This window comes from Haliotis cracherodii, unplaced genomic scaffold (genome assembly GCF_022045235.1).
Source record: "Haliotis cracherodii isolate W230 unplaced genomic scaffold, xgHalCrac1.p SCAF_18, whole genome shotgun sequence".
NCBI classification, from domain to species: Eukaryota; Metazoa; Mollusca; class Gastropoda; order Lepetellida; family Haliotidae; genus Haliotis; species Haliotis cracherodii.
The window spans coordinates 20,928,468-21,062,764 of NW_027266273.1; the positions used below are offsets into that span (position 1 = coordinate 20,928,468).

General features: G+C 41.2%; 7 protein-coding genes and 1 pseudogene across 7 annotated transcripts; 3 read left to right on the forward strand and 5 right to left on the reverse strand.

The window, feature by feature from the left end:
- Positions 1-910: 910 nt before the first annotated feature.
- On the reverse strand, positions 911-17,440 carry LOC139465878 (ubiquitin carboxyl-terminal hydrolase 1-like). Its single transcript, XM_071247849.1, has 9 exons — positions 17,371-17,440; positions 14,200-14,379; positions 12,119-12,246; positions 10,964-11,154; positions 10,448-10,551; positions 4,690-6,242; positions 3,941-4,124; positions 2,818-2,922; positions 911-1,538 (listed from the first exon to the last, which is right to left on the reverse strand). The coding sequence occupies exons 2-9, from the start codon at positions 14,349-14,351 to the stop codon at positions 1,217-1,219; spliced, it is 2,739 nt and encodes a 912-aa protein (XP_071103950.1). The 5' UTR covers positions 14,352-14,379; positions 17,371-17,440; the 3' UTR covers positions 911-1,216.
- Positions 17,441-17,846: 406 nt separating this feature from the next.
- Positions 17,847-39,259, forward strand: LOC139465879 (protein lifeguard 1-like). The gene is made up of 11 exons (XM_071247850.1): positions 17,847-17,912; positions 21,891-21,982; positions 24,789-24,867; positions 28,237-28,290; positions 29,413-29,503; positions 31,296-31,333; positions 32,089-32,134; positions 32,399-32,440; positions 33,027-33,116; positions 33,825-33,872; positions 35,995-39,259. The coding sequence occupies exons 2-11, from the start codon at positions 21,898-21,900 to the stop codon at positions 36,145-36,147; spliced, it is 726 nt and encodes a 241-aa protein (XP_071103951.1). The 5' UTR covers positions 17,847-17,912; positions 21,891-21,897; the 3' UTR covers positions 36,148-39,259.
- Positions 39,260-44,596: 5,337 nt separating this feature from the next.
- Positions 44,597-51,896, reverse strand: LOC139465392 (metallophosphoesterase domain-containing protein 1-like). The gene is made up of 6 exons (XM_071247098.1): positions 51,793-51,896; positions 50,420-50,695; positions 49,714-49,954; positions 49,084-49,199; positions 46,878-46,988; positions 44,597-45,668 (listed from the first exon to the last, which is right to left on the reverse strand). The coding sequence occupies exons 1-6, from the start codon at positions 51,800-51,802 to the stop codon at positions 45,502-45,504; spliced, it is 921 nt and encodes a 306-aa protein (XP_071103199.1). The 5' UTR covers positions 51,803-51,896; the 3' UTR covers positions 44,597-45,501.
- A 2,995-nt stretch (positions 51,897-54,891) lies between these two features.
- On the reverse strand, positions 54,892-61,411 carry LOC139465393 (metallophosphoesterase domain-containing protein 1-like). The gene is made up of 6 exons (XM_071247099.1): positions 61,281-61,411; positions 58,404-58,679; positions 57,645-57,885; positions 57,063-57,178; positions 56,203-56,313; positions 54,892-55,438 (listed from the first exon to the last, which is right to left on the reverse strand). Exons 1-6 carry the CDS (start codon positions 61,288-61,290, stop codon positions 55,272-55,274), a joined length of 921 nt encoding a protein of 306 aa, XP_071103200.1. The 5' UTR covers positions 61,291-61,411; the 3' UTR covers positions 54,892-55,271.
- A 7,449-nt stretch (positions 61,412-68,860) lies between these two features.
- LOC139465543 (uncharacterized) lies at positions 68,861-74,073 on the reverse strand. Its single transcript, XM_071247261.1, has 3 exons — positions 73,991-74,073; positions 72,313-72,373; positions 68,861-70,156 (listed from the first exon to the last, which is right to left on the reverse strand). Exons 1-3 carry the CDS (start codon positions 74,071-74,073, stop codon positions 68,861-68,863), a joined length of 1,440 nt encoding a protein of 479 aa, XP_071103362.1.
- Positions 74,074-103,394: 29,321 nt separating this feature from the next.
- On the forward strand, positions 103,395-106,099 carry LOC139465544 (putative nuclease HARBI1). The gene is made up of 5 exons (XM_071247263.1): positions 103,395-103,582; positions 103,991-104,144; positions 104,671-105,001; positions 105,302-105,625; positions 105,789-106,099. Exons 1-5 carry the CDS (start codon positions 103,395-103,397, stop codon positions 105,944-105,946), a joined length of 1,155 nt encoding a protein of 384 aa, XP_071103364.1. The 3' UTR covers positions 105,947-106,099.
- Positions 106,100-106,409: 310 nt separating this feature from the next.
- LOC139465545 (nuclear apoptosis-inducing factor 1-like) lies at positions 106,410-108,020 on the reverse strand. Its single transcript, XM_071247264.1, has 4 exons — positions 107,609-108,020; positions 106,817-106,903; positions 106,680-106,785; positions 106,410-106,473 (listed from the first exon to the last, which is right to left on the reverse strand). The coding sequence occupies exons 1-4, from the start codon at positions 108,018-108,020 to the stop codon at positions 106,410-106,412; spliced, it is 669 nt and encodes a 222-aa protein (XP_071103365.1).
- Positions 108,021-126,803: 18,783 nt separating this feature from the next.
- On the forward strand, positions 126,804-128,899 carry LOC139465546 (uncharacterized; annotated as a pseudogene).
- Positions 128,900-134,297: the final 5,398 nt, after the last annotated feature.

Sequence of the window (134,297 nt, forward strand, 5' to 3'; positions counted from 1 at the left end):
CCACTTTCTGTCAATCAAGTAAGTCAGTCCAGCTTGAATGAATTTGAAAATGGTTACCTATATTCTGTTTATGACACCACTGTTATCAAAATAAGTCAGCAAGATAATAGGGGCAAGATTTCATCACGTATCATCCTGTATCAAGACATATCCTGTTTGACATAGGATTGGTATTATCCAATAATACCTGTACGCCATAAGGCAAGTTTTCTCAAGTCAGACTCTGTGAAGCTAACTGTGGATTGATGAGGCAGCATTAAGCAATAGTCACTCATTAAAGTCATGAGATTGTTGATCTGACGTGACCCGTAATGGGATGTCCTCAGATCTTTGTTTAGTGGCAGCAAGAACTTAGATCTGATTTAATGAGATTGCTGGTTGTACAAAGCAATCTTAGCGCTAAGGTGATCGTAACTCCAATACCTTAACATAGACTTACAACAGTCATAGTGCTAAGGCTGTTTTGTACAATGGCACCCTGGGCCCACTTGCACAAAGTGATCATGGTACAGACTAGTGCAAGTCTTTGTTTAAGAATAAGAGATTCAAGGTCACTTTGTGAAAATGGCCCTGGTAAATACTGTGCTCCGACTTCTCTTGGTGATGTGCATCTATCGCCTCCATTAGATACAAAAAACAATAAAACATATCATCTAACCTGCAGCTGAATTATGTACATTCTGATAATAAATTATTCAAATCATATTAAAACAGAAAACTTCTTGTAAACACACAGATTGGGATAATTTTGATATTTAAAATAGTGAGTGAGTTTGCTTTAACGCTGCTTTGAACAGTATTCCAGTCATAACAGCTATGTCAGCTTGATGTGGCAGGAAAGACCGAAGTGTTGCAGGTCTCTGACTTTTACCACTTCAGTGAAACCCATGAGCTTGGTACAGTGTGACAAACCTAGAAAAATAATTGGGTTGAACCGGGATTCAAACCCACAATCATAGGTTCATGGGGTGGTCAAGAGACGCAACTCAGCACAGCGAAATGCAGCGCCTCAGAAGACTGGACTGGACCACCAGTGCGCCTGATGTTTGAAATAAAACCACATTACAAAAATATAACTGCAAGAGTTTGTCAAATGACATTTTTCAGAGCTTGCTAATAAATATGGACAATACTTAATTGGAGATGATGGTTTCCTCGTGTGTTTATCAGAAGATCATGAATTCATATATATAACTCTTATAATAATTACACCAATTTAGTTGACACGCTGGTAGAACAAGACATATGGTGTCCCAAGTAGTGAACTGTTCTCGGATGTCAGGCAGTCCCGGAAATTCTTGTCTGAGTGAATGCGTATAGATTCATCATCACACTCAAACCATTGCACAGTTGAGGGCTCACTATCATCGTCTGTGTTGTCTTGCTTATCTCCCTTTACCGGAGACCATTCCGTCTTGATGAAGTTGGCAAGAGGTAGATGAGAGGAAACAGGGCCCGAGTCGACACGGACGTAGGACAGGTAGTGGCCGGATGATATTGTCACCCCAGCATGTGTCACGATACCATAGAGGTTGTACCTGGAATACAGACACAAGTTTTTGTGGTGAACATGTAATTTTGAATTTGACAGGAAAAACAAAATTAAGTGCTTATTATATCTCCCCCACAACCACAGAAACATCCATCAGAAATAAATGGATGAATCCTGATTGTTTATGTTAACTCATATTATTTAACTTTTTCAAGATACATAGTACACAAAAGAAGTTAAAGAATACTTGATTCTTTCATATTACAGGGATGTGAAATTTCCATGGAAATGTGGAAAATCTTGTTTCTTAAAACAGTTATCTTTGGAAAAAATCATCTTCCGCGAAAAAATATAATTAAAGATTTAAAAGAAAATATTCCGAAAAATATTATCGTTATTCCTGACAACCGTCGAGGATTGTCCTGTTTTCGATCAGAGATTTCAGTATCATATATGCCTTTATTATAATTCATGACACAATACTATTATCGTCGGATCATAGGTTTTCGGATATCATACATTTTCTATCACGAATACTTGCACTAGAATGTTGGGTGTGGCATCACACAGAAATTGTAAATGCTCAGATGATAGCTTGTTTTTAAGATAAAGTTGTCTTTTAGCCCATAAGTGAATGAGATGTTTTACAGTTGTTCATGTGGTTAGCGAGAAAACTATATTGTTTCTTCAGGGTCTGAAAAACCCATAACACGAGAATATATGTTGTATTAATGTCTTATGTTTGCAATGTTGTTTTATTTTTTTTCAACGAAAGGTAAGTAAGTAAAAGGTAAGTTTTTCAATAAACTTCAACATGGGGAAAGGGTCAGACGTTGCAGGCTTGTGACAGTTACCCTCGTGTCTGGGGGATGGGGGGTGAGGTTTATGGCAGTATTGCTCCCAGACCCGGCGGGTAGCCGGGTGAGCGGAAGCTATGCCCAATTTGTACTGATTTAATTTAGAAATTTTACTGCATCCTCCATCTTCGTTTATTTGTCACTGACTTTTGCCATTGACTTATTACATTTCTTGCTTAAAATGCAATCAACTGTTCAAAAGATTTATGGGGGGGGGCATGGGGCATTGGAGTTTTCCTCTCTTTTGGGGAAAACCTGCTCACATCCCTGATATTACTATAGTTAATCTTTCATAGCAAGTTAAAGAACACCTAAATCTTTCATATTGCTATAGTTAATCTGTCGTGGCAGTTAAAAAACACCCAAATCTTTCATATTACTATAGTAAATCTGTCATGGCATGTTAGGTGTTCTTTTGAGTAGTATACATCGCATATTACATACTGACTACAGAGAGAGCGTTATTACCTATGATCCGGTCGGCAGCAAGGCTTGGGGCACTTGTACCTAAGGCATGGCAGGGACAAGGGTATCGTTACATGGTCATTGATCTTGGAGACACATCCAAACATTCTGAAACAAAACACAACAAAATTAACTTCAGAAGGGTTTTGACAAGCGTTTATCACAAACAGTTCTTTTATTTAAATTGCAGTTGGGTTGGTTGGTTGGTTTGTTGTTTAACGCCGCACTCAGCAATATTCCAGCTATATGACGGCAGTCTGTAAATAATCAAGTCTGGACCAGACAATCCAGTGATTGATATCATGAGCATCAATCCACGCATTTGGTATCGATAACATGCATCAACCAAGTCAGCGAGCCTGAACACCCAATCCTGTTACTCGCCTTTTACGACAAGCATAGTCACCTTTTACGGCAAGCACCTTTCCTATCCCGGAATCTTCAAGGGTCTGCCATTGGGGCGTTTCTGACTTCTGTCACTGATGTTTCAGCAACGTTTACACAGAAATTGACAGGTAAACAAATATGGCTAACTCTGTGAAATTGACATGTGACTTGATACAGATATACCACAGGCCCTGAAGCAGGATGGTGATATAACTGAAACACTGGACCCATAGATTCAGGGGCCTGTGAAAAATACCTGTGGTGATTGATGTTGATCGAAGTCATCCCTGCAAGTTGTGTATACCCTAATCAACAACAAAACCACATGTCAGTCTGGTTGCAGCTCTTTATTTTGTATCCTTTGTTATTACATCGGGTCTCAGGTTGTAATGTCCTGCAAATAGTATTTCGAAAACAACCAGTCGTCAAATTTTAAAATGTCCAGTTTCCACTTTTTCAAATCGAACATTTTGCAGTCACATTCGGACAAGTTCGGTGCACGGAAAACACTTGGGCGCCATTAAACGATTAGCAAGTAATTTATTTTAGCAAGTGTATCATCTTGTATCAATACAAAAACAAACGTATTGTGTATTGTATTGTGTATTGTATTGTCTCTTGAAAACTCATGATGCACTGGTAAACTGATGTATCATTTCAACCTGAGGATAAAGACAGCACATGACGTTCAAGCGCCAAACTAAGCAATAACATTAAACAAAACAATCAACATGTTTACCCTGATGATGCTGAGAATCGTTTGAGATGCAGGGTCAGGATCTCGGGAAGCTGGTCATAGTGGAGGGACCTCTCCGCTTCAACGTAGCATCTGCACATGTCGCAGTAGTACTTGTTGTCGTCACGGAGACGTTCAACCTCAGTAAACGCAGACATCAGCTTAGACAGGCAGGAGTCATCATCATCTGGGAAATGAAGGACAGTTTGTGATGTTTGTTGAATCATGGACGTTTATCTGCCTACCTAATCTTTCCATGAAGAAAAAATGTACATACTTGAAGTGTGATTTTTTTATGTGAACATCAACCAAACCAGAATTTATGCATGTTTAGTTTGCACATAAACAAGTATGCATATTGTATGCGTTCTTTCATCTGAATTTGTTAGGTACCTGTATAAAAAACTTTTCCCCTCATATTTTTTAGAAGTTTGTTAGATGTTGCTATGGTTACAATGCATGCGTAATAGACATATCATATGCAGGAAACTGGTCATGAATAGTTTCGCTTCTTAGATCACAGGAATCAGTTGCTAATTTCTGTAATCATAATTTTGATACTTGTCACAGTAAACTTTGAAAACAAGATGAAAAAAGTCATTATTTTGAAAAAATCAAGATAACAGTATTGTGACTCCTATTCATATGTATTTCATATCATGGCATACCAGAATACCAGTAATACTGTGCACCTCTAATACGGTTAAGTATTTTCAATGAAGGTGTGTCACTATTCACAGTACAGTTATTACCTGAGTCTTCATCCTGCTCCTCCTCATCGTCTGACTTCTGCTCCCGCCTCAAGGGAACGCTGACATCCTGAAACTCCTCCTTCCTCTCGCGGAAAAACTCACACTCCAGGCATCTGGTTCTTAACATCATCGTTCCCTGAAACAGCTTTTCTACAAAGTCCATTTTGGGTAACTTGTGGCCAGAAAGGTACTTCATGGCCAGGTGAGCACTGACAGACTTCTGGGGGCTGTCACAGACCCGGTCACACTTTTCCACTTTCACAGACAAGGGTTTCACTGGAACTGACTTAAGATGTCCTAAATATTCATCATCACTATCATCTAGGTTATTAGAGTCCTCCTCCTCTAAATCAAAGTTGACTTGACGTTTTGCTGGACTGAGAATGTTCATGGCTACTGTGGCCTTCACACTTTTCAAAGGACTGTTACATACATGATCACACTTCTGTAACTTTAACATAGGCTGCTTCACATCTACACATCCATTCTTGTCATCAGACTTTGATGGTGACTTACAAGTCATTTGGGAAAAGTCCTGACTTAGTTTGGAGGGTGACTTTACACATGATTCAGACTTCCGAGGAGAAGCATTCAGCTTCGGAAAGGAAACTTCATCTTCGTCCTTCATCTCATCAGATTCATACTCCATAGTTAGAGATTCCTGTTTGACACTGACAGTTTCTGTGTCCTCTGCTTCAGGTTCTTTCTTAACAAGTCTTCCTCGCATTCCAAGCCTACGCCCTGATTTAGTAAACATGGACAATATACTGGGCTGAGATTTATCACCTTCACAATGAGCAGTATCAGATTGGGTCTTCATAGGTCCATCCTCCGTGGATGTAGTCGGATCAACCTTCTTTCTTCGTCTAGATTTCTTGTGAACAACGGTATCTGCAGCACTTTTATCTTTGCTTTCACTCTCGCGATCATGTTTGGTCGTTGATTCTTCCTTTCCGTTGGAACGTCTCTTTCTTCCTTTCTTAACAGGTTCAGATGTTTTCATTTCTGTAGGAGTCTTGGTACTTGATTTAGCAGAATGTTCTTTGGCATAATTGTCAAACCTTGAAACACTTTTGGCTGATTCTTCTGCTCTAGGTGAAGGTAGAGATTTTGAGCGAGAACGTCGTCGTTTGCGATTCTTGTCGCATGATACGGCTTCATTTCCCTCTGCTGACAGTTCCCACACTTTTGAGCCACATATTTCATGTTCTCCATTGGTCATTACCGTGCCATCCACTTCATCAGCCAGTTCACCATTGAACAGCTGGGTCTTGATGGATTCCTTTGAGGGACCATCACCACTTCCATTAACAGGAGGCTTACTGACCGTTGCTGATGGCTTTTCATGCTTCTTCCCAGCTGCCAGGAAGCGTTGCATGATGGGATTGACTGGAGCAAGTTGAGCTGGCATTAGACTAATGGGTATTGAAGCTATGAGGTCCGTCTGAATCTGATGGAGTTCTTTCTCAGCGTCCTCGAGGTAACACAGCAGACATCTCAGCAGCTCCTGGGCATCGTGCTGCAGGTTGCCCTCGAACATTGGGTTGAATTCTCTGCAAAACCAAATATTTTGATGGTTGAAAAAATAGCAAAATATTGAAAATGTTATACAAAATTGTATTTTTTTATACTTGTCCCATCTCACAGTACACATTTCTTCTTTGATCCTATGTGGGAACATGCTTGAACAGTGTTTCCAGCTTCTAAAAAAAATCCCAGCATCATCATGGTCACTAATCCTGTGCATAGCATCATAGATGACCTGATCATGTGATTACCCCTGCCCCTTCGTTCTGAACAGGCTAGATGAGCTTTGATGATTGGGAGGGCACATAACGTGTGAGATAACGGATAAGTATATAAATATACAATTTATCATAAAAGTTTCAAAATCTTAAACTTATCCCATCTCACACTATGCATTTATCCCATGGTTGGATGGTAGATACCCTAGCCTGTATAGACTACAACCGCGAGAGGTATACGAGGTGCTAATAATTGAAATAAGTCGTGAGCAGAAAACACCAAAACCAGTGATACGATTGTGATATGTTTGGCGGACATTGCAACATGAAATAGGCAATAACATGTAAAATGTGTTTTCACACATGACATTGTTACATGAACGACCGCGTAGTTGTAAAGAACGAGCAATAGAGCGTATGACTCATAACCGATCCGGAAGGGGTCTCCAGTCAATCGATTCTACAAGATGTAGACGCAATACCAATCCCATGGACAACAGAGTGCGACTGCTCGGCATCTCTTAACATTTTGTCAAAGCTATCAATCACGTCCGAGGGAGTGAAGCATGCCAAGAGGAGATGAGGAATGACTGATAATATATCCCCAAGAGGATCTTCTAGCCAGTACCAGCACAAGTGTAGACCCGTGGTAGGGAGCCAAAGGAGATTGTGGTACGGGAGACTTTGGTGAAGGCTGCTATTGAAAGTGGGATGAAGAGTCTATTCCCAGAGCAGCGAAGTGGTCTCGCAGCTTCCAAGTAGATTTGGAGCGCTTGAGACGTACATAAGGAAAGATCTTCATGGTTACCAGGGCTCAGGATGCCAGCAGGGGGATTGTAAGTTACCGATCTGGTTGTCTTGGAAGCAGATTCTTCGCATTAAAATCCAAGTGAAGGCCTCCTTTCTACTCTCTAACCGTTCAAACCGGACTGTTTACATCCAGAGCATATATCTTGCTAACGTGTGTAGCACTCGCAAGGGCTACCAGAAAAATGGTCTTGAAAGTGATCAAACTCAAACTAATTGTCTGCAAGTGGTTCATAGTCTGACAAAGTCAAACGAGGGAGGATGACATAACATTGCAGGTTGGAGGCCGGAAACAGGATGACTGGTACGCCTACTTGTAGGCCAAGAAAGGGACTGAAGTTCAGCAACTGTAGAAATCTTCAGTCCCGTGGTAGCAGCAATGACGGAGTTGATCACAGCAAGATAAAAGGCCAAAGTAGATCCCTTAAGCTTATGCGTAGATCTTAGATGATGGATGTATTCTACAACCTGTTGTGGTGAAGCAGTGGTAGGAGCGGAGATGTCATGAACATACAAAACGCCTCAGACGCCTTCCACTTGTGGTCGTAGAGGATCCTAGTAGAGGAACAGTCAGCCTCCATAATGTTCTTCGCTACCAGCTTGGAATATCCTTTGGACCTCTGTACATTCGCCAAAGGCAAAGATGGAAGATGGTGGAACCTTCTTTCGGCATGCTGAACCAATGTGGTGAACCAATTCTGAGTTGTCCAAAAGGGCACAGCCAAAAGCAGTGTCAGGAGACTGGTGGCAGTCACTTTCTAAAGGACCCAAGGTAGAATGTGGTCGGGGGCTGGGGAGGCATAAATCTTAAGGCCTTCCCATGAAATCGCCAGGGCATTGTGGTTCCAAGCTTGAGGATCCGGGATGGGAGTGGCGAACGGTGAGAGATGAGCATTGAACCTTGTTGTGAACAGCTCGACCTCCGGGAAGGGTAGAGGTGGCAGATTAACTGGAAGATCAACGAGTGGAGTCTGTTTCCTTGATGACGGTCAGTCGGGTCGGGATAGGGCATCGGTTGTCACGTTGGTGATCCCTGGAATGTGCCTCGCTCGAACCAGAAGGTTGAGGGGGTTGATCAACTGGAAAAGTTGATCGAGAGCTACAGGAGCAACATCAACTTGGTGGAACCCAGCTTGTTGATGTACCAGACGACCGAGAGATTGTCCGACTGGACTTGAACTCAAGGTTGTTGATGTGATGTCACTTCTCTTCAACGGACCACTACCCTGCTACCTGTTGTTCGTGGAAGTGTGCTCCCCTCCCCATGGCTACTGCATCCACGAAGATAAACTGGAACCGTTGAGAGGGAGTCGTCTCCAACTTGCCTATGTTGATGAGCCAACTGAGTTAATGGAGAAGACGTTGCGTGAACGCGAGATGTTGCAGAAGGATGTTTGGATCTGCGTTGGTCTGAATGCAATCATCTATGTAGGACTCAAACACTATCCCCGAGATGTGTAGGAACTTCGTGATGGGTGTGGTTAGGCGGGTAAAAAGCCACGGGGCTGAAGAAATTGCAAAAGAGAGTGCCTTCCACTGGTAGTGGCAGTCTTGGAAAATGAACCGAAGGAAATTGACAGTCATATGGAAATACAGAAGGTCCTCCAGGTATAACAGACATCGAAGGGTAAGAGTCCTAGTGTGGGGGGTAGGTCTCCCATCCATGTTGGTGGTCTGCATAGGCGGAATCCCAAGCTATAAAGTCTTTTCGCTGATGCTGATAATCATAGGAGCTGGAATGATCTTGACGCTCAACCAAATCCGAATAGTTGTCACAGCAGGAGTGAAAAGTGAAGATTTGGTAGAGTCCATGTGCCATCTTCAATGCTTAGCCAGTTGATCCCCTGAGCTCCAGTCCTAAGAAAGTTGATCCTGGGAACATCAACCTTGAGAGCGCTGATCCTGAGAACTACCAGCGGAATCCGAATGCTGATCCTGAGAAAATCAATCCTTAGATTACCAACCTGAGAAGCTGAGAACGTTGTTCCCTAGATGGGCGGTCCTTTGAGCTTCGTTCGTACGATGGGTTAGCCAGGGTTCCAGTGAACCCTGACAATCGGTGGCAGCGGAATCTTATTAGTCACCATCGTGATTGTCATTAGGTAAAGAGGAGCCATTGTTAATATCCGAAGAGCACATGAAGGAGCAGGAGACACAAGGCGGCTGGTAGCAGACATACAAGGAGCAGTGGAAGGGTCGACCACAGCTGTTGATGTAGCTTTGGAAGGAGGGAACCATGCGAACGTCCATAAAAGAGGGCAGTGCCGATGTAAACGTTGACCCAGGTTCTTCAGCAACCAACTGGTGAGGAGGTAGAGTAGCAACGTCTTCAGACAGGAAGCTGTCTATAACACAATCATCAGCTACAGAGAGGGCAGGCAGGGAAAATTACACTGCCACTGTTACGGTGGAGGGAACAGTCAGCTTGCTGGACTTCTTCGACTTGGCAGACGACAGCTTGTGCTTGACAGCGTACTCAAATTCTTGTCAGAGTTCTTGGACTTTGAACAGTGATCCACCTCACATTAATGACACTTGTGAAGATATATGCTGAAAGATTTGTCCGGAAGATGATTACATGCAAAAAATATTCTCTAACACTGACAGTACATGTCTCTGCAGAGTGGTGATGATAAAGAGATGATGTGGATGGGTTAATCACATGATCAGATCGTGTAGGTCGCTATGCACGGGATTACAGTGCATGACCCATTTGTTTAAGTGGTGATAATAGTGATGCTGGGATGTGTTTGGGTGAATTGTTTTTCAGAGGCTGGAAACTGTTCAAGCACATTTCCACATAGGATCGAAGAAGAAAGAAGAAATGCAGTGTGAGATAGAAAAAGTCTAACAATTTAGTGAGTTAGTGGGCTGACATACATACTGTTTTTCAGCTTTAAGCAATAGACCTTATAGGCTTTACATGGGAGGGAAGTGAACGAGATCGCAAAAGTTCACTACTTTTTCTTTTTAACATTTTATTGTATATGTGGACATACTACAGTTAAATACATTAAAATGGTGATGTTGACATATAGAAACTGCAGTGATTGGAGCAAGCTAAAATTAAATTAAATTAAATTAAATTAGAATTTAAAAAACCAAACACAAACATACAAAGTTCACTATTTTAGTGAACACCATAAGCAGGACTATGACACAGATAAACAAAGGTTGTAACTTTCAATGAACTCTTTACTACTGACCGTATAATATCTAGCACTTTGTCAGGCTTGACAGCCATACTGGTAACATCTGCACTGGCTATCTCACAGTATCTCTCCTCTCTCTTCTCCATGTTTTTGTACAGCTGAAAACAAAAACAGTCAGTACGTCAAGGTCAGGTTAGAGCACTTGCAGACATGTTCCTGGTGAGCATGAGCTGGATAAAATCCCAGGTGACATTATCGGTAGATATCGGATACGATCACATGCATCAACCAAGTCAGCGAGCCTGACCACCTGATCCCGTGAGTCACCTCTTATGACATGCATTGTCGCCTGCTACGGCAATCATGGGTTGCTGAAGACTTATTCTCTACCCGGATCTTCACGCGTCATGACCATTCTGTGACAATCATGAGAAGATTGAGAAGACTCTGGCATATTTATTGATTAATGAAGGCAGTACTACAACAAACAAGCCCATCAACCAATACTCATTCTGAATACATTTGTCCACAAAAAGGTATCTAATTTGTGTTTTTTTAAATACCACCAACCTTGAACAGTTGCTTGACCAGCTCGAGTGAGAGAGGTGGTTCTCTCTCCTCCTCTGCTTCAGTGACGTCCTTGTGATGTTTCATCGTCTTCTCCACAACGATGATTTCCCGGTACAGCTCCCCAAGGCCATCCAGGAATCCCGGGGTGTAGCGCAGGATCTGGAGGACGCTGTTCAGGAAGCAGGTGTTTCCTACAACATGGGATCCCTGAATCAGTGCTTCATCATAGCCATAGTGAGGTCAGGTGAAATCGGGTTTAACACCACATTTAAGATTATTGCACAAATATAGCAACATCCAAACATGTCTACCTGTGTGTGGCTCCTTGTATGAGTTCTGACTAATGCTGGTTTTATAGTGCTAGCCGATTGAGATACCGCAGCTTACATGGATTCTCTACTGAGACACATAATACTGACTCCGAGCCGACCAGTCCTGGTCTTATCCCATTAATTCTGAGCGCCAGGAAGGGTAATAACAATGTCATCTTTTGATCAACATCTGGTATATCATCTGGGTCCCTCCCACATTGAATGCCAGGTTGTGATACGTGGGTCACCAAAAGGTGGCTTCACACGACAAACTGTTTACAAGAAATAGAATCAGTATCTCTTTGGATGATAATGCGAATGCAAGATTTCAAACACGTAACACAGGTCGAGTACAAATGTAGAGAATGGAAAAATATACTGCGTCCCAAAGGACGCACAATAATAGTCATTATACCTTTAGCTCATCAAGAGCAGTGATAGTTGTCTGTTATTTCATCCATCAAAAATGACCAATGTCCACATGATCATTCATTCAGTCCAGGCTCGAGAGTAATTGTCAATATGTTCAGTAAACTACACCATATCATTACTTTACAGGACCCTCATACTGCCTGCAATGACCCTTAAAAGTAGTTATTGGGTTTTCACCCTGACCCCCAGTTTTGTAAGTCAAGGTCAAACCCTGCTAACATGTAGTATGTTGGGTTGTTTACTGCAAAGGGAGTTGATACTGCAGCAACAGAAATGCACACTTGTCAGTTGAATGGGAATAGTCTGGAGTATAGTGTTGTATAAGTGGGCAATTAATATAACGTAGCTTATTCAGTTACTTATCAGCTAGGCACTATTGTCAAGGGATACTGTCTTCTTTTCTTCTACCTACCCAAGTTCTCCAGGGACGCTACAGGGGGTACAGTGGACCCTTCATCAGGGGCGAAGCTTTCGGACTGGTTCACTGGGTCCTCAGTGGTGTTGCCGTCAAGTGTCTGAACAGGCTCAGCTTCCTCCGATCTGAAACAGACGGAAGACTTTCATGTGGCACATATTACAGCACAGTTTCAAAACCCTCTGAACATAAGAGATTACATCAGCCATATGATCCACTCCTTTTTCAAATTTTTCGTAATTCTTGGTAAACAAGTTTCAACACATGTGGTGCAGTAAGAAAAACAAAACAAATTTCCTCTGGAGAGGTACCCTAAACTTGAAACTACATAATGTTATCATTTAGTCAAAGTTTTAGTTCTCTGAGTAGATGATTAGCATCTATAAACCAATCTTTCTACAGAAAAAGTCCACTTAATTATAACTGATTATGCTGAGTAAACATAATGCTGAGGTTGATAAAGATGCTGAGTGGTTTTTGAGTGGTGCTCTGGCAATGAAATCCACCCGCTCATGAGACTAAGTACAACTTGTTTCCATTGAAATCGAGAAAAAAAAAAAATGACCAAAATCTGTAAATAGCAAAAGGCACCACTTCAGGTTCTGCTTTTTATCTCTGCCAATTATTGTTGAAAAATATTGACCCTTTCAAACGGTTCACGGGCTGTGCTCTGGAAACGAAAGGATTGTGGACAGACAGATGAAGTATTGACTACATCCCCCCCTCTCCCCGCATCATATGTCCCCAGGGGGATAAAAATGCTTTTTAAGAACTAAAATAAGGTCATGTTTAACAAGAGGACAAAGTCACTGATATCCCCAGCAATGGTAAATACTTGTCTTGAATAAATATATGGAACTTGTTTTTGTGGAAACTCAAACAATATTGGTTTAAAAAAATCACAATCAAAAAGCACCAGTTCACCACACCTATCTATGACACTAGATTGGTGAAGAAATGTTGTATCTATTTCAAAATCTGCCCCCATTTTCAGTCTAAGTCAAAGTTGATGCAACAGTAACTTTAAAAATATTTGGGTTTTTTAAAATCCCAAACTATCAAAAGGCATAAGTTCACGACTACACTGATCCATGTGCCAAATTTGGTGAAGATATATTGTATGTTTTTCAAGATCTGCTCAGGAAACGAGCACAAACGCCATTTCCAGCCCATGTCAAAGTCATGTTTCCATGTGGAAACTTGTAAAATATATTTTTAGCACTAGGGGGCTCTTATTAGAATTTTATTTTGATGAAAAACAAGAGTTGAAAGATCGTAAATTTCGTGGTTTGTGCTGACAGCCTGAAATGTTTATATACGACAGATATATTTTTCCAGAATTTAATTTCCTGTGATAGAGGATGCATATATCACATGTAATATACACAAATAAATAAGTCTTGTGTACATCGATCAATCTGAAGGAGTGCTAATTGGGATTGTTCACTAGCCAATATATTAGCAAATATCGCCGTGGGTGCTTATTAGAGCAGGGCGCTTATTACGTCGAATACGGTAACCTTAATTGAAATCTTTTTGATTAACAAGTCCAAAATTAATTCTCTCCCTTGAAGTATGGTATGACTTTATGAACGTACTGATATGTATTATGTTAGTTGATACATCAAAACATTCACATCAATTACCATCACAGAGTAAATATAAACTTAATCGAAAATTATATATACTGTATTCAACGTAATAAGCGCCCAGGGCGCTCTAAAAATTAGAAATAGGGGGCTCTTATTAGAAACAGAGTTGAAAGATAAATTTCGTGGTTTATGCTGACAGCCTGAAATGTTTATGAACGACAGATATATTTTTTGAAAAATTTAATTGCCCGTAATTAAGGGTGCATATAACACACAAGTACGTATTATTCGCGAAAAAATAGGTCTTGTGTACATTGATCAATCGGAAGGGTGCCAATTGGGATTGTTCACTAGCCAATATATTAGCAAATATTGTCGTGAACACTTATTAGAGTGGGGCACTTATTATGTTGAATACGGTAATAAAGCTTCTTGGGGGGACTGTGCTGTATATTCGATTTGGTTCTACTATTCTACTGGAGCTACCTTTCACATATATCTTGTGGCGTGGTTCCCTGAAATCCATGCGAGTCGTCAACAGCAGCTGCAGCAGAACTGGCACTCTTCCCCTTCCCTTTGAGTGACAGACGAGGTCGCTTTCTGACCTGCCCATGACTGTCATCGTCAGCAACAACCATACCTATGTCACAACCTGGCGACTGGGATCTGGCAAAGAGAGCAAAGAGATGCTCCTGTATAAACATATTTCAAAAATAGTAATAATCTGAAATATATTTACTTTGGGATACAAAATAACAATTCAGTGATTGACATCTTGAGCATCAATCTTCGCAGTTGGGATATGATGACATCAACCAAGTCAGCGAGCCTGTCCAATCGATCCTGTTAGACACCCCTTACGACAAGCATGGGTTGTTGAAGACCAATTCTAACCTGCTTCTTCACTGGTGCAGTGTATTAGAAATAAATGAAATATTGCTACTAAAACCAAAGGGAGGTAACTCTAATTGGAAGCTGACGTAATCCTTGCTAATCAGGTTTAAATACAAATGAGTTTTCCAGTGCAAAATATATGCGAAATATACCATAATATAATCTAATTGATTACTTTTGATTATACTGATTTACACTATCGACAATACCATTATCAGTTTTACATTCCTACTATTGTAGGGGGCGGAAGAAGCCTTATGGAATATTTACTTTGTCATTGATTAGATTTAAGGAGGCCTGTTTCATAAAGAAAGACCATGAATTCTTCTGTTTAGCTCAGTGTTCTGTATTCACATGTCACTTCAGATCCATGTCATTACCAAGTAATGACAGCTGATGACAATGATTGCTTGTCTTTCATATTAGTGTTGGGAAATGGTTGGGATCATATCATTTTTCAAGGATCATAATCCAATTGTTTGCTACTGTAAAACAGGAATTTAATGCGACATGAAAATAATGCGAGCTCTTGATTTTAGACATAAATGCGCATTTTAAAAATGCGAGTGCCCACACCCTTTCCTAAAAATGTATCTCTGTGAACGGTGATCTCAAACAGCTGATGAAGGAACAATTCACTGAGTGGTATGCTGACAACATTTCATCTAATCTTCGATCAGGTGACAATCCTCACACTCCTGTTGACCTGCGGATTAGCGTCATGAAACCCATTCATGCGCGTTGGCTCGTGTCTGCTCTTGAAAAGCTTGTAAAGGACACTGATGGGATAATTCGTGGCTGGCGCCAATCTGGGCTGCTTGACAGGATGTGAACTGACCACTACTCAACTTCACTTTGTGTAGGTGACTTTGTTATTTTGTCTAGTAATTTATTTATCTATTACCTTTGTGACTGATTGTTGTCAGTGGCTGCTATCAACTTGTAATGATCTGATATCATTGTTTTTGATGTAATACTAGTAAATAATACTGAAGTGATTTATTTTGTTTGTTGATTGTTTCCTTATTTTGATGGTACAAAATTAATGCACATAAAATTAATACGACCTTCCGTCTAATGCATTTTTTACATTAATATTCTGCTCGCATTAATTTCCTGTTTTACAGTATTTGCCACTCTGAACAGTATTTCAGTTACATCACTGCATGTCAACTGGATGTGAGAGAAAAGCTCGAAGTGATGCAGGTCTCAGACGTTTACTACTTTTGTGAAACTCACGATCATGGGTATGGTGCTGACAAACCTAGAAACATAAACGGGGTGAACTGGGATTCCAACACACGATCGTAGGTTTTCTGGCATGCCCAAGGGATGCAGCTCTTCACTATGAATTGCTACGTGTTAAGACGACAGGGCCCCCCGTGCCCCCCGTGCCCCCCATTATCAATTAGCATGATCAATCAGTTACATATATAACTTACAAATATTTACTGTATTTTTTCCAGTTATATCACGACATGTCAGCTTAATGTGAGAGGAAAGCCCGAACTGATGCAGTTCAATGACCTCGACTACTTTCGTGAAACCTACGAGCACGGATATGGTGCTTACAAACCAGGATTCAAACCCAAGATCATAGGTTTCTGGTTTGACCAAAGGACGCAACTCTCCATCCTGAATTGCGGTGCCTTAGCAGACTGGGCCACCCAATGGTCTTTGTAATATAAATAAACAATTCCCTTGATACATTTGGCTATCAACATTGTAGTATTCGCTGTTTGCCTTATTGTTTTTTTGCAATCTGACTCTATTCTATCGCGGTATTGGTAAATACCATAATCTATACACACTGTCAACTGTTTACTTATATAAACTAAGCACGATATTTCATCACTTGATTGAATACAGGACTCATTGCGGTATGTCACGGCTATTCCAAAGTATACGTTTACTTTTTAATGACAGTTTCTGGAATGAAGTGGAATTACCCCTACCTCCATTTGAAATTAATTCGAAAAGAACCCAATCTAGGTCGTCTGCCTACTGATTATGCATAATCCAAAACTGGATGTGATGTAAGTCACATGTACCACGCCACAAATAGTGATAATATAGAGTTGTCCGCCCCTGAGTCACTAATGACAGGTACTTTGTTTACCGAACTCGGTAAAGAAAATCAGCATCAATTGATCCTCACTGTTGTGTCATAAAAGATGAACAAAGAACAAGAAACATTTTGCGTTATTTGACACTTGATAGGATACTGCGCCATTACAAGCCATCATAAATTAACTACCGCAATAATATAGTGTACCATGCAAAATGAATGCATGTATATGGGCTATTTGTACAAATATCAAACATTGTTATATGTGATGGGATCAGACAACAAATAACACAATACAGTATAATAGTTTTCCGCTTCTTCCTCATACGGTATTGAATACTACTATTGAATAAAAACAATGTCATCGATGTGTAAGTACAGTATTGGCTGTTTGCCATCTTTGTGAACCAAGAGGCTAGACTAGGCTTTATATCATTTGGCTCTATGATCTATCATTCTGCCTTTTCGATAAAAAATAAAAGGTAAATGATGCATCTACGAATCTGGCAGTCGTTTTTTTAAGCTCAATTCACAGGTGACGGAAATTGTTCTTCTTGTGTTTTCCAATAAAAGATCCACATAATTTGTAGCCATCGCTTTCTTCCTATGATAAGGATAATCATATTTCAGTTGTGTAGTACCTTCTATACTGCATCGCATTATCATATACCGTTGTTGAAACAGTTCTTACTTACCACCGGTTTCAATAAGTCATAAAAGTTGTCAACATTTTGTGCAAAAAGAACCTGCCGCGCTAAATGTAATTATTTGACTAGACAAAGTTTCGTATATGTATTTAAGTCCATTTTAAAAAACTTTAAATACAGCAATCAATTGAAAATATATAACACAAAATGTTGGTGTTCATTTATATGGATAGTGCAAAGTTGTTAATTGCGATTCTATTATTTTCGTAGTCTTATTAATTTGTAGTATTTGTAAAACAACTATTGTTATATTCTTTAATGCTGTGAGTAATATTATGCAATAAAACACACAGTTACTGGCTTTTATATAATTATTATTGTTCTGTTCTTTATACAAATATTATATATATCAGTTAGTACAAATATTGTCATTTTGGAACCTTACTTTTTAACTTAGTGGCCAACATGTGTTATGAGTTGCACTGCTCAAACCGATGATGATGAAAACATAACTTCCGGTTGTGGATACGGGAAAATTCCACTTTGCTTGTTGTCTGCTAGCAAGCTGTCAAGTACACCATAAACTAACTGTAGGTTGAATTTTCACTTTTTCCGTAAGACAGAATTATTTTCCTTCGATAGCATGTTTTTGTATTGATAGTTGTCATATTTTCAAGCAGACGTTGCAGAGCCTTAAAGCGCAAAAGAGGAAGAAAAACATCCCCCACAAGACCATAATATAATCATGTAACTGGAGAAATTATATAACATCTGTTATTTGACATGAAATTTTCATCACGATTTACTAATGATTGTCATAGTTCCTTTTGACAATATGACAGAAACACTCGTATCGAACTTACAATTCATTTGCTATTTTCGTTTTCAGCGTAATAAGTGTATCACTTATTCAAAGACACGTGTGACCTAGTCATTTCGCATTTTAATAACGTAGGGTAACAAGAATCCATATGAGTTAGTATCAGTGTGTGTCATGTATTAAAAAGTACAACTGCAAATGTGATTGTTTTGAATACCTGTCAAACCTCATTAATTTGGATCGTTTGACGTTATTTTATGATATTATATAGCTTTATTCATCATTGTTCATGTTGAGTGTAATGACTAACAAATCGGTCCCATTGATAAACATTACATTGACAACTGATTGCTAATATTCACCATATGTTACACTGATTTGGGATAGATGTTTGGTGGATAATGCATTTCTAAGGATGTTAGGACGATGGGCTGTTATCCTTTACAGCTGTAGTATGCATCATATATCCCCTCGTAACATGTTTTCAAGCCCCTAAACAATACGTTACCATGGGCTTAGTAATGTAATCAAAGTAGACGCATCTAAGATCACTGAAGACATTAAAATGTTCACCACTTGTCGCTGAAGTTATTTTACAAATTAAGCAACGCGAGGTAAGATATTCAAAAAGTAATGAAAACATGCCTCAAACATTATTTTTTCAGTAATGCACATTTTAATTAAACTTGATCTGATGACAGTTTTGCATCAGAAGAATCATATCCACTGGTGATGTATTGGCTGCTGTATGTAAGCTTCCTGTCTGTAATGTCATGTGACTGATCATGTTGTGCATTTATTTTTAACTTGACTGTCATGGAGGGGCTCGAAATCAGGTAACAATAACAAGATGGCGACTGCTTGACTTGTCACGCTTGGCGAGGCATTCTCACGATTAAATTCACAAGATGTGGTCATTTACTATCCAAATTGTAAACAAAAATAAATGTGCTCAAAGGTAAGACTTACTTTTCGTGCTTTGCGATTGTTATTAGACACATAATGAGAAATACTTCTTAGGGGCTCGAAAACACATTATGCGAGGATATGTGATGTCTGCACCTTAGGTTAAACATACCATAATTCTTCTAATGTGCACTGTCCTGTAATAAGAGGGAGCACCTTTAGAATTCAGTTCCCCAACTTTCTGTGAGGCGGACGATTCTATGGCTGTAGAAGTGGAATGAATAACCAGTGTTACTCTCTCTGTCATGTCTTGAAACCATAAGCTGGTATTATAAGGCTGCCTTGCCACTGATTGACCTAAGTCCTCACTCATTAATTTTCCTAGTCATACCGAAAATATTTTGGAAATTCATCAGCTTTGTCGATGTGTGTGTTACTATTGTAAATTATGTTAAGCACATAAACACATCCTGCTTTCTTGACATTTTCATGTGAACATGGTGAAGATTAGAAGGACTAAAACTGAAATTAAAAACTGATGAAATTTAAAAAATACATTGACAAGTGTATTTATTTTACTTTTTTCAACCCTTGGCTCCCTTTACTATGAACCCACGAGAAAGGGGCACAACCCCCATTGACCCCTACAGTTTGTCCTACATGGCTCTAATTCTACCTTTCCATCTTGCAATTAATTGATAACTTGCGAAAGGAAAAAGGATTATCACAATGTTTGGGAGAGTAGATAAAAATCGTGTTTGGACCAACCAAGTATAATCAATAAGCAGAGAACTTAAATAATCAACATACCCAAAAGGATTAACACAATGTTCAGGAGAGTAGATAAAAATTGTGTTTGGACCAACCAAGTATAATCAATAAGCAGAGAACTTAAGTAATCAACATACCCAGAAGTGAGACAGTGAGTAAAGTTTTAAAACAAAAAGGCATTTTTGCACATCCTCACAAGTCAAGTTTATTATTTCTTATGAAATTGAGCTTTTGTACCTGGGGAACATATTGGCATTATTTTGGTTCAAAACTAGCCTGAACAGTTATGATTCAGAAAATGATAGGGGGCATGGGTGGCCAAATCATCTCAGGCCCTGCGATTCGCTGTGCAGAGTTGCGTCCCTTGGGCACACCAGAAACCTATGATTGTTTGTTTGAATCCCAGTTCGCCCCTATTATGTTTCTAGGTTTGTCAGCACCATACCCGTGCTCGTGTGTTTCACCAAAGTGGTAAACGTCTGAGACCTGCATCACTTTGGGCTTTCCTCCCACATTGAGCTGACACACCATGATATAACTGGAATACTGTTAAAAGCGGCGTTAAACCCAACTCACTCAGAAAATGATAAGGGAGAGCAGATATCCTTTCAGATAATACAATTATATCTATACTGTATCACCACCATTCCCTGTGCAGAGTTGTGTCCCTTGGGCTTGTCAGACACCTATGTTCTGTGTTCAAATCCGGGTTCGGCCTGATAATGTTTCAACAGTCTGTGCCAAAAACCTTTCAGATTACTAGCCCAAACATGGCTCTTGTCATCAATGACAGTAGCATTTGGTGTTTTTATATATGCTATCATTACCTGAGTTTACAACACCAAACAGAATTTTACTATACTCAGGTTTCGGACTGGTGGTTAAGGTTATATACTTGTTTCTAGGTTTGTCAGCACCATACCAGTGTTCGTAGGTTTCACCGAACTGCATCATTTCGAGGCTTTCCTCCCACTTTAAGTTGACATGCTGTGATATGACTGGAATAGTGTTCAACATGTCCAAAACAGCGTTAAACTCAGCTCACTCACTCACTCACCCACTCACTCATGTCTATGTACCTCACAGAACATGCTGATGTAAATAAAAACAAGCCTTATATCTTTTGGCATGGTGCAATGTACCCCAAAATGGGACATTTTTTTTCTAGGAAACTTCTATTGATACAAGGATGACATCTTGCTTGTATTATCACCAAGGGATAGCATGATCAAGGGATAAATATGTTAATCAAGTTTAAAAATTGCAGTTGGAAATATAACTTTTACAGGGTTATGCCCCTTGTTTGGTCCTTCACAGGACTCGATGAGGTCAAGTATATCTTGGCATATACATCTTGAATGCATCATCTGTGATGATTATTCAGAACTAAATACAGAGTAGTGGGGAATATCCTTCTGATATACATTTTTTCTCCTTCCATTGTTCAGGTGTTTTGAGGATATAAATCTGTTGGACAAGTTATTAATTTGGTCTGTCTTAAGAAGGATAAAAAAGATTCCATATCAACCTCAAGTTTGAAGCACAACTTCACTGTGTTTAAAGTTAAACGCACAACATATTTTAATTTAAACCTCTGGGAGAATGAAATTAGTAGCATCAGTTAGTCTTTCAAACTTATTATCATGATCATAGACACTTTGTCACTTTATTTGCATCAACATGCTTTTAAGGGAAATTCCTCATGCATTTTGGGTAGCCAAGGTTTACCCCACAGTGCATCCGGAGTAGTGGTACATCGAGGAGCGTTATGTCGAGGAATCACTGTAGATGCCATTGCTATTGTTACGAGGTGATTTCCAAATTGAAATTCAATCAATTTTTTCAGAGCTAAATAGTGAAATCAGTAAATAACCAAACAAGAGCATTTAACAAATTTTATTAAAACACCTTTTGGGTTTACAATCACAAAAGGCATTACAATAGGTCAAATAAACTCAAAGAAACTATATGCCGTGAAGGACTATTTACTTTTCTTCGAGCTACATCATTGTACACAGCGATGGCTGTGTAGTTATTTCCTCAGTCAACAAGGACAGTGTTGGTGTTTCAGAATCACGATGTATGATCCTGAAGCTGACCCTGTTGTGGACGACAATGGTTTCCAGGAATACAACAGCTTCAGCGAGAAGAGTATCCGGCTTGGTTAGTATATTGAAAATGAACAGTTGTCGTTCTGTTGATTTCCCTGCTTCCCTCATGGCTATTATGGGTACATCTGTGATGTGTTGTATAACTATGATATATCCTTATGTTCATGATGGACAACGATAGCGTCTTCGTATTACAATATATCACACATGACATAATAACCTCCTTATAAACGGCTGTAACAATCTCCAAACAAAGATGTACTTTTTCAATTCATTTGTCCTGTGAACGTCTTGTGTGTTTGAAAAAGTGAAATGTATACCCCGAGGCCATTATACAGCCTTAGAAGGTCAGTTTTTTAAGACTATTGTAAACTATATTTCACTTGTCCTCAGAGTTTGTAGTTAGTCCTGCTTGAACAAAACAAAAATGTTAAAAGATTTTATTTTCTGTCAGTTTTATTCAGTTCGAATTTGTAGCGAAACTGAGGACTACCATTCACCGGATGTTGACTTGACCTCAGCACAATTTAGTAGTCTCGAGCTAGTGGACTAGCAGGAATTTTGTTATATGTGTGGAGACTAATACTGAATATCTGCTGCACTTGATGACGTGTAAATGGAATGGTCTTCAGAATCATGACACATACAGAATCATTTATAACTACAAGTTTTTGTTAAAATTTGTTGCCATATTTATAATACTTTGTAAGATAAACACATGTCCTAGAAAATGTGTGATATTTGACGATGATCATGATGACAGAAAGAATATAACCTACTTAATGATACACTATAGAACATATACATATAGAATGGCCATGTATGTGAATATCCTCACACTGACTGTTTGCTATTTGTCTCCTGTGGGGTCAGCAAGAACATTGTTTATCATGTTTATTTGATTACGTTATGTTTATGATAGGATAGTGTATGAAGAAGTTAAGTGCAGTTAAAAGTATGACATGTGCGTGATGTGTGCAGTAAATGGATCTAACCAAATTTTACCACATTTACAAATTACCATCTTGTGAAGATCCGGGGTAAAATAGGTCCTCAGCAACCCATGCATTTCGAAAGAGGCAACAAACGGGACGGGTGGTCAGACTTGGTGACTTGGTTGATGCATGTCATCGTATCCCAATTGCATGGATCGATGCTCATGATATCAATCACTGTATTGTCTGGTCCAGACTCGATTATTTACAGACTGTGGTCATATATCTGGAATATTGCTGAGTACTTAGTTAAACAACAAACAAACAATAAATTACAGTACTGATGTATTCTCTTCATGTTGATGATAGTAAGTTTATATTTAACTTTCCATCATGTCCATCAGCATCATTTCAGCCGTCTTAGTCATTCTTTAAAGTAAAGCATGCACAGTAGGACAGTAAGGTGAATAACACTCATTAAATATACTCACTTGAAACAAACGAGATAGGTAAAAGAAAAGAAACTATTTAGACAGCTTTATGATGGTGATCATATTATATGTATGGTACATAGAGAGCATATATTGCAAAACTGATTGCAGTTAATTTGGTTAAAAAAAGAAGAGATATGGTGACACATCCCTTCTTTGACATTTGTGTAATGTCGCCCAATGATATTCACAGGCAACAGCTTCTACATTGAGATGTAAAAGTCCACACAGCTGTTGCGGCACTTGTCCAATGTGCTCGCAGTAATTAGTCGCAAACATCAACATCACGATTATCTGTGCAACAGGCTGTCAATTGACTCAGTACCCACCATACCAACCATTTGAGCGTTGTTCAATATATTTTTATATGTGAATATTTAAAGCTAGATTGACTATATTATGTTTCCATATTACTAATAATATTAATGTATGCAGGTATATTCCTAACAGTATGTGGAGTAGGGATTTCATGATTCACCAGCTTCACCCATGTGCTGATGCACAATAAATTGCACCTAGTGATACAGTTCATGATGTATCGATGATGTTATTATGGATCAGTTTTTAAGAGCTAATAGTTGCTATATTGATAAACACTGCTTTGATAAATACTGACTTCTAATTCAATAAAACTGGCAATTAGTAACCCATCTGTCAGAAAAACACATGAGCTTTCTCTTCAATTTGCCTCTAATAATAACATGACCAAAGCCACTTATTCTGTGCAGCGCATGGGTTGTCGGTTTCCCTGTGTGGAGCTCTATTGGTTTAGTTTGAGAATCAGACATGAAGTAAAGGTGGGAAGTTAAACATTATTTCATGCATGATTTAAAAACACCCAGAGCTGTCACCGTACAAGTCCTTTAAGGCTCTACATGAAAACAAAAATGTTAAATCTGACACATAGTACTGTGAGAACTACTTAAATAAAGTGAAGGCTGACGTCCTAGAATTTTGGTTGGAGTAGAAAGACCTGATTGGGGAATAGGTAAATATGTAAGACAGATGGCTGTTTACCCCGAGATGTTACTTTTTGACCTGTCCAACCAAGGTATGTTCATGGGCAATTATAAAATTGACAATGGGGGCACTTATTTAAACCATACACATCAAGGTAAATTTGTTTTAAGAGATCGGGTGAACAAAATTAATTCAAATTTTTCCTTAGTATTAACTAGACAAATAATGTACCCCTTGTAAGCTGCTGTTACAGTTAAATAATGTGTAATATGTACACAAGGAAATATGGACTGTCATGTGAATGTTTGGTCTCAGTACCTTTTGTAGCAGGGGGCACTTGTAAGGATTACTTAGATTGGTCTAGAAGTTTGTCAGGGAGGGCTTATTGGAGCAGGGCAATTATATTTCAATACAGTGTATCACCATGACCAGTGGATGTGATGATTAAAAAATAAAACATTCTAATTTGCAGGATTTATCCGCAAGGTTTATGGCATTCTCACCTGTCAGATCGCAGTCACCATCGCCATTATGTCACTGTTCCTCTATGTGTAAGTATTGCACTTCCTGAAGTGCTGTTTCTCCACGTGTCTGTATAGTGCACAAATATATAAATACACAATGCCATTTAGAAAGTGGTCAAATGTAACTAATGTTATATTTGGGATAACACTTTCTTAGTAGAGTACAGATTCTAGTACTTTTTGGGGGGGTTGAGTCCCGTCCGGGATTCGAACCCACACCTGCCAGGGTGAGGCACCTAATCACCAGCACACAAAGTCAGCGATCTAACCCACTCAGCCACCGAGGCTTCCACAAAATGGAAGTCCGACAACTGGTAGTCTAGATCACGTACTTTGAGTACCCCCTGACAAGTGTAAATTGGCACGGCTCCCATGGCCGAAAGCTATGAATACACAATGCCATTTAGAAAGTGGTCAAATGTAACTAATGTTATATTTGGGATAACACTTTCTTAGTAGAGTACAGATTCTAGTACTTTTTTTTGGGTTGAGTCCCGTCCGGGATTCGAACCCACACCTGCCAGGGTGAGGCACCTAATCGCCAGCACACAAAGTCAGCGATCTAACCCACTCAGCCACCGAGGCTTCCACAAAATGGAAGTCCGACAACTGGTAGTCTAGATCACATACTTTGAGTACCCCCTGACAAGTGTAAATTGGCACGGCTCCCATGGCCGAAAGCTATGAATACACAATGCCATTTAGAAAGTGGTCAAATATAACTAATGTTATATTTGGGATAACACTTTCTTACAGATTCTAGCCGTGCCAATTTACACTTGTCAGGGGGTACTCAAAGTACGTGATCTAGACTACCAGTTGTCGGACTTCCATTTTGTGGAAGCCTCGGTGGCTGAGTGGGTTAGATCGCTAACTTTGTGTGCTGGCGATTAGGTGCCTCACCCTGGCAGGTGTGGGTTCGAATCCCGGACGGGACTCAACCCCCCAAAAAGTACTAGAATCTGTACTCTACTAAGAAAGTGTTATCCAAAATATAACATTAGTTACACAAATATATAAACTATACATACCATCTGTGTCTTGACATGGGGGTCCAAGGTGAACTAGACCCTTTTACCTTGAATTACGTCCCCTGATGTAAACTGTAGAAACAATTTTGTATGACGGAGGAATTCATGGTACAGTAAACTACGGTTATAACGAACACGCTTATAACGAACTGACGGATATAACAAACTTACTTTTGGTCCCGACTATTTGTTGTAGTTATGCTGTGTATATGCTTATAACGAACTACGGTTATAACGAACTAAAATTAGTAGTCCCTTTGAGTTCGTAATAACCGTAGTTTACTGTAGTTCTCTTTTATGTGACATTCTGACTTAGTAAGTATACTGCCATGCTCAGTTATCTCAGCTTGCCGGGGATTCTCCAAATATTAGGTACAGTACATACCTTGTAAAGGTTAAACAGCAGTAGTCTCATCTGTAGGCTTATCTTGCAAACTATGCCATCCATCAGAACAAACTCCTCTGAAACTTCTCAAATCACAAATCAGGATCAGGATTGCAAGCACCTCCTGTACTGAGGGTACCAAGGTCTTCTCTGTTTTATTGACCACCTCTATGGGGTAATGGATAGGGAGTGACTAGTATCAGCTCAAGCCGGTGTCCGGCAGGCAACTAGAGGTGCAACGATACAGGAGGGTCGCGATACGATACTTATCGCGATACAGGGGTCGCGATACGATATGTATCGCGATACAGTGTTTACTGGTACAAGCTAAGCCAAGTTGATGTCTTTCAAGTACAGTTGAAGAAGATAAAAGGTGTTTATTTACTGTTATAGCAAATTGTCAGCAATACAGTATGTTTTACTGAAACAAACTGGCTTTGAAACTGTTAAACGTATTTCATGTATTTTCTTGAGTATTGTGCGCACCCATGTATAATGCGCACCCCCCTCTAGCGGGTTGAATATTTTGGAAAAAAAGAAACTTGAATATTATGCGCAGAAAAAATTCCCTTCAGCGAAGTCCGGCAAACGAACGGGTGATGAGAAACTCCGTCAGTACAAATTCGAAATTTGAGATAAAAAAATCACCAGACATGTTGATTTACAGTTTAAATTGTATTTTTTGTTCAGCTAGGCATTGTTTTATATCCAGGGATTAAGATTACCTTGTGTATTTTCTCGTAAACTAAGCCGGATACAGCAATCAGCTGTACACACGTTTTCTTGGAATCTACCGGTGATTCGGTCAAGACACACCCAATGATACAACTTGGATTTTAATGCAAGCATCGGCAAAAGTTGCATCTGAAACTATTTTTTTTATCAGGAATAATATATTCCAATATCTTTTTAATTTAGATGCAGCTTTTACTAAACATATTTAAAATAATAATAACCCTAAGCGAAGCAGATGATCGCTATTGCCGGGTATTATTTTTTACATGGAACCAGTCTGACCAGTCACCCTTAAGGCTCCCGTGCACGTGAGCGCGCAATCGCGAGAATTACGTGTTGACATAGAATCGTCCAACAAAAACAAATATGATTTTAACGGATCAAAGTTTGGCATTTATGATATGTGTAACCATTCTCTGTCAACTAAAGTTCATTACAAGGCGTCAATAGCGGTAATCTGACCGCGGTTGCTGTTAATAACGGTGAGTTGTGCGATCTTCCGATCGCGTCACACACAATTTCGCCGAAATTAATTAAAACAATATTTAAAGGAGTTTTGAATAAGTTTGATGAAATAAGTCACAAACATAAGTCCAGATATACAAAGAACACTTTTTATAGCCAGACAGTGTACATGAATAATTTGCGAACTTCAGTATGGATTTGTTGACATGGCATTACCGGTGTAAATGCTCGGGGTAAAGTCTTTCCATGGGGGAAAAACATCAAAACTCATTAATTCGTGTATACTGCACACCCCCTTCTACACAGCTGTGATTTTGGGAAAAAAAGTGCGCACTATACTCAAGAAAATACGGTAAAACGGTAAGTAAAACTGTGTTATGAAAATATTGTATGTATCGCGATACATGCTTTCCAAATCGATGCTTCGTATCGTGGACTGTGCATCGGGATGCAGTACTGTATCGCCGTATCGTTACACCACTACAGGCAACATGCTGCCGGTATTGAGGGGCCAGATCATCAAATGACCAGTCATAATTCCTAGAAAGGACGCAAGGGAGAGCAGGGCAATAGCATATTTGTTGTCAGTAGAGCAACTTACATAACACCAGTGGTGGAGGTCAAGGTGAACTGTTGAAGTCAACCACAACGGCCAGTGAAGTAAGTTTGTAACGGCGAGCTGAAAATGGCAGACACCCCCACCCTCCCCCACATACCATTGCACAATGTCTTTGAATATTGATGAACTAAATGTCAATGAATAGTTTTGTTTCTTTACAGTCATGAGGTTCGGGAATACTCAAGGAACAATCCATGGATGTGGTTCCTGGCACTGTAAGTGATGCAAGATATTGGTTCTAGTTGGAGACGAATTTGGTGTAATTGTCCCAACATGTACATGATGTTGTCGACTTAGTTTGCACAGCAAGGGCAGTTAACTCTGACTTTAAGACTCATGACCCTAAAATTGTAATGTGTCATATCATCGCATATCTTTCCTCAGACTGACACTGATGCAGTCATGTTGTCAATCATTCTACCCTTCCTGAGGACAAGCTGGAGAACACCCTGTGTTATAGTAGGTCTTCAGCAACCCATGCTTGTCGTAAGAGGTGACTAATGGGATCGGGTGGTCAGGATTGCTGACTTGGATGATGCATGTCATCATATCCAAATTGCGTGGATCGATACTCATGATGTCAATCATTGGATTGTATGGTTCAGACTGGATTATTAACAGACTGCTGTCATATGGCTTGAATATTGTTGAGTGCGAGGTTAAATGAACAAACAAACAAACAAACAAACAAACAAAGACAAAACAAAAGACAACTGCTGTTTCCAGAGGACATTGAAACATCAATACATGCTGCATGTCTCCTTGGTTTCCTTTTGGGACCTGATCTGACCTGACCTGTTTGTCGGACTTGGTCAGACTTGGCCAGATTTGTCCAGGCTCGGGACTCATGATATCAACCCCTGGTTTCACGTCCCAGGCCTGATTATTCAGCAGGACTCTGAAATAGCCAAACTATTGTTGACTGTGACCTTAAACATGTTAAACAACAAACAATCACTGTCAGTCACAGTTCAGCTGTCAGGATCTGAGTTTGAATCCCAACTTTGCACTCATGATATCAACCTCTGGTTTGCATGTCCCATGCCTGAATATTTAGCAGGATTCTGTGAAATAGCTGCAATATTGTTGAGTTTGAATCCCACCTTGATTAGGATCTGTGTTCTGTCGGCACCATGTGTGTGCCCACCGTTATCCACAATTACTTATTGAAGCTGACACACTGGGATATTACTGAAATGCTTCAAAGCTCTGTTGACCCCAACTCCCTAACTACAGGTTTGCAAGAAACAAGTTTCTTCATTTCCAAATGTATTGAATCCTGCACATAAGCTGTCGGATTCTCGTGTTAGCATTCAGTGTGTTTTGGTGTCTTGCAGGGCCATCACGTTCATTGCAATCATCGTCCTGGCCTGCTGTCCGAACGTCCGGCGACAGAGTCCCACCAACATGATTCTGCTTGCAGTGTTTGTAAGTTGTGGGGTACTTTCTGCTTGGAATTTAGGTACCTTTGAGTTAGATTCGGGCAAACTGGCAGTCCTAAATTACTGCAATGAAGATCTACGGTATGACGGGTGAATATATGTCTTTCTCAGCACACATATAGAGTAATGCAATCACTTTTATCAAAAGGTATCATCAAAAACATTAATACCAGCACTTCCTCTCTGTATCTCTGAAAGTTTCACCTCCATGGACTAGTTTCCTGTTTGACGCATGGAACTTGACATACTGTCAGTGAATTCAGATCAAGAAAGCTGTAAGGAAAGTGTATGTAATAACTTTATTAAACATGTTGAAGGCTGGATAGGAATATGTATACCATAGGGATGGGTATTGGACGTTTAAAGTGTTTCACAATATTTTGCAATGCACAAGGCAGTATTGCGATACATATCACAATATATTGTATAATTCTAAATTTTGAATTGAAAAGCAATCTGACACATTAAGGTATGAATTGAAGTTTATTAATGGAACAGAACAAGATGCTGGTACAACATAATGTTTACTCAGCCAATAAATACGCAGCCATCTTCAGGCCCCAGATGCATGCTCCGGGGCAGTGAAGGCATGTGGCATGTACATGACATTCAACACATGATAAAAATAGCTATTTAATATCAACCAATATATCAAGCATGAAAAAATTATGCTGTGATATGTATCGTGGAAGTAGGAACGTCAATTTACCCATATACCGATAATACTGCACGCCCATGTATACCATTTTGTGATAAAACATTCAGCTCAACTCCACTTAGTGGATTCAACATGGATTCCAGGATGCAATCCCTCAAAGACACAGAGTATTTTATTATGTTCCTGCCTGTATTCCACGAAATTATTTCATCCACTGGTAGCTGATTCATAGCTGCGAATCATTCCTTTAGATACACCATATTTAGTTTGAGAATTATTTTTGGAGAACTTATGATCCCAGAAAATCCAGCCCAGATTTGAAGTAATGATTATCCTTTGAGCACCATTCTCGTGCTTATGGGTTTCACAAAAATGGTTAATGTCTTAAACCATTTTGGGCTTTCATTCCACATTTTGAAGACACACAGTTAAATAGCTGAAAAATGTTTAAAGCAGTGTTAAGCTCGCTCACTCACTCACTCACCCAAAAAAACACCCACTCACTCACTCACTCACCCAAAAAAACACTCACTCACTCACCAACTCACTCACTCACTCACCCAGAGGTTTCCCTACCATCTGAATTGAATGAGTGCTACTCCAGGAACATGTCTTGTGCATCACACTAAATGTGACATCAGTACTGATGAAAACTTCCACTTATCCTCGGCTGAAACATTGGGTGGTCATCACCAAGACAAACAGTTTTCTTGACTGATGAAACAGGAACTTTTACTATCTCTACATCAGCTAGTAATGATATTTCAGATTCCTGTCTCACTGAATAAGATTACAGATCACTTGGTGGTGCATAGCTTAAAAATAACAAATGATGACACACTGCAGATTTAGTAAACATGTTTATAGTAGCAATGGGTTTGTAATTGTTTGAGCCTTTTCCTCATCACACCGAAGGCCTGGGTTCGATTCCCCACATGGTACAAAGTTTGAAGCCCAATACTGGTGTCTCCCCCCCCCCCTCCCCTTTCGTATTGCTGGAATATTGCTAAAAGATGCATTAAATCATACTCTTCATATCAAATCATCTTTTTGCACAATTGCAAACATTCATGGATATATCATGTATATGAGTATGAATGAGTCCTTGATATATTTGCAGACTATTTGTGAAGGATTCCTGCTTGGGACAGTTGCAAGGTGAGTCAGTTATTATCATGATTATTGTTGTGTTGTAGCACTGTGCTAGATACTACCATCTCCCTGACTTCACATTGCCTTCATGCATGGCTTTATCTGTTCATACTTGTGAATCACTGTTAATTTCTAGATCAGTGATTATCCTGTTTCCATAGTAACACAATCTTTTGGTATTGAATGAATAAAAACATGTAGTCAAATTTTAGTTTATTGTGGCTTTCAGATGGGGGAGTTGTTTCATGATTTTCTGACCTGTGATTCCCCATAGAAACTTTGGGTGACTCAGGAATTTTTCTTTACTGTTTGGATTTAGGGACCCAATAAATCTTGATAATTTCCTTGACTTTCATGTTTAGTTTTGATCCTTGCCATGGATTCCAAAACCTAACGTTGTTAAGCTTGTAAGAGAATCCCAGCACTTATCGTCATGACATGAATGATTTTAACTGACCCCATTCCTTAAACCCTGCGCATTGCCATTTACCTGATACAGTGTTTACAAATTAATAACAGTACCAGTAACTGTCAACTATAAGTAGCGATGTATCCCCAGTTAAGCCAGATTCTGCTGATGGTGGAACGCACATATTCATGCACACAAACGTCACCTTGCTGTATTGTTTCACCCCTAGTTTAGAATCCAAGATATTTGTTTGCACTAATTTGTAGATATCCCTCATTAAGCTGACATTCTGTGAAATAATTCAAAAATACTTTCCATATGTCACTGACACAATCGTTTTGATGTATTGCAGCCACTATGACCAGGATGCTGTCCTCATGGCTGTAGGTGTCACTGCTGTAAGTATATCGGCTACATCACACTGCTAAACTGTTTCAGGAGTAGTAAATCACCAGAGATTGATCATGTTTAGGTAATGGCAGTTCTAGCCTGTTTAGGATCAGGGAAAAAATGTTCACACAGGATTATCATCATCATTATTTCAACTTATCATCATCATCGGCGGTGGCAGCGGCATCATTGTTAGTTTAACTTTCAGTATATTGAGTAACTCTTCAGTCCATGTTTAGATGTTTACTGATAATTTGTTGTTTTTCTTGCAGATTGTGACTGTGTCCCTGACCATATTTGCTTTCCAGACGAAGGTTAGTACTGTGTTACATATGGAACTATCTTTCATTTGAAATACATGTGAAATACTTCTGATTGCCTGTGATGAGTCCCGTGGAGATCCGGGGTAGAATAGGTCTTCAGCAACCCATGCTTGCTGTAAAAGGCGACTATGCTTGTCGTAAGAGGCAACTAGCAGGACTGGGTGGGCAGGCTCACTAACTTCGTTGATGCGTGTCATCGTATCCCAATTGCGTGGATCGATACTCATGATGTCAATCACTGGATTGTCTGGTCCAGACTCGATTATTAACAGACCGCCATCATATAGCTGGAATATTGCTGAGTGCGTTGTTAAACAACAAACAAACAAATGCCTGTGATGAGCACTAGTTATCTCGAGCTCCATTAGACATAATAAAGCTGTTGTCTTCATCTTACAACACTGTTGTATGATGCCTTGATTGTTGTTGTTCATTTGGCAAGAGATTAAGAAATCTGAAATGACAATTTGCAAACCCAAATTATTTGCAGAAGAAAATCAAAATATCACAACTTGCAAATGTTTAATCAGTGTCACTCTGAGCTTCCAAAGATTGAAGTCTTGCTTGTGTTTTTCAGTGGGACTTCACCATGATGGGCGGCATGCTGTTTGTCTTCCTCATTGTGCTGCTCTGCTTCGGTCTTCTGTGTGCAATCATCCGAAGCAAGGTACGTCCAGAGACGATCATAAGTAACTGGATGCTTACTGTGTTCATAGGAGCAGAGGGGGCAATGGTGGCCAAGTCGTTGCAATTCACTTTATGTAGAGTTGTGGCCCTTGGTCCAACCAGAAACCTAGGATTGTGGGTTCAAATCCACTGTTTGCCACATTTATTTTTCTAGGTTTGTCAGCACATATCTGTACTTGTAGGTTTCGACAAAGTGGTAAACATCTAAGACTTGCATCACTTGGGTCTTTCCTCCAACGTCAAACTGACACACTGTGATATAACTGTAATGCTGTTAAAAGCAATAGTAAACCAAACTCATTAATTCATTCATAGAAACAGAGGCAAATGATAAAATATGTCCACTGTTTAATTTTATTTGAAAAACCTCAACGTCAGAAAGGGTTGATACACTTATAATAAAACAAGCGAACAACGTTAACTTAAATGAATGTCAATATGTAATATCTGTTTAAGTGACACCTGGGTACTTTAAGTCATATTTTGCATTTAATCTAAAATAGTGATGTTACTGATGCAGATGTTGGTGTGAACCTGAACAATTTGCACCTTCAATTTCATATTTCCTCAGAATTATTGCCATTATGATTATAAATCTAATGTTTACCACATTTCATGATCTGAAAAGAAAAGCCAAATATCCTCTGTGAATGTGTCTGTATAAAGATGTTCACCTGCTATGTTCCAGTATGTTACCCTGGTGTATGCCTGCCTCGGAGCTCTGCTGTTCTGTGCTGTAAGTAGTCTAGTGTCCTCACTGTTGTCATTATTGTCAGTACTTGGGGAACGGGCGGCCCAGTCATCTGACACATCACCATTCACTGTGCACTCGTCCCTAATATTTGATACTTGTCAAGAGAGCTGACTAAATGGACTGTAATATTTACGGCCATCCTGATATACTGTAGCTGGAATGTTGCTGACGTCAGTGTTACACTATATTCACTCACTCAATGAAATTAGGATTTGTTGGATTTAGTGTCTGACCTGGCTAGTTACAACTAACCAAACAACATTGTTCCATGTTCATACTGTCAATCACTGTTTTGTCAGGCCAAGATTATATGATATAAGTTAGTAAAGTTACTATGACTACTCCCCATGTACTACTATTCCAGTACCTTACTGCCCATGTATTACTATTCCAGTACCTTACTGCCCATGTATTACTATTCCAGAACCTTACTGCCCATGTATAACTATTCCAGTACCTTACTGCCCATGTATTACTATTCCAGAACCTTACTGCCCATGTATAACTATTCCAGTACCTTACTGCCCATGTATTACTATTCCAGTACCTTACTGCCCATGTATTACTATTCCAGAACCTTACTGCCCATGTATTACTATTCCAGTACCTTACTGCCCATGTATTACTATTCCAGTACCTTACTGCCCATGTATTACTATTCCAGTACCTTACTGCCCATGTATTACTATTCCAGTACCTTACTGCCCATGTATTACTATTCCAGTACCTTACTGCCCATGTATAACTATTCCAGTACCTTACTGCCCATGTACTACTATTCCAGTACCTTACTGCCCATGTATTACTATTCCAGAGCCTTACTGCCCATGTATAACTATTCCAGTACCTTACTGCCCATGTATTACTATTCCAGTACCTTACTGCCCATGTACTACTATTCCAGTACCTTACTGCCCATGTATTACTATTCCAGTACCTTACTGCCCATGTATTACTATTCCAGTACCTTACTGCCCATGTACTACTATTCCAGTACCTTACTGCCCATGTACTACTATTCCAGTACCTTACTGCCCATGTATTACTATTCCAGTACCTTACTGCCCATGTATTACTATTCCAGTACCTTACTGCCCATGTACTACTATTCCAGTACCTTACTGCCCATGTATTACTATTCCAGTACCTTACTGCCCATGTATTACTATTCCAGTACCTTACTGCCCATGTATTACTATTCCAGTACCTTACTGCCCATGTATTACTATTCCAGAACCTAACTGCCCATGTATTACTATTCCAGTACCTTACTGCCCATGTATTACTATTCCAGTACCTTACTGCCCATGTACTACTATTCCAGTACCTTACTGCCCATGTATTACTATTCCAGTACCTTACTGCCCATGTATTACTATTCCAGTACCTTACTGCCCATGTACTACTATTCCAGTACCTTACTGCCCATGTATTACTATTCCAGAACCTTACTGCCCATGTATAACTGTTCCAGTACCTTACTGCCCATGTATTACTATTCCAGAACCTTACTGCCCATGTATTACTATTCCAGTACCTTACTGCCCATGTACTACTATTCCAGTACCTTACTGCCCATGTATAACTATTCCAGTACCTTACTGCCCATGTATTACTATTCCAGTACCTTACTGCCCATGTACTACTATTCCAGTACCTTACTGCCCATGTATTACTATTCCAGAACCTTACTCCCCATGTACTACTATTCCAGTACCTTACTGCCCATGTACTACTATTCCAGTACCTTACTGCCCATGTATTACTATTCCAGAACCTAACTGCCCATGTACTACTATTCCAGTACCTTACTGCCCATGTATTACTATTCCAGTACCTTACTGCCCATGTATTACTATTCCAGTACCTTACTGCCCATGTATTACTATTCCAGAACCTAACTGCCCATGTATTACTATTCCAGTACCTTACTGCCCATGTATTACTATTCCAGTACCTTACTGCCCATGTATTACTATTCCAGTACCTTACTGCCCATGTATTACTATTCCAGAACCTAACTGCCCATGTATTACTATTCCAGTACCTTACTGCCCATGTATTACTATTCCAGTACCTTACTGCCCATGTATTACTATTCCAGTACCTGGTGTTCGACACTCAGCTGATGCTAGGGGGGAAACACAAGTACTCTCTGTCACCAGAGGAGTACATCTTCGCCTCCCTCAACCTCTACCTGGACATCGTCAACATGTTCCTCTACATCCTCACCATCATCGGCATAGCCAGAGACTGATAGCAACAACTTCAGCATGAACGCAGGTTGGACGACATTGGCAGTTTCTATGGCAACCTAACCCTGCCATGTTCTGTAGATGGAAAATGTGTTATCTCTGTAGATTGCTTCAGATTAACTTCAGTGCATGCACTATCTATCAAAATATGTTTGCTTGATAATCATGTTATCTTGGTTGCAGTTGTTTACAAAGATTTTTATTTTATCAGTTTTTTCTTTTTATTGCAATCACGTGAAAATAGCACAAAAGTGGTAATTATTTGTTTATCAAGATATTTTCTGTGAAAGTACCCTGGCAAGGTTTTAAGATTATGGACTCTTCTGGGATCATTATACGCATGTTTATAATTGTTTTCTTTGATTTATTGTTGACAATTTTGTTTGCTATACATTGAAATTTATTATTTAACATGATCTTCTTGAAACTAGTCCTTACTGATATTACAAAGGAGATGGAGAGTATTTATGGGATGTATAAGGCAGGTGCCCTCCCTGCCCCCTGGCTGGCTACAGCACTGAAAGTCCATATTTGATGTAAAGTCCATATTTGATGTAAAGTCCATATTTGATGTAAAGTCATGCATCAGCACTTCAGTGGTATGGGTGGCCCAGTCACCTGGGACGCCTCAATCTGCTGTGCAGAGTTGAATCTCTTCTATATGCCAGAAACCTATGATTGTGGGTTCGAATCCGGGTTCGACCCGATTATGTTTCTAGCGATGTCCTCACCAGACCGATGCTCGTGGGCTTCTCCAAAGTGGTAAACATCTAAGACCTGCCTTATTTCAAGCTTTCCTCCAACTTATTGCCCATGATCTGTCATCCTTATCAGAATCAACCTGACAGGCATGGCACATATGAAATACTGTCAAAAGCAAGATTAAACCCTCAATCCAGTGTTAGATGATAGATACAAAATTGGAATTTTATCAGTTTTTGCATTTAATATGCATCTCTGTATGCTGACATGTACATACATGGGTCATATCATGATATGTTGTTATGCTGATACATGGTGACTGACGTATCATGACATTCAAATCCATATCATGTTACTGTGTACATACCCTATCTACTCAGCTCACCGCAGCCATTTTGACTGGAAACTGACATCAACAGTACACAGTAGATAGGACTCCCGTCCGAAGAGTAGATCTTATGCCACCTTGAATGTTGATGTAGATGTATACTTATAAACAATTAAGGATCACCGATTCTTTCTTGTTAATATATTTAATATGTCATGTCAGATCAGGTATAGAAATATGAAAGTATGGGGTGATCCTTAACTTCTTTCAGAGCTCCAGATAAGCTGCGTATCTGCGTGAAATACGCATCAGAAATGCAGAAATACGCAGTAAAATATAATCCAAGCGTATCAAATACGCAACGAACATTACAGATACGCTACAAAAATAAAACTTGTGCGTATCATCAAAATATTGTGAAGTAACCCTGCGTGTTCGATTAGCAAATCAGCAACTTATTTTGAATTATAAACGGGCATTCCGTCAACCTTGCCAAACTCCACGATGACAGTTACATCATGATCATTTGCCATCACACTTTCTTGTGGAAGTATCGTGGTATTTTTGAGTCCTATAAAGTTCTCGAACCCACACGACACCAGTTTGCAGGGACTAGATGAATAGTGTTTTTAAATATTTAACTTAAATACCCACATCTGTAAAAACTAGTGGGTAACAGAAATTTGAATACGCAGATTGAATTACTGATACCCAATGACTTTAAAATGCATGGGTAAAATACCCACAACACCAAAAGCTTATCTGGAGCTCTGTTCTTTTGAGTAGTACATGTCATAGCCTGTAGTCCCCAATGTGCTGTTACTTGCACTCTACGTGTCAAGTCTTTGAAAGGCATTAAGAAGTGGTACCCATCAGGAAGAGAATTTATGGATGTCAACTTCTTTATTAGGAGGAACACGTTTCGGAGTGTATGCTTACTCCTTCATCTTTCACCTGATGAAAGAGTAAGTATATACTCCGAAACGAGTTGACATCTATAAATTCTCTGCGTTACACTATGTGTCATCGATTGAACATGCGAGAGAACATGTTTACTGCTTCAGGTGCATGTTTATATATAAGTGAAAGTTACACTGTGTAACACAAGCAGGGAGGACAGCAGGTTACACGCCAGGACATCCTCTCAACACCCTGTTAAGCTGAAACAGTTTCAGCCAGTCATTCCTGTGTGAAAGATAACTCGTACGCTTGTACAGATCTAAAAACAAAGGACAAACAAGATAATTGTTAGAATGAATGAACAGCCTTTCATTAACTTATATGATAGCATACCTACTGTTTGTGAACTGTAGGGGGATTGTGAGTTAGAGTTGGTCCCAGGAACCTAAGCTGATCGTAAGAGATCACGTGGTCTGGTAGGTGACTTGGTTCATAGTGTTTCCTCATACCCTGATCATGTTGATTGTTGCTCTCAATATCGACCACTGCATTACTGTTGGGTCTTTTCCCAACACATTTGGTTTGAGGGAGTTGATTGGGATCATCTTATATTTCCATGGGGTCATGAGAACCTCCCATGTATTGCAGTATATATCTTTAATATTGATTATCATACGTTAAACTTTATCACTTTTAATTTAATTTAATTTTATTAAATTTATATGATCATTGTCCTTTAATTAGTAATCAACATGTTTAAATATCATTGTGATTTACAAATATTTTTCATCATGAAGAGTGCTGTACACCGACAAGGTATTCCATAGACCGGTTGTTCCGTTGCGCTGCTGCATTCCATGGCTTGCTCCAATATGTGTTATCATGAAAGCAGGGGGAGGGGGAGAGGGTAGGGAGGCCCAAGGTGCCGCAATTTGCTGTGCAGTCACGTCTTTTGGGCACACCAAGAACCTATGATTGTTGGTTGGAATCCCAGTTCGACCAGATTCCAGATTTGTTTCTGTGTTTGTCAGCACCATACCCATGTTCTTTGGTTGTAAAGTTGTAATCATATCAGACCTGCATCACTGCGAGCTTTCCTCCCACATGAAGCTGACATGCCATGATATAACTGGAATTCTGTTCAAAGTGGTGATAAACCCAATTCACTCTCTCACTTACATGAACTAGGCTGTAAGGCTCATATCCACACCCACCATACCGAGAGGTAATCTGCCCTGGGAATATCATGCATGGACACTGAAACCTAACTGATCCAGATTTGTCAAGATATCGTATGAATGATAATTTTTAGGAATGTCTAGCTTGGATTCATTAATTTGGAAATTGGAAAATCTGGACAACTTAACTGAGAGCGGCATGGTCTGGATTGACAAGGTTTCAGTGTGTATGGCCTATGTGTTTGAGGTGTAAAGACGGGAGGGAGGATAATATTGGCTATTTCTTTCTTGGATGACGTGCTCGTAATTTTTGAAGTTGTTTCTTGTTGTGAGTGTCAAGATGTGGGAAGTTTTTGTAAGTTTGTAGAACTGTTATCCATGACCGGTATTGTCAGCATGTGTTTGTTACATGTGGTTTGAGTCTGATGCCCATGAGTTCGCGGGCATGATATGGCTGCAATGCTGCTTACCCCGGTATTCAGAGAAAAGCTTAGCTCAATCACACCTTCACAGCCATCGTAACAGTGGAATCATGTAGATATGTTCCGTAACTGTGCTCGTGTGTCATTTTGCTTGGTGAAAAACACTATCAATCTTGGCTTTAGGGTTGATCATGAATATCAAAGTGTTTGTCAGCCATGTTGACCAGATTGTCAAATATCATGTTCATCATGTTCATGCATGGGGCAATGGTTTTCTTTCCCAGTTTGTTAAGGTCACAGCAAATTGTTTATTTGTTTGTTTTCTGTCACTTGAGCCTCTTCTCACATCCACCTCCTTAACATAGGGGCTTTGTTTTCAACAAACGGAGCAATTTTTTGTGGCCTTAACATCTTTTGTTTATTTTGAATGGTGCAATTATATCTGATACTCGTATAATCATTGTAATATACATCACTGTCATAGCGTATAACTATATGTGACATATTGGAATGTAGAAATCATTGGGTAACTGTAGTTGTATATATGCTCTAGTTCTTGCCTTTTGAATTTGGTGTAAGCTTATCCTCTTAACAGATAAGTTCTGGACTAATGTCTTCACATATTAGTGTAAAAGAATCCTCATGGCTATGTTCAAATTGTTTGATTTGGGTTAATGTACTCCAGTGGCCCAGTAGATCAGGTGCTGCAATACTCTGCAGAATTCCATCCCTTAGCAGAGCCAGGATCAAATGGTTCTGGGTTCAGATCCCAATTTGTATCCTCTATGATCCTTGGTCTGTCGTACTTGTGTTTGTTGGCTTCACTTTGAGTCAATTGTTTACCCCACATCAACTGACACATTGTGACATTACCGAAAAGTGTTAAATACAACACCAGGCCCCAAAATGGTTCATGTTTGTTTCTTGTCTTGGATTGAGTTTATGGGATTTCTACATCTGGGCCCTGGTTCACAAAGTGATTGTAACATTACGACTGTCTCAAGTTAATACTTTAACACTGGCTTAAGACAGTCATAGTGATACTACCACTTTGTGAAACTGAGCCCAAGAATAGAAGTGAAACATGTTCAGAGTAACCTCCCCTGCATTTAATCATGTTCAGAGTTACCTACCCTGCATTGAAACATGTTGACAGGGTATAAAAGTGTATGCGCTGACAAGTGGAGTTCAAGACCTTTTGGGGGGCCTTTGATGTCAAAATATCATAATAGTGATTTCTGTGACACCAGAGGTTAGATCTTCAATGATGGGTGTTGTCTACATTGATGTCTGTCACATGTGTAATATCACGCTCTTGTTAATTGCAGACATGGATTAATTCAGTATTAATTTGTTGATTATATCCTTTCGTGTATCAGTATTTTCTCAACATTTAGACCTGGTGAAATGACATTGAGATTGAGATCTGTGGATGAACAATTTATTTCAAACTAGTATTAAGAGGGCAGTAGGGACAAAAATCTCTTAGGTACTCACATAAGTTGAGTTGTAAATCGCTAGTCCTCCTTGGAAGGAGGACCATTCAGGGACACGCGTGGAAACAAAGGAAGTAAAGTTAAAACATGAAGCTTTGTGATATGAAGATAACAACAGTGAAATAGTAGTTTTAATTAGTACTTACACTGCTTAAGCAAATGTGTGTGAATCTCTTCAGGGACTTGCCAAAGGTTGAGATTGTATGACAAGACATTGTTGGGAACACGCAAGTGACTTGTGAGTCTGCCCACACGAGTACTCAAGTAATTATTCCCTACTTGTTTCCTCAAAAAGAAAATAGCAAGTGCTGGTAGTCAGTCCACCAAGTATTTGTGCCTGTACGTAATTTCAGTATGTAAACAGATTAAGATCTGATGTTCAATAATAAATGAGAACCATCCACCCTGAAGCTGATTTCAGGAACTTTGTCAACCCATTTGTTTCTACTTCAATGATGTGTAAGTACCGGTATACATATTCTAACTGTTGTTACTGTGGATGATGATGTGTTTATTGTGTGAATGTATACACTTGTTATGAAACTTCTATGCGTCAATAAATTCTATGTATATCAGAGATTGAAGTTTGTTATTTATAGCCAGAATGAAGTTTGACAGATACAGATCCACTGGACAAAACTTGGTAAACATTCCCAGGTCAATGGCAGCGAACTGACTGAATTGCCTCATTTTGGACCAATGTACAAGGGAGGAGGAGGACCTCGCCAAGGGTTCAGACAGAGCATACACTGTTATTTCCCCAGGAGGAAGAAGGGAAAGTGGGGAAGGTAGGACAGTAGCATCATGAATTGCCCATCAACATAGATGAGGCGACTAACAGGATCGGGTGGTCAGGCTCACTGACTTGGTTGATGTATGTCATCGATCCCCATTGCGTGGATCGATGCTCATGATGTCAATCACTGGATTGTCTGGTCCAGACTCAATTATTTACAGACCGCTGTCATATAGCTGCAATATTGCTGAGTGGGGCTTTAAACTTTAAACAAACAAACAAGTTGCCCAGACATGGTGATAACCACTGGCTATTTACACCCTTGACTGTGGCTTACAAACAACATTCACTCACCATGTGGCTTGTCCTCATACTGTAGCTCACCTTGACAGGAGACTACTGCCAACAACAGCACTGTGAGTGAGTCAGTTGGGTCTGCTGATGTAGACAGTATTTCAGTTATACCACAACATGGCAGCTTGATGTGGAAGGAACGTCTGAAGTGAAGCAGGTCTCAGATGTTTACCACTTTGGTGAATCCAACAAGCATGGGTATGGTGCTGACAAACCTAGAAACCTACTCCGGGAGAACAGGGATTTGAACCCATGATCATAGGTTTCTGGCACACCTAAGGGACACAACTCAGTGCCCACTAGGACACATACCACATGTACTTCAATACTCCTCTGTAAAAAACCTCAACTTTATTGAGTCATTCATTAAGACAAACATACTTCATAATAAAATAGCCCAATGTAATGAGTCGATCTCTTGGCACATCAACAAGCATCAATGTCATGTATATGCATGATAATTCATAATGCAGAATATAACATGAGAATTAATCAGGACGTAGAATATCAAATGGTTCTCCAAAAACCACTATCTTTGAAATAATAACTTGGCATACATTTTATGTTTCAAAATATTATTTTTTTTAGGCTGTACTAATTTGCCAAAGATTTGGTGTTCTTGTGGTTTGTGAGTTTTCTACTGGCTCGAGGTACATTATGAAAACTTGCAATAAACTGCTACACAAACACGACATCTGTGCATGAAGATTTGTTCTTGGAAAGACATGCACATGATGGTGCATGTAACACTGGAAAAGGCCCCAGGTATCGCAGGCCATTGATGTTTACCACTTTGGTGAAACCCCCCAGCACAGGTATGATGCTGACAAACCAATGACATAACAAGATCTAACACATCAGTAGCAGAACCTGGCAGCAAAGGGACACAACTCTGCACAGCACCACCGTATGGTGCTGACAAAGCCTGGGTCATAACGAGATTCTAACACCACTAGTAGATCCTGACAGCAAAGGGACACAACTCTGAACAGCAAATTGTGACCTCCTAGACTTCCAGGCAGGGTTTGCCCCTGATATGTATCACAAGATCTTTTCCGGTGGTATGGTTTGGTGTCGTTCACAGGTTGTAGAAGACTTACATGTAAATAACACAACTGGTCTTCAGTGTGAAAGTAAACCCCCTTTTTACAACTCTTATATTCCACCACAGGTATAAACCTCATATCAACTTGCTATTGGTTGGAATCATTTGTACCGATGTAACAAGTAGGGCTGGGACGGTTAACTCGGGTTCTCAAGTCGGGTGGGTACTGAGTAGGACCCGGGTACCCACAGGACTACCCAGACCCGTGGTCAGTCACGTGATATATTGTTTAATGACAAAAAGTATCTAAAGCTCTATGTTTAAACTACAAGTCACTCATGTTCGCAGTTCTTCCTGACTACTACGCCCATTCCTTCTGACTTTCATATGTTTGAAGAAAAACAAAACTTCAGTCAACTTCAGTGTATACACCAGATCGTTTCATACATGTATCTAGACACATTTAACCATAGCTACAGTCAAACTTTTCCCAATGGGACAGTTTGTACCTACCTCTTGAGACCTACAGCGGGTACCCGGGTAGGATCGGGTAATAGGGGGTTGGGTACCCGGGTAGTAAATTTGGACTCGTCCCAGCCTTAGTACCAAGCCCGGGGTTGTAATACTACCGAAATACACAGTACAAGAAGTAATGATGCAATATGTACCAGGATACACAAAGATGAACACTTATATTTCACATCAAAATGTATTTTGTTTGATGATAACCTTCAAGGAATACAAATATACATTAAATAACCCTGATCACCAGTTAGTTCATTAGACACAAAGAATGTCAGATGTGAAACCAATGAAAGTTATAAATTGTGTCAAAATTGAGATGAAACTTCATAAAAGACATGACAAATTCATATTTACACATCACCTGAAACATATGTATGTTTTTTCTTAAAACAAGCAGTTTTTGAAAATGTAACAGTTCACATTAAAACAAGAGTCATCAAGGAATGACAACCCCTTTCTCCCCCTCCCCCGATGTGGTGCAATTTGTAATGGAGTTTGGCCACTTATACCCTACTTTGCAAGTGAATACCTTCAGTTCAGTGAAGAAACAAATACAGCTGTTCAGGATTTTCAAAAATCCCAAATCATCAAAAGGCACTAAAGTACTCATGGAAATGAAAAAAAACTGTTTTGCTGGATTTAATAATCGACACAAAGCATTACGTAGATGTAAATATGAAATAACAAAACAACTGGAAAAGTACTAGTCTGGATTTGCTAGTTTTATCTCAGTGCTCAATGCAAAATGTACTTTACAGGAGGTAATTTCAACATTCAAAAATAAAACGAAGTCCAAAATGACATGGCAGAAACAGGCTATAGGCATTATGCAAATTAGCCTGGAAAAAAGTTTTCAAAACAACAATAAAAATAACAGCTATGTTTATGTACATAATAATAATGACATGTAAGTTGTTGTTTGAGAAGGGAATATGTTACTTTTACGTTCTGATATTTTGACGATGATTTACTATCCCACAATGCCGCTCACAAATCACGAACCACTGACAAATCACACGCACGTGGGTTTCAAGCACCTGTTTTCACCTGTCGTCAAGGTGTCATAGGTCATGGACATTCACCTTGATCTACTAACACCTGGTTATGCTCAGTTTCAAAATAGTCTGTTTTGTTCATGTTTTTACACACTTTTGCCTTTGATACGCTGTATTAGTGCCAAGACCCAATTAGTACTAATTGAGTTGTTTGAATATTTATATATTTTGTATATTAACTGCAAAATCTGAGATTGAAATAACAGTTTTTCTTCATTTCCGTGAGTACTTTAGATTGATCTGTATAGCAAGTTTGATCAAGAATTATTCAATGCGTCTGCTCTGGAACTGAAAACTGGATGAGATTTTCAAAACTGGGTGACAAAAAACACCACAGTAACTCGAAACAATAAAGGAACAAAAGATTCACTGACGTTGCATAAAAAGCTCAAGTGTATGGCTTGAGATACTGTAAGATAAATCATCAGTGAATACAAGTTATTGCTACTGAAAGTGGTACACAGATAGTTGTGAAACCGTTCCTGTTTGATCATATTTGCCCTCAACCACACAATTTGATTGGCGCAAATGCCTTTTTTGTGAGTAAAGGGAGGTAAGTGGGAATGTAAGAGTGACATGATGTACAAACAAAATGTCCATAAGCAGTTGTTAACATCATGTTCTATGTGAGGTAGGTGTGAACACTGCAGACAGCTCCTCCTTTGAGTGGCCCTCGGCAACAGGGACGTCGATAACAATGGCAGGGTTGGTAGGTCGGTAACGTAACGTACACATGGAGGCATTGATGAAGGTTGTTATCCCATCGGTAGTCAGTCCATAACCTGAAGACAGAAAGTATTTCTAAAAGGTTGTTATCCCATCGGTAGTTAGTCCATAACCCGAAGACAAAGTATTTCTAAAAGGTTGTTATCCCATCGGTAGTCAGTCCATGACCTGAAGACAGAAAGTATTTCTAAAAGGTTGTTATCCCATCGGTAGTCAGTCCATAACCTGAAGACAGAAAGTATTTCTAAAAGGTTGTTATCCCATCGGTAGTTAGTCCATAACCCGAAGACAAAGTATTTCTAAAAGGTTGTTATCCCATCGGTAGTCAGTCCATAACCTGAAGACAGAAAGTATTTCTAAAATGTTGTTATCCCATCGGTAGTTAGTCCAAAATTTGAAGACAGAAAGTATTTCTAAAAGGTTGTTATCCCATCAGTATTCAGTCCATAACCTGAAGACAGAAAGTATTTCCAAAAGCTTGTTATCCCATCGGTAGTCAGTCCATAACCTGAAGACAGAAAGTATTTCTAAAAGGTTGTTATCCCATCGGTATTCAGTCCATAACTCGAAGACAAAGTATTTTAAAAGGTTGTTATCCCATCGGTAGTCAGTCCATAACCTGAAGACAGAAAGTATTCCTAAAAGGTTGTTATCCTATCAGTAGTCAGTCCATAACTCGAAGACAAAGTATTTAAAAAAGGATGGACGCTAATCCCTAATCAGAGAATTTAAGTTTTTCTATGATAAGAATTATAAAAATTCTATCTTTCCAATTGAAAGAGGAAGGGGTTTAGTGTGCATTCTATTGTGCTCTTTTTATATACCCTTTTCACACTTTTCTACAGAGGCATTTAAATGGATATAGATTGGCAGGTTTGGTAAACAAATATATAATTTGGTCTGGTCTTATTATACTTTTCTGAAAAAAGGGTGAGACATTTAACAAAAAAGTAAATACAGGTAAGACATGTTTTCATATCTCAAGTAAGGGAGGCTACTCTAAACTAATTCTCTGCCAATCAGATTGTGTGTTTCTTGAGCCCACTTGTAATGGTGGTAAACAAGGTGGGAACAGAAGAACAAAATCAAGTTTTGTAGTCGAACATTGTAATTAGTTGTGTTTGCCATTTCTACTTGCTTTATGTCAAGTTACTAAGTTTAAAAGTCTGTCAACCTTATCAAGGAGCATAACTGACAATAACTTGTCACTCTTAGCTCTTGAACAAAGCGAACATCAAGAATGTTCCGATAGGAATAGTTTGTACCTTCATGAATGTGGCCAAAGACATGATACTTGGGTTTCACTCGTTGCTGGATGGTGTTCAGCAACTCTAGACATCCAGCTCTTTCATTGGTTAAACACAGGTCACCTCGACCTGCAGAAAAAACACAGTTTAATATGTAGAGTTCTTCTAGAAGGCCAGGCTACATACCTAGAGGGGGTACATGAGTCATCAGGATACATACCTAGAGGGGTACATGAGTCACCAGGGTACATACCTAGAGGGGTACATGAGTCATCAGGATACATACCTAGAGGGGGTACATGAGTCACCAGGGTACATACCTAGAGGGGTACATGAGTCACCAGGGTACATACCTAGAGGGGTACATGAGTCACCAGGGTACATACCTAGAGGGGTACATGAGTGACAAGGTACATACCTAGAGGGGTACATGTGTGACAGGGTACATACCTAGAGGGGTAAATGAGTCCCCAGGATACATACCTAGAGGGTACATGAGTGACAGGGTACATACCTAGAGGGGTACATGTGTGACAGGGTACATACCTAGAGGGGTACATGTGTGACAGGGTACATACCTAGAGGCGTACATGAGTGACAGGGTACATACCTAGAGGGGTACATGAGTGACAGGGTACGTACCTAGAAGGGGTACATGTGTGACAGGGTACATACCTAGAGGGGTACATGTGTCCCCAGGATACATACCTAGAGGGTACATTAGTGACAGGGTACATACCTAGAGGGGTACATGTGTGACAGGGTACATACCTAGAGGGGTACATGTGTGACAGGGTACATACCTAGAGGGGTAAATGAGTCCCCAGGATACATACCTAGAGGGGTACATGAGTCACCAGGGTACATACCTAGAGGCGGGTACATGAGTGACAGGGTACATACCTAGAAAGGGTACATGAGTGACAGGGTACATACCTAGAAGGGGTACATGTGTGACAGGGTACATACCTAGAGGGGTAAATGAGTCCCCAGGATACATACCTAGAAGGGGTACATGAGACATCAGGGTACATACCTAGAGGGGTACATGAGTCCCCAGTATACATACATAGAGGCGGGTACATGTGTCACTAGGGTACATACCTAGAGGGATACATGAGTGACAGGGTACAAACCTAGGGTACATGAGTCACCAGGTTACATACCTAGAGGGGGTACATGAGTCATCAGGGTACATACCTAGAGGGATACATGAGTGACAGGGTACAAACCTAGGGTACATGAGTCACCAGGTCACATACCTAGAGGGGGTACATGAATCACCAGGGTACATACCTAGAGGGGGTACATGAGTCATCAGGGTACATACCTAGAGGGGGTTACATGAGTCACCAGGGTACACACCTAGAGGGGTACATGATTGACAGGGTACATGCTTAGAGGGGGTCACATGAGTGACAGGGTACATACCTAGAGGGGTACATGGGTCACTAGGGTACATACCTAGAGGGGGGTACATGAGTCACCAGGGTAGATACCTAGAGGCGGGTTCATGAGTGACAGGTCGAATACTTAGAGGGGGGTACATGAGTCATCAGGGTACATACCAAGAGGGTACATGAGTCACCAGGGTACATACCTAGAGGGGTACATGAGTCATCAGTAGAGGGGGTCACATGAGTGACAGGGTACATACCTAGAGGGGTACATGAGTCACTAGGATACATACCTAGAGGGGTACATGAGTCACCAGGGTAGATACCTAGAGGCGGGTACATGAGTGACAGGTCGAATACTTAGAGGGGGGTACATGAGTCATCAGGGTACATACCAAGAGGGTACATGAGTCACCAGGGTACATACCTAGAGGGGTACATGAGTCATCAGGGTACATACCTAGAGGGGGGTAAATGAGTCATCAGGGTACATACCAAGAGGGTACATGAGTGACAGGGTACATACCTAGAGGGGGTTACATGAGTCACCAGGGTACATACCTACAGGGGTACATGAGTCATCAGGGTACATACCTAGAGGGGGTACATGAGTCACCAGGGTACATACCTAGAGGGGTGCATGGGTCATCAGGGTACATACCTAGAGGGGTACATGAGTCATCAGGGTACATACCTAGAGGGGTACATGAGTCACCAGGGTACATACCTAGAGGGGGTTACATGAGTCACCAGGGTACATACCTAGAGGGGTACATGAGTGACAGGGTACATACCTAGAGGGGGTACATGAGTGACAGGGTACATACCTAGAGGGGGGCCGTGAGTGATGACGATGTCTGTATCTGAGGGGATCAAGTTCCACTTGTCAAGGATCGGCTGTCCTCGAGCTATGTTAAATCCCATGAAGCAGAACTGAGGTACCCTGTGAACATGGCAAACATTTCAACTGACACACTATGGAAATATAGGATCAAATATTGTTTCTATCTGTGGCATTCTTCCTATCAATGGAAGATCTTAGAAAGACATTGCCACAAACATCCTGCTAGTCCAGTTATGCTCGTTCTAATCCGACGCTGCTTTATTCCAGCAATATCCTGAGAGGTATATCTTGCGAGGGACACCAGATTATGGGCTTAACACATTGTAGCCATGTGGGGAATCGAATCCAGGTCTAGGGTGTGATGAGTGAAGGCTTCAACCACCAGGGTACCCCGCCGTCCCTAACTGATGAAGGATAGCACAGGTCCCAAAGAGCAAAGACAGTAAATGGTGAAAACAGAATCACAAGAATGAAGCAGTCGGCATGTCGATATGATGTTGTTGTGTACAGTGGCTTTGAAAAAGAGTTTTCTAAGTTCTGTGTTGTCGGACGAAGACACATGACGATGTCAAGGTGATCTAAAACACAAACACCAAAGGCTTTTTCCACCTACCATGGAGCTCCATAGACCTTGATACCACAAATGTCTACACTGCTGTCCTCTAGGTAGACACAATTCGTCAACAGCTCCTTAGACGAACTCACGCTGTGGTCCTGAATATATTTTTCATATTTTGTGTCAGTAATGTTAAAGTTGTCACAGAGTTCATCCCTGCTGTTCCGTACTTTGTTTTCATCCAGGGTCATGTCATGGTTTCCTGCTACGACCACCTTGACCTTATGTGGTAGAGTTCCTGTAACCATGGTAACCACACTTCAAACTTCAAATGCAAACATTTTTTTCTGTTTCAATGGAAATTGAAAGTACTGTATCATCATTTAACATGTTAATGTGCAAAGTTGACTTTCATTTGATTGGACAATTTGAAATATGGGTTGTTTTGTAGCTCCTACATGCTCCTACATGGAACATAATGGAGACAAATAAAGGCAGTATAGTATCAGATAAATAAAATGGATCACAGATGTTTGTCACTTTGCTGAATCCCACGAACATGGGTAAAGTGTTGGCAAACAATAACGAGCGTTTAATCGTTGCTCACAATATCAATCACTGGATTGTCTGGTTCAAACTCAATTATTGACAGGCCCAAGTCATGTAGCTGGAACAATTTAGTAAAGCTTCAAAAGCTACAAACATTATGAAAACATAAACCAACAGCAAGAACTCTATTTGTCAATATGTACAAAATACCTACCCAGGAAGTGATTGAACTTGTCAATCTGAGCGGGAACCCCATTCATTGTGAAGTCCCCAGCATGGAGCAGAACGTCTCCCGAAGGTACGAGGCCCGGGTCACACTCGACCTTGTTGTGGGTGTCCGAGATGCACACAAACCTCACACAGTCAGCGGGCACTGGGCTGGTGGGGTCGAGGGGCGGCACACGCTCCACCCTCTGCTTCACACTCAGCTTACTCCAGGCGTACACAGTGTTGTGAGACAACTTCGGCTGCACCGTAATCTGGCTGTTGTCTGACGAGATGAGCATAAGGAAGACAAGTTGACAAATCATATGCAGTGTTAAAAATTGAGGGGGTCTCAGGTCCATGCTGTTTATTTATGTATGTTTTTATATTTATCTAGGGACTCACTAAAACTTATTTTCTAACATTTGGGTTACAAGGTCTCAAGACTTTGACTTTCATATATAATTTCAAACACTAATTTGACATGTAAATAAGTAAGCTACCTCTACATTGATAAGAGGTGAGGTGGAATGGGGTTTAACATCTCATCCCGGATTATTGCACTTATATAGCGACATGCATGCACGTGTGTGTCTGTCAGCTTGTTCCAGGAAAGACCAATTTATCATGTGTTTACAGTGCCAGCCCACTGAGATACCATGCCCCAGTTTAACATGAATATACAACTCAGACACAGTTTTCTGACTCCGAGCGGACCAGTCCTTGTTTGAGCCCCTTTATGCCAAGCGCCAGATAGGGTAACAACATGTACCATCTTTTAACGTCTTTTGGCACAACCCTTGACCTTCCGCTCTACCACTAGGCCACGGAGGTGGTCCACAGTGATAACAAGATACATGGGTCAAGTATTACTAGTCGAAACAATCATGATGATTGGCTTGGCAAGAGACTGAGAAATGGAGGGTCATGTTTGAGTACTTGAAACAATGGGACCATTCCTGAATTATTATAATATCTATCGTTTGGAAAGCGTATTGCACTATACCATGCAGTAGACGGAGAATACCATACAGTCTTATTCCTATATTACTCATTGACATTTTAAGAGAGTAAATGAACAAAAGTTTTATGAAATTACATCCCTACAGAAACACTTCAATGACGTAATGCATTCAATTTGTGACATCATGAACAATGAACAACAGCATATGCTTTTTCTCAACAATGAAGCATTATGATGTCATATGGCTTCAATTGACCAATGAGAATTGTGACTGGCTAAAATGCACCTGTACAAATATAGGAAAGTTATTACATACAATCAATCTACCTTTATGTGTAGTGGTAATATGTAACAAATAATCCCTGTCAAGAAACTTCACATAATTATAAAATGAAAGGTGTCACCGTATTACTCATTACCTGAAGCCATGCTGTGTGTACTGTGGCGTCACTGTAAGCGCTGTTATGAGCTAATGTCTTGTCAGATATGTGGATACAACATACGTAGGATTGTCGACGTGTGATTCTGTTTCGAAGTTCTCGATAAACAATAGAGCTGCCCATGTTGTCATGATACTATATATATACTATACAAGATACTAAATATAGAACCTTATGCGAATAGGCAGCATAACTTGAATACCGACTAAAAACTCGTTATTCAAACTGACATGCAATAGATACAAAACATTGCATCAGATACAAAACAAATTGTTGAAATAGTACATCAAAGCCTGATCTCCGATGACTGAGACGTGAAATCGGAGAAAAGTGTCGCTACACGAGACAGGTGATTGTCACAATAGTCTGTTGTACTTATCAAGGGAGATAACTGACACAACTCCCAACACTGTAGTTATTTTGAATGATGAACGGAGCTTTAATGGTAACTGGCTCGAAAGAGAACAAACTACCCAGGAACTAGAGGGATAAACAATAATTAATTTTGATATGGAGTGAGTGAATTAAGTTTATAGAGAAATGTTAAGAGAGACAATAAGAAAATATGTATGAAATGTCCACCATACAGAGATACTTCACTGAAGGCAGCCTGTTGTTCAGATGACGTATGATGATAATGTAATCAATTTGCTACAATAAATGACGTCCAAGTATCGTATATATCGTATATATTTTTTCAACAATGTCAAGAAATGTTATGTCATATGGCCTCAACTGACAAATCAGCACTGAGAATCTATAAAATGTATATGTGCAAATATCGGGTCATTCTACCCTCATGTGAAATATGTACAATCGTTGACACATTGCCGACGGCACTGTTGACGTCATGTTTATGACATTAGTAATGAGACCCGTGAAGATCCGGGGTAGAATACGTCTTCAGCAACCCATGCTTGCCGTAAAAGGCGACTATGCTTGTCGCAAGAGGCGACTAACGGGATCGGGTGGTCAGGCTCGCTGACTTGGTTGATGCATGTCATCGATCCCAATTGCGTGGATCGATGCTCATGTTGTCAATCACTGGATTGTCTGGTCCAGACTCGATTACTAACAGACTGCCGTCACATAGCTAGAATATTGCTGAGTGCGGCGTTAAACAACAAACCAACCAACGCCAGGATACCGGTCATATTCTCACTCTCACTGAGCATTATAAATTTTGTTCATGCTGATTGGCTAGTTCACGCCAAATTGTTCCATTGTATATTGTTTGCAAAGCAGCCATATCAATGTGTCGTGACGCATTGTCTCAAATAATTGAAGATGATGTCATCCATTGTTCATGACGTCACAGACGAATGTTTTGGGACGTCCATCAAACAATGGATTGACTGAGCTGGTGTCTCCACATTAGATTTCATCGGGAAACACATTTTCTATATTTCACTAAGAAAGAAAGACGGTGTACTGTTGTGACTCACCATCTGGCAATACGGATTATCTGCCCCTTGTGAAAGGCTCGGAACTTTCAAATGAATATTTTGGGGACAGATAATCTGTAATTCATTGTAGTATGTTGGTTATGGATTTAGTGTCATTGTTGACTTCACTTCGACCCTCTTAATAGTCTCAATGTTTTCAATGTATTTGGTGGTAGCATACACTCTGATACTGTGTTTTCAATATACATGTTTCGACCGAAGAAATTGAAATAAACCAGCGGAAAATAAGTTATGGTGCATGACTGTCTATCAGTGAAAATAATAAACGTATGCTTTTAAGAACGATTTTCCAAGACAACAAACAATAAATTAATGTACATCACGACGGTAACTACATGTCCTCTGTGAACGTCATCTCGTGAGTTCAATTCCCAGAGTATTAATTATAACGACGTCCAGCCATACGCCCAGTTATATTTCATCGTCACGGACAGGCACGTCTAGCTTGGTGTAGACTGCGCCTAGTTTCAGAACATTTAAGATTTAACGTCACATCGGCAATATTTCAGCCATATCGATCGTGACGAGACCAATATATACATAAATAATAAAGACATTTTGACATCTGCATGTACTGGAACCACGCTGTGTCTATATAAGGCGTCTTATACGTCTGCGGAGGCGCCTGTTTGTAGGCGGGAATCATGAGGAGCTGGGAGCGTTGACTGCACAGGCACTGTGGAGGGAAGATATGTCTGAGCGAAAGGCGTAGTCAGACGTCAGACATTTTGGATTGATGGATGTTACGAGCCTGCTGGGACTGTCGTTTGGGGGCAAGGGGACGCAGGTATTTGATGTTTACCACTTTAGTGAAACACCCCAGCACAGGTACACAGCCTGACAAACCGATGTCATAACAAGATGTTACACATCAGTAGCAGATCCTGGCAGCAAAGGGACACAACTCTGCACAGCACCACCGTTGTGAAAGTCATAGACACACGTGTGGTGTTGACAAAGCCTGGGTCATAACAAGATTCTAACACCACCAGCGGATCCTGACAGCAAAGGGACACAATTCTGAACAGCAAGTTGTGACATCTTAGACTTCCAGGCAGGGTATGACCCTGATATGTGTCACAAATGAACTGGTGGTATTGTTTGGTGTGGTTCATAGGTTGTAGAAGACTTACATGTAAATAACACAACCGGTCTTCAGTGTGAAAGCGATCTCACTTTAATACTCCCCCACAGGTATAAACCTCATATCAGCTTGCTATTGGTTGTAATCATTTGTACTGATGTAACAAGTAGGGCTGGGATGGATAACTCGGGTACCCGGGTAGTAAATTTGGACTCGTCCCAGCCTTAGTACCAAGGCCGGGGTTGTAATACTACCAAAATACACAGTACAAGAAGTAATGATGCAATATGTACCAGGATACACAAAGATGAACACTTATATTTCACATCAAAATGTATTTTGTTTGATGATAACCTTCAAGGAATACAAATATACATTCCATAAACCTGATCACCAGTTAGTTCATTTGACACAAAGAATGTCAGATGTGAAACCAATGAAAGTTTTAAATTGTGTCAAAATTGAGATGAAACTTCATAAAAGACATGATAAATTATTTATAATTACACATCAGCAGCGGATCCTGGAAGCAAAGGGACAAAACTCTGTACAGCACCACAGTTAAAGTCTTATGTTAAAGTATGATGCTGACAAAGTCAGGGTGATAATGAGATTCAACACCCCCAGCAGATCCTGGTAGCAAAGCGCCACAACTTTGCACAGCGCCTCTGTAGTGAAAGTTAAAGACACATGTATTCTGCTGACGGGGTCATATTGAGATTCCAACACAACCAGAGGATCCTGGTAGCAAAGGGACACAACTCTTCACAGCACCAGTGTTGTGAAAGTCATAAACAAGTTATTGCTACTGCTGGTGGTATACATATACTGTTCTTGTTTGATCATATTTGCCCTCAACCACACAATTTGATTACAGATTACAAAATGTCCATAAGCAGTTGTTAACCTCATGTTCTATGTGAGGTAGGTGTGAACACTGCAGACAGCTCCTCCTTTGAATGGCCCTCGGCAACAGGGACGTCGATAACAATGGCAGGGTTGGTGGGTCGGTAACGTAACGTACACATGGAGGCGTTGATGAAGGTTGTTATCCCATCGGTAGTCAGTCCATAACCTGAAGACAGAAAGCATTTTTAAAAGGTTGTTATCCCATTGGTAGTCAGTCCATAACCCGAAGACAGAAAGTATTTCTAAAAGGTTGTTATCCCATCAGTAGTCAGTCCATAACCTGAAGACAGAAAGTATTTCTAAAAGGATGACTGCTGATTTTATTCAGAGAATTTAAGTTTTTCTATGATAAGAAATATAAAAAATTGTATCTTTCCAATTGAAAGAGGAAGGGGTTTAATGTGCAAATCTATTACCCTTCTTTTTATATATCCTTTTCACACTTTTCTAGGATATGGATATGATTGGCAGGTTCAGTAAACAAAAATAACATTTTGTCTGGTCTCATTATACTTTTCTGAAAAACGTTATCAGGATGAGAACTTCCCCTGTTTTTTTCCAAATTGCGAAATACAACAATTTGCATTCCCGCTGCAAAAGTAATTAGTACAATTAAACTGCCTCGATGTTTATATTTCAAGTAAGGGAGGCTACTCTAAACTAATTCTCTACCAATCAGATTGTGTGTTTCTTGAGCCCACTTGTAATGGTGGTAAACAAGGTGGGAACAAAAGAACAAAATCAAGTTTTGTAGTCGAACATTGTAATTAGTTGTGTTTGCCATTTTTACTTGCTTTATGTCAAGTTACTAAGTGTAAAAGTCTGTCAACCTTATCAAGGAGCATAACTGTCTTGACTGACAATAAGTTGTCACTCTTAGCTCTTGAACAAAGCGAACATCAAGAATGTTCCGATAGGAATAGTTTGTACCTTCATGAATGTGGCCAAAGACATGATACTTGGGTTTCACTCGTTGTTGGATGGTGTTCAGCAACTCCAGACATCCAGCTCTGGCCCTGTCTATAGTCCGGTCACCTCGACCTGCAGAAAGTACACCGTTCAATATACAGAGTTCTTCTAGAAACTGTACATACTTAGAGGGGTACATGAGTGACGGGGTACATACCTTGAGGGGTACAAGCGACATGAGGGTACATACCTAGATGGGTACATGAGTCATCAGGGTACATACCTAGAGGCGGGTACATGAGACATCAGGGTACATACCTAGAGGGGTACATGTGTGACAGGGTACATACCTAGAGGGGTACATGAGTCATCAGGGTACATACCTAGAGGCGGGTACATGAGACATCAGGGTACATACCTAGAGGGGTACATGTGTGACAGGGTACATACCTAGAGGGGTACATGAGTCATCAGGGTACATACCTAGAGGCGGGTACATGAGACATCAGGGTACATACCTAGAGGGGTACATGTGTGACAGGGTACATAACTAGAGGGGGTACATTGTCATCAGGGTACATACCTAGAGGGGTACATGTGTGACAGGGTACATACCTAGAGGGGGTACATTGTCATCATGGTACATACCTAGAGGGGGTACATTGGTCATCAGGGTACATACCTGGAGGGGGTACATTGTCATCAGGGTACATACCTAGAGGGGGTACATGTGACATCAGGGTACATACCTAGAGGGGGTACATTGTCATCAGGGTACATACCAAGAGGGGGTACATTGGTCATCAGGGTACATACCTGGAGGGGGTACATTGTCATCAGGGTACATACCAAGAGGGGTACATGAGTGACAGGGTACATACCTAAAGGGGGGCCGTGAGTGATGAGGATGTCTGTATCTGAGGGGATCAAGTTCCACTTGTCAAGGATCGGCTGTCCCCGAGGTAAGTTAAATCCCATGCTGCAGAACTGAGGTACCCTGTGAACATAGCGACCATTTCAACCGACGCACTATGGAAATATAGGATCAAATATTGTTTCTATCCGTCAAATATTTTAGGTCATATACATGTGGCATACTTCCTATCAATGGAAGATCTGAGCATTATCTCCCCAAACATAATGTTTGTCTAGTTACCCTCATTCTAATCCGACTGTAAGGGTGAACCCGAGACTTTGACGTGACCATTGAACGCTTCAACCACCAGGCCACCCCGCGCGCCGTCCCCAAATGACGAAGGATAGTACAGGTCCCAAAGAGCAAAGACAGTAAATGGTGGAACTAGAATCACAAGAATGAAGCAGTCGGCATGTCGATATGATGTTGTTATGTACAGTGGCTTTGAAAAAGAGTTTTCTAAGTTCAGTCGGACGAAGACACATGCCATTTGCTTACGATGTCAAGGTGAGCTAAAACACAAACACCAAAGGCTTTTTTCACCTACCATGGAGCTCCATAGACCTTGATGCCACAAATGTCTACACTGCTGTCCTCTAGGTAGACACAATTTGTCAACAGCTCCTTAGACGAACACACGTTGTGGTCCTGAATATATTTTTCATATTCTTCGTAGGTGATATAAAAGTCCTCACAGAGATCATCCCTGCTGTTCTGTACTTTGTTTTCATCCAGGGTCATGTCATGGTTTCCTGCTATGACCACCTTGACCTTATGTGGCATAATTCCTGTAACCATGGTAACCACATATTGAAAACAACGAAAATGGAAATTACCTTATAAACATTATACATATTTAATTTGCAAAGTTTTCTTTCATTTGATTGGACAATTTGAAATATGATTTTTTTAACAGTGTTGAGATATTGGTTTGTTTGAAAGCAAAACTTAAACAGATAAACGATTGCATCAAAATAAAATCTTGCAAGAATCAAGTAACATGCTCCTACTTTGAACATGGTGGAGACAAATAAAGGTAGTATCAGTTTAATATTTGTAAAATGGATCACAGATGTTTGTCCCTTTGGTGAATCCCACGAACATGGGTAAAGTGTTGGCAAACAATAACGAGCGTTTAATCGCTGCTCACAATATTAATCACTGGATTGTCTGGTTCAAACTCAATTATTGACAGGCCCAAGTCATGTAGCTGGAACAATTTAGTAAAGCTTCAAAAGCTACAAACATGATGAAAACATAAACCAACAGCAAGAACTCTATTTGTCAATATGTACAAAATACCTACCCAGGAAGTGATTGAACTTGTCAATCTGAGCGGGAACCCCATTCATTGTGAAGTCCCCAGCATGGAGCAGAACGTCTCCCGAAGGTACGAGGCCCGGGTCACACTCGACCTGGTTGTGGGTGTCCGAGATGCACACAAACCTCACACAGTCAGCGGGCACTGGGCTGGTGGGGTCGAGGGGCGGCACACGCTCCACCTTCTGGCTCTCACACAGCTCCTTCCACGCGTGCACAGTGTTGCGATACAACGTCGACTGCACTGTAATCCGGCTGTTGTCTGTTGAAGGAGAACATGACCCTATTTCTGCTGCAGAGAAGACCATAAGGAAGACAAGTTGACAAATCATATGCAGTGTTAAAATTGAGTGGGTCTTTTGGTCCATGCCGTTTGTTTTTATGTCGTTTTCCTATTTATTTAGGAACTCACTAAAACTAAACTTTTGAACATTTTGGTTATAAGATCTGAAGACTTTGACTTTCAAATATAATTTCGAACATTAATTTGTGTACATGTAAATAAGTAAGCTGATTGATGAAGAGTAAGTGAGTGAATATGGTTTAATAATGCTTTTAGCAATATTCCAGCAATATAACTAGGGGACACCAGACATTAGTGTCACACTCTGAATCCATCGGGAAATCAAATCCTTCGGTATGATGTGTGAACGCTTCAACCACTACAAGGCTACCCAACTGCCTCCACATTGATAAGAATATATATGGGTCAAGTATTATTCGTGAAAACAATCATGATAATTGACCTGGTTTCAGTAACGGTATTTTAAGAGAGCCAGAAACTGCCAAATGGAGGGCCATATTGGAGTATTGAAACAATGGTACCTTACTGAATTTCAAACTTGAAGATAACCACCTCTACATTAAAATAAAAACATAGATATGTATCATTGTTTATTTAGAGAATAGCCAACTACAAGGACTTACGGTTAAGCTGTCCCCGGTGAATGAATGGTATTAATCCCGAGCCTTTGGAAAGGGACAACATTCATTCACGAGGGACAGATATTCTGTAATTCCCAGTTTCTAGTAGGTTATTGTATATATTTTGTAATCGTGAACTCAGGGGAGACAACATGAGAGAAAAATCACTTCCATGTTTCTCTGTGTTAATCAATTTCGAAGGGCAACATCGTTTGTGAAAGAATTTCTGCATAGATTTTAGATGAAAGGATGGTGACACGAAGCTTGTTATATTTTTATTAACCTACATACCCGAACTTTAAAAAATAGTGTCATCTGTATGTATAGTGTTATCTGCTTGAAAATGATATCACTATAATGATAATACCATCCAGCCCTATATATTACTCAATAAATAAATTTTCGCGGATTCATACAGTTTGCACATCGGTTTTTCGATTCATACCTCAATAAACCGAAAAAGATCCTGTCAACCCTTCACTGACATTTTAAGAGAGGAAATTAAGAAAAATCATATGAAATGACATCCCTACGGAGAAACGTCAGTGACGTAATGCATTCAATTTGTGACGACATGAACAATGGATAACGTCAAATACCTTTTCTCAACAATGAAGCATTATGGAGTCACGTGGCTTCAATTGGCATCAGCATTGTGAATCTCTAAATGCACATGTACACTTATTATGACTCAAAGTGAGACTAACCAATCAGAGAGCAGAACTACTGACCCCACATAACCCGTACATCGTCAGTAAAAATCCAAGATGGTTGTTACTGACCTAATGTTAGACCGTTTTGAATTTTCCAACACTCACCTTACATATTCCAAATGGAAATTCTGGTACCGAAATTCGTTATTTGACAATGTTTTGTGTTTTAATATCATTAATTGTGATCCGCAAAGACATTAATATTTAAAGAAACCACCTTCGTGACTTTATTAATAGGAATTATAGAGAAAATAAGCTTACAACGAAGGTAGGTCACTGAGTTACAAATAGGAACGTCATAGAACATACTATAGGATGACGTCACAAACAAGAAACGTGACGCCATTGACGTCACATAGCAATAGAATAGATAGCAGCCAGTCGTTAGGGGTAAGCGGGGTGCTATTAAGTTATAGTGGCCCGCAGATTTCTGTTAACATGCGGGCATTTTTATAATTCTATCCATTTTAGCTGTGATACTTTAAACGTATACATTTAGTGTATTATATATTCCATTGATAACGTTTATGTTTACATTAGAGCGTTGTATCGGAAACGTGTACTGGTCCTGTCGTTTATACCGGTTGTAAGTGTAGAGTTTTCATTTTGACATGACGTGCGACAAAGATACCAAATAGTGTAAACTTTTCGGCATAATAAATCCGGTAAGGTGTCTTTAGTTGCCGTATACGGTGTCATATTAGGTTAGCAGAAAAATAGGTTAGCCTCGCCCAATATTTTCCTGCTAACTTAATATGACACCGTATACGGCAACTAAAGACACCATAACTAATAATATCGAGAAGTCAATACACACAATCATTCATTCCTTATTATGTTTGTTTGTTGTTTAACGCCGCACTCAGCAATAGTGCAGCTGTATGACGGCGGTCTGTAAATAATTGAGTCTGGACCAGACAATTCAGTGATTGACATGATGAGCATCGATCCACGCAATTGGGATCGATAACATGCATCAACCAAGTCAGTGAGCCTGACTACCCGATCCCGTTAGTCGCCTCTTACGACAAGCATATCCTTATGTGTAATATGTAACACATAATCCCTGTCAATACATTTCACGTAATTATATACATATATATGAAGGAATTCCTCTGGCCGAGAGCCGCGATGGGATCCTACAGTCAAGACATGACCCTACATGTTGGGTCATGTCTTATAACTGTAGGTCCCAATCGCGACTCCCGGGTACAATTACTCATTACCTGACGCCATGCTGTGTGTACTGTGGTGTCACTGTTAGCGCTGGTATGAGTTAATGTCTTGTCAGATATGTAGGTACAACTCCGTGAGTCTGTCGACGTGTGATTCTGTTTCGTAGTTCTCGATAAACAATAGAGCTACCCATGTTGTCATGGTACTATATATATATACACACGATACTAAATATAGAACCTATAGAAAAGGCAGCACAACTTGAGTATCGACTGAAACTGGTCATTCCAACTGACAGTGCATTAGATACAAAACTAATTGTTGAAATAGTTCATCAAAGCCAGATCTCCGATGGCTGTGACGTGAAATCGGAGAAAAGTGTAGTTACATGAGACTGTTGACCAGGTTGTCACAATAGTCTGTTGTACTTATCAAGGGAGGTAACTGACAACTCCCCACACTGATGTTATTTCGAATGATGACCGGAGCTTTAATGGTAACTGACTCGAAAGAGAACAAACTACCCAGGAACTAGAGAGAAAAACAATAATTAATTCTGATAGTGGAGTGAGTTTATAGAGAAAAGCTAAGAGACAATTACATACAGAGAGACTTCACTGAAGGCAGCCTATTGTTCAGATAATGTAATCAATTTGCGACAATGAATGACGTCTAATTATCATATATATTTCTCTCAGTGGCACGAAATGTTATTTCATATGGCCTCAACTGACAAATCAGAACTGAGAATCTATAAAATGTATACGTGCAAAATATTGGGTCATTCTACCCTCATGTGAAATATGTATCATCGTTGTCACAATATTAATGCCCTTGTATATAACACAGAGGCCAGGATACCGGTCATATTCTCACTCTCACTGAGCATTATACATTTTGTTCATGCTGATTGGCTAGTTCACGCCAAGTGTGTCATTTTATATTGTTTGCAAAGCAGCCATATCAATGTGTCGAAACGCATTGTCACAAATAATTGATGATGTCATCCATTGTTCATGACGTCACAGACGAATGTTTTGGGACGTCCATCAAACAATGGATTGACTGAGCTGGTGTCTCCATATTAAAGTTCACCGGAAAACACTTTTTCTACATGTTACTCAGAAAAAAAAGACTGTAATGTTTAAACTTTTCTACATGTTACTCAGAAAAAAAAGACTGTAATGTTTAAACTAACCAACTGGCAATACGGATTGTCTGTCCTTTGTGAAAGACTCGGGAATTTCCAAAAAATGTAGTACGTTGGTTATGAATGGAGTGTCATTATTGGCCTTACTTCGACCTTGTTAATAGCCTCTCGGAGCGGTTTTCAATGTTTTTGTTATTTAAGAAATAAAGGACGAGTGGGAGTTGTATCGTACAGTTGAACACAGTAGGAAGATAAAACAGTCCCTCGTGGTTTATTCTCCCTGCTGTGTTTTACTGTACGATAAACAACGACCACGATTCGTTTATTTCTTAAATGAGATATCAACATTCTCTACAGCCTTCTCTATGTTAGTAAAAAGTACACGCTTTAAAAATATTTTCCCGTAAATAAGAAATGGCGACTCCCTGAATAGAATCCGGCCGCTGCAATGTCTGACAAATCCAATTATGAACAGGGGGGTTAAATTTGGTATTTCCCGTCGATTATCTGTACCTTTTCTCCCAATACCGATTGTTATATCTCTGCTACTTTTGGGTGCGATCATGTGATCGTTCTGCCATTGCGTTTATCTGCGTTGTCCATCTACATCTAATGGGAACAACTCACTACTTTGCTCTAAAAATAACGTTGTCCAATTTACGTCATCAAGTTGCGAGCGCGAGGTTCGAATCTCCAGATATGACGTCATGATAGAACACTGTTTTATCGTGAAATAAACCACGCCTCGTTCTTCATTGTTCATTATCGCGTAGCTATCTTACAATAGTATATAAACTCAAATGCTGTGTTTTCAATATACATGATTGAAATTGAAATGTACCAGCGGAAAAAAGTTACGGTGCATGGAAGTCTATCACTGAAAATAATAAACGCACGTTTTCTAAGAACGTCTTTGCAAAGAACAAACAATAGACCAATGTCCATCACGATGTCTTCGTCATCTTCCGGGTTCGCCCATGACATCCGACCACGAAGTCCATCCAACCGCTCAATTGTATTTCATCGTCACCATCAGGCATGCCTAGCTTGGTGTAGACTGCACCTAGTTTCAGAACATACTGGTACAGTATACTGTTCACAGATGACCGAGGTGAGTCCAGGATTCACCCGGGCAGGTCTGATGGCCAGGCAAGCGTCTACAGACGTCCAGGAGAACGTTTTAGCGACGTTTGCGTTATTTGCGTCAGATTTGGGATGGAAGAATAATGGTATGCTCTGGCAACTTATGGGAAAACACAACTCATCATTGTTGTTGGCAATTTGCAGTACCGACTTTGCAACTTTGTAAGATCATGGCTCATAAATCGGAATTTACGTAATATGCGGATAATAGGCCAAGAGCATTAAACAAAAAATAACAACCTGGAAAACAGTAGTAGAAAGCTTTTTTTTCTGGAGACCTTCAGAAAGTCACACTGATACCCCAAGCACAAAGCTCCCGAAATTCCCCCTGATGGCATTTTCAAAATGACCGCCATTTCCAAGATGGCCACCATATTTTTGTGAAAATGACATAAAATTTTGTAGTTTTATAGTTATGATATATATCATGCAATATATCTAATGAAAGCTCTGTTTATATGCTTTCACACAACTTTTTTCAACCTTGTGATACAATTAGGATTTGTCTTATAAACATTTGATGAATTATTTGACAAGTTTGTTTGCAAGTACCAGGTTGGATGATAAAAACAATCTATGAAAGAAAAAGAATGTATTTCTGAATTTGCAATACTTTAATCACACTGGTAAACAGTAGAAAACATCCCCTTGTGTTAATACAAGAGTTTTAATACTCTTGTACATAGTTGGCTAGCTAAGTACTCTTAAAATCAGTCATCTGGTTGAGCCAGAAGGATGCCATGAGGTCCCTTGGAATTATGTTCAGTGTAATTATGTTGTTCATGAGCTGCTGCAAAGTAGTTAACAGTTATGTCCATTTGGATCGGTACAATTACTCATTACCTGACGCCATGCTGTGTGTACTGTGGTGTCACTGTTAGCGCTGGTATGAGTTAATGTCTTGTCAGATATGTAGGTACAACTCCGTGAGTCTGTCGACGTGTGATTCTGTTTCGTAGTTCTCGATAAACAATAGAGCTACCCATGTTGTCATGGTACTATATATATATACACACGATACTAAATATAGAACCTATAGAAAAGGCAGCACAACTTGAGTATCGACTGAAACTGGTCATTCCAACTGACAGTGCATTAGATACAAAACTAATTGTTGAAATAGTCCATCAAAGCCAGATCTCCGATGGCTGTGACGTGAAATCGGAGAAAAGTGTAGTTACATGAGACTGTTGACCAGGTTGTCACAATAGTCTGTTGTACTTATCAAGGGAGGTAACTGACAACTCCCCACACTGATGTTATTTCGAATGATGACCGGAGCTTTAATGGTAACTGACTCGAAAGAGAACAAACTACCCAGGAACTAGAGAGAAAAACAATAATTAATTCTGATAGTGGAGTGAGTTTATAGAGAAAAGCTAAGAGACAATTACATACAGAGAGACTTCACTGAAGGCAGCCTATTGTTCAGATAATGTAATCAATTTGCGACAATGAATGACGTCTAATTATCATATATATTTCTCTCAGTGGCACGAAATGTTATTTCATATGGCCTCAACTGACAAATCAGAACTGAGAATCTATAAAATGTATACGTGCAAAATATTGGGTCATTCTACCCTCATGTGAAATATGTATCATCGTTGTCACAATATTAATGCCCTTGTATATAACACAGAGGCCAGGATACCGGTCATATTCTCACTCTCACTGAGCATTATACATTTTGTTCATGCTGATTGGCTAGTTCACGCCAAGTGTGTCATTTTATATTGTTTGCAAAGCAGCCATATCAATGTGTCGAAACGCATTGTCACAAATAATTGATGATGTCATCCATTGTTCATGACGTCACAGACGAATGTTTTGGGACGTCCATCAAACAATGGATTGACTGAGCTGGTGTCTCCATATTAAAGTTCACCGGAAAACACTTTTTCTACATGTTACTCAGAAAAAAAAGACTGTAATGTTTAAACTTTTCTACATGTTACTCAGAAAAAAAAGACTGTAATGTTTAAACTAACCAACTGGCAATACGGATTGTCTGTCCTTTGTGAAAGACTCGGGAATTTCCAAAAAATGTAGTACGTTGGTTATGAATGGAGTGTCATTATTGGCCTTACTTCGACCTTGTTAATAGCCTCTCGGAGCGGTTTTCAATGTTTTTGTTATTTAAGAAATAAAGGACGAGTGGGAGTTGTATCGTACAGTTGAACACAGTAGGAAGATAAAACAGTCCCTCGTGGTTTATTCTCCCTGCTGTGTTTTACTGTACGATAAACAACGACCACGATTCGTTTATTTCTTAAATGAGATATCAACATTCTCTACAGCCTTCTCTATGTTAGTAAAAAGTACACGCTTTAAAAATATTTTCCCGTAAATAAGAAATGGCGACTCCCTGAATAGAATCCGGCCGCTGCAATGTCTGACAAATCCAATTATGAACAGGGGGGTTAAATTTGGTATTTCCCGTCGATTATCTGTACCTTTTCTCCCAATACCGATTGTTATATCTCTGCTACTTTTGGGTGCGATCATGTGATCGTTCTGCCATTGCGTTTATCTGCGTTGTCCATCTACATCTAATGGGAACAACTCACTACTTTGCTCTAAAAATAACGTTGTCCAATTTACGTCATCAAGTTGCGAGCGCGAGGTTCGAATCTCCAGATATGACGTCATGATAGAACACTGTTTTATCGTGAAATAAACCACGCCTCGTTCTTCATTGTTCATTATCGCGTAGCTATCTTACAATAGTATATAAACTCAAATGCTGTGTTTTCAATATACATGATTGAAATTGAAATGTACCAGCGGAAAAAAGTTACGGTGCATGGAAGTCTATCACTGAAAATAATAAACGCACGTTTTCTAAGAACGTCTTTGCAAAGAACAAACAATAGACCAATGTCCATCACGATGTCTTCGTCATCTTCCGGGTTCGCCCATGACATCCGACCACGAAGTCCATCCAACCGCTCAATTGTATTTCATCGTCACCATCAGGCATGCCTAGCTTGGTGTAGACTGCACCTAGTTTCAGAACATACTGGTACAGTATACTGTTCACAGATGACCGAGGTGAGTCCAGGATTCACCCGGGCAGGTCTGATGGCCAGGCAAGCGTCTACAGACGTCCAGGAGAACGTTTTAGCGACGTTTGCGTTATTTGCGTCAGATTTGGGATGGAAGAATAATGGTATGCTCTGGCAACTTATGGGAAAACACAACTCATCATTGTTGTTGGCAATTTGCAGTACCGACTTTGCAACTTTGTAAGATCATGGCTCATAAATCGGAATTTACGTAATATGCGGATAATAGGCCAAGAGCATTAAACAAAAAATAACAACCTGGAAAACAGTAGTAGAAAGCTTTTTTTTCTGGAGACCTTCAGAAAGTCACACTGATACCCCAAGCACAAAGCTCCCGAAATTCCCCCTGATGGCATTTTCAAAATGACCGCCATTTCCAAGATGGCCACCATATTTTTGTGAAAATGACATAAAATTTTGTAGTTTTATAGTTATGATATATATCATGCAATATATCTAATGAAAGCTCTGTTTATATGCTTTCACACAACTTTTTTCAACCTTGTGATACAATTAGGATTTGTCTTATAAACATTTGATGAATTATTTGACAAGTTTGTTTGCAAGTACCAGGTTGGATGATAAAAACAATCTATGAAAGAAAAAGAATGTATTTCTGAATTTGCAATACTTTAATCACACTGGTAAACAGTAGAAAACATCCCCTTGTGTTAATACAAGAGTTTTAATACTCTTGTACATAGTTGGCTAGCTAAGTACTCTTAAAATCAGTCATCTGGTTGAGCCAGAAGGATGCCATGAGGTCCCTTGGAATTATGTTCAGTGTAATTATGTTGTTCATGAGCTGCTGCAAAGTAGTTAACAGTTATGTCCATTTGGATCAGTATATGTACAGATGCTACTGATCGCCAACCACTGAAGGTAGATCTCCATACTTCAGATGCTTTGAAACAAAGAAGCATGCAATTGCTTGGGATGAATCATTTACAGACAACTTGATGCAATTACATAAGCAATAAAATCTTGTTAAAATCCACTTGAAAAGGATCGTGAATGGGCAATCGAACAACCACAAACATTTGAATAAATGAATAAATATTGATATGTCTTTGTTATGAAATGTCCATTTATTGAAGCTGCCTCTTGTGGGGGCACTTTATCGAATTACCTGTATATCAGAGACCTATCAGCTGTTGACTAGAAGGTATTCTGATACAAGGGGTGGGTGTGTTGAGCTGTTTCTGAAGGCCATTACATATCAATAACAGATGTTAGTAAGTTTACAAATCAATATCTGGATCAACTGAGGGCAGCCAGATCAACATCCCAATTTGTTCATTGAGGTGAAGTACCTCAATCTGCCAGGTGAGGTAAATGGTAACCTGTGCTACAATCTGGTCAATTCCCTTATGACGTGGTCTGAAGCTGGTGCTGTGTGCCCAAGACGGAGGAGCACTTGCGAAAGTGGACACCACCCTTAAACAGAGCTTATTAGCAAGCGTCTGAGAGCAGCCAAAAGAAGATGACAAGATAATACAGATTATTTAGCCCATTAATTCCCATCTTTTACCCCTGTTTTCAAATTTACATATCTTCTTATATTGTTCTTTTTATATCATTATTCCCCCTTGAAGACCCAGGGAAGAATGTATACCCAGCACCCCTTTCGTAAGAGGCAATCCATTTGCCATGGGTTGCACCCCTTCGTGGTGGAAGAAGGGAGTCGGTGGAGGAAGGATTAGGAAGGGAGTCGGTGGAGGAAGTGAGTTGGTGGAGGAAGGATTAGGAAGGGAGTCGGTGGAGGAAGGATTAGGAAGGGAGTCGGTGGAGGAAGGATTAGGAAGGGAGTCGGTGGAGGAAGGATTAGGAAGGGAGTCGGTGGAGGAAGGATTAGGAAGGGAGTCGGTGGAGGAAGGATTAGGAAGGGAGTCGGTGGAGGAAGGATTAGGAAGGGAGTCGGTGGAGGAAGGATTAGGAAGGGAGTCGGTGGAGGAAGGATTAGGAAGGGAGTCGGTGAAGGAAGGATTAGGGAGGGAGTTGGTGAAGGAAGGATTAGGGAGTCGGTGGAGGAAGGATTAGGAAGTCGGTGGAGGAAGGATTAGGAAGGGAGTTGTTGGAGGAAGGATTAGGAAGGGAGTCGGTGGAGAAAGGATTAGGAAGGGAGTCGGTGGGGAAAGGGAGTCGGTGGGGAAAGGGAGTCGGTGGAGAAAGGGAGTCGGTGGAGAAAGGGAGTCGGTGGAGAAAGGGAGTCGGTGGAGAAAGGGAGTCGGTGGAGAAAGGGAGTCGGTGGGGAAAGGCGGAGGAAGGATTAGGAAGGGAGTTGGTGGAGGAAGGGAGTTGGTGAAGGAAGGGAGTCGGAGGAAGGAAGTTGGTGGAGGAAGGGAGTCGGAGGAAGGGAGTCTGTGAAGGAAGGGAGTCGGAGGAAGGGAGTCTGTGAAGGAAGGGAGTTGGTGGAGGAAGGGAGTTGGTGAAGGAAGGGAGTTGGTGGAGGAAGGCGGAGGAAGGGAGTGGGCGGAGGAAGGATTAGGAAGGGAGTTGGTGAAGGAAGGGAGTTGGTGGAGGAAGGGAGTTGGTGAAGGAAGGGAGTCGGAGGAAGGGAGTTGGTGGAGGAAGGGAGTCGGAGGAAGGGAGTCTGTGAAGGAAGGGAGTCGGAGGAAGGGAGTCTGTGAAGGAAGGGAGTTGGTGGAGGAAGGGAGTTGGTGAAGGAAGGGAGTCGTAGGAAGGGAGTTGGTGGAGGAAGGGAGTCGGAGGAAGGGAGTCTGTGAAGGAAGGGAGTCGGAGGAAGGGAGTCTGTGAAGGAAGGGAGTTGGTGGAGGAAGGGAGTTGGTGAAGGAAGGGAGTTGGTGGAGGAAGGGAGTTGGTGGAGGAAGGGAGTCGGAGGAAGGGAGTCTGTGAAGGAAGGGAGTCGGAGGAAGGGAGTCTGTGAAGGAAGGGAGTTGGTGGAGGAAGGGAGTTGGTGAAGGAAGGGAGTTGGTGGAGGAAGGGAGTTGGTGGAGGAAGGGAGTCGGAGGAAGGGAGTCTGAAGGAAGGGAGTTGGTGAAGGAAGGGAGTTGGTGGAGGAAGGGAGTTGGTGAAGGAAGGGAGTTGGTGGAGGAAGGGAGTTGGTGGAGGAAGGGAGTCGGAGGAAGGGAGTTGGTGGAGGAAGGGAGTCGGAGGAAGGGAGTCTGTGAAGGAAGGGAGTCGGAGGAAGGGAGTCTGTGAAGGAAGGGAGTCGGAGGAAGGGAGTCTGTGAAGGAAGGGAGTTGGTGGAGGAAGGGAGTTGGTGAAGGAAGGGAGTCGGAGGAAGGGAGTTGGTGGAGGAAGGGAGTCGGAGGAAGGGAGTCTGTGAAGGAAGGGAGTTGGTGGAGGAAGGGAGTTGGTGAAGGAAGGGAGTTGGTGGAGGAAGGGAGTTGGTGGAGGAAGGGAGTTGGTGGAGGAAGGGAGTTGGTGGAGGAAGGGAGTTGGTGGAGGAAGGGAGTTGGTGGAGGAAGGGAGTTGGTGGAGGAAGGGAGTCGGTGGAGGAAGGGAGTCGGTGAAGGAAGGGAGTCTGTGAAGGAAGGGAGTCTGTGAAGGGAGTCTGTGAAGGAAGGGAGTTGGTGAAGGAAGGGAGTCGGAGGAAGGGAGTCTGGAAGTTGAAGGTACTAGTTCCAGGTACACAGTTCCTCTGCCCAACACATTACATTGACCCGAGACTTCACCGGGACGGGAGGTAGAATGGGCTCGGTTCTATCAATCAGCTGGTCATGTCAAGCTCTGTATGTTGCAGCCATGATACAGTGGTATTAGGTTAGGTTGTCAATGTGCATAAACCACAGGCTACGGATTGTGAGGTACTATCCGTTTATTTCATGATACTGGAAAAAGACACTTGGTAATAACAATAAATAAACAATTTACATAAAATAAAATCACACTCGTACAGTAAACCTATATAAGGGATAATACACTGATCAATCATATTTCTTGATAACTAGATTATATAAAGGGCCACCATTACACTTACTGAAACATATATACATAAAAGTGACCACCACTATGAAGTTCTAAAATATTACCAACAATACAGGATTGATGATATATACTCCTCACAAAAAGTTAAGCAACAAATCTATGTCTCAGTCCATGTTCATATAATCCAATACCTAAAAACTGAATAAAGCAATACAAAGAAAGAGCACAAACACACATTGTCCTCAAAAGGAACTGAAAAGCGTTTATGCCTAACAGGTTTACAAATGATCAAAAACAGTATCATGAAAACAGTCGTGCAAAATGTGCTGCACTGAAAGATGAAAATCTTTAAATATGAGTTCAAGTCATTTTGAAACAATGATCCAATGTTCAGTAACGTGTATGTCCACCATTGGCTTGAATGCAAGCTTCTACACGTCTTGGCATTGACCAGATAAGCCTATCAAGTGTCTGTTGTGGAATGTTCTGCCATTCTCTCCTTAAGGCCTGTTCAAGGTGATCCAGATTCTGAGGACGAACATGATGACCATAAACAGGCCTTCCAAGAATGTCCCATGCATGTTCAATGGGATTAAGATCCGGAGTCCTTGCAGGCCAGTCCATATGCGTGATGTTGTTGGTCTGAAGAAGATCAGTGACAACTCTTGCTCGATGTGGACGAGCATTATCATCCATAAAGATGAAGTTAGGACCTGCTTGTTGTGCCAGGGGAATGATCACAGGTATGACAATCTCGTCCCTGTACCGTACTCCAGTCATGGTACCACGTCTGATGACCACAAGATCAGTTCCGTGTCCTACCCTGATGCCAGATCATCAAACTTCCACCTCCGTACTGGTCGTGTTCAGCAACTGTACAGTTGGCATATCGTTCATTACGGTTTCTCCACACACGTGCCCTACCATCGTTGAAGTCAAAGCAGAGTCTTGACTCATCTGTGAAGAGAACGTTACGCCAGCGATTCACCCTCCAGTTACGGCGTTGATTGGCCCAAGCAAGTCTGTTGTCGATGGTGTGCAGGCAGTGGGATACGTCGTACTGGTTGTCTGGACCTCAGATCCTGAGCGTGAAAACTGTTTCTTACTGTGTGTTGAGACGGTTTCCTGCAACTCTGTTTCTCCGGGCTAGGGTGGCTAAATACCGGTCCTCACGATGAGTTGTTTTGAAGCTGGTTGTGTTCAGGCGATGTTATCAGTGTTATCAGGAAAATCTACATGGAAAAGGCTTTAAGTCGAATATTCGTAGGTAATTCTCCTGCCTGAATTTGTTCTCAATGGATGGCATTCAACACTGATTAGAATGTTGCACGGAAAATAATACTTGTTGCTTAACTTTTTGTGAGGAGAATATCAATCTTACCTCGTACAGTAAACAGTTACGAAACAATAATTACTAGCCAGCATATTGACCAGATTAAACATAGAAAACAAACCATACGCACATTCATACAGGTTAAATGGTAGATTGTGTATATACTCACACGCAAAAGAAACGCAAGTGGTTTTAAGAAAATAGGTAACAAACACGGAACCATAAATTGATATGAGTTTTAGGATACAGTGAAGCCTGATGGTGTTATCAATATTTTTGGTTGCATTTTGGAAGCCCTAAGTAAAAATGCAACATAAAAAACTAATCGCCAAAACGCACCCTTTCAATGAATATATAGGTATCATGCACCCATTTATCTAGAGGGGTGGCATTGTCATCTTAACAAGGTCGTCCAGAGAGCCCATCCGAACATTTTTGCCTTCATCAAAGTGATCCAGAGACTAATTATGGAAAGAAACAAGCTTGAGGGCATCTACCTCTGTGAGGTTGTTGCGTGCTGTGAGGTTGTTGCGTCCTACTAGGACCAGCCAACAAGACCTGAAACAAGAGTCAAGCAAAGATGACTTGGAGGGTATGTGACTAGTCTACAATGAAAAGGGTGGCCGAAGCATGGAACACAGTTCTGCGACTGCATCCGACTGACGGCCCTCAGCCGCAGATAGACAAGGAGAGAAAATAGGGAGCATGCTAGGAAATAACACGGATATGTGTTGTATGTGACTTCACAACACCTGAAATGAAGTTGTATAAAGAAAACAAGACAGGCAAACCTGGACCCAAACCCAGCAGCACCTCGCATAGGACTTGCCTTAAGTCTTCAAGAAACCCCTCTTGGAAACACAAGAGCCAGGTTACTGTTGGCGAATGTAGCAGAGTACCTTTATCATTCTTCCTAGTTATATCATTATTCATACATCATCATAATCATCTATATGTTCAATGTTTGTCTTGTCTACAGTTGAATATCAGTCAATAACTCTTTAAACAACTCAACACCCTTATTTTCAGTCTCTGGGAATCTCACCAGATCTTCCCTTTCAACCTTCTGTATCTTTAGACATTTTTCACACCTGTAGGGTTTCCCTCAGTCTATTTATATCTTGCATTAAGCACTTCCTTTGATGCTTAAAGCAATCTGTCTTCTTATTGGCCATCCTGGTCCTCTACACTTCATGTGCTGCTGTTGAGGAGGAAGGACATTTTCTTTTCTTCAGGTATGGAATGGCCACATGTCAATCTGTTTTCATCTGCTTCTGTCAGAAATTAATATCTATATTAGGGTGCTGAATTGAATTGAATAATATATATAATATCATTTAGAGTAATATTAAATTAGTAAATGGAATATTAATATTATAAAACTTGTTTGTAAAATAATTAAGCACATGGTCCATTTTGGCCCATGTGCTTTTCAAGTGTCCTATAGTGAACTTATAACAGTAATGTAACTGAAGGCTGTAACTGAACTGAATACACAGGATATAGCTCAAGAGGTTGACCTGGTAAAGGAAGTTATCGGAAGAGGGGTACTGAGCCATGCGAGATGAACATGGCCATGGATGGCGGATACAACTCAACTCAACGACTAGCAAGCAGGAAGAAGTCGGGGCAGAATGCGTCACAGGCAGTCGGCATGGCCTGCAAAACTGTAACCGAGAAGAAATTCATCATTGGAACGTCATTCCAGAATAAGCTCTGCTGGACTGGTGCTTGACCGAAAGGAAAAGAAATGGATGTGAAATGTCTAGGGGGGCAAGCAGACTGTAGTGCAAACATGTCGGTCTTAGACCCATTCTCCGAGTTCAATATGGGGGAGGACATTGGAAATCAGCTTGCGCTACAGGGTGTGCTCATTAAGTATGCTACTACCGATAGGGACTAAGTCTGCAGATAGTATAGACCAAGCTCTGAAAGTGTTAGACCCTATGTGGAAGGTGCAAAAAATAGCTGATCCCACCCACTTGACTCAAGGACAATTTCGGCAATGCTACAGAGCTGATTTCAACCCAGATGTTACCCAGCACCACTTTTAACATTAATTGGAGGCTAAAAAGGAATAAAGGCACGGTGCAGCCTGATACTGTAAGAACTCATGAAGCATCATGCAGGCGACATGAAAACACTGTTAATTTACATTGAGTGCTCGAAGCAAACCTTAAGTGCTCCAGTGTTGACTGCTCCAGGTGTGCCCGGTACTGTCGTGGCGGTGTAATAAACAGCTGGTGGCAGCGGTCCATGTTCCTTGGCTGCTACAAAATTAGTCATTTCAATACGGATGACAATGATAAACACTTGCTGAATGAAATTCTAAAGATGAAGCCGAGTGTCGAAGTTTTCGAACAAATGAAACTGTATACAAAGAAATGTGAAGCTGTGAAGCTGTGAACCGATCGATGAGTATTTCTTTGCCAAAGAATGTGAACTTTTCAAGAAAAATGATTGGGAGGGCTTCGACTATTCATAGACTCAACAATGGCCCCGGGACATCAGCAATCGACAAGTGCCAAAATTCTGGAGTTGAACCATCAAGTTGAGTAGTGCGGTCACTTGAACAAATGGAGAAGGCTGCCTATTACAAAGAATACCAGAAAAGTCCCAGTGTTGTGAAAAGAAAACTTGTAAAGCATTGGAGCAAAATTAGTGAACATTTAAAGTCAAAACTCAGTGACAAACAGAAGGAGGGGGGAACTACAAATAGGGTCAACTTGAACCTATCCCATGTTTTAGTAAACAAACCGAACATTCATATTAAAAATATTGAACATGTGCAGTAATACTGTAGCTAATGACTTGTTTATGACTGACTAACAGTTGAAATAGGTCCCGTTTGCTGCATAGCTATGTCTTTTATAAATGCAATGCTACAATCAGCTGTCACTGAATCAGTTAATGAATAACATCTTAATTTGCTTGTCAATCAGCCCAAAGTGACCAAATCGGCCAGTGTCAAATCTGGTCCAGGGCATGTAAGCCCAGTGGCTATGGGGTTTTGAGGTACCATTGCCCCATATCCAACAAGTGGCACACTATAAATGCTGAGACGCAGCTGCCCTCACACTGCCCTCGGATTGTGGTGTGACATGGTTGAAATCTGTTTGCTGGTAGCCTGGCTGACAATGATGTATAGTGGGGTGGGTTGCCTTCCTCAGAACCTTCAGGCAAAAAGGTGAAGACGATGTTGAAGTTTCCATTTGGGAATACAGTCCTACATAATATTGGATGGATCAAACCAGACCCTGAAAACAATGCAAGCACTCACAACTGATTGGTTTATAGTCATGTATAAAAAAAAGTATTTCCAGTATTTATTTTCATTTTTTTAAATTACTAAAATAATCTTTATAAAATGTAATTTGAGTAAACTTATTTATATTTATCCTGACACATACAAATGATTTTTCCTAATTTTGTGCAAAAACAGTGTTAACACGTAGTGTTCTGATTTAGAACAAAACACTTCACCCAAACAGCCCTGAACATGTGACCAACATAAATACTTAATTTTCACTGAGACAGGACATACAAGTGTTGCAATCCTTTATCAATATATTAAGGAAAGTTGTTTTGAATTTTGCTATTTTCTTTAGTATTGTCATTTGAAGGTCTTCCTGGTCTTGGGTCATCTTGGAGGCTCTCTTCCCATCGTGAACTCTGTTGCCCACCTCCGACAGTGGCAAAAGGACGAGCATTCACCCTAAAGTTGATGCCATGTCTGCATGGATAGCTGTTGGACTTGGCCCCCCTCGGTTGGGGATACATGATATAATAGTCGTTACCCAATGAGTTGAAGGGATACTGTAAACAAACAAATCATAGAAAAATGCTGAAATCTATACCTTTACATAGAAAATGAACTTAGTAGACAATTTATGGATAAGAACTTCTTAATTGTAAAGGCGAAGTTTCCAGAATAGATCCTTATACCGTTGTCATGCAGCCATGCTTGACAATGGTATAAGGATCTATACCAAAACTTCCCCTTTACAATAAATTAAGTTCTTATCCATTAATTGTGTCTACTTTCTCATCCGTCAACTTCTAAGTAATGCCTATAAAACAATAGAAAGTGAACTAAAGGATACCAGATCAAATAACAAATCTTGCCACCATCTTGAGGAATCTCCCATGGAACAAAATAGACAAACGCCATCAAGTGCAATGTCTGCCAGTGGAGAACCCTAGCACAAGGCATCCCCGGAACACCACCCGGTGCTGAATTAAATTGAACAAGCATGAAATACTCATATCCCCCGCCAATATTACATGTCCGGTTGTGTGCAATGCATTAGCTTCTGTGAACAATGTTCACTGGACCTTTTTGTAAATGGCCTAATTGCTGCACTAAAAATTTATTGCTGGTGTTTTGCCATCTGCAGTTTATGATAGAATATGTAACTGTATTAGTAATGCGTTCTGTTATTACTTAAACAACAAGCATGAAATACATCCCCCGCCAATATGACATGTCCAGTTGTGTGCAATGCATTAGCTCCTGTGAACTATGTTCACTGGACCTTTTAGTAATGGCCTAATTGCAGCACTAAATAAGTTATTACTGGTCTTGTTTTGCCATCTGCAGATTATGATAGAATATGTAACTGTATTTGTAATGAGTAAGGATGAGACATATGGACGAACAACTTCTTTATTACAATCAGGAGCGATGGTTTCAGTGTAGGTTCTAACACCGTTATCAAGCAAGTGAAGTACAGAGTATGGTTGACAAGAATATATAGTGTTTATGCAGTTGAGTAGGTTTAAGATCAGGTACACTGTTGTATTTGTAATGAGTTGTGTTTCTGCATGAAGTTAGTCAGTGAATGCAACAACTGTGTCCATGACACTTTTGGAGGAACATACACTCAAGCAATCCAGAACTTACAAACAAGAAAAGGAAATGTATTCAATACTGTGAGATGACATTATGTGCCAAAATTTGGTTGCCATTGAAACTCAATTTTTTATTTAAAATCCCAAACTATCAAAAGGCACCAGTTTACCACTAGATGTATCTATGTGCCAAGTTTGGTGAAGAAATATGGTATGGTTTTAAAGGTCTGCTCCTGAAACGAAATGTGACGGACGGACAGATGGCTGGACAGCACCCATTCATATGTCCCCCTTCCACTTCATGGCGGGGGATAATAAGAGAAGTAAGGGAGTTCTTACTTAGAGAAATACCATGTGTAGTGTCTCCTGGATAGACTTGATATCCTGGCAGGTCTTTTTCACTGTAATCATTGATGTGTGTTTCCGTGAAACACAAAACATCAAGCACACCAACAAACTTATACTGTGAGGATGTAGGCTGGTTCAGGTGCCACTGTTCATGTTACCATCATGCACTGCAATGAAGTAGGCTGGTTTGGGTGCCACTTGTAAATTGTGTTTTCACAATAATTTACCATATACCTTGACCAAGTTCCCTTGTTAAGTGGTATACATCTCAATTAGGTAATTATGGTTATGGTTCTCAGACAACCCTGCATTGATTTTTTAGAAAATGTAAACGGTTGCCAAGTTTGGTGATTTTAGTAAGTCAAAGTCGTTGCCATGGAACTCGAAAAATATTTTTGTTAAAAATCCCAAACTATCAAAAGGCACCAGTTCACCATTAGACCTATCTATGTGCCAAGTTTGGTTAAGATATCTCTCATGTTTTTTGTGTTTTGCTCCGGAAACGAAATGTGATGGAAAGACTGACCCCATTCCTACATCAACTTCCACTTCGTGACGGGGGATAATACATAGAATATCTTTTAAAGTAATATTAAATTAGTAAATGAAATTTTAATATAACACTAATTTGTAATATGATTAACTACATGGTCCATTTTTGCCCATGTGCTATTCCAAGTATTATATGACTTTAATGTTAAATTACTACTAACTTTATCATGGTTATCAAATGGCTTTGTACTACTATGTTAATATAAATACCTGTAATTCTGCAAAATATATAAATACCAGACTTCATGTGCTGCTGTTGGGGAAGGATGTGTTCTTTTCAAGTTATTCACTGAACAGCAGCCACCCCCATCATTTGACAAAAGCATAATCATCTGCCTGTGTCTGTTCTTCAACAGCTTGAGCCGGACCAAATGCACCACCCCGGCTACAGCTTTGTCGAGGTGGACTTGGATCGGTGGCCAACAACCACAGGAGCTATGTTATGACCCAGGTTGTTCCTGAAACTCATGAAAGTATTTGCAAGAATATCACTACATTTGTTACATTATTACTTGATAATTTTTTTATTATTCTATATAATAAATATGATTCCTATTTTTGTTGAGTGTATGTTATATTTTATGATATATTAAGTTAAGAGTTCGATTTGTTGCCTTTCAACCTCCAGTTCCAAGCCAGCACAGCATTCCCTCTCAACCTGAAGGACTCCGTCTGACAAAGATGAAACACAGATTAAAGAAAAGGGTGAGATTAACCAGTAAAATAGCTTTTTACACGCAACATTCAAAATCTGGATCTTGCTACTGATTGATACTCAGTTCCTTGATTTTACCAACATTCCCAGTTATTGTTTTGAGTGACTTCTGGAAGCACTGAGTCATGACATGGGATTCAAGAGTGAATTGGCCAAGAAATTTGCACAAAGCTGAAGTGCTCAAGAGTGCAAAATTCATGACCAAGGAACTTGTTTGAGAGAAACCACCCCAAATACTAAGAGATAGGTGTATGATACCATACAAAGAATGAATGATGACAAGCAACGTTTAATGCAAATGCATCAATGTTACAACCATCGGAACAGTTCTGTTTGGGGAAGGTTTCGATTTCATCTTAGAAGAAAAGAACAGGGAACGAAAAGATTGGATTTGTGTTCCATCAAGTGCCATTTGGCTTCTTGCATATCGGAACCCACGAAAACTGTCATCGGTGAAATAGATTTCTAATCTTGGTGTGCCTGACAGGCGACACTGTTTGCCCAAATGACGTGGAGGCCACTGTCTTTTCGTGGCGAGCTGGGTTGCGTTACTACGTGGTTGTAGCCAATAGCAGTCACATTAGCATAAGGGGTGAACCCCTTGACGACGCCCTGCATAAGTTCATGGTGGAGGCAGGTGAAGAGACAATACTACATTGAGACCGTCTGCTTTTGCCGTAAGAAACCAAACATCCGGAACTTAGTAACCTGGTGCCAGTTTCTCCTGAGGAAAGGTCAAGGTTCGAGGACCTCAACATCCGACAACTGGACCAGAATATTTCTAAACTGCCCCAACCCCAATGTGACAATTTCAGGCAGATGGCTGAAGAGATAACTGGGAAAGGGAAACAGGACGTCATCTGTGTCCATCAAAAGGTGTCGGAAGCCTTGGCTGAAATAAACCAGTCAATGTCCGATGCTTGAAAATGTCCAAGTGACTTAAAGTTTAAAATCAAAAGCTTTTTTTTAGCCATATAGCCAGGGTTGATGACACGGTATTCCGAGTTCATGTAGTTGCCGATTTTGTTGATCGAATGTGATCAAATATTGCTTGCCGCCAGAATCACGAAAAGCTACATTCTGACGTTTTGATTTGACCTATGTACATACTGTTTTTAAGCTACTTCCCATCCCCATCATTTAACTATTAAATTAGTAAATCGTCAACATTTAATTTTTGTATATCTTCATGTAATCGCTGTTCTTGTTTGACATAGTGACACGCTATTCCTTTTCTTTGCTACATTTGATAAAGATGACTATTTTCTATTCAATTACCGGTATGTGGCAGCCGATTTTCATTATAAAACCCCACATACATATTGTCAAGCATTCTACCATGAATTTGGAATTCACTCGATTCTGATCGGTCAATCAGAGGCTATTAAATTACAATAAACCCCCTCTGATTGAAACAGCTGGTTTGACGAGCGGCATCACCGCGGAAGCTAATATTCATAGAATAGTACTATTTTCTGTCATTGTTGGTAGGCATATTTAAATAACTATATCTACAATTACAGGTTACAAAATGCACAGATACGGTAACTACAATATTCAAAGGATGTGTGGCAATACATTTCGTGAAGAAAAACACGACAAATCAACAAAGGGAATGTATTTACATTTTGAAGACAACAGAGCTTGAAATTTTGGCGCTTTTCTATATACGACTGCGACATCATATCTTTTGCTTCACAATGAGCGATATGACGTCATAATGGTGACGTGCGATGTAGAGGGAAAGCCTTGCAAAGCTTGCTTTGTTTTCTTTAGGGATGCCCACCTCATGTTAGCTTACCATGTTGCCATGCTTATATGCTTTCAATGCCTGTCATATGTTCGAGTGAAGTAGTATGGTGTAAATAAACTGCTTGAGTATATACAGCACCATATTTTGTTGGGTGATTCCGTCATTCAGATCGATAACCCACTCAAAACACTGAACTCAACCCATGCCGCTTCACTCAGTATAAGAAGTTTCGCGTTTTATTTTGTCATTGTAGGATGGAGATAAACATACTGTGTTTTCAATGTAGAGCTAGGTTATCAGTAGATTAAACCACGCTAAATTTAACATTTGAAACCTCACGCTGCGCGTTCGGTTCCAAATTCAATTTAACGGGGTTAATCTCCTAATTATCATAGTTTTATATATTTAAACCTGCTGTCACTATTCCAACATTTCTCCTGCTTTTGATCTTTTTTCGCCACTGCATTACACTTGGAAGTTGACAAACACTCGGAAATTGAAGCGCCGCGTAAACAAGATGTCACCCTGACTGTACACACAGTAACGGAACCTTGTTCATACAAAGGTGAGGTGAAATGGAGTTTAACATTGCGTCCAAAATTATTGCACTTACAGTGACATCCATGCAAGAGTGTGTGTCCGATTGTACTTATGACAATAGTGCCTGATTTAGGACAACCATTGTCTGAACACTTAATTCCAAAAGCTCAATTACCCTGTAACCATGACATATACGTCCTGAATCACTAAATTGGTTTTGGTTTGGTTTGTTTAACGTTGCACTCGGCAATATTCAAGCCATATGTATAACGTTGGTCTGTAAATATTTGAGTCTGGATCAGACAATCCAGTGATTGACATGAGCATCGATCCACGCAATTGAACCAAGTCAGCGAGCCTGACCACCCAATCCCGTTAGTAGCCTCTTATGACAAGCATTTGTTGCAGAAGACCTGTTCTAACCCGGATCTTCACATGTCGAACCACTAAATTGCCAATTGTCAAGTCCCATTGTATTGTACATTGACTGTCTGCCGTCCTGAATGAGCTGTGCATCTATGTCACTGATTCCTGTTATTTATGATTTAATCCATGTCAGGTGACCTTGGATTTATAAGCCCTGGTCCAGAGATTAGGCGATTCCTGCAGGAATCGCCTTATAGCAGCAAACATGACTACAATCACTATAACAGGCAAACAAACACATAAACATAGACACAGCAAAATTACAAACAAGAAACCTGCACCACCCACAACCAAACCACTATTCCACACACCAACATCTAAGAAAAGAAACTGTTTGGGACCTACCTACGGAAAATGCACCCATCTTCACCGCACCCAACCCACCAACATCCAAGAGATCTAACGGCAGAGTTCTCCATTCAACAAAATGCCACAACATCAACACCCGCAGGGAAAACAGGCCGCAAGGCTAGCAGCATACCCAGACCAACATCCAAACCGCCACAGCCACTAGGGCAACAACTACCAGACAAACAAGCACAACAACCAAGAATCGCAGCCACTAAGTCCACCACAACCACCAACATACAAAAACAGCAACCCACAACACAACAACCAACCAACATGGACACCTCAACCCAAAACATAAGCGGAGATGACTCGTACATAAGGGACCAAGACCTTCTAGACACAGCGTCTCCTTTACAGGGACCCTGGAACATGCTTATGTCCCAGAGGACACCCTTGTACAAGGACCAAGAAGGGTGATCTGGCAGCTCAGATGAGCCATGAAGCAGAGGACAAACAAGTAATGGTGAATTTCCAAAGTGATTAAGAACTTATATATCGGCCTCGCATTTTGTTGCATTAAGCTTTTCATTAAAATTTGTTGTTTTTTCTTGTTAAATATTTAGTATACATCTACTCCTCCTTTTCATATTCATACTTTATTTGAATTGTTATGTTTTGGGGGGCAATTGGGTAACTTGACTTTAAAGTGTAAGTGTGTGTGTGTGTGTGACTAGGGGGAGAATGTTCGGCTCGAATACAGCGGATGGGTGTCAGCTGCATAAGCCTCCCCTGGGTAGGGAATCGTCAGTCTTTTCACCAGCATCTGGGAAAGTATGTGGTTGAAGCCGTTTTTTTCACTTTTAACGAGCAGTTTGTTTTCTTTGTTGGGAAGAATATTGTTAGGTTGTTAGTTAGGCATGGTTATAAGGGAGAGTTTCATGAAGAATGTTGAACTATTACGTAAGGATTAGAATTGATAACCCGGTCAGGAGCCTCCAAGAACCTATAAACAAAACAATACTGTGTAGGGAGAAGAGAACAATGCAGTAAAACATGAGCCCTCTTGTCCTGAATTTATATAGTTATACTGACACTGGGTGCTTTTTTCTTCAGGTTTTAGAGGGCACCTATTACACATTGAATGTTCACATGATTTGATAGCTTTTTGCAAATTTTACTCGTGTTGTGGATAGGGTTATGTTTGTGCATAATAGGCATCAACATTTGCAAGTAACATGTGAATAGTAAATTTGCTTTACTTGGTTAAGGATGGACTATTTTGTTTCATTGAGGTATGAACAGATGTACAAACTGTATGAATCCGCCAGAGAATGGGGTGCACACATGATAGCCTCAAAACATGCATCACACAGCAGTGACTCACTGTTCTCAGTTAAAAAGCACTTGAACATCTTTTGAATATGGTTATCAAAAACATGTCTAAACAAATGCCAGGGATGTTCCACGGAAGCCATAGTTTAAATAGGTTAGACCACTGATGTTAATCTTCTAAATGGTCAGTTACATCCCAAGGCATGGAGTTAACACATAAAATTTCATGAAAGTGTTTTCAATACAGCAGCCATGTTGACAATATTAATTTCTTTTGACGCCATTGAACAATTTCAGTCACAGTGGGAACACAGGTGAAGTTTCACTTGTTCTAGTTGTTTCCGAGATGTTTATAGAGAAAGAATGCATTCTGATTTCAGGAGCAAGGTCAATATGTAAAGGTCAAACTTCTAAATATCTTGAAAAAGCGGAACATATCTTACGCCCTACCACTAACTACAAATGTCTGATGCAGTTCCTAATTTTAGATGCTAGTATTCACGACAGGTCATGGAGGAGTTGGCTTCAACACCACTTTCAATAATACTTCAGTTTTATCACAGCGTGTTTGCTTCATGGGGGAAGCCAAAACGTCCAGAGTGATGCAGGTCTCATAAGTTTATCACTTTCGTAAAATCCATCAGCATTGTTACAGTGCTAGCAAACTTAGAAATATTCTGGGGCAACATTATTCTAAGCCATGTTTCTGACATGCCTAAGGGATGCAACTCTACACAGCAAATCGCAGCGCCTTGGACTAGATAAACTGACCCCAAATGAGATGTATTTTCAAATTGACGACTTGAAACACATTTAAGACAAAGGTTAGATTCAAATTTTGATGCTAAAGTTGGACTAAGCACTATTTTAGAGTAAGTGATCATATTCGTATGTAATGGCAATTCTTTTGCCAGCCGCAAATAAAGAGTCAGGGAAAGATTTAAGAAAACAAATCTTAATCTCGCTAGTCAAATACCAAAGTATGTGTGATCATTGCAAAAAAAAAAAAAACACCTGACCCATTGGGTCAAAGATGACCTTTATTTCTGCTTACCATGAGCCAAAGGACCAGCAGAGTCAGAAGTATATGAAGGTATTATTGTGATTTGAATTAAAGAAATTATGAAACAAATATTTAGCACATAATGCCCAAAGTGTTTTCAGGCTCTATTTGTTTTCAGGAGAAAAATACCAACTGACCGCCAATTCGCAATGTTGAAACATGGGCAAACCATCCAATAATGTGTTCCTGTTTACAACTTGTTGCCACAAGTGCTGAACAGGTTTTCTTGATACAAAGCATCTGACTATCCAAATTCATTCCAGTAATCCTTCTGGTTGTATTCTGATTGAATGACAACAGTCTATGTTTACTGAAAGCCATATAAGCAGAAGACATCTGGTTTCTTCACTGTCAATGTAGTGACATGTGACAAGCACCTGCTTGTTGAATGGTGTGCAACAAGTATCTTCACACATGCTTCTGGCATTATATGTGCTTGCTGCATCAAAGTGCACCATTTTGCTGAAGATGGTGCACATGCAGGTAGTTGAATTGCTGCTGCTTTGACATAGGCTTCCAGGTCAAAGCAGGGATCAGGGACCAGACACACAACAGATACGGTTTACGGGTAATAACACCACGCCAGGGACCAACACCACAAAACAAATAGGGTTTACGGGTAATATACCACGCCAGGGACCAACAACACAAGTTCACCCATATTTAGAAAATTTGCCCATTTGATTCAAGATGAGTATTCTAAATGTGTGTAGAGACTTCAGAAGAGGGGATTCCTACACGGACATGTCAATACCAACATGCAGCAGACATTGCAGGTCATTCTGCAGCCGGAGCTGTTTCAGACTATGTGACAATTTCTGTGCTGGCCCTTTGGTCAAGGCTAAGTGATGTCTACTGCCCATACTCACCCATACTTGTACATAGGAAAAAAAGAAAAATGCAAAGTTTGTAAAGACGTAAAAGTTTGGAATATGAAGTTCTTGTCCCTTAATAACATCAATGAGAGTAAATATGACCACATCTTGTCCCATCTTGATCAGACATGGCCACTGAGCAATCTTCTCAGGCCCAGCATTTATCTGTGCAGAGCTGCGTCCCTTCTGCATGCCAGAAAGCTATGGTTTGAATCCCTACAGACTGATTCAGATTTCAGTGCGGCCCTTTGGGAGCCGCATCGGTTGCATTGTCATCTGTCAAATGTATGTATATTATAAAAGCAGATGAAAGGTGCTTTCTACACGTCAACATGAATATTCTGTAACGTCTGGTTACCAGACCAGATGAAACCGCCGAGATGGTGTTTTACTATACTTTTAGAAGTATTTGGTACTAGCACTTTTTGGTCATAATATGATAATGTATAACAGCTATAGCTCTTATCTGAGAACAACTATATCTATGGTGAGTTAGAAGCCCTTTGGGGTGAGATTTAGGCAATGTAGAATGTCAGGTGTTCCACAAGGACAGTCTACCAGTTCATTAATGTTCATTTCAGTACCGGAATGTAGAACTACCCTGACCTTCCAAAATGGTATCCATATTACTTGGAACTTAGAACTGCTGTGATCTGAGAAGTGGCAATCTTCTGATGGGCTTGTGAAGCTCAACGTACCTTGAAGGATCGGCGCATTTCAAAGGATTAACATTCCCATGGTTCGATGCTCCTTTCCGAGTTTGAATCGCAATTCTAAGGATCAAGGAACTCAAGATTGGGATCGACAATCTAGGGCTCGCTGATCTCAGATTCACCATGCCTCCAAGGATCACGACTCCTCCCCGGATCAACATACATCAAGATTGGCACACCTCCAAAACTCGTTTGAACAGCAGCCTGAGTGGAGCTTGCTCCGGGGTCACACAGAATAGGTGTCAACATGCCATTTTTGTAAGGGAATTGTTTCATTTTAAATTAATATAATTATATTGAGAAAACAAAATGTATAACATGTCTGAACATTGTATTGACAATTCTGCAGCTATTGTACACAGGTGTTCATTTAAACTGCTATTGTGAACGTAACATTTTATAATGTGAAGAAATCATCATGGCCAATTGTTCTTAAAGAGTCTGTTCAAGACAGGAGATCGAGCTGGACAATTCAACTGGTTATGCTCTGCTGATTTGCAAATTGTGAATTGTACTGGACCATGCTTCAGCTGAAAATGCACTCTTGAAACAGTGAAATGAGAACATTGAGACATTGAGACCTCAAAAAGACATGCATATATAATGTAACAAACAGCATAACAGATTTCTTGAATAGATACAATGCAAAGTGATACTGCTTTATCTGAGCCATTATCAAAGTTATGCCAAAAACGGAAAAAGGGATCGCAAAACTTCAGAAAGAGCACCCTGTCAGACCATGCTGGTGGAAGAGAGCATTCCGTGGCCACAATATCAGAAACCAAGTCCAAGATTTCAGGGGACATGATCATCCCATCTTTTAGAAGCGTTGCATTACTAGAACTTTGGACATCACCGAGCACATACGAAGACGATTGGACAAGTTACCAGCAAAACAATACACTATTGCTGTCAGGGAGAAAAGCTTTTGTAGTATAGCTCATATGAACACGTCCCCCTCCCCACAAACCTAAATGAATATTCTGGAATGTATTTACCCAACATTACATATCACAGAACACTTGACTTAGGTAATCTAAAGTGCAAAAATATGCATTTCTTCTGCCTATCTTTACAACTTTGTTAAAGACAATTAAGTATACCAACCCAAGAGAATGAATCTACATTGGTCCACAGTTGCTTTGGTACAATGGACAAATATGTTAGCTAAACCCTTAGACCCCTCACACCAGCCTCAAGGAACAGACCTCTGAATAAAGTAGACCAGAAATCTGAAATTTCCGAACATCCTCAGGTACCAAGACTATACCATCAAGTGGGAAGCTTCCAAAGTCCTGTCCAGCAACTACTGGCATCAAAGGAAACTGCAAGAGGCCATCGACATCAGGGTGAGTGAGCGAGTGAATTTGGTTTTACGCCACTTTTAACAGTATTCCAGTTATATATCATGGCGCATCAGCTTAATGTGGGAGGAAAGGCCAAAGTGATGCAGGTCTCAGACGTTTACCACTTCGATGAAACCCACAAGCATGGGTATGGTGCTGACAAACCTAGAAACATAATCGGGGGGGAACAGAGATTCGAACCCACAATCAGATTTCTGGCATGGCCAAGAAACGCAACTCTGCACAGCGAATCGCCCCACCTTAAGACGCATGGGACACCTATGCCCCTCTGATACATATATCAGTCCATGAGTCGCGACCTGGGAACAGATGTCTTGTGTTTGGGACGTATTCATTAAATCTGTACCACCATCTCTATTATGGGGAAGTAATCCAGATGCATTCCATTTGTCCAATGCTTATTACAAATCCATGCTAATATAATCTCTGGCGTCCATTGCTATTAATTGTGGCCTTCCCTTGTTAGGTTTCCACCATTGTTATTACTTTTGTTTTACATATGCTCTCTGCATCCAAGCAGTCATTCACCTGATGGAGTAAGCATATACTCCCAACATTGTGATCCTCATAATAAAGAAGTTGAGGGAGTAGTGCACTTCACCGGGCACCCTTTTTCAGATCCAATTAGCGCTGTGGGGGTTGGAATGTGTTTCGCTTAATGCGAATGCGTTAATTAGCCGATGCTCAAACACTGGAAGACAAGCGCTTTCCCAGGTGCTCAGTGCTCGTTTAACAGGTCATAAGCACCCCATTAACACGCATGCGCAATCAAATAATTTGCACATGCGTGTTATGTCACGATCCGCCTCCCCATTCATCATTTCTTGAAGCCACACCTGCCATTGTTTTGTAAACATGAACGACCAATCCGGCCACGCTATGGTGTATGATGATGTGTTCTGTATCACGCTCGATGCGATGACTCTTGTTGACTGGCTTACTACCTGCGGGGTCATAGGTGACTTCGTAGGAGCCTGTCCCTGTTGTGGTAGTGGCCAGTTGACTCGGAAGAAACACTCCAGTTATGGGAGAGACGGCTTGGTTTAGCACTGCCAGACCAAGAGCTGCGGGCAGAAGGTGTTGTGACGCTGTGCTAATTAGAAAATTGGAAGAGAAATGACGCTAAGTCAATATTATATGTATTTGTACAGTTTGAAAGAATTGTATTCTCTACCTTCATATGTATTTGCTTTAATTGTCAATTTTCAACTTTTTATGTAATTCATGATTTTGTGTCACTGAACACATATTTTGCCCATGTGTATTCACTGTTTATTGTCCCTACAAATTTCATTTGAATATTTATTGTTGTATATTTTATATACGTCTATAGAACTTATTATGACCTATACGCTCATAATTCATATGTGTATATACTCATAATATAATTTTAGTTATATTACAAAACACTGTTTAACACTCATTAACAAGACAAGCCTATTCATGTTGGCTAAAGCTAAACAACCCTATCTCCCATTGGTTAATTAATTAAATAAGTGGTCAATCAGTGATGGTCAATTAGGGGCTCTTTCCTTTAAAGGCCGACTCAAATCTTAAGTAAATCAGTAACGTCTAGGTGGACTCCGGTCACGCTGCTGGCTGCTCACCGCTGTCTTACTGCTGGACCGACCGAGGTCTCTTCGACGGGATTTGGTAAGATCTTGAACTTTGTCTGAACTGTAAATGTTTGGATAACTTTGTCATACCCACATTTGCTTATCTTACCCCTTGTTATACCCTTCGTTTTTGTATGATATACGACCACTCTTACAGGGCCTCACCCTCCACGGTGCGTCATGCCAGGGGAAGCAACTCTCACCCAAATCACTTTCCTTTTACTTCATACGACTGACAAGACGTTTTGATTATTCAAGAAAAGTTTTCAACAACGAAATCGTTCACTGAGACACCATGACTGACCAAACTGTGTGTATGGTACATTTCTTTCCTTGCAAAGGCGTAATACCTAGCATTGTAAAGTTAGTGTTGTAATTCTAATAGAAGAAACGCCACATGTACTGTACATTTGAATTATCCTGTTTTGAGATGCCCCCTTAGGGATGTGCTGGGGAGCATGTGTTTTTATGAGAGTTCAAAATCTTCACTACGGTTTGTTTGGGAAGCTGTAACACATGAATTGTTCTTTTCATGTACTTTGAAATATCAAAGGAGGGTGAAAGTCTTTCACTTTCAACCTTAAAGTATTCAAATATTTTAACAACGAAACCTTTCGCATCAGCGGAAAGATGCGTGTGCTGAGACAACATCAAATCTAATGCTAACACTGTATTCGTGCGTGCGTGATTCCCGTGCAACCTTGATTGGCGAGTTGATTGGTTCAACCGTGTCATATGGCCCTGTGACGCAGGGGTAGCATTATGCAGATGGCTGTTACAATGAATGCTCGTTCCACCCGTGACGAACACGTCGGGTTGTTGATGAAATATAGTGATAGCTAAATAGACACATTTTTTATTCATGCACCGATTGTCTTTAAATGTAATATCCAGTTATGTATGACTGTTTAATAATCTCATACCAACTTTGACTGGAGTAGGTCCAATAGTTTTTCAGATATTGTAGTAAATATTGGTACCTTAAATTAACTTCCAGACTATAGTAGAGATGGAGGGTTAGGCCTCCCATGTCTTCTATACATGGTTACTTGTAGCATTGTGCAATACTTTAAAGATCTGTTGTTGCGTACAATCAGTGAAGAGATAAATGCTGAGGTGCGCCTCAAACGGTTGGTAGATAAATGGGGGCTTCCGGAGTGTGCTACAAACCTCAAGGGCCGCAACAAACAAAGGATGGCTCGGCACGCCCATTCAGCCCAAGGGCTTGGAGCACGATTACTAAGGGACAACAAAGCAGACAACTGGTGGTTACAAGGTGAGACCCTTTCCGAATCCGAGTACTCACTGGCTATTAAGCTGCGTACCAACACCTACCCCACTAGGGAGGCGCTGCATCGGGGACGAGCGACAGGAGATGAGGTGCAGGCGGTGTGGTTTTCACACTAAAATGCTGGGTCACATCAGTGGACACTGGATTTGTCAAACGGAGCCGAATCAAAAGACACAACAAGATATGCACCGCCGTATTGACTGCTGCCAAGCTCCAAGGTTGGGCACTACTAGAGAGAATGGGGGCGCCACAGTGCAAGGTATACGGCGAGGAATGGGTTTTGTTAGTGCCGTTTCTCAGATCAACCGGACATTAGCGAGTTCTTCGGGTGAAAAGCCTTGGTAACCCTGACTAACTTGGGTGCTCTGCCGTTGCTCAGTCCTGCTGGGAGGTACCTCTGCTGGTGGAGCTATCAACTGGCTCGCAAGAGTCAGGCTAAACCCTCCCTAGATTTAATGGATAAAAATCCCAAACCCAATGATGAATACACCAATATCTAATCTCAATATGGATTCAAGGCGCCGGATTCAAGGCGCCAGATCCCCGCGAGGGGGTCAAACGTTGCCGTTTTGTCCTCGGCAAGGGGCAATTCGAAAAATTGGCAATCATTTGCAACAAAGGTCCCTGTTGGACTCTTACGCAAGGCCGGGGGGCCGAAACCCAGGCCAGTCGGGGGAAGTTCAGACTGACGGTGCGGGTCATGCCGCTATCGGAGGAATGGATGTAAACCCTCTGGCTACAAGTCCACCCGCTGTATCAAGATCCGAGGTAAGAGCCGGCGGAAATATTCTCCAACCATTGCAAATAAGTGATGATTTCGCAGAAATCCTTATCCCCTTCCAGCCCACGGTCTGTTGTTGCCAGGAAGCCTTTCTTGCCACAAAAGCCATGACGACTCACATGGAGCGCATCCACCCCAGTCTTCCAGTGAAGTTCACATGTAGGTCCTGTAAGAAGAGATTTGCCACTCTTCATGGCACGATATGCCATCACATTAAGTGCAAAGGACCTAAGCCCGAAAGGAGGATTAGGGAGCATAAGTGCAGTGTGTGTCCTATGACCTTTTACACGAAAATGGGTCTCTCACAACACACAAAGCATAGACACCCTGCGCTTAGGAACAAGCAGTGACAGGAAGGTAGAATAGCGGAGAAATTTAGGCGGAAAAGAGTTTGTCAGGAGGCCGACCCGCGGAAGCAAAAATGGACAAGTTGCGAAGTCATGATTCTAGTCAAGTATGAGCAAGTCTACCAAGGGTGTAAACAGATCAACACCCTGATTGCCAGAAAACTCCATGGTAGAACAGCAAAACAGATAAGTAGTAAACATGCATCTTTAAGGAAGAGCAGAAGCAAGACTGGACAGAGCAAGGAAAAGGAGAGGATTCACGGTTGGTCATTTCAGCCTAGTCATGGATAGTTCGCCAGAACCCCAAGTGGGCGAAGGTGAGATCGAGGAAACTCCTAGTGAGTTAACTGACGATCAAAGAAGGGAGCAATTCCGGATTTACTATGAGAAGGTTGAAGACACCATGTCTGATAAACCACATGGCAACCGTGCTGTAGCTCTGCTGCACAACTGTTTGGATGGCCATACCTCTTTTGGGGATTATGATGACATGCTTGTTCAGCTAGGTCGAATGACAAAAAGGGCGGAAAAACAAAGGAAGAAAAGACAAAATATCAGGCAGAGGAAAACCATGCGGGGCCGATCTCTGGGGAAAAGGGGCGGAGTATAGATGGGTGCAACAACTCTGGGCGTTTGATCGATCAAGGTTGGTGGTGGAAATCCTCGATGGGAAGCTGGATACTGCATGTCCAGTAACCATTGGAGAGATAGAAGCTGCTTACAGAGAGAGTTTCGAGGGTAGCTCCATTGAGGTAGACCTTACTGATTACCCTGTTCCCAGAAAGTTGATCGACAACTGACATATTGAAGCTGATTTAGCTGAGGGAAATGCTTTCCGCAATGTCGAAGATGAAGGCTGATACTGCAGCAGGACCGGACGGTATACGATTGGATGCTCTAAAGAAACTTGACCGAATTTGGGGGGGGGGGGGGGGCGTTGTAATGGCGACATTATGCAACTGCTTTTTGTTGTCTGGAACAATCCCCAATGAACTCTAGCGGGATAGGAGCATACTACTGCCGAAAGGAAGTGAGCCGAATAACATAGGCAACTGGCGTCCACTCACCATTGCGTCAGTCGTAGTAAGGCTATACACGAAGGTCCTCGCTAGCAGGTTGCAGAAAGCAGTCACACTGCATCCTAGACAGCGTGGTTTCACTAAAGCAGCTGGTTGTGTAGAGAACATCCAATTACTGACATCCCTGATTGAACACGCGAAAAAGAAAGGAAGAGCACTGTCCGTGGCCCTTCTAGATCTGTCTAAAGCGTTTGATACGGTATCGCATTCACACGTGAGGAACGGGCTGGCGAGACATGGAGCGCATAATCATCTGCTAAGTATAATAGAAGATCTCTACATCGGCGCTAGTACTCAGTTTACGACGCCTAAAAAGGTCAGACATCCGTGATTTAGATCCAAAGTGGCGTCAAGCAGGGAGATCCCCTCTCTCCTTTGTTGTTCAATCTGGCAATTGATCCTTTATTCAGTCTCCTAGAGGCACGAGGAACTGATACCATCTCAATTCAGGGATGGAGGTCAAGGCAATGGGGTACGCAGATGATACGGGTCTTGCAAGTGGTGACATGAAAGGACTTCAAACGAACCTGGGCTTGGTGGAAAACACGGAAGTGGCGGCGGTACTCGAAGGCGAAATCCCATGGATTGATCCAGGTACGTCAGTAAAGTACCTCGGCGCTCATGTAGATCTGTGGGTGTAGATCCGTGGGTAGGGACCACAGGGAAGACCTGGGCCCATTTGCTGATCAAATGGTGCAAAGGTATATCCGGAGTGCCGTTAAAACCCCACCAAAAAGTGCCTCCTCACCAAGTACGCAGTTCACCATCCCCAATACTCTCTTGCAACAGTGGGGCCCGCTTGCGGGATGCTCAATCACTTGGACAACATAGTGAAAAGGAAAGTCAACGATTCCTCCATTTTCACCCATCTGTTGCATCAGCTTTTCTCTACATTAGTCGTAGAGACGGAGGTAGCATTGTACGGTCGAAAAGCCGGGTAAATAACTCTGGAGATCTGCTGTTGCGTACAATCAGTGAAGAGATTGATGCCAAGGGACACCTTACACGGCTGGTAGACAAATGGGGGCTTCCGGAGTGTGCTACTAGCCTCAAGGGCCGCAAAGTCCGAAACTGGTGTCGTAACAAACAAAGGATGGCCTGGTACGCCCATTCAGCCGAAGGGCTGGGAGCACGATTACTAAGGGACAACAAAGCCGCCAACTGGTGGCTACAAGGTGAGACCCTTTCAGAGTCCGAGTACTCAGTGGCTATTAAGCTGCGTACCAACATCTAGGGAGGAGCTGCATCTGGGACGAGTGACAGGAGATATGAGGTGCAGGCAGTGTGGATTTCATACCGAGACGTTGGGTCACATCAGCGGACACTGGATTCGTAAAACGGAGCCGAATCAAAAGACAAGATATGCACCGCCGTATCAACTGCTGCCAAGCTCAAAGGTTGGGCAGTATTGTGCGAACCCAGACTCCGTCTGGGGGATGCCTATTTCAAGCCCGATCTAGTCTGCGTGAAAGACGGGAGGGCGGTAGTAGTTGATGTGACGGTGGTATGGGACCCAAATAAGGGGGCCTTAGTTGAGGCGGCTAAGGAAAAGGAGAGAAAATACCGACCACTTTTGCCTTCGACCGGAGGGGCAATTCGAAAAGTTGGCAATCCGAGCCATTAATGCAACAAGGGTCCCCGCTGCAAACTGACGTAAGGCCGGGGGATCCAAACACAGGCCCGTCAGGTGAAACTCAAACTGACGGTGCGTGTCATGCACTATGAAAGGAATGGGCGGTAACCCGCAGGCTACAAGTCCACGCGCTGTTACACGAACCGGTGCAAGCAGATTAACACTGATTGTTAAAAACTCCATGGTAGAACAGCGAAACAAGCAGTAAACGTGCATCCTTAAGGAAGAGTAGGGGAACGAATGTGGACAGGGAGAGGAACAGGAATGAATTTACGGATGGCGATTTTAGCCTAGTCATGGATAGTTCATCAGAACCCCTAGTGGGCGAAGGAGAGATCGAGGAAACTCCAAGAGATAACTGATGATCAAAGACGGGAGCAATTCTGAATCTACTATGAGAAGGTTAAAGACACGGTGTCTGATAACCCACATGGCAACCGCGCTGTAGCTCTGCTGCACAATTGTTTAGCTGGACATACCTCTGTAGGGGGATTATGATGACATGCTTGTTCACCTAGGAGGAATGGGGAACAGGGCAGAAAAAAAAATGTCAGGCAGTGGAAAACTAAGGGGCCGATCTCAGGGGAAAGCAGCAGAATTTCAAAGGGTGCAACAGCTCTGGGCATATAATTGATCTAAGTTAGTGGCGGAAATCCTTGATGGGAAACAGTGTACTTCATGTCCATTACCTATTGGGCACATAGAAGCTGCCTACAAAGAGATTCGAGGGTGACCGTATTGGTTACCCTGTTCCTGGCAATTTGATACCTGGAGAGATTTTGAAACCAATTGAACCGAGGGAGATACTTTTTGTGATGTCGAAGATGAAGGTTGATACTGCAGCAGGAGCAGATGGTATACCTTTGGGTGCTCTAAAGAAGCTTGATTGTACAGGGGGGGGGGGCATCACTTTGCAACTGTTTTTTGTATGCCGGAACCATTCCTAACGAACTCAAGCGGAACAAGAGTATACTTCTGCCAAAAGGGGGCGAGCCGAACAACATAGGCAACTGGCACCCACACACCATTGTGTCAGTCATAAGGTTATACACGAAGGTCCTCGCTATCAAAAAGCAGTGACACTGCATCCTAGACAGCGTGGGTTCACAAAGACAGCTGGTTGTGTAGAGAAAATCCAACTTTTGTTATCCTTGATGGAACATGCGAAAAAGAAAGGAAGAGTAATGGCTGTTGCCCTTCTTGATCTGTCTAAAGCGTTTGATACGGTGTCGCATTCACATGTGAGGAACGAACTGGTTAGAAGACATGGAGCACACACCTCCTACGCATCATGGAGGATCTCTACACCGGCGCCAGTACTTGGTTTACGACACCTAACAGTCAAACATTCCCGATTCAGATCCAAAGAGGCGTCAAGCAGGGACATCTCCTCTCTCCTTTGCTGTTCAATCTCGCACTTGATCCAGTCTCCTAGAGGCACGAGGAACTGGATACCATCTCAATTCGGGGATGGAGGTCAAGGCAACGGGGTACGCCGATGGTTTTGTCGGGATACTGGTTTAAGGCTGAACGTACAGAAGTCATGCGTGATTCCCGTGCAACCTTGATTGGCGAGTTGATTGGTTCAACTGTGTCATATGGCCCTCAGACGCAGGGGTAGCATTATGCAGATGGCTGTTACAATGAATGCTCTTTCCACCCGTGACAAACAGGTCTGGTTGTTGATAAAACATAGTGATAGCTAAATAGACACATTTTTTATTCATTCACCGATTGTCTTTAAATGTAATATCCAGTTATGTATGACTGTTTAATAATCTCATACCAACTTTGACTGGAGTAGGTCCAATAGTTTTCAGATATTGTAAATATCGGTACCTTAAATTAACTTCCAGACTATAGTAGAGATGGAGGGTTAGGCCTCCCATGTCTTCTATACATGGTTACTTGTAGCATTGTGCAATACTATAAAGATCTGTTGTTGCGTACAATCAGTGAAGAGGTAAATGCTGAGGTGCGCCTCAAAGATAGATAAATGGGGGCTTCCTGCATGTGCTACAAACCTCAAGTGCCGAAAGGCCCGAAACTGGTGTCATAACAAACAAAGGTTGGCCTGGTACGCCCATTCAGCCCAAGGGCTAGGAGCAAGATTACTAAGGGACAACAAAGCCGCCAACTGGTGTTTACAAGGTAAGACCCTTTCCGAATCCGAGTACTCACTGGCTATTAAGCTGCGCACCAATACCTACCCCACTCGGGAGGCGCTGCATCGGGGACGAGTGACAGGAGATGTGAAGTGCAGGCGGTGTGGTTTTCAAACGGAGAGGCTTGGACATTATTGTGGTCATTGTGGATTTGTTAAACGGAGCCGAATCAAAACAAAATATGCCATGCCGTATTGAATGCTGCCACGCTCCATGGTTGGACAGTATTGTCTGGGGGAGGCTTATTTCAAGCCTGACCTTTGTAAAAGACGGGAAGGTGGTAGTAGTTGATTTGGCGGTCGTACGTGACCCTAACAAGGGAGCCTTAGTTGTGGGGGCTAGGGAAAAAGTGACAAATTATTTGTCACTCATGCCATCAGTACTAGAAAGAACAGGAGCGTCAAAGTACGAGGTCTGTGGCCTCCCTATCGCAGCAAGAGGTAGCTGGTTACCCAGATGCTTACAAGGTACTCGAGGTCGTTGGCATCCCGAGGTACAGTGCCAAGTACTTTTGTCTCCTGGCTCCGTGCAAGTCCATAAGGCTCTTACAACTGCTTATTGAGCAGTAAAGGAGGTTAAAAACAGTAATCCCAGATTGAACCAAGTGAACGACGCATCTTCATTTTGGAACCTTACTCAGAAATGAACAGGGAGACGTGAGTGGTATCGGCCAATCTCATTAAAATCAGATCTTAGTTCTCGATACCGCTAAACAAAGATCTGAGGACATCCCATTACGGGTCACGTCAGACCGACCTTGCACGAACTTTGACCGACCAATGGAATGACCAATCAGAAGGCAGCTTTCTCGTGCTTTACGGCACAAATTTCAAATTGGAGACTACGCTTCGAAGCGTATTTTGACAAATTCTCGATTACAAATTTGAAACCTGAACAAAAAACATTCTGGAATGGCTAATAGATGGTCTAGATTGTAAGGATTCAGTCCTTAAAACCGAAAACTATCGTTCAGAATACCCCATGTTAAAGTTTGAGATTGCATGATTAGAAATCACATTCCGATTGTCACTTTCATAATCTGGTAAGCGATGCACTGATTGATCAGATGAAAGGTCGTTCTGACGTGACCCCTAATGGGATGTCTTCAGATCTTTGTTTAGCGGTAGTGAGAACTAGTGTCTGATTTTAATGAGATTGGGTATCTGCAATATGAGAGATCGTGATCTTGGCGACACTAAATTTGTAAGTCGTGGTTAAATGACTTTCACTTGGTTGACATACAATGAGGATTTGCAGGTGATGTTCTGCCAGGTAAAAGGAATTTTATTGTTATCAGTAGCTAGTCGTATATTGAATCTTGATTGTCTGCCATATTGTTTTCTGTGACGATCAATATTGTTTTATCGTTAAATGTAATAAAGAAGTTGTTCATCCATAAATTCTTATCCTTACTTAGGCATTTAGAAGTTGGAGTACTATCAAAGAAGATAACCCATTTGTCAATTTTGGGGTGGGAGATTCAGAGAATTGTGACGCCAAATAATATTATACTAAGCTTATATGCAGCATGTACCTATCCTGAAGAAACAAGGCAGGGGATTTCTCTCAAAATAAGGTTAATTCTTTTTTTCACGAAAGATGACTTGTTAGGGGAACAGTACATACTTAATGTGAAAACATCATTTTGAAACTATGTTTAGCAACGAAACATAGCCAGCCTTGTACTTTATCCCTCTTGATTTTTATGTGAACATTTACAAACCAATGTAACAAAGTGATATGACTAAGCATCAGTGGTGAATCTAACAAGTATTTGTCACAAAGTGACGAAATGTCCCCCGCCTGTATATACACCATAGTACCAAATATGAAGACAATCCAGCGATTAGTTCTTGAGATATCGCGGCAACACTGTTTTCCAACTCCAAAAGCAGATTTGCCTGCTGTGACCTTGAAAATGGGATCAAGGTCACCAAAACCAACTGGTGTCTGCGGTGTCTGTATATACACCATAGTTCCAAATATGAAGACAATCCAGTGTTTAGTTCTTGAGATATCGCGGCAACAAACAGGTGGGACGTATGGACGGTCGTGAATACTATATCCCCCGCTTCGCGCTTTCGCGCGGCGGGGGACAATTACTTTCCTCCAAAGATCCCATTATCACAACAGGAAACTTACAGATGACACAAATTGAGGTAACTAATACAATTAAAAGTGAATCGCAACTCTCACTACTAAATGGCTTTATCTCACTTATCCAAAAGATAGGCTAATTACTGCTGTAACTCATTCACCCCTGTAACATAATCACCCCGGGGTGAGCACCCTGCATCACGCACTAGACTTCGCGCTTGGTGTACGATTCCTCATGTAAGATAAATATTTACTTTGTGGGCGGCTACATCAGCAGCCATGAATGGAGCGCCCAATACCTCATATGGCAATGTGGCAGGTGGAAGTCAAATTGTTACAATTCCTACACATTCGACATGCTTGTTCAGCTAGGTCGAATGACCAACAGGGCAGAAAAACAAAGGAAGAAAAGACAAAATGTCAGGCAGAGCAAAACTGTGGGGCCGATCTCAGGGGAAAGCAGCGGAATTTCAAAGGGTGCAACAGCTCTGGGCATATAATTGATCTAAGTTAGTGGCGGAAATCCTCGATGGGAAACACGATACTTCATGTCCATTACCCATTGGGGTCATAGAAGCTGCCTACAAAGAGAATCGAGGGTGACGGTACTGGTTACCCTGTTACCAGCAAGTTGATTGATAACTCGTAGATTTTGAAACCAATTTCCCTTGAGGTTTATAGCGCACTCCGGAAGCCCCTATTTGTCTACCAGCCATGTAAGGGGTCCCTTGGCATTAATCTCTTCACTGATTGTACGCAACAGCTAATCTCAAGAGTTAATTTCCCAGCTTTTAGACCGCACAATGCTACAGGGAACCATGTATCGCAGACATGGTAGGCCCAAACTCACCATTGCGTCAGTTGTAATAAGGCTATACACGAAGGTTCTCGCTAGCAGGTTGCAAAAAGCAGTCACACTACATCCTAGACAGCGTGGGTTCACTAAGCTGGTCGTGTAGAGAATATCCAACTATTGTTATCCATGATGGAACATGCGAAAAAGAAAGGAAGAGCACAGGCTGTTGCCCTTCTCGATCTGTTTAAAGCGTTTGATATTGCAAAGGCGTAATACCTTGCATTGTAAAGTTATAGAGTTGTAATTATACGCCACATGTACGGTACCTTTGAATTCAAATGGACGTTATGGCGTCCATATTGTAGTGCCACGGTCTGATACATGTAACACCAAGGCCATTAAAAACAGCTTGTGTTTTTTGTTACATCATACGGCTTTGGTCTACAATTTTTTCCTTTACATAAACCCAAGGTGGTGTGTTAATTATAATTAAACTACACTTACCTTTATTACGTTTTTTTTTTACACCTTCGCCCGTAACACGCCCACTTTGGTGTTATAATTATACTACGACATTGCGATTTGTAATGCGATACTAATAGCCATTCTAAATTACGCCTTTGCTCTCAGTTTCACAATTTATGCAGGCATCTTTACAATCTTTCAATCGCACTGATACATTTTAATACCCTTCCAGCCCAACTGAGAAATTACGGTCTTTTTTACAGACCTTCAAACTGTGTACGGGGTGCTCGGCTTCGATTCCCCCCCCAAGACAGGCATGATACTTGCCTCAAGTGTTTGGCGGAAGACGGGCATGACGATGGGTCATGCCCGATCTGTATTGCTTTCACCCCACGGGCGCAGAAAATAGACAAGTTGATCTGATGCACTTTAAGGGTCTCTTGAAGGCGGGGGTGGATATTAGATCAGCTAAGACCAGCCCCTTCTAAAATGTCTAAAAAGATAAAGCAGCAGAGACTGTCTCCTCAGCTCCCTCCCCGGGGGCCGGGGGAGAAGGCTCTAGGGTCCCCGTAATAAACACTGCACCCTCCTGCACCGTCTTTGGCAGACATCTGCCTTATTAAGTCGCAGATTGCGTCGATGGAGGAGGTGAAGTCTCAGCTCCAGCAGGAGCTGCGGGCCGAGCCTTCCCCTTTGTCGGCGCTGGACGCGGCTTCGAATCCTCGTGATATTCCCAGCGTCAGCCAAGGCAGGCGACTTGGTCTCGGGGACGATCTCAGACCGGACTTCGGCACCAGCTCGAGGTCGCTCCCCAGTGGATGGGTGGTAGGCGCTGGCCCGTGCACTACCGACGTACAGTTTGCCCTGGCAGCGCCAGACGCCTCTTCCGAGGCCGAGGCTTCCTCTAGTGGATACCTAGCCCAGAGCCAGGTGGGTTCCCTTGAAATCCCAGCACCTCGGAACCGGGACTCCGCTTCGGGCTGGGTGCAGCCCGGGAATGAGAGCGCCCAGGCCTTTGGGCGTCCCCTTCCGACTTCGTCTGCTTCATCTCTCGGGGAAAGAGTCGATTAACTTTGGCTCAGTATCGAGAGAGGAGGAGTGCATGGAGGAGGGTGGAGACGAATCGGAGACCTCAGGAACATTTTCTTTCGCTTCCTCGTTGAGGCATGTGCGGGACAAGATTGTCCAGGTACTGCCTCAGGTGGCTGCGCCCATGCCAGAGTCGGATCCGACCGAGTTCCGCCTTCCGGGCGAGGCTTTTGCTCCTAGCAAGGCACCCCAGATGCGGCTCCGTGTTCTATCCTCCCTGGTGCATGAAGTCATCAACCCTCTGTTGTCGGGTGCCCGCAGGAAGTTTGACACCCAACTTGACTAAGGACAAGCAGGGCTGGCGCTTACCCCCCTTTCCCGGGTGCAGTGCGGAGTTGAAGGCTGCTTACATATGCTTCGAGGAGCAATATCGTAATGCATGCCAACAGCTCCGTGTGTCCGTACACTCCGCATATCTGTCGGCTGTACAGAGGGAGTTAGTGGGAGAGGGGCCGGTCGACTCTTGGGAGTTTGCCGCGCAACTTACGGTGGTCCACAGTCATCTTGCATGGGACGCTATTCGTAGCTGTGCCTCGCAGCTGTGCGCAGTTATGGGCATGCGTAGGCTGTGGATGTCGGTATCTAAATACTCGACTTCCACACGCCAGGACCTACTTGCTTTGCCATATAAGATTGGTGCCATCCTCTTTCCTGGGGCTCAGCAGGTGGTCCGTGAGGCCTCGCAATTGTATGCCTCTATCAAGGATTCTAAGGCCTTGTTGGAGATACCAAGCATTAAACCGCTTAAGCGGACCTCTCCACTTGACTCCTACGCTGACACCAGGTCAGAAGTCTGCACCTGCTTGGAAGCAGCCGCTTCCTTCAGGTATGGGCGCCAGGAGGAGCAATAGAGGCAGGGGTCGGGGCCAGCAGCCTTTTCGCGGGGCGAGGAATCCATCGGGTTCCCATTAGCGCCCGAAGAGCCCCGGGTGGACCCACAGTCGCAAGTTATCGAACTGCCGACAGCCGGGGTCCACTGCCTCAAGCCGGATTAGACATATGGAAAGTGATTTAGGTGAGAGTTGCTTCCCCTGGGGTGACGCGCCGTGGAAGGTGAGGCCCCGTAAGGGTGGTTGTATATCATACAAACACGAAGTTTTTTGTGTGGCAACATTTTTTATTAAGGAAAATGGTTACAACTATGTTATGTAGATTTTCTTGAGCAAGGAAAATGCAATAAGTGCCCCAAGGAGGATTTCATCAGAGAATTCATAACCTCTACAGGTTTGTACAAATTTATTCTATACATGGTATTTACTACACTTCTTATTTATTGTTTGGATGGTGGGCTCCAGCTACATGGCCAGGGCACGGCAGTACTTGCTTCTGAACGGCACTAGTCTGGACCACCGAAGACGCTACGGCTGGAGCAAGGTGGAAATGAGGTGGGCGGTCCTGGGCGCCATCTTAGATGCATTGGTCAAGGCAACACAGTGCAGTCGCAGAGACCTTATCATTCACCTGGGCTCCAATGACCTGTGCACGGTCAAGGGCAGCCATCTCTACCTTGACATGGTGGCATCAATCCTTTGGATTCGACTCCCAACTTCCCGACACCAGGATCATCATATCCTCAATGCTGCCCAGGCGCTACCAGCATGGTGCCCGGGATCCAATAAAGATTGAGAGGATGCAGAAGAACATTAACCGCAGGCTAGCCAACCCTGTCAAATAGCTCAGCGGTACAATTGTGCCACATACCAAGATCCTGGCATCAGACAGGACAGTATGCCTGGGAGGGCATCCACCTCAGTGACAAAGAACTGGATGTTATCTCCAAATGCAGACAATGCTGTATTTGTAGCTGAAGTTATTGTAAATGTTTTAGTACTCCTTTGATAGTACTCCAACTTCCAAATGTCTAAGTAAGGATAAGATTGATGGATGAACAACTTCTTTATCACAATTAAGGGTGATGTTTCCGTGTGGGTTCTTACACCATTATTAAGCAAGTCATGTACAGAGTATGGTTGACAAGTATATATACAGGTTGGAGGCAATGTTTATACAGTAGAATAGAAATGAGATGTAGTTATACTGGATTGGAGGGCTTTGACTTTGTCCCACTGGATGCTGTGACTTGGGTTGTCACAGATATGGTCTGATAGAGCAGATTTAGTCATTTTTTTAGACTGAACTTTGATGTTCTTTAATCCGGGTTTTGAGGGGCCTAGATGATTCTCCAATTTAAGCTTGTCCACAATTGCACAGAATGTGGACCACTGTTCCTGACTGTTCTAGTTTGTGGCTGGATGGTTGTTTCCCTGTGGCTCTTGTGTTCTTTTGAAAAATATTAATGTTGGCCTGTGTCTTTAGAGTCTTGGTTTTGTGGCCAGCTGTTCCAAAGTAGGGGAGGCTGATCACAAAGGGCAGGGGTGGAAATTTTAAAAAAAAACTTCACTTGCCATAGGACCCAAATAATTTCAAAATAAAACTTCAAATCATCAATATGTGTCAATCTCTTTCAACACCGTAGGCCGGTTTTCCGTCCAAGAAGCATCGAGTCCCCAGACACCGTAGGACGGTTTTCCGGCCAAGCCGTAGTCACGTCAAAATAGAATATATTTTCATGGACCTAGATCTACCTGTAATATCATTCATTTATTAAATCTGTCACATTTCACAATGTCTGAAATACGTATTATATTTTAATTTATCATTTTTTATCGATAAATTAAAAAATTATTCACTATTTCCCGAGATGTTATTGAAAATAAAATTCTCGGACACATTTCGACAACGGGTCCATGTCGAACATGTCGAAGAGCAAAATAAAGACGTTTTAAACAAATCTTTAAATATATTATACAAAGTAATAAATAAAATAAAAAAAAATATATCTAAAAGCAATCAAACTTACATCTAAGTTATTATTTCCATCTTTTCGTGCGATCTCGTGTAATGTAAGTCAAATGACATCTCGGCTTTCGTCGCCTTGAATTCTCGGCTCAGACACGATGTTTAATGCAAAAATATATGCATGAAAAATCTTTGTCAAAGCTAGTAACTAGCACGATACATTCACAAATGTACCCCGGGATGGGGCCACTGATATCATCAGAACCCGCATTGAGGAAATCCATCCATCCCTAGACACCCGACTAACAACCGACAGAGTTATCCGATTCATCCACTCCTGTATCAGCTCAACATACTTCGCCTGGAGAGATAACTTCTATCAACAAACCCAAGGCCTCCCAGTGCAATCCCCACTATCACCCTTGGTCACCCAGATATTTGACCCACCTTGATGAAAACGCCCTAGAAACATCCAATAACCCCCTAAAGCTGGTTCCGCAAAGTAGATGACACCTTTGTCATCCTACAGCCTAACAATGACCATAGAACCCTATTGGACCACCTGAATTCCCAAAACCCATGAATGCAGTTCAGCATGGAGGAAGAAACTAATCGTCAGCTCCCCTTGTACAGAAAGAGTAACGACAAACTCCAGACCACTGTTGACCGGAAACCAACCCACACAGATCACTATGCCTCCAACCATCCACCTCAAGTCAAGAAAGGAATCAACTCTAGCGAGATGAGCTCACATCTGTTCAACGAGGCAACTTGTTTGAATGTGTACTGAAATTGTAAAATGTATTAAAATTAATGTCTTATTATGGTTTTTCAGGGTATTCTTAAAAAGTCAAGTAAATGTAACCCATGTATAGTTTGTTCTTTTCTCATTCCTATTTATCAACTTTCCCTAAGCGTTAAATAAACACTTGGACATTGTTTAAGTTAAATGGTTACCTGGACCCGGTTGTATCAAACTTTAATGATGCATTAACGTGTCATTAAACCTTCATTAACTAATGTATCATTAAATCCAGTTGTACTAACGTTTTAATGACGTCGTGGTGTCATTAGCGCGTCATTAACTTAATGAAGGTTCTGGGGCATCATTAGTGTGTCATTAACAACAAACATGGCCGCGAACATATTGTTTGAACGCTTAGGACGCACAAGGAAAGACCGTGTTTTCAGAAAACGAACTCAACACCTCGAATCCATGAGCGATGAAGAAGTAAGGGCACGCTACCGTTTTGGGAAGGCAAGCATCAGATATGTCTGCGATCTTGTGAGAGATGAATTACAGCCCAAATCTGCAAGATCGCACGCACTAAGTGTTGAACTACAGGTAAATGTCGTCAATAGAAACTCAGCTAGTTTGAAAAAAACATATTATTATAGCGCCACATTTATAGCGGCAATCTTTACAATGAATGAAAAGCACTTCTACGTGGGTCAGCTCACTGGTCTGTGTTGGTAAAGTCTTATGTGCAGCCTAATGATACCAACCTTGTAAATATATTTCACAATAGAAAGTAATGTAAATTCATGGATCCCTTTCACTTCACTCCAGAAAGATACGTTTTCAACTTGGCGTTGTCAGCCATGATCAATTTCATAAGGGGGAGTTACTCTAATGACTTAAACTAAATGTGTCGTGCACACTGAAGAGAACAGTTTTGCGTGTTCGATTCCGGCCAAAAGAACCTTTTGATTAATTAAAGCATGCACATCTTATATCAATAATTAACACTTTACTTAGTGAGACATAATGAAAACGCAGCCAAATAAATAACAAAGTGGATATAAGTATTATGGAAATATTTGAAAATTTGTCAAACCTATCATTAGCCTCTGTATAATCATTTTATCAGGTTCTGGTAGCCCTACGTTTCTTTGCAAGTGGAAGTTTCCTACAAATCACTGGCGACACAATAGGGATAGACAAATCAACAGCCTCACGAGTTGTGAGGAAAGTTTCCCTTGCCATTGCGTCTCTTGTGCCCAAGTTTATTACCTGGCCGTCCGAGAGGGATATAGGCGACATTAGAAAGGAATTCTACAATATATCTCGATTTCCTGGAGTGATCGGATGTATCGATGGGACACATGTACGGATACAGGGACCATCAGACAGCGAACCTGCCTTTGTCAATAGGAAAGGCTACCATTCGATCAACGTTCAAGCAGTGTGTGACAGCCAAGGTGTGTTAAATAATTTTTTTATAATAACAAATCAAATGTCACTGTTAAACCTGTGCATGGAACATAAACGTCTCCCCTTCAAAGTCACAAGGACAATATGTTTACGACCCTGACACCATTCACGTTGTTAAACGAAATAGCTATCAGACAAATCTTTATAGAATGATATGATTTCAGCATTTGTTGTTTAACGCCGCGATCAGCAATGTTTCAGCTATATTGCAGTGGCTGCATTATGAACCAAGTTCGATGGTAATATTGACTTATATTAACATTGACCACATTTGTCTCGTTCTGTAGGTAAATTTACTAACTTAGTGGCGAGATGGCCAGGCAGTACGCATGACAGCCACGTGTTCAAGATGAGTAACGTGCGGCAACACCTGGTAACACACCATACGACTCTACAAGACGGCGTTATTCTCGGTGACAGTGGATACGCATGTCGTCCGTATTTGATGACTCCGTATCTAAAGCCATCTAGCCCCGAGCAAGAGCGATTCAACTCTTCCCATAAAAGAACAAGGTCAACCATAGAAAGAGCATTTGGGTGGCTCAAACGGCGTTTCCATGTTCTGCACGGTGAAATCAGGATGAGCCCAGAGAGAGTTTGCACCATCATTGGTTAGTTTACTAAGATAATAATATACACTGTAACTATGAAATACATTTGAAGATAACCGATTTATAAGTGCTAACACCAGTGGGAAACACTCATTCATATAACATAAAAATCGAATGATAACAATTCTGTAGACCCTTTAAACAATCATACTATATTTCACAGGTGCTTGTGCTGTGTTGCATAATCTGGCGATAATTCTTCGTAAACCCATGCTGGATGTTGATGGAGAGGACGACAGTAACATTGAAGGGCAATATACAGGTCCCGAAGATGGACGGGGCATCCGTGATTATATCACAAGGCACTATTTCACTAACTGAAATGATCAAACTGTCTCTGCTTTAATACAACTATACAGAAGAATGCAGAGATACCATCTGTTGTCACTGAAGAAAATAGTTGACAGTGTTCGCAGTATGTATTTGCCAATGCGTGCAAATATAATTTTTACAAATATTTAACCAAAATCTTTTGCGTGCACTTTTGTCTTTTCGTGTTGAATCAAAGGGATATAGTTTCCGAGCTTTGTTTAACTAAAATTTAGATTCCTGCGTAAGTATTGTCCAGTGTACACAGTGCACATTTCCCTTCAGAAAAAATACACCTAAACGCTACACGGATACAATGAGTTTGAATTTGTTGCACAACGCCAAGACTTCACGGTGAGCATGTAAGGTTCTTCTGACCTGACCGAAGAGGTTTCAATCTAAGGGATGGGCGAGTAGAGAAAGGACTTGGCACTACATGTTTGTTAGAATTGCTGCAAGAAGTAAGATTCCAGTATTAATTAATACGACATACTCTTCGATGGACACGATTTGATTTCCCCCCAGTCTGGACCAAAGGCCTGAAAAAATACATTGTTTTTGGATCATGCGAGTCTCCGTGTGTATATACAGTGAATGTTACGCTATATACGCGTGTGTTAAAGGCCAAAATTAGTATGAGTGTTTCAATCTAAGGGATGGGCGAGTAGAGAAAAGGACTTGGCACTACATGTTTGTTAGCATTGCTGCAAGAAGTAAGATTCCAGTATTAATTAACAGGACATACTCTTCGATGGTACTAATGTCGTCATGTAATGCAGATGCGTCGACAGACACTTCTCCTTCTGGGTAGATCTGTGTGCTGGAACAACTGGGCACAGACGCTTCCTGAGCTGGAACAACTGGGCACAGACGCTTCCTGAGTAGGGACATCGCAAACATTTTCTTCTAAAGCCCGTGCTAACAGGTGTAATGTCGAAGGAGAGCCAATTACATCGGCGACTTCCGTACCTGCACACACATAGTTTTTTGCGCACTTATTGAACATCAGTTAATAATATAATTAATATTTTTACACTGTTAAAACGGGAGAGGTACGGCACCAGGGTTATTATCATTTGTTTTATTACCAAAGGAAATGATATATTAGAATTGTATGATATATTTGTGTGATGACACGGCCTATTTTATGTCTGCAGCCACCTTCAGAAAAATGACTGCTATAATGTGAAATATTTTTTCAACCAATTTTCGTTGTCATAAGAAAATTCTCTCATGAAAAGTATAAATGCTTCACATAAAATTTGCATTTAGAGACGAAGAATGTCAAGATTTGAACTTAACATCGAAAGACACAACATGAACTTCTTGGTTTGGAATAGGGGTAATGAGAGTTGCCCCCCCTTCTCTTTCCACAATGGCTGCCTGTCGGAGAACGGATGAGAAATACCATTACAAATGTAAATATGCACTGTGTATTTTATCACACGCTCCAATTTAATTGAAAGTGTTGTCAAAAAGGTTGGTTAAATGTTCTTTTTTCATTTCCTTTTGATTAATGATCATCAAATCATGTGCAATACCCGATTCCCCATAACCTTGTTCAACGTGTATGAACAGCTGATTAGGCTACTAGTTCGTTGTATCATGTAAAGTACTTTTTTAACACTTACAACAGTTTGTGTATCGATATTTTATTGAATGCACGCGACATACCCATTTGCATCACTAGATCGTCCGATTCGATGCCCGTGAGTCCAGTGAAACTGGGACATTCCTTGTAAATGTCGACTATCTTTTCACTCGTCGTGGAAAGTGGGGCAATACAGGGCCCTCCCCCGGTCTTCCTCATGTCCAGCTGTCTGTTACTGAATTCCCTTTTGGCCGTCTGGTGCATGTTCGTCCATTTTGTTTTTATTTCTTTTGTTGTACGCTGACAAACACCGAGAGCGTTAACTTTGGAAGTAATGTCTGCCCAAATAGCCTTCTTTCTTTCGTGGGTGACGGTGCTACACAACTTACTGTTAAGTATGGAGATGTGTTTCTCCACCAACTCGGCAATAAGCTGAATTTCGGAGCTGTCGAAATTCTTGTTTCTATTCCTAGGTTTAGGTTGATACGATGCCATTTTGACAGACGACCGGAAGTAACGCGTACGTGTTTACATCAAGGAATTGTGGGAAATATTTAGGGGAAACACCGAATTTAATGACAGGTTAATGAAGACACTTACATTAAGGCATCATTAGATAATGATATGCTAATAAACGTTTGATACAACCGATTTTAATGATGCCATTAACTAATGGTGCATTAAGCATTTAATGTATCATTAGGGTTTAATGTAGCCATTAGTTAATGAGGCTTTGATACAACCGGGTCCTGGTCAATAGGTGAACCGTTTTAGCGTTTTGGTAATACACCATCAAGGTGTAGCCTTCCTAAGATTAAACCAGTGTAACATAATAGAAGTGAGGCGGTAGGGAATATTGTTGATGGCTAAAACAAACGAGATTGTTTTGTTGTCAATAATCTTCTTTTTTTTTTAAATTTCTATATCATTCGATAAGTATATAATAGCAAAATCGCTGTCCAAACACATTTCATGTTTTCTAAGTTTCAAAATATCGCATGACAGGGGTGTCCGTTTCTCGAGTTTCTGATGCCATGAACGCAATCCTGGTCATCATGATGATGTTCCTAGCAAGTTTGAAAAGGTTAGTACTCATTCAACATCTTTTGTTTAAGAAAATATTAAGAGTCGAAATACCTTTTGCTGCATAAATACCCCAACTACGGGAAGATAATGTGCCGTTGTATAGATAGCGGAAATATTACAGTACAAACTTATCAAAATGAAATCCTAGACGAACTGTTTGGAAATCTGTGGAAGTGTTTTCCAACAATTTTACTGCCAACATGCAAATTTTTTCAAATTGTTATCCAAATACAGGATTAAAATACATTTCCTCCTTGTTCTAACCAAATATCGTGCATATTATACGTACACTACTGATTCAGACAGACATTCAGTGTAACAAGACGGATGTTCCGATTGAACAATTAAGTCCCTTTATCGGCCATCAACCAGTCATTTGTAAATGAGATGGCATGCGCAGTTTCGAAGAAAGTAAACATGTCTCAACTCGATTGCAAACAGGTGGGTGTGCATGAAAAATTACACATATTTTGTAACTCTACGATGAATAAGCTTTTAGAAAATACTAAATTTAAGTTTTGCCTGATCTGACAGTGCTATGGCTTTCCTACTTTATACAAACAGACAGTACTGGAATGAAGAGCCGGGCTTATTGATCATGTCCCTTGTGCCTCGCCTGGGCAAGGAGCCACCAATCACACAATCTGACAATGACTGCAGTACTTGTTGGCGTCTCTGGTAAAGTATCTAAGATGTCACAAGGAGAAAGGTATAGTGACAAGATCTGTCGGGAGACAAGGAGGCAGATGTTCCCGATGTCCTCTTGGAGAGGTTTAATGTAAGGAATATTATTTTACAACAGATTCTGAAGAAGTCCCAACACAAATCAGCAAATAAGAATTCCGCCATAAGATATCCCTGTTTAAGATAGTTCATTATAAAGGAGACCATTCAGCACACAACCCATGCCCCATGGTAACAGATTACATGGAGACCACGAACACTGTAGAACTAGCAAAGGCAAGGGACACCAGCACCTGTCACCAACATATTGCTAATTAATAACTGACCCATCGATTTCTGGCACATTCCAAAGGGTTTTGAACCAATGAAATCAGATACAAGTTAGAAACCAAGGACAACTACAACAAAACCACCACTTTAAATGGTATCTTGATCATGTCAGTGTACAAGAGTTTGCCCATTACCTTTAACCCTTTATCCTTGGTATCATCACCTATCCAGATCTCAGAATAGTATTGGCATTAGATAACATTATGAATAACCTTAAAATCATGACAAGAAACTGGTTACACCTATCATTCTTGGATATGACACCACATATAATTTAGGAAATTTCCATGTAACCACTATCAACCACCACTTTAGCATTCCTTATCCTCGAACGAAAATTTATGAAGATCCATCAATATTTCTTAGACAGATAAACTGTCCATTCTTGACTGCAGCCATGTACTATTTGTAGGCAACAAAGCCATCACTACAGAAAGAGCTACAAAGGCAAGGAATAGACTGCTGGAATCAGAACAGGACCTTCGCTAATGGCTGCGCAAGAAAAATGCAAGTAGTGACCAGATAGTTGTCTATACCAATCATTTGGGGAGCCTTCTAAGGACGAAAGACCAGGAAGATTTCCACCTCCAGTATCAAGAACTCAGTCTTGACTCACATCTTTAAACAATACTTTGATCAAAATACGAGCCATTTTCAATTTGCTGCTCAATTTGTCCAAACTTCACTTGGCATATCTTTAAGTAATGGTATCACAAACAGTTCTAAAAACCCTCAATTCTCTCCAAAAGAATGGGATTTTAAATAACAGATACCATCAAGTTGTGTTAGCCCTTTTCCATCTAAAAAACTTCTTGCAATCATCCTCCTTAAAATGCCAACCAAAAGTTTGATCTTCACCTTGCGTCAAAGAATATCCTTTGCTGTTTTGAGTACATCTCCAGAGGTTCAAGATGTGTTCGTGTGGTGTCTCCAATGAAAGGTATGTTTTCTATTTTTATTTTGTTTATGAATTATAATGTACCTCTTCGTTTTGAGCACAGTACAGTTCACTTTGTCAGTTGGTTGATGGTTTATATAAAGTTACTTTCTTTCAGAGAACTGTCGAACATCACCCACCAGTAAGGAACAGCCTTGCGAGGCTCCACAAGCATCTAACGTAGAACCGCATAAATCAAGCACAATCGCAAGACAGTGACTGCAAGATTTACATCTTTGATCGGGTGACAGACGATGTTTCCTCGGGTGCTTGGCTAAGCTTGGTTACTGTCCATATTTTAGTAGATACACAAGAGTCATCAGAAGATGACAAATCCCCCCAGCCCCTAAAAATTCGAAAGAACAAATCTGTAACTTTAAATCCAACCTGATGAGAATTTCTATCTAAACAGCTACTAGTGCCTGGCGAAAACGGCACCTTATTTTTTTACACCTTGGTCAAATAAAAGATAATAAACTTACATAAAACAAGTAAGAAATTAGACCCCTTTTCCAATTTACTCACTGACTGATTGGTAGGCGCAATTAGCTAATTGTGAAAACACTATATGCTTTGAAGCTTTAAGTACGTTTACTCAATTTAAGCTGAAACTATATTTAAGAGGCCAAACATGGTGCTGTCAGATCACAATTATTCATAATGGCCTTTCGATGTGTTGCATGCGAGAAGAATGTCAGAAAAAAAAAACAACATGCTGTATCATGTGATAACTGGCCAGTAAAAAAGAAATTTGCCGGACAGAAGACTTCCCTTTCCGCTGTTTGAGATGCGTAGATCCCATCATTGAAGGTGATTGGAAACTGACAAAGTTACCGATCAGAAGATGCAGAAGAAATGAGAGTACCTAACCAGGTCCCAGGACAGTGTTCACAGCAATTCAAGCCGAGTTGAGGTATTAATATTGTTGTTATAACCGATTGGTGTAATTGTTCTCGTTAATTTACAATAAGCTCTCAATTACATGTTGATTAGCTTATTGTTACAGTAGAGTAATTGAACATATTATGTTTTAGGTAAAGGAACAAGCTGTTGAAAACATCTACAAATCGGGCGCCAGTATTGTTGAAGATGCTCAACAGAGACTCGTCGACCCTGACCAGGCTGGTGGACACCAAAACAATTCAACCCTCATTCGCATGGCGAACTGAACCTGGGAACTGTTGCGCCCCAAAGAGCCGAGGACTTTGGACTTCGAGGTACTACTACTACTAAAGTAAACTACATAATGCTATTACATAAATTTGCAGAATAACCGCAATTTTGTAACAGAACGAATATTGTATATTAACTTTAATCATATTTTCAGATTGCAGACGACTTCTTACCTGTGTGTAAATACATCACATACAAATACCATGTAAATAAACCATATATATTACTACAAAAATCGTTATTAAAAATAGAGGTGCCATTTTCGCCCGACACAGAAGCCGTTTTTGCAGAAATCGGTGCCGTTTTAGCCTGCACCCTCAGTATGTATACAAGCCTAGTTATTTGAACTATCAAAATACCATGGAATTCAGAACTTGGTTTTTCTATGCAAGGTACACACCACTATGAACAGTCATAATCAATCTTGTTGCCATGGAAATGGGGGGAAAAGAAACGTCAATGACAACCATCGTCTAAATGAACATGGTCACTTCCAACCGAGAATCATACGCCGACCCTTTGCATATACGAGTATGCAAATTATTCATCAGCAACATGTGTCTACAAGCACATGCTCCAGTGCGTTGTTAATTTGATGGAGTATCCGGGTGGCGTGAGTTTGCTGTGACTCAGGCAGGATCCCCCTACCCTAACTCGCAGCATAGCAAATGGTAGTTCAGAGGTGATGGGAGACAAAAGCAGCATCAAGCCATGTAGCCACCACCTTGACGGCGAAAACGAAGACAACAGACCAGCCTAACTAAACGTAAGCAGCCTAAACAAGCAATCGTGACAATCATCGACAACGCCATCCAGACTCAGCCATATTCATGTAATCATGCGAGTACGTCAACTTTCAACCATGCTACCAACACTCAAGATCAAGTCGACCAACGTCAAGATTCTGTAGCAAGTGCCTACCAATATTTGTGTGTCACAATATATTTGAACTTTCGTTGAACTCTCAAGGTGAACTGTGCTTATACATATTCTCACGGACATTCTTGTTCATACAAGGTATGTTATATACACCAAGAAAAAGGTTAAGCACACCCTAATACATTTTACTGTTTGGTCCCAATACCTTGAACAGCCATGAAAGATAATTATGTGAAGAATTTTTCTCTCGAGATGATGCAATCAGTCATGCGTGCCGAATGCTCACGTGCCATGCATGGTGTAACCGTGCAGCATGCTACCCTTTAGTATCCCTAAAAGCAGTATATCTAAACGATAAAATTGCTTTCTTAAGCTCATTTTCAAACGCCACAAAATGGCAAATAGTCGGCATGCATAACGCAGGAATGTCTTGTAATGCCATTGGTCGGAATTTGGGGGATCATCACACTGTCGTAAGCCGTTTAGTCGAGAAACATGCAGACTTGATGTACAAAATTAAAACAAGTCAATTTTTCAAGAACATTTTATCATATGCCTGGCACTCAGCTTGTTCACAAATGGCAATATAACAATATTCATGCCATGGGTGTAATTGCATGAAAGACGCTGCTATTTTGGCAGAATGAGCGACGTTTAACTCTTTCTACACCAGCCAACCAGAAGATTACTGCTGTGATGCCAAGTACCCAGAGACTCTTATGTGATAGATGAAACCAACATTTATCAAGGAATTTATCTGCTTGTAAACAGCTTTGTTACTACATGTTTGGCCATACACTGTTGGAAAGGTCTAATTTATCCTATTGTTTATAAATACATGTATGTGCATTACATTTAAATAATTCATTAACTTAAAAAAGTAAGTTTTAAATGAATTATGTATGGTAAAACATTCATAACAACCAATGAAGAGAAATTTAACGATTTTCGGCAAATATATCATTTAATAAAATCCGAGATCTAGCTTCTACCTAAAGTACTCCCGGAAATGAAAAAACCCTGTTTTTCTCAATTTAAAACTCGACACAAAGTGTTACGTCGCTGTAAATACAAAATAACAAAACAACTTGAAAAGTACTAGTCTGGATTTGCTAGTTTGATCTCAGTGAACAATACAAAATGTACTTTATAAGAGGTAATTTGTCGTCACTTTCAACATTCAAAAATATAACCAAGTCCAAATTGACATAGCAGAAACATTCACTTTGTCTTGTTGAAGAGAATCCTGAACAAGTCTAGCAATATGAGGCCGGGGGTTGTCATGTTGAAGGGTAATGCCATGACAACGCAAAAAACGGTAGAACAGGTCTGATGATCTCGTCGCGGTAGCGCTGTCCATTGAGATTTCCCTCTACCACAATCAAACGGGTCCTGTCTTGCTGTAATCCCACCCCATACCATAACGGTGCTGCCCCCGAACTGATCTTCCATGACAATGATTGACGTAACGTTCACTTTGACGTCAGTACACTCGAATCCGTCCATCGCTGTGGCTGAGGTGAAAACGAGACTTGTCAGTGAATAGAACTTGTCCCCACTGCATGGCCGTCCAGCGTAGACACTGTCTGCACCACTGTAGACGTGCTTGAAGGTGGTTTCCTGTCAAAATGGGACGTCTGGCAGGTCTTCTTGCGACAATCCCTGCACATCCAAGGCGACGACATACGATTTGTGAATATATTCGTCGAAGGTCAGGAATGCTTCTTGCAGTCACCGTTGCTGGATGGAATCAATTTTGTTGGTGTGTTGTTTGAATCCAGTTGTCTTGTCGATCATTGGTTAAGCGTGGCCTGCCACTGAGGATGGTCTCACATTCATCTGTTGCCAACGTTGCCATAAACACCAAATGGTATTTCTGTGGACGTTAAATTGTCTTGCAACATGTTGACTCGATCCTGCTTCAAGCATACCAATGGCTTGCAGACGCTCATTTCGGACAGGCATGGCATTTTGTAATGTTGAATAATTGCGTAATTTTGTTGTTTTTCTGAGTGGTTGTTGTCAGCACGATGATAAACAATGCATATGGAATCCCGTTAACGCACGTTTTTATACCCATTCTTGGGTAGTGAAATGCATGGGGCTTGCATAAAAGTCAACTTTTGCTTGGAATGCATGCTTTTCTGCAGCAGTTGCATGTTTGTGACTTGATTCCATACATGTACTACAATATTGAAAACCAAACTTTACTTGTTTGAAAAATACACAAAACTATTGGTGTCACAGGAACTTTTGTTAAGTATATATTAAAAATATGGAACTTCATGGATGCATAGTGCTAGGTTACGAGCTGTGACAAAGATTTTTATGCATACAAAAGTACGGTTATAACGAACTCAAAGGGACTACTAATTTTAGTTCGTTATAACTGTAGTTCGTTATAAGCATATATACAGTAAAACAGCAAATAGTCGGGACCAAAAAGTAAGTTCGTCATATCCGTCAGTTCGTTATAAGATCGTTCGTCATAAACGTAATTTACTGTATATTTTGGCATTAAAGACAATGTGTCCGAGCTGAGAAATTGAGGCAACGAAAGCCGAGATGTCATTTGACTTACACTATACGCGATCACGAAAAGATGGAAATAATAACTTAGATGTCAGTTCGGCAACTATTACATATATTTTTGTTGATTTTATTACTTTGTATGATATATTTAAAGATTTGCTTGAAACGACTTTATTTGGCTGTTTGACATGTTCGATGAGGACACGTACGTTGTCGAAGTGTGAGAGAAATTTATTTTTAATCACATTGCGGGAATTGGTGAATATTTCTTTAATCTATTGATACAAAATGATAAAATCAAATGGAATATGTATTTCAGACTTTGTGAAATGTGATAGATTTAATAAATGATATGACAAGTAGGTTAATAACATTATAAACTATTTTGACCTGACTTGGCCGGTCTACCGTGTGGTATCTGGTGACTTGTGGCTTCTTGGCTGGTGTTCCAGCCAACAGTGTTGAAAGAGTTTAACTGGTCACCACAGCGCTTTGCATTGACAAGCTTTGATGGTATTAGAGAAGGATCCCAGCGAGAAATACCTGAGTGACTTGCTTTACGCTCGACGAGGAAATGAAATCTTTTGTTTGAACTTTTTGACGAAAAGATTGGCGGTAAAAAAAAGGATAATTTTCTTTCTTTTTTTAACATTTGGACTTTGAAATAGCAGCATACAGTGGTCCCTCGCTACAACGCTACCAATGGTGTCCAAATAATTGGTGGGCGTTATAGATGATGAGCCATTTAACCGAGGCCGAGGCGGGGGAGCGCGCTCGGCCAATCTCATGATCTTCGCCTTGTCTCGCACATTGCAATGATACAAGTTGTTTACCGTTCATAGTGTAAAAATATATCTCCATTATGTTTTCGCCGTTTGTTGTTATTTACAAGCCTTAACTGTCACATTCAATGTGAATGTAGTCTACTTACATGAAAATATCAATCGATAATGGTAGTAACAGATGCTATGAGTGAAGAGCCAATCACAATTCATTACACAAGTACAGAGTGATTCAGTGGCATTGATTGGTCATGTTGCTTAAAACACGGAAAATGAGAGTTTTGACCAGCACTATGCGCATTCATACACATTCATGCAAATATAGATACACATTCAAGCCAGATTAATTGGTTTGATACGGTTACTTGATCCGAATCAAAAGGAATGACCGCCGTGTTGTGACAGCAACTACATGTGAGTTGACAGTGTCACCTCAAATTGGATTGCCCACTAAGAAAATAAACTTCGCTTGTGGTTGTCTTACTGCATGCATGCGCTTCTAAGATCAAAGGATGTATAGTGTGAAAAGTTAACTAGTAGAACAATCGTATTTCCGGGACTTGCCGCGGATGTTCTTAAACAGATTATTAGAACTCCATTTAGCGATAAATGGTTGACTATGCAATGAGAAGCGTTATGTGCAAATGAACAACGAACAATACAATCACTGCTGTATGAAACTCAGTATTAAAAGTGTACATAAATTTTGGCAGCCATGCGATGCCGCGCGTAGTAACCGAGGTAGCGCTTTATCGAAGAGCCCAATAGCGAGGGATCACTATCTGTAAACCCAGAAAAAATGTCGCCTATGGGGCAACTTAACAGGGGATGAGTACATCCGGGACGTTTTGAGGCAAAACATTGTTCATCATTTTGACAAGCTGACAGCGCAAAGATAACCTTAAAAAACGTACAAAGACACTGTCGCTTCCGAGTTTATAGAACTCATATCCGAACAAATTGAAGTCAAAATTATGAAAGATCTTGTTGCCAGCCCAGCAGTTTTCTTTGTCTTAGACGAGAGCACTGTCTTGTCGAGCGGAAGAAATTTGATATATATTTGTAGGGCTTTCTTTGGTTAGAGCGACAACACACCAACACTAGCGGAGAATCTGATTACTTATTAAATAATATCCAATACATAATATAATAGTTTCTGCTTCTGATGAATTTTGCGGAACATACAACATACGTAATTGGTCTGATACCTTATTTTGTCTGGGTAGAACTGTATCAAATGGTACCTATTCAAATCCAATTTTGTTTAATGATTCCTCATTGACATGTAACCAGTGCATGCGCACTGAACTGGACTCGCGCTGATTTTTAAGTGCTATCACTCCGAGATACCAAGCTGCAGTTTAACACGAATACTGCACTTAGACACAGCATACAAACTAAGCCTACGAGTCCCTTATAGCCGAGCTCTAGACAGGAAAACAAGTACCATCTTTTAACATCTTTTGGTATGATGCAGCCGGGGATCGAACCCTGGACCTTTCGCTCTCCGGGCGGATGCTATACCACTAGGCGGTCCCTGATAGAGGATATTGGCTTAACAGATTTTTAATGTACCGCGTAGTGTGACATAAGTACAATTATTACATTATTCCTTTATCTAAACACCTTGCCCGATACCGCTGTGATGTCTTAGTGTGATTAACTAGGCTGGGTCAATCCTGTACAAACATTTCTGATTATAGGATGTGGAGTGTTTTGCAAATATGAAAGTCTTCACTTTAATGGACGTCAAGAGTATTGTAAGAAAGTATAAGGCTTAATAGTGATCTGGATCAATCAACACATTAGGTGAAGCATGTGTATCTGTTAAGTGGGTTATCTTAAAATACAAGCTTGAATTGTGGGTATGCCGACACTTTAGTCTTATAGTAAAAGACTTAACTGTATAGACACTTCAAAGAAGGTAAATTTCTTCTTTTTGTATTCTTAGTAACTTTAGAAGTGCTGTAAGTGCTTGAACAGTTAACACGGGTCATGTCAGCCCTTGACATTCGCAAATATCCACTTCAAGAAAAGCATTTGTTGGTTTGATAGGTTGATTAGGGATGCCCAATACATTAATTAATGAAAGAATAGTCATAACATTGTCACTTCCTGCCCAGGACATCACAAGTCGCATGCCAAGGCTGGGCAAAGGGTTCTAGCGATTCTACAGGTTCCCCAAACTAGGAGAGGCTGGCAATGAGGCCCAATTGTCAGCTGAGGAATTTGAGCATTGTGATACTGTACTTATTGGTGTCAATTCAGGGTCAGAACCGATTTTGGTATGTCCTCAGTACTTTGTATCTGGGCGTGTGCAAGGTGTCCTTACTTAGTTGATGACTGACAATGGAGGTGGAATTAGCTTGATTAGTGAGAAGTTATGGCAGAGGTTAGCATCTAGGCCTACTCTGAAACCTTTTCATGCTAATCTGACTGGATTGGGTGATGAACGTTTAGTTCATTTGGGGATTGTGCAGTTACCTTTAGTGCTTGGAAAGAACAAGTTGACATGTTATTTTGCGGTTGTTCAGAACTTACCTTATGCTTTTCTGGGAGCTGAATTTTACAAGAGATATGGGGTCACTCTTGACATGCATAAGAACAGGATGGGCTATGCAGCCGGTAGTAGTGTGCCCATACAAGAGGTTGATAAAGTGGTTCAGTTGGGAGTTGTTGTCCCACAAACAGTGGAGGTCCCAGCAGGTCATGAAATGATTTTCTTTTCCCAGTTAAATGGTGATTATGAAGGTGAGGGTTTCATTGAAGGACAGTCTAGTTTTGAAAACACTTCAAGGATTATGGTGGCTCGGGTGGCAGTAGAGCCAGTGAATAACATGGTTCCTATTAGAGTGGTTAACCCCACTTCTTTGAATGTGTCTATCAACAAGGGTACTCAGATAGGAGTTTTTACTGAGATGGTTCATAATTGTCCAGCTGAGAGTTCTCCCAGTTCGGGTACGCCCAATTTTGATAAGTGTAGGAAGGGAGACTTGACTGAATCAGAAGCAAAAGTTGGATAGGTTGTTAGCTTCTTACCGTATATGACCATGTATAAGCCGAATTTTGAGGACCAGAAAAAAGATTCTGTAGAAAGGGGTCGGCTTATCCACGGGATACACTTTCATGATAGTATTTTTCAGATCATGATCTGTCAGAAACATCGCCTGAATGACGGTCTGATAGATTACAACTTCCCGAAAGTTTGGAAGTTGCCACGACTAGAGCCATTATTGTTATAAATTATCAATAAAGTTATTATTATACACCAATGTTGTCATTATTAAAAAAATGTTATGCATGTTACTACTTCTGATAAGTTTTTTAATTGAATGTTCAAAGTTTATCGTTCTTCATAAACTCCACAATCTTTACATGTAACAATATATGTAATTCACAGCTATAATATATAATCCCCAGATGAAATCGCAAATTGCTATTACATACGTTTTGCAAAGTTCAAAAATTGATAGTGAACACATGTCCACCTTTATTGTAAGAGGCAAATAAACAACTGTATCGGCGAGTTATTCCGTTCGCCATTTGCAAAAACATGTGATCGGCTGTTTCCTGTGACGTCACAAACGGTGACCACTGTGATTGCTTCCTGTTTAAAAAGCAACACGATACACAAGGAAATGAGCACTGATAATAACGGGCTTATTAGTATTGTCATGTTTACAAAACATTTTCAAGTTATGGGTGCTTAGCGATCGTATTGGGAGTAGGGGCTTAATTCCTTTGTTTTCGAGAGATTAGTTTATGTATGTGAGTATGGTTTTACGCCGCTTTTAGCAATATTCCAGCAATATCACGGCGGGGGACACCAGAAATGGGCTTCACACATTGTACCCATGTCCGGAATCGAACCCGGCTCTTCGGCGTGACGAGCAAATGCTTTAACCACTAGGCTACCCGACCGCCCCCAGAGATTAGTTTAATAAACTGCAGAAGCCTGTGAGTAAGTGATGGTCATTCAATGTGTTCATAGTATGATAGTTTATTTAATTCAATTGGATTAACATACAATAGTGGTGTAAAGGGGGTTCCCACATTATGAAAGTGGATGACTGGTTTGTTAAATCTTTATTAGAAATAATGACTTTTTCAATATAATTACAACGTTTTTCATCTTATATTTTTTAATATCTGCGAGTACTGGCACCTGTCTCTCAGTGCGACTTCGGTGTTTTTTTGCCTTTCACTTCCTGGTTCGGCTTATCTGCGGGTCATATCATTTTCTCTCGTATTTCAATGGTCAAGTTAGCACCTCGGCTTATCTACGGGGTCGGCTTATCCGCGGTCATATACGGTATTCAGAAGTGTTTTCAGCAGGTTCGCATGACTTAATTAGGACTAACAAGGTACAGCATGAGATTCGTACGGGAGATACTAGGCCAATTAAGCAAGCTCCTAGGAGATTGCCCGTTCATAAGCAGCCTGAAGTTAGGAAGTTGATTGACGATATGGAGTGTGATGGTATTATCCGGGATTCAGAGTCCCCTTGGGCTTCCCCTATAGTACTAGTTGGCAAAGCTGATGGGTCTACAAGAGTTTGTATTGACTTTAGAAAGGTGAATGATGCCTCGATTAAGGATGCCTATCCGTTACCACGTATTGATGACTATAGAACAATTAGCTGGTTCTTCTTGGTTTTCGTCTCTGGACTTAGCTTCGGGATATTGGCAGGTCGAAATGCACCCCAGAGAGAGAGAAAACAGCTTTTGCAACCCTTGGAGGTCTGTATGAATCTAACGTTATGCCGTTTGGGTTGTGTAATGCCCCAGGAACTTTCAAGAGGCTGATGGATTGTGTATTGGCTGGCTTGCAGTGGAAAATCTGTTTGGTGTACATTGATGACATCATCTACTCCAAGACTTTTGAAGATCATTTAGATCACTTATCTGAAGTGCTAGAAAGACTACGAGAGAGTGAGTTGAAGGTTAAACCTTCTAAGTGCACGTTTTGTGCTACAGAGGTGTCTTATTTCGGGCATAGAGTGTCTAGTGATGGCGTAGCGCCAAATCCGAAGAAGGTTGAGTCAGTACAGAATTGGCCCGTTCCTAGTACAGTTTCTGAGGTTAGAAGTTTTCTCGGTTTGGCAACTTATTATCTTAAGTTCAAAGATTTTTCCCAGTGTGGCTAAACCTTTAACGAGGTTGACTGAAAAGGGAGTAAAATTCGAATGGTCTGAGACTTGTCAGACTGCTTTTGAATTGTTGAAAAGTTTTTTGGTTTCTGATCCCATTTTGGCATATCCTGATTGAGAAACCTTTCATTTTAGACACTGATGCCAGAGGAGTTGGTCTGGGCTTTGTGTTAAGTCAAGAAAAGGAAAGGTGAGAGGAGGTGAAATGGGGTTTAACGTCGCGTCCAAGATTATTGCACTTATATAGCGACGTGCATGTACGTGTGTGTGTTTGTGTGGCTGCTTGTACTAGACCGGACTGATGCCGATTTATAGTGCTAGCTCACTGAGATACCATGCCGCAGTTTAACATGAATAGCCCACTCAGACACAGTATACTGACTCCGAGCCGACCAGTCCTTGTTTTAGCCCCTTAATGCCGAGTGCCAGACAGGGTAACAACAAGTACCATGTTTTAACGTCTTTTGGTATGACGCGGTTGGGGATTGAACCCCGGACCTTCCGCTCTCCAGGGGGACGCTCTACCACTAGACCATGGAGGCGGTCTCAAGAAAAGGAAGGGAAAGAACGTGTCATAGCATATGGGAGTCGAACTTTGTCTAGACCTAAACGAAATTATTGTGTTACCAGGAGAGAATTGTTAGCCGTTGTGACAGGTGTGACTTATTTCAAACATTTTCTTATGGGCAAGAGGGGGCATTCATGGCTCAATAACCTGGATACCGTATTCGACGTAATAAGCGCCCAGGGCGCTCTCAAAATTAGAAATAGGGGGCTCTTATTAGAATATTATTTTTGTGGAAAAAACAGAGTTGAAAGATAAATTTCGTGGTTTATGCTGAGAGCCTGAAATGTTTATGTACGACATATATTTTCCCCAGAATTTCATTGCCCATAATTAAGGGTGCATATAACTTACGAGTGTGTTATACGCGAATAAATAAGTCTTGTGTACATTGATCAATCGGAAGGGGTGCTAATTGGGAATGTTCACTAGTCAATATGTTAGCAATTATCGCCGTGGGCGCTTATTAAAGCGGGGCGCTTATTACGTCGAATACGGTAATGAGGTTTAAGGAACCCCAGGGACAAGTAGCTCGGTGGTTAGGTTTTATCTGAGTATGATTTTGAGATCAAACAGACCAGGAGAGAAGCATGGAAATGCTGATGCATTGTCCGCACACCTTGTCGACAGTGCAATAGAGTTGAAATTTTAGCAATGTCTGTTCAATCTCCGTTAGAACAAGCACAACGAAGTGATTTGAGTAGCTTATATAAGGCCGTGGATCAACAAGATCAGTCCCTAGTACAACGCCCATTTACAAAATTTGTCAGTATTATTGCAGCAATGGGATTCCTTAGCAATTGTGGAAAGGGTTTTGGTGAGGAAGTTGGATGGTTCTAGTGTTAACCAGAGTGTGGTTCCACCTAGTATGGTTAGGGAGATTTTGCACGGAGTTCATGAGGCCGTAGCTGGAGGCGGACATCTAGGTAAAAGAAAAAGTCTGTCAAAGGTCAAGGTCCGATACTATTGGCCTGGATGGCGTAAAGATGTAGAGGTTTGGTTAAAATCATGTCTGGGTTGTGCAAAAAGAAAGTCCCCTATCCCTCGTGGTAAGGCCAGGTTGCATGGGTTTACGGCAGGTTATCCTTTTCAGAGAGTGGCAATGGATATTTCAGGGCCCTGGCCTGTGACTACTAATGGAAATAGGTATATTTTGGTGGTACAGGGCTATTTTACCAAGTGGGTGGAAGCTTATGCCATCCCCAGTCAGGAGGCGGAAATGGTGGCCAAGAAGTTTGTGGATGAATTTGTATGTCGGTTTGGTATGCCAGTCTCGTTACACTCTGATCAGGGTGCCAATTTTGAGTCTAAGGTTTTTCAGTCTGTTTGTGCAGAATTGGGCATTAAGAAGACCAGGACCACGCCGTATCATCCCATGAGTGATGGGTTGGTAGAGAGATTCAATAGGACTTTGTCTGGTATGTTAAGCCAATATGTTCAGGACTCTCAGAGGGATTGGGATGTACATCTTCCCAAAGTGCTCATGTCATTCAGATGTGAGGAACAGGATTCCACAGGGTTTTCACCTAACTTTCTGGTTTTTGGTCGGGAACTTAATCTACCTGTAGATATTGTCAGCGGTTCACCTCGACAGGAGTCAGTTGAGTTACCTCGTTATGTGAGACACATGAAACAGGGTTTTGAGGATGCTTTTAGGGTAGTAGAGGAAAATTTGGAAGCCAGTCACCAAAAACAAAAGATACAGTATGACAGACGTACCACCCAAGGTGACCTACAAGTGGGCGATATGGTTTGGTTGCATTACCCTAGAGTTAAACGAGGCAGAACTCGTAAGTTGATCTGGCCTTGGGTAGGGCCTTTAGAGGTTACTATCATGGTTAACATTTATACTAAGTTATCCTATAATAATTAGATCCACATCAAGTGCTTTTATGAGTTACCATGGTGTTATATTTATACATCATTTCATATAATAGTTTAGCAAGTAATACTTATCATCAGGTAAAATGCATATATAAAATATCAGTAGTTTCAGTCTATAGCTTTTTAGACAGATGCTAGCCAAAGGTAATGGGAGCGCATCTCCTAGACATACTATTCATTAAAACAAAAGTTACGTCTAGATAATTTAATTGATTTGAAGCTTTTAGATAAATGCTAGCCTAAGGTATCAAGATCCCATCTCCCAGACAAAGGATATGTCTACATAGTCTAATAGATTACCTTGAACTATTTTATTTAAGTATATCTGTCATCACCTACCAGGGTATATTAGAATAACATTCAGCAATTACTTCAATTAAGACTCATTAAGGATTAGCCCCCCATACAAGCTCGTCTATAGTGCATTAAGGATTAGCCCCAACACAAGCCCGTCTTATAGTGACACCATAATCTCTTTCAAAGCATCCAGTAAATATGTCAACAAGATTAGTGCCAGTCCAACAGGATTAACAGGATTAAATATTCCCCTCTGTCTAGCCATTCATTTAGCATAGGGCACAACCCATCGTGTATCAACCAATCATATTCCATTTTATTGTTCTAATTTTTGTTAAATACCTACAGGAACCTTGTTAGGACAGAGAAGGGGTTTGACTCTTATGAAGCAGACCTCTCTCCCACAGCCCAGAGTGTTGTACCGTTCCTGTGGCACCCTCAGTTATTTTTCTAAGATATTGTAACTTGCTTATTGTTAATTGTTCTTGTAAATAAAATTGTGATTAGTCTCCTGTGACTCCGGCTCTTTGCCGACTAATTCCCCCAAGAAATCCAGCTTGCCATTTGGACGGTTTTGTTCACCCAAAACAGTTCCATGATATTACTAAAAAGATAAATCCTTTTGTATGAGAGAAGGGTAAGATCAATGGACGTATTAGGCGAGAAGTAGTACATGTGAACCGGTTGAAGAAACTAGCATTGGATACTAGGGTAGGGAAGGTTTGGGCTAACACAAGTGGTTCTGAGCCAGAGAATGATGGGGGTACACCTGTGGTAAATACTGTAGATAACGAGAGAACGGGTTAGGTTTCTTCACAGGGAAATAGGCCGGCGTTAGGTTACTATGTCAGGCCTAGGCAAGATGAACGTTCTGGAACTATTCTGTCTGCTGTAAGGAGTTCTGTTGAGGGGGGTAGTGCACAAGTGTTGGTTCCAGGCAGACTGGTGTTACTGGGTTCGAAACTTTGTTTGGACAAAGTGGTAACACTAGTTCGTTTAGTGGGTTTCGAGATGTCACTTGTCACTTTTTCGCCTGCACCATCTTCTTCACCGAGTCGTTCGAGTAGCCAGGTGTCGGAAACAGTTCCCGCATTTCTGATACTGGTTATGTAATCAGAGCTGGTTGGCACGTTTGTGCCAATCCAAGGTTTGCGGATTATGTATCATAGTTTAATGGGTAGCTTAGTCATGATCTCTTATGGCTAGTTAAATAGATTTGTGCACTTGGACATATGAATCTGATATTCCATGAGTTTGTGGAGGGGGACGCCTTTCGTGTGGAAGGAGGGACGCCTTTCGTGTGGAAGGAGGGACGCCTTTCGTGTGGAAGGAGGGACGCCTTTCGTGTGGAAGGAGGGACGCCTTTCGTGTGGAAGGAGGGACGCCTTTCGTGTGGAAGGAGGGACGCCTTTCGTGTGGAAGGAGGGACGCCTTTCGTGTGGAAGAAGGGACGCCTTTCGTGTGGAAGAAGGGACGCCTTGTGAATGTGAAAATGTGATTGTTATGTGAGAGGGAATGTCAACTCATGTGCCAAGTATGCTGATTAAATTTTGTTGGCCTGTGTTTGGTTTTACTCTGTATTTATAAGTTTGTATGCATTCGAGATTTGATATGTTGCTCCGGGTTTAATATGTTTTGCTAGAGTTCTGATATGTTTTGATATGTTTTGATATATTCTGATGTGTTTTATTCGAGCACTAATGTTTGCTCGAGATTCTGCTTGTTCGAGATTCTGCTTGTTCGAGATTCTGCTTGTTCGAGATTCTGCTTGCTTGAGGCTTGGTTGGCTTAGAATTCTCTTGCTCGAGATTCCGTTTGTTCGAGTATGTATCTCGAAATCCTGTTTGCTTGAAATTCCGTTGTTCGAGATTCCGTTAGGTGTGCTCGAGATTTCAAGTGCTCGAGACTGGTTATGTTTTGTGTTTATGTTTTTGTTGTAAGCTAGAGATAAGGTAGGTATATTTAGATTTTATTTAGTAGTAGGAATGTTTATATAAAATAGGGTTAGGGTTACTTAGAAGACGTATTGTTTGGTGCCTTCTCTTTCTCAATATATATATATATATCTCAAAATTTCACCTCAATTACGCTTTAAATTCCCATATTGCTAAAATCTTTATTGTAACCATTTCCGTGCCCGGAGCCTGCAACTCATTTTTTATATTTTTTTTGTGTTCTACATTACTGTACTGTATGCTGGTTTTGTTTTGGGTGGACTGTGGCTTGGTGTCAGAAGTGATTTAGAATAATGTGTGTGTAATATATCTACACCTATGTATTTACAAGTGTATCTGTATGGTCTGTATGGCAAAGGACTGTACCATATGCTGTGGATTGCGGAAGAGGTTCTTTCTGACCAGCATGAGGGTGGACGCCCGGAGGCCGTCCTTTTTCCATGGAGGGGGGGTGATGTAACGGAAGTTTACACTAGCCACAACCGGAACAGGAAGGTACCTCGTTTCCTACGGGTGTTTTTACATCCGGGTTTTTTAAAAGGGATACTTAAGGCCATGCGTGCCGCACGAGAGTCAGTTAGCGTCTGGCTCCAGGGACAGGCTTGCCGGAATCTGTACACACACATGCTTTCGGTATGGTAAGATAATTGGATTAGTAGTATTTTTTTTATTTTGCCCAGTCACACCATTTTTCTGTCTAGGTTGTCATGTTTGTTATAATGATATAGATTTAGCATGTATTTTAAGGACATTTTCTGCTGGAATTTGTGTGCAAGTGTTGGTTAGAGAGTTTCCAAGTCGTCAACCCTGTCCCTGCTGTTCGTGGAGGATGTTTTCTTGATGCTACTGCTGTTAGTGCTCCTACCGGTGTACATGGGAGACCAACTGTTTCCGCAGACCTGGTTCCCGCATTCGGTAAATGCTTCAGATGCTGGGGTTCCAATCATTGGGCCTCTAATCGCCCCCATACCAAGTGTTACAGGTGCAACACTAACGGACACTACGCCAAGGACTGTATGAAGAGTATGCGCGGTGCAAATGTTGCTGATGTTTCGGTGGAAAACCGTATAAAGACCCAGGACGGGGAGGGTGAGTGGGAGGGTGACGGAGCGATACCTGTAGAGGTGTGCGAAGTGTTGGGTAAACAAAAACGGCCAATGTCGGGGCTCAGACTAAAGGTCGCGCGATCCTAGGCCCGCATTACAGAAAATTAAAGTGTATTACGGGTCTGGGACGACGTTTTAGTTTGAATAAAGATTCGGAAGATAGAGCTGAAACTACTGGGGTGGTGGCTCCCATACCGCAACTACCCACCAATTTTGATAGAGGCTGCCCTCCGGAGAGTGCTCAGCGGGTAGTGGTGGCTAGGAGTCCTGCTTCAGAGGGTTTCCGCCCTGTTAGCCAGCTGCCGGTTGAAGACCCGAACACACCTCTACATTGATGGAGAGCACTCACTCTCCTGAGAATGCACAGAGGGTGCCCTGGAACAATGAGAGCTCAACATTCGCATCCTCCCTCGTCACAGAACTGTTTGGCGCTTCTAGTGCAACTTCTACGGCGACTCCCCCTCTCCCGATGGAATCAACCGAAGCAAGCACCACGAACACTAACTGGTACACCCCCCCACGAGACCTGTAAGATGGCCCTGCACTCTGCATAGGAGCGGGGTCAAAACACGTCTCAACTTCCTCTAAGTCGTTCATTTGTATTTCTATGTGTATATAATTCTATGTAATAATGTCAAATTGTTTGACAATGTATCGTTATTTGTATATATTTTATTTCACATGTAATAACATTATTTTTTGTTAAATGTATACTTTTGGGATATTCTTTAAGAGAACACACACACAAACACTTGTAGTGTTCTGACAGGACATGCATTAACAGAAAAATTTATGGTTGACAAACCACGCACAACACGACGATCACTGTTAGAATACAAAACTATGATCGCCATGTGCTGACATCACGAGTATAGGATGCGTTATATGACGTGTCACACTCATGTCCTCATGACCACCGACCCGAAATGGCGATCACCAGAGAGACAACCCCTCAAACAACATAGGTTATGCCATATTGTTTTGTCATCACGAGGTATCACTCCCTTTCCCTAATACCCTCTTTGATCTATTGTTATTTTACGACTCCATTGTTCTCTTAACGATTAAAGTAAACACCCAAAGGCATTCATAGGGGCCAGGGCCAGAACAGCGAATTTCCAAGGGCAACGTAATATTATGTAACCGGATTATCTCGGAAATTCGCTGGTACCACACTCTCTTGACTGGCTTACTACCCGCGAGGTCATAGGGGACTCAGCAGGAGCCTGTCCCCATTGTGGTAGTCAGTGGCAAGTTGACTTCAAAGGAGGACTCAAGTTACGGGAGAGATGGCCTGGTTTGGCGATACCTGACCAAGAGCTGCGGGCAGAAGGTGTCGATTCGGGAGGGGAGTTGGTTTTCCAGCTCCCACCTCACCCTGGCGCACGTGTACTACTGGGTATACAAGACTGCCGGTCACATCATCCATCGGGAACCGACAGTCGGTTCCAATCACACTTTAGTGGATTGGAACATGTTCTGCAGAGAAGTTTGCATGACCGTAATTGAAGCGGACAGTGAAAAGATCGGCGGCCCTGGAACCACGGTGGAGATTGACGAGTCAAAGTTTGGGAAACGCAAGTACCACCGTGGGAAAAGGGTCAAAGGAGTCTGGGTGCTAGGCAGAATTGAGCGCGAGAGTCGTAAAGTTTTCTTGAAGACGTTGGCAGACAGGAGTGCGGCCACCCTCATCCCGGCTATCGAGAAACATGTAGCGAAAGGGACTACCATCATTACCGATTGTTGGAAAGCCTACAGTTCCGTCAACCACTCTGTAAACTTTAAAGACCCAGAGACTGGGGCACACACGAACACCATAGAGTCAACCTGGCGTGCAGTAAAGAATTGTGCCATTCCAAGTTCCGGGACTCAGAAATCACTATGATTCATACTTTGTTGAGTACATTTTTCGCAAGAAGTACCTGAGCGGCACCCCTGATAAGTTCCTGGCCTTCCTGGATGCAGTGAAGTGTGTCTACACGCCCACTTTGGACAGTGTTGCAGCTCGTATCTAGGAACGGAAAGCTCTCCATTCCATCGAGAACGTAGTTGCGCCAACCGAAAGCGCCACTGCGTAAGCCACACCTTGACATGTTTCGGCCCAAAGTGACAGTTCCTTAACAGACAGCCAACCGAAACACGTCTGCAGTTTCCCTCCGGAAAACAAAGCTGCACTGATGAGTCCTGGTGGGATGAAACGTGTCTTAAGGGATTACCCTAATCGGATTAAACGATTAAACAGATTAACGCTTGAAAGGTAAGAATTGGTGGCTAACCCTAACACCTAACCCTAAGGATCGACAAGGGGTGTTTGACCCTAAAGATGTGTGAGAATTTGGTGGCTAACCCTAACCCTAAACCCGAACCCTAAGGACCCCCAAGGGAAGTTTGACCCTAAAGACGTATAAGTTTCCCTAAGGACCCCCAAGGGGTGTTTGACCGCCAAGGGGTGTTGGAGTCACTGGAGCGTGAGCCACGGTCACGGTATAGCGAGACACCGGCCGTGCTACAGCGCGGTAATTTAGCGGATGGTAGAGGCCGGGCTGCGCCGGTAAACTGCATTGTTGCCGCTAACCCTAAGGACTGAAAAGGGGTGTTGGATCGTGAAGCGAGCCACGATAACATTTTAGAGAGACGGCGGTCGCGCTATAGCGCGGTAATTGAGCTGATGGGCTGATGGTAGAGCTCAACTGCATTGTTGCCAAGGGATGTTGGAGCTTGAGCGTCCGTAGCGGTATAGCGAGACAGCGCTATAGCGCGGTAACTGAGCGAATGGTAGCGGGCTTCACCAGGTAAACTGCATTGTTGGAAAGTAATATATGTAAAACGCTAGTTTACCGAAAACCTTGGAAAAAAAAGTTGTAAAAAATCAACCCTTTACTCAAGAAATGGTGTGGACTTTCTATTTAAAGAGATTATTGTGGTGTGCCTGTTTTGACATTACGGACTTGTTAACGTCTAGAAGTTGTCAATGGCACTCGTCAACACATACATGACATAAAATTCTCAAACTCTTACCTTGAATCCCACCTTAGCGTGAACCTGTCAAACCCCTTCTATTCTTTGCCGCCAGGTATGACACCACATCGTTGCCTACCAAATGTTCCCTGGGGAAAGTACTTGTCTGCTCCAGTCGGTTGCCGGATCCTCCGAGCAGCACGTGGGATGCGTTTGGGTGAAACGTTTTTGTTTTAGAAACAATGCTGAAAACGTCAATTTACACTGACACACAAACAGTACTTTTGGTTTTGGGGCGGTCGGGTAGCCTAGTGGTTAAAGCGTTCGCTTGTCACGCCGAAGACCCGGGTTCGATTCCCGACATGGGTACAATGTGTGAAGCCCATTTGTGGTGTCCCCCGCCGTGATATTGCTGGAATAATGGTAAAAGCGGCGTAAAACCATATTCACTCACTCACTCACTTTTGGTTTTACAAAGCCTCGTAAATAAGTCCGTGTTAAGGGACATAAAATTCCGTCAACGACAAGGTCACCCATCGCCCTTGGGATAATTAACAAAACGACGTAATAGATCTTGTAAATACATATAGTAGTCCTGTTAGTCGCCTCCTACGACAAACATTGGTTGCTGAAGTCTTATTCTACCAGGGTCTTCACGGGTCCCGGGGTTACCACTAGACCACGGAGGCGGTCCCCGTGATCTACGGCTCGCTGACTTGGTTGTTGCATGTCATCGATCCCAATTGCGTGAATCGACGTTACAGATGTAAATCACTGGATTGTCTGGTGCAGACTTGATTATTTACAGACCGCCGTCATATAGCTGGAATATTGCTGAGTGCGGCGTAAAAAAACAAACCAAACCAAAAATAAAACGTTTAAAGTTCAAAACCCAATTTACAAGCCAATACTTGTTCACGTTTAGATTATGAATTAATAACGGAAAACGGTCGCCCAAACACACCCAGCATATAATGCTTGCTAGCACGATCAGCATGTCCCGATCGAGCTAGCGCGTACCTCACCTGCCAATCTTCTAAAACTATACTACTCTGAAGAATTTAAAGAATATCCGATTCTTTCTTATAACTTTTGTTAATCTGTCATCTGTAACCACAGTAAGAGGAGTACCATGTATGTTTTGTTTGTTTGTTTGATTACGTGATAAACATACTGTGTTTTGAATGTAAAGCTTCAGGTAACCTGTATATTTAACCCTGCTGAATTCTACTCCGGATCTTCACGGGTCAGCATGTATGTACTGACACTGACACTTCTCGGTGGGACCCGTGAAGACATGGGGTAGAATAAGTCATCAGAAACACATGCTTGTCGTAAATGGCGACTATGCTTGTCGTAATTAAGTGGCGACTAACTGGATCGGGTGGTCAGGCTCGCTGACTTAAAAATTGGTTGATGCATGTCATCGTATCCCAATTTCGTGGATCGATGCTCATGATGTCAATCACTGGATTATCTGGTCCGGACTCGATTACTTACAGACCGCCATCATAAAGTTGGAATATTGCTGAGCGCGGCGTTAACTAACAAACAATATTTCAAAAAAGATCCTATTAGATGGGGGCAGTCTTTGTGAATTGCACTGGAGTAAGTCATGAGTCTAGGTAAAGATCATATTTGTCTTACCCCATCATCTTCCCTCCCCATATACCCACACCCACCAGAGACTCCCATCTGCTACTCGGGGATTGACGTCCCAGGATACCAAGGAGGAGCCTTTATTCAGTGTAAAACTTAAACATTATTAAATATATAATATATATAATAATTTGCGAAAATATACCAATATCATGAAAACATATATTTGACTTGTTTGAACCCTGTATGGAAGTAGACACGAAAGGCGCCTTTTGATTTCGCACGAAAACAGCGCATGATTCTCGTGATCGCACATGGTCTCAAAACACTTTCCCCACCATATCCATAAGCACATTTCTTGATAACACCGCTGTGATATTGCTGGTAAAAGTGACGAAAAAAACAACTCGGTCACTCTAGAAGGTTTCAGCACATACATGAGATTCAGACACAGTACACTCCGATGCCAACATGTTTAGAGTTTAAATTGTTTAATAACGTGCCTATCATCAGGCTATAGTGAGTGAGTGAGTGAGTGAGTTTGGTTTAACACCGCTTTTAACAGTTTTCCAGTTATATCACGGCGTGTCAGCTTAATGTGGGAGGAAAGCCCGAAGTGATGCAGGTCTCAGACGTTTACCACTTCGGTGAAACCCACGAGCACGGGTATGGTGCTGACAAACCTAGAAACATAATCGGGGCGAACCGGGATTCGAACCCACAATCATAGGTTTCTGGCGTGCCCAAGGGACGCAACTCTGCACAGCAAATCGCAGCGCCTTAGACGACTGGGTCACCCGTGCCCTTCATCAGGCTATAGTCAAATATGGATGAGATGTATTATATATATATTGAAATTAGATGTGCAAATCAGATTCACAGACTCGTGCATAACACACATACCACATGGACCTACAACGGACTTGGCACAACAATAACATCAAGCTAATGGAGACAAGGTAAATTGACGATTTGTGGCGACAACAGTCTCCGCAGCGTACGTGAGGGAGTATAAATGATTGTTTGTTGTTTACAGGTCAAGTTCACACGGAAATGAACCTATTTTTCTTGTACTTTTTCCACATTAAAAGTGTTAACCTAGAAGTGTCATAGACAAAAATATAAAAATATCACAATTAATCAACATATTTTTCGCATTAAAGCTATTTATATTTTTCACATTTACCAAGTGTTCTATTTCCATAACAAAAGCACCATGGCTTAGGCCCCTTGCAATATGACGTCATTGGTGCCAATTGATAAACATTATGACGTCATCATGCTTTGTTAGAGTCGCTTCACGTGGTGTAGGTACAGGTGTGTGATTCTTGCGTCTCAGATGCCAGCTAGCATAGTGTTATGCTGAGTCACCACTGCGCCGGAGTGTGTCGTAGGCCATGTTGTTTTACCGCAAACTGATACTTGATATCTTTTGCGTTGAGAATAGACAGGGACCCAGTTGAATTGGCACCAATTACGTCATAATCTAAGGGGGATAACTCAGGCCTGTTTAGCTCGAAAAACGAAGGCCTCATAACGGCATATCATTTTCACACTATTGTGAGCTTCCTACTTTCACTGAAAAAATGAGTGTATATTTTCAAACACAGATACTAACTCATTCTAAAATTCCGTTTTGTTTAGAAAAAGAAAGAAAGTAACTTTTGTGTGTACACTTCCCCTTTAACGTCGCTCTCGGCAATATTGCAGCTATAGGACGGCGGTCTGAAGACAATCGAGTCTGGACCAGACAATCCAGTGATTGACTATAAATGAAGCGGTTGCAGGTTCGAATCCAACCGAGGTTTGAAAAACTTTGCGTTCATCAATGTGTTGTTGCTGTATGCCTAATAGTATTTCTCTCATACAGGAAGCTGACAGTGAACGTTTATCTGATTACTACTTAACATCAGAGACAATATAATATAATAGATCTCTGTTAACATGTTTTAGTTATAATAATTATAGTTACAACAAGCCCCTTAGTAAAAAACTATTAACTGATCACTATAGGTGTCTGAGTGGACAGTGAAATTCACTACAAACTATTTCTCTCAGTGAAGAATTGATAATTAATTGACTAGTTATTTGCTGACAGTCGCAAACAGTTTTCGGAATCATATCCATTCATTTTCTCAATATAAAATCCAAACCGTTGTGTGCACCCCACCCCCAAACACTCCGTTTGCAAAAAGCTCCAGGCTTGATCGGTTGTAAAACCCATACCGTATTCTCCGATTTCAGCGATGCTCTGTCCCAAACCAGAGACCGTGTTTTGTGGTCTCTGTCTAAAATCATAACTTGACATGCGTCTGTCAATCTATTCACCTGATGAAGGAGCATGCATATACGTTGTGTTCCTCATAATAAAGAAGTTGATTTCCATAAATTCTCTTCCTTCACTTCTAAATGCCTTTCAAAGACTTGAATTGTTCTTGGGATAAAATAAGCAAACTAACTCCATCCATTCAGCGTGGCACAGAACATGCTATCAATCCTTGACTCTCACAAGACTTTGCCGTCACTACATAGACACATAGAGCTCTCCTATCCTTGCCGTTTCTAGCCTTGCCGTTCTGAGTATTTATCATTTATATTAATGGATTGTCCATTTTCACAGAGAAAGATAACATTTTACTCATTTCGGCTTGTCAGTTTCTTTGGTCTCTTGTTGGTGTCAACAGGGCGAAGGGAAACGTATCAAGTGAACATTCTATTACCACTCGTCAAAAGTAAAGAATTGATTACAGAAAATTTAGGTGACTGCATTTTACTTTCTATATTTACTAATTTCCTGTCGACTCATGATCCAAAAGATAATCGGCGTTATCTTGGTGTTTTTGAATATTTTCGGAA

Bases quoted from the DNA above. Each gene is read 5' to 3' on its own strand.
- LOC139465544 (XM_071247263.1), top strand. From the start codon at position 103,395: ATGGAGGAAGAAACTAATCGTCAGCTCCCCTTGTACAGAAAGAGTAAC. The intron at 104,145-104,670 runs GTAAATGTCGTC...TCATTTTATCAG, and splicing joins CACTAAGTGTTGAACTACAG to GTTCTGGTAGCCCTACGTTT. The intron at 105,626-105,788 runs GTTAGTTTACTA...TATATTTCACAG, and splicing joins GAGAGTTTGCACCATCATTG to GTGCTTGTGCTGTGTTGCAT.
- LOC139465543 (XM_071247261.1), bottom strand. From the start codon at position 74,073: ATGGACCGCTGCCACCAGCTGTTTATTACACCGCCACGACAGTACCGG. The intron at 72,374-73,990 runs GTTTGCTTCGAG...CTCTTGTTTCAG, and splicing joins TCAACACTGGAGCACTTAAG to GTCTTGTTGGCTGGTCCTAG. The intron at 70,157-72,312 runs GTAGATGCCCTC...TTCAACTTCCAG, and splicing joins CACGCAACAACCTCACAGAG to ACTCCCTTCCTCCGACTCCC.
- LOC139465878 (XM_071247849.1), bottom strand. From the start codon at position 14,351: ATGGTTGTTGCTGACGATGACAGTCATGGGCAGGTCAGAAAGCGACCT. The intron at 10,552-10,963 runs GTTGGTGGTATT...TTTTGTTTTCAG, and splicing joins TGGTCAAGCAACTGTTCAAG to CTGTACAAAAACATGGAGAA. The intron at 4,125-4,689 runs GTAATAACTGTA...TTCATTTCCCAG, and splicing joins GGAGCAGGATGAAGACTCAG to ATGATGATGACTCCTGCCTG.
- LOC139465392 (XM_071247098.1), bottom strand. The intron at 49,955-50,419 runs GTAGGTATTTTG...CCATGGTTACAG, and splicing joins CAAGTTCAATCACTTCCTGG to GAACTCTACCACATAAGGTC. The intron at 49,200-49,713 runs GTAGGTGGAAAA...CCATGTTCACAG, and splicing joins AAGGTCTATGGAGCTCCATG to GGTACCTCAGTTCTGCTTCA.
- LOC139465545 (XM_071247264.1), bottom strand. From the start codon at position 108,020: ATGGCATCGTATCAACCTAAACCTAGGAATAGAAACAAGAATTTCGAC. The intron at 106,786-106,816 runs CTCAGGAAGCGT...CAGTTGTTCCAG, and splicing joins AAATGTTTGCGATGTCCCTA to CTCAGGAAGCGTCTGTGCCC. The intron at 106,474-106,679 runs GTATGTCCTGTT...GTATTTTTTCAG, and splicing joins GACATTAGTACCATCGAAGA to GCCTTTGGTCCAGACTGGGG.
- LOC139465879 (XM_071247850.1), top strand. From the start codon at position 21,898: ATGTATGATCCTGAAGCTGACCCTGTTGTGGACGACAATGGTTTCCAG. The intron at 21,983-24,788 runs GTTAGTATATTG...TCTAATTTGCAG, and splicing joins CGAGAAGAGTATCCGGCTTG to GATTTATCCGCAAGGTTTAT. The intron at 28,291-29,412 runs GTAAGTGATGCA...GGTGTCTTGCAG, and splicing joins TGGATGTGGTTCCTGGCACT to GGCCATCACGTTCATTGCAA.
- LOC139465393 (XM_071247099.1), bottom strand. The intron at 56,314-57,062 runs GTATGTACCCTG...TACTTTCTGCAG, and splicing joins CACTCACGGCCCCCCTTTAG to GTCGAGGTGACCGGACTATA. The intron at 55,439-56,202 runs GTACAAACTATT...TTCTGTCTTCAG, and splicing joins CTTTGGCCACATTCATGAAG to GTTATGGACTGACTACCGAT.